Source organism: Talpa europaea (genome assembly GCF_964194135.1).
Source record: "Talpa europaea genome assembly, chromosome: 8".
NCBI lineage: Eukaryota > Metazoa > Chordata > Mammalia > Eulipotyphla > Talpidae > Talpa > Talpa europaea.
This window is the reverse complement of record NC_140075.1, coordinates 116729158-116873336: the sequence shown is the minus strand read 5'-3', so window position 1 is coordinate 116873336 and position 144179 is coordinate 116729158.

Below are 144179 nucleotides of genomic sequence, written 5' to 3'. Positions count from 1 at the left end.
GGGGGTTTGGGGGTGGGAAGAGAGGAGGTTTTTCCAGGTCTTCGATATGCTGGAGCTCTCAGTGGAGATTCTTGATTTTCTCACCAATGGGGCTGAACTGTCAAGATTAGAAGGCACCGCTCACCACACGGCATGTTGCTCAGTTCTCGGCTTGCGATGCATCCTGCACATTTACTTATTATACATTTTTTAATTACCTTCTCGGCTGCACAGTTTTATTCCACCGAACTATTTGTGTTATGTGATTTACCTGTTTGGCATTCTCATTAAAAAAGATACCGAGACCCTCAACAAAATTCAAGCTCTTACAGTTTGATAAATCGATTTGTAAATCAAAGTGGGGTTTTTATGCCAGTTGAGTTAGCCCACTCACACCCTTTCCAGACACAAAGCTTGGGGACAGCAAGAAGCCTGCCTGTCCAGATCTGCAGGACCCAGAAACCTGCAGGAAGTGACCTGGCATCAGTGCAGGGGCACAGCTGAGGAAGCCCTGCCAGGAGGCCCTGAGGGAGGAGGGTAGGTGCCCCCTGGTGCAGGAGCCAGTGCCTGCAGATATCTGTTGCTGTGGGTTCTGAGCAAATTCTCTGCCGCTGGAGTCCTGAAGTCCAGGGGTCGAAGGAAGCCTGAGCAAAAGCAGATGGACCGGAGGCTGCTGGGCTTCTGGGCAGTGGAAGGAAAGGCCCATAGGACTCTAGCTTGGGGTTTTCATCTCATTTCAGGGTCGTGAGGAACTTAACAATAATAGCAACTATTAAGAAAGGGTGGGGTCAAGGGAAGTGAGACCCTGCCGGGCAGCTGTGACAGCACCTCCTCCCCCAGGTCACGGTGCAAGGGGTCACCCTCCTTGACGGGGGAAAAAACGCAGCATCCAGCCTGCCCCACCCCGAGTTGTCTGGGCTTCCAGACCCCTTTTTTTTTTTGTGGAACCCTCGCTGGTGGCCGGGGAACGAACCCGCGCTGCAGAGGCTACGGGCAGCCTCGCAGCCCAGCGCTCAACCGCTGTGCCACCGGGGAAGGCCCCGGACCCTTTTCTGAGGCTTTATCCTGTGGACTAAGGGAAAATGACCCCCCAAAAGGCCTGATGCCCTGGACAGGAGAGAGTCCCCCATCCCCATTGAGGTTTATAAATTTGACCTTGAGCCTTTGCAAACCTTCCCTGTGCGGGGTGGGGAGTCAGGAGGGCAGCGGGAGGGGCTGCCCAGAGCGGCTGGTTTCCCAGGCAAGCCTGGACGCCTGAGGCTCCTTCCCAGCCCAGACTGCAAGCTCTCCAAGGAGGTTTTTTTTTTTTTCTCTTTCTAAAGAGCAGCCTAATTTGACAGGATTCTGTTCTCTTGTCTCCCAAAGAGGCTTTTCTTCAGTGCGTGGGGGGTGGGGGCGGATGCCCTGGGTCCCAGGGTCCCCTCCCGCTAGCTCCAGCACCCCTCTAAGAGCTGAAGGTCTAAGGTCGCTGCCCTCCCACAGAGCCCGGCCTGGAGGGGGTTAAGGGGGCCCTATGCCTGCCTGGGGAGCCGTTCTCTGAGCTGGTGTTTTCATCCTCCCGTGTTTGGTTGAATTTAACATAATTTTTACTCTTCTTGCGTTTCCTCTCCAATCTGCCTTCCTCCGCCTTGCAAGTCCCTAATCTCCCCAATCTCCCTCTGCTGGGCTCAGGAGAGCGCTGGTGGGGAGATGGAGTCTGGGGGCGGCAGGGGCGCCCTGGCCGAGCAGAGGAGGAGGAAGCCAGGGCTCCAGATCAAGATCTGCCAGCGCCTGGCTGCAGCTTATCTCCGTGGTGCGGCTGGTGGGTCGGCTGCTTCCTCCCTTTACACCCGCTCTCCCTGCTGGGTGGGGCGGGTGTCATTTCTGGGTGAAGTGAGTTTGTATAAATCCAAGAAAGCATGGGTGGTGGGTGCCAGTCCCCCCTACTCCCTCCCTCTCCTGCCCTGGACAGGTCTTTGTGTTGCTGCCCTTAATATATTGTAAGGAACCTTACAGCCTGCCGCCAGAGTCTGCAGGGAGGCCCTGGGCAGCCTCCTGTCCCAGGAGTTAGCGCTGCCTCTCTCCCTGGCCCCTCACTGGCCCACAAGCCCAGGCATCATAGCTAAACAGTCAGCTCTGGGGACCCTCATAGAAAGTGGGTTCATAGAGGTTCTCTAATCGAGCTCAGCCTCCACTACCCCCACACATAACCCCTTCATGGGGTCTTGCCAACCCTCCTCTTGTCCCCATGACTAGCTAGAAACTCTCTTTCTGCAGGAACCCCCGTTGAGATTCTCCTGCTGCCACATGACTTCAGAGGCGCATTCCTTCACTTGTCTGTTTCCCTTGCTATGAAATTGAAAGTAAAAAATTAACCCTTGCCAACACTGCGCGGCCTCAGTGAGGGTGTGAGGTGGTCCCGCATTTGTAAGCACGTTGAAAACATCTAAACCACCCTGTTTGCAGTGCCACGGACAAGGGTGGCCCTCCCATGGCCGGCGCACCCTTGCCCGTGATGGATGAAGGGACCTCGCTGGTCAGCCCACACCGAAGTGAAAAGGAAAAGCAGAAACTGGCTGACGCCTTGCAGAGGGATGCTCACTATTGTTATCTCTTCTTGGAAGAGTTTGACTCAGTTCTGGTTTTTGTAGAAGCTACCTCGGCAGGGAAGTCTGAGGCCTCAGAGGCTTTACTCAGCCCTGTTAATGGAGTGGGGAGAATTTCCCCAAACCTCAGCTCCCCAAGAGCTTCCAAAGTCTGAAGGACGGAGGGGGTGCAGTGGGGGCCTGCGCTGGTCACCAGCTGAGCCACCTGGAACCTCCCTCCCGCGTCATCTCCACGGGGCTGATGGTGCCTGTGTCCTGTGTGGTCAGCACGAGAGACAATAGTCCCGGGGCCGTTACGGAGCTGGGTTTGCTGCATCTGTGAGCACAGGGCCAGAGGCTGCTGCAGCATGACCTCATTGCAGGTGGGTGCTGACGTTAGGGCAGAAGACACAGGAGAAACTGAGGCAGAACTCTCCTCTGAGTAAGCAATGGGGTGGGATTCCGGCCTGACCCATCTGAGCTTGGGGCACCCCTGGAGCCCCTCTGTGCGGTGTCTGGCACCCAGCCAATGCCCAATCAAGGGAGGCACCTCTCGCCACTTTCAGGAGACTGGCCATGCCCCAGCCTCCTGCCTGCTGTGTCCCTTTGTTAGTTCAGTTTGATTTTGAGGTTGGTGGGGGAAGCCTGTGGCATTCGTCACCGGAAGCACTTTTATTAGAACTGAAATCTTCCAGGCTTGCATTTGCTACTTGAAAACTCTTTGGACAGTAATGAATATGGATGGGTGCTGGTAGCTCCCCATGAATATGGAGGAGCGGGTGGGGTGCACGGTGGATGGATCACTATTTAACATTAACCGCTGGTAACCTCTCCTCCTGTCTGCCTTCCCCGCAATATTACCCTGGGAAGGTCAGCCCCCGATGCTTTTTTGCAAAATATGATTAGTCACTTCTTGCCTCACGTGCTTGGCCCTGGACCTTATTTGCCATCCTATATAATTATTAGAAGAATCTTTTAATTTTATTTGAAATTCTAAGTTGACACTTATGTCAAAATGCCACGACATTCGCCTGTGTTTAATTTCTCTTTTGTGAAGCTCATTTGGGCTCCTAAAGAATGAGTCTCAAAGGAAGTGTCCACCCTGCTTGGTTTCCCGTCGTGGGGTGCCTGTGGGAGCCGGAGAGGCCCTGCCCTGGGGGTGTGTTCCCCAAGGTCCCTCCCGGTTCTGGATCACAGGCGCAAGCGAGGGTCTGAGTGGGTGGTTTTGCCTTGGCTTGCGATGACAGGTCGTGGGTTTTCCAAGCTCTTCTGCACTTTCTCTTCCCTCTGCCTGGAAGGTTCTCCCCTCCTCTTCATCTGCTTGCAGAGCTTGGTGTCGGTTCTGGGAGACTCCACTGGGCTCTTCCTCCTCGTAGCCGGTCCCTGCCGGGGTTGCCTGCCTCCCTCGACCACCCTCTGCTCCTCTCCGTCCTAGCATTTATCGCTCTCTCTGCAGCCATGGCTTTTGTTGTCAGAGACTGGTGGTCTGCACATGTGTTCTAGTGATGGCTTCTGTTGTCTGACTTTCTGGGGTCACCAGTGGCCCATTCACCCCTGTGACCTCACCTGTGCACTGACGGTGATTCTGCTGCCTGACTCTGATTGGTGGGGTCGCAGGAGATCTTGTGCAGCTCTCTTGAGCTCGCCGCGGACAACCGGTCAGTTCTCAGTATCATTACCACGTTGCCTTTCCCCTGAGCTGCGATGTGTCAGGTGCGGCTCAGAGACCAGCTGTGCGCCCATTTCCTTGACACTGAGCGGGCGCTGTACTCCCAGCTCCGGGCTCACGAGACGTGCCCAGGTGATGTTCGCAGGAAGACAGAGAGGCAGAGTTCGTCCACGGAGCCCACCGTCAGAGATCATGATAGGCCAGCGACAGTGTGAAGCCGTCTTCATGCAAGGTGCCAGGGGAGGTCCTGCCGAGAGAACGAGGAAGGAGCAGAAGCACTTGAGTAGAGCTCACCCTGGCGTCGGGAGACTCGCCGGTGAGGCACTTAATGGGGTGGGACAAGAGAAGCAGCCCTCAGTGCTGGGACAGGACGGCGGGCGGGCCCTTCCTGCTCCACCCTCCTCATTCTCACGACTTTTCTTACCTCCAGGCAGAACGAATGATGCCCAGAGACTCATGAAGCAAAAGAACTTTAAGCCAGGAGGCCACGCACTTTGTCCGAGCCCCCCACCACCCCACGTGTTCACAGGGTTCTGTGTTCTTAAATTCACTTTCTTAAAGAGCCCACTGAACTCTCTTAAGCTTCCGCCCCGGGAGGCCTGCACCTGCCCCAGCCCTTGGCTGTCACTAGTGACGCCCAGTGTCTTGTTCAGTGAGCACCCACTAGGTGCCATCCGGTGCATGGATGTGTTTCAAGCAAAGCAGCTACTCTGAGCCATCTGGTGCATGAGCGTGAGCCGAACAACACACCTACTGTGTGCTAGCCACGTGTGCTTATGTGCCAAGAAAATCCCTACCGTGAGCCACCCAGGGCATGGGTGCACACCCTGAAAATCACCTACAATGAGCCCCACAGTGTATGAGTCGTGTGAAAAGCAGCGCCTGGATTGTAGTGCGGGACCCCTCTGTGATCTGCCCAGAGCTCACCTTTGGCCCCGGTTCTCACTGGAGCCCTGGGCCGCTTGCTCTCCACGCGGGGTGCCTCCCCCACCAACTCTGCCTGCCAACTAGCTTCAGCGTCCTCAAGCCTCCTGAAAGCAGCACTTCGCCCCTATCCTTATGCTGTGTCCCCTGGCCTCTGCGTCTTGCTGGTGCCTCTGCGGGCCCGGGGCCTGACTCTGGAGCATGCGACTGCGAGCAGGCCCGGCCTTCAGGCTGGTGAGCCAGCCCTGCCTCTGCTTACACAGTCAGTCCACAGCTCCTTGTTGGGGAAAGTAGGGAGGGAGTGGGGTGAGCGAAAAGGAGGGAGGGAGAAAGGTAGAGAGAAAAAGGGGAGCTGTTCATCTCTCGTCAGACGAGGGTTAGAGAGAATAGATTATATGATCTGAGAAGAAGAGGAGACAGTGGGCTGGACAGAGACTTCTCGGCTTGACTTCGAAGGCTGGAGTGTAACTGTGCCCGCGGAATCAGGAACGTCACTGTTTTGTATTTATGAAAATCTCCGTGTTTTTCAGTTCTGTGCCCACTCACATTTAAGTAGCAACTGTTTAAAAAAAAGGGAAATGATTGTAGTTCTCAAGCAATCTCCAAGTATTTACTTTCTCAGCAAATGCTTCTAGAAACAATGGCTTTTTGTTTTCGAAAATCATATAGTGCTAATATCAAATAGCATTTTGAAAGGTGTGTTTAGTATCACGTGAAAAATTAAAGAAATACTACCGATCAGAAACTGGAAAACAATTCTTTTATATTCTTCACAGTCCGCCTTGTGCCATAACCATTTGAGAAGATGGCATGTAAGTTAAATTTTCTTTGATCCTGGCATGTGACATTGCAAAAATCAAATGCATTGTTTTTTGACAAGGTCTGAGGACTAGAATTTAGAAAAGGTTCTTGGTATGGGAGATGGTTGAATTAATACCATTGAAATCGTGGTTATAAAGATTGATAAGGAAGGTTCATTCACTAAAAACTATAATGGCAGATGCAATAATGACGGCATTCATCATCCGTCAAAGGCATTTATTAAGCACCCACAGGTACTTGGCAACCTATGGCGCACACGAAGTCAGACAGACGCCGTCCCTATTCATCCGGGAGCTTGCCTTTGTACGCCCCCTTTGTTGGGAGCCGGTTTCCCCGCTTGTCATTGGTGCCTGAAAGACACTGCTCGTCATTGTTTATGCTGTCTGGGTTTTGATGTTCGGGGGCAAGTCGTTTTGTAACTTCTTTTAATTACACCACACGGAGTGGTATTTCATCCTCCAGAGACCTTGTCTCTGTCGGCGGGTGGACTTGCAGGTGGGGTGACCTTTATATTGTTCATGGCACCTGCAGGAAGGGGGGGCTTCTGGGAGGTCACAGAACTGCTCTTGAGGTACTCCCAGGGCTTTCCTGCCCCTCACGCTGTGGTGACCCTTATTCTAGTAGGTGCCACCCATACCAGTATAGCGGTGAGCATGTTGAAGTTAGAGAGGTTGCCTGGTCAGCACTCAGTGCCATCTCGCCAGGGATCAGCAGTTTATTCATGATGGAAGAAGCCATGAAGAGGCACAGAGCAAGAGAAGGTCAGTGGCTGGTCTATTAAATGTTTGTTAGTCTCTGTTCCTAGTGTATTTTATCCTGGACACATGTGCAGTGCCGCTGTCTCCAGTAACAGCAGGGGACTCCAGGCATACTGAATGAAGCGTGGGGAAAGCTCTCCTCAAACCTGAGAGTGGAAACCCCAGGTCACAGCAGTGACAGGAAAAAGAATCCAGTGCACAACTTTAAAAAATATCATGATCAGGAAAAAAATGCCTATGCACAACTTTCATTTCGTGTTACTCTTGAGTTTTATAGAAGAGTTTGATATAAGAGAGAAACCAGCTTACAGAACATTTTCGTAGTTTTGAAATGGTTTTGAGCACACTGCCCACCATTTTGCTCAAATATGCCTCCTATAATGGGCTGAGCCCTTTAAGCTGGAGATGTTTTCAAGAAAACATTTGCTCTTCCAAATTCACCTATAGGCTTATTGGTAGAGCAGTGAGAATTAGTGATGGTGCAGGTTTCCTTTCTCACCTTGGCTGCTAGGAGGCTCAAAAAAAACATGCCGTCACTGAAGAAGAAGCTTCCTGGCACATTACTTTTTCCTAAGAGCAAAATCTTTATAATCTCTTTTTAAATTTATTTTGTTCTTTTTCATGTGTCTGTTTTCCTTGCAAAAAGCTTTGGATCCTTCTGAAAGCAAAAATACATACATATGTATGTTAATGTGTTGCTATGTGCATGCACACATGTCTACATAGACAAACATGCACATGCACTTGCACAGGTGTGCATATCTACCTGCAGAATGCATGTAAGCACATGGATGAGTCAACATGTCTTGGAATCTGCTAGATGCATCGAGGAATCTGCTCATAATCAAGGTATTTTGTATTTTCCTTTTAAAGGGGCCAGACCGTGGTGGCCCTGGCACACTGTGCTTTTGGAACAGAAAGGGAGGAGGGGTCTTTCAGATGCTGCTCCTTGCACTCTGCCCCTTGCTCATCTTTCACTTCTCACCTGTCATCTTCTCCTTGGCTCCACCCCATTCCCACCCACACCCCATGAACTCACACCCGCATTGTTCCAGCCACTTCCTACCCGGTGTGTTTTTGTCAATTCTTATATATACTTGTCCAATGATTTTTCCTAAAATGTAGTTTATGTCTCTTTAGCTCCCTTGTGCCCCCGACTGACCCCTGAAATGCTGACCATGGTGGTCACAGGGAGAACCCCCCACATTGAGCCCCTCACCCTGCAGCTGCTCTGTGGCCCCAACCTGTAGCCCGTGGGCTGAGATCTCCCAGCATCTGACTTCCCAGTGCCCCATTCGCCCCCCAACTCCCCCACCACCCCTCCCCGTTGGAGCTTGACTTTCTGTCCCTGGGGCTGCATTTCCTCATGGGAACGGGTCTCCACGTGTGCTTGGTTTGATGAATCCTCGAAGTCTTTCTGGGCAGACCGGTGTGCTGAAGGTCCATACTTTCCTTCCAGGCTGGTGACAGCTGGTGCCAGTGAGATCTGAAGCCCCCCATGGCGTCTCAAGGTCAGAGGAACCCTGGGGCTTGTTCAGGGTGAACTGGGGTGATATAGAAGAGGGGAGGCGGGCATTGGCCCTGGCGCTCCCCAGGCTGCTCACCTGCAGGATTGCTTTGTGAAGGCGGCCCCACACGTAACCCCACAGCTTACCAGAGAACCAGCACCGACAGCCACTGGGACTGGTCAGAGGCCTCTGGTTGTCTGGCTGCAAGTGATGGAAACCAGCTCCGGCCGGTCTGTGCACACTGGGTGCTTCATCGCATGGACTGTTAATCTCCCAAGCACGTTATATCCTCTCCCGGCCCCGAGTAGCACGTTGGACACAGAAGACGCTCTGTCTACTCGCTGGCTGTGATCTGGAAGCTTGGGACCTGCTAGTGAAGAAATCGGGCCCTGCTTTCCTAGAACTTAACCTTCCTCAATGGGGAAGAGGAGCTAAATACCAAGAGCGCACACGGAGTTGTGGAAATGATCAGGTGCCAGAATGATCAGAATGAGGTCAGGAGTCGGGGGTTGCATTGCCGTGCTTGGGAGGGGAGTCAGCCAGGCCTTCTGAGAGAGCAAAGCTATGGGGCAGAGCCAGCTGTGTATGGGGGGCGGACAGGCCAAGGCTACACGGGCGTTCAGAGTATACCTTGCATGTGTGAGGGAGAGCAGGGGGGCCATGTGGCTGGGGCTTTGGAGAGGACCGTCCTCAGTCCACAGCTTCCTGCCCACTCCAGCTCTTCTGGTTTTTGTTGCTTTTGAAGCGGCAGGCCCGTGCAGGTTCTGGTCAGGGGGTCATTCCAGGGATTTTTTTTTTTTTTCCCTAAAAAGCTGAGCTCAGGGAGCTGCTCCTGTGTGTAGATAAATTTCAAAAACATCGTCCTCCAGATGCTGTGTCTCTGCAGCACATTTTGGATGCCTGACATTTTAAATCCTGGAAACGAAGCCTCCTGTGTCTTGTATCTCTTTGGAAATGATGAATTTCAAATGAACTCAAGCTAATGTAAGTGCTTGTGAAGGGCGCCAGACAAGCGTGTTCAAAACTGTAGACTCTCGACAAAACAGGTCCAGCAGGGCGGCTCCCGGCAGATGGCCATGCCCCCCGCCCGCGCCCCCGGACCCGCCTGGGCGCCAAGGTGAGTGCTGCTCACTTCCCTCCACTCTCTCGCCTGTGGGCGAGCGCGCTATTTCCGGCCAAGCTTCTCACCTCTTGCGAGTTAGTAATTGGATTAACTAATCAGATTTCTATTTTAATTGAATGTTTAGTGTCAGGCAGATGCCACCAAGGACACTTTGAGGCTCTGATCTGGGCTGGTGACTCATGAGCAAATGTTTCTTTGCTGGGCCGCTGGAGGTGGCCCCGACACCTGCTGGCTGGAGGCGGGGCATCAGCAGTGATTTTGCTCAAGATGATCTCAACTCTTGACATTGGGGATGGGTCATTCTTTGCTTGGGGAGCTGTCTTGTGACTTGGGGGGATGTTAAGCCACATCCCTGGCTTTTAACCACTAGATGCCAGTAGCACTTCCTCTACTTGTGACAACTGAAATGTCTCCAGGCCTTGCCGGGTATTCCCTGGGGGACAGCGTTGCTGTTGATCATCAGACACTGACATCTGTGGGACAGTGATCAGCTTCTGCATTTACAAAATTGTTCCACAAGCCTGGGGCTTTGATACACGACCCCCTGAGATGGACAGGGATTGTGCCCCAAAACAATAAAGCCGGGAACATGAACCTCTGTGCTTATTATGAAGTAATACGTGTTCATTTTAGAAAACTTGGGAGCAAAACAAAACTATAAAATTAAACTAATATTCATCTGTGTTCTCACCAGCCATCAACAAACTGCTATTATTATACCTGGTCCTTTTCAGACACACATTCCTGAGAGTATCAATAGACAGACTTTTGTTACAGAAATAAGATCACGCTTTGTATCCTGAGTCCTGATCCAGCTCCTTCTCCGTGCACATAGAAATCACCCTCTGGGTTGTTAGTGGTTCTGACCCCTGATTATCTGGATCATGGCGATGGGCTAATCTGCTTCCAGTCCCCTATTGTGGGCATTTAGGGTGTTTTGTCGCTGTTAACGCTGCTCTGATTATTCCTTTTTCACATTCAGAAACATTGAAATAGCTAGAGCATAGACTGCAGGGCTTAGGATGGGGGTCAGGGGCAAGTGGGAAAGATGAGTGGAGAATGATGGCGGTGGGCAGGCATGAGTGACAGCGGAAGACGAGGAAGACTCCTTTGGCAGAGGCCGGGGTATAAGAGGATGGGGTTTGCGGTGAGCCTGCTGTCTCAGACAGTGAGCTGGGAGGCCACCGAGTGTCCAGCACGAAGTCGAAACCAGGGTCAGAGCTGGGGGGCTGTCTGGTGGCCCTCCAAGAGGTGAGACAGAAGGCTTCAGTGCAATGAGGCCCAGCATGAGTCCAGTGCAAGCCATAGGGGCGACACACACGTTTCTGGGAGTCCATACAGCAAAAAGAATCAGGTGAGATCATCTTCATATGCTTTCTTTAATCTGATATATCTGGACTCCTGCTCCAGGACACGGCACTAGCATGTTTTGGGATCCCATGTTGAGCCGGGCTACTGAGGCGCTGCATCTTGCTGGTGGGCACAGCTGCCAACCCTGGTGGATGCCACTGCAAGAGGTACTTCTGGTGGGAAAGGCCAGAGTAGTGGCCGAACATCCCACAGTGCACAGGGAAGTCCTCCAAACAAGAAGTGGTCAGGCTGGTCTGGCCTATCATGCTGAGGTGCAGGAATGTGGTTTATAGAAGAACCCGGAACATCAACTTGAAAATCCATGTGCTCCAGTGATGGCTGCAGTGTTATTTACAACAGGCAGGGCGTGGGCGCAGCCTTGTCCCACGGGTAGAGGACTGGACCAAGATGTGGTCTGTCCACACCATGGAACACTCCTCAGCCATGAGGAAAGGCGCGCTGTTGCATTTACAGTAACTGGAAGGAGCTGGAGGGTATGAACTGCAGAAAGCCAGGCAGATACCAATGTCTACATAGTGGGTGATGATTCGACAAAATAAATTGCTTACAAAACTATTAAACGTTAATAAAAGAAGTGAGGTTTCTGAAGGTAGCAGGGAGGGAAGGAGAAGGGGTCTTTCAGAGGGGCTAAGAGGGATGGCGGGCGGGGTTATCAGTGAAATCTCTCCACAATGGCTGACATGTTTGGAATCCACGCTTTAAAATGGCGGCATTTAAAAAGAGCAAGAAAAATTGGCGCACAGCCCGCCTCTGGCCCAGGCCGAGGTGTTCCCTCTGTCAGGCACATGGGGAACCGCCGAGGACCATCTGGTGGAATCTCAGCGCCTCCCTACAAGATAAGCGCCACTGCGAGCCCTTGTTATGCGTGAATTCCCTGAGGTCTAGAGAAGTGAGGTGCTTTGGTCCATGATGGTGGAGCTGGGGTTCACCCCCAAACATCTGAATGAAGCACAGAGAGAGCCAGTGGCTGCTTAGAAGTCAGCTTTGGCGTGACTTTCTCCGAAACATCTGCTCAAGCTCACGAACGCATCTTCCTTGGGAATCAGCATGGCGCTCCCTCGTCCTTTGCTTTTTCCATTGTTTGTTTACTGTGTCACTCCGTGTGGTTCTCTCATCTCAGATGCTACTATTGATCTGTAATTTGGGGCCAGGCTTTAAGACACCTGAATTTCAGGAGTTCTCATCCCCTGGCACGTGGGATGGATGTGGGGACGAAGCGGAAGGTGTCTTTGTGTTTGGAAACCCTTAACACCTGCTCCAGCTGCTTCGTAAGCCTGAGCTGCATTCATGTCTCCTCAACCTTGATTTAACTCCCTGTCATCAATAAAAGAAAGACTCTGGTGTCTGAGCCTGAGGAGCCAGAAGCTTCCCCTGAAGCTCACAATCACAGTGTGTGGGGCTGGCCTCCAAGAACCCTGTTTCTTGACTTTCAGAGGAGAGCACTTGCAAGGACTCTGCCGCGTGCCTGGTGTCTTGAAGCATTTTAGGAGCTGAATGACTTCTGAGGCAGGATAGAGCTGAGGAGCGAGGTGGCATCCAAAACAGCATATTAAAAAAAAGTCTGAGCAAGGGCATTTGCAGGGTGGAAGTGGAATCTTAATTGAAATCTGACTCTGCCAACAGGAGGCTTGGAAACAACCCCATCAGGATTAGGCTGATTGAGACATCTTGAAAATTGAATAGGCTGGACGATCTTACAGAAGAGCTGAACCAATGAGCTGGGTGCTGAGGCAGGTGACTCTGGAGCTCTGAAAAAAAAACAAAACACATAAACAGGAAAGGAGTGACAACGAGATCAAGGGTGGAGCAGAGAGCTTTGTGGGCTTGAAAGAGTCAGGCCCCCGGGCTGGAGAGCAGACATCCCGGCTCCTCTGACTCGCAGGTTGGGTTTAGTCATTGGCCACTGGGACATCAACTCGTTTTATCGACTTTCTTGGAGGTTTGTTTGGAAAATCCCTGTCCCCGTCCTTGCTTGCACCATCTCCCGAAGACCTGAAATAGCGAAATATCTCACCAGCCTGCCCTTGCCTGGATGGCATCGTGTCATTTTAAACAATGTTTTCATGCTTCTTATCTGGAGGCTGCGGCTTTGTTTCCCAAGGAGCCAATCACAAAGTCTTTATTTTAATGTGTTGCTAAATAAAGTGGTAGTTCTACAAAAAGCACAGATAAGACGCCTCATTTTTAAGGTGATGCTAAGTACTGAACCAACCTGGCAACCTATATTTAGTATAATGGTTTATTTGCCCTTTGGAAAAGTGAACAATTTACCGTAAAATTTGGGGAACAAAGAGGGAGGTGATAGGAACTATGCAATATAATCAATAGGGTTGCTCAGTCCCTCCGAAGACCCCAGTCCTACCGAAAAATATTTTGACAAGACTTAAAACTGTTGAAACGGAACTGTATTTGCTCATTATTGGAGACAGTAGTCTGTGTGCTGACGGCGGAGGTGCGATAAATATTTCTGTGCTTAGGAAACTTGTTATAGTCCACCGGCAAGTTTGCTCAAGCCTTAAATTATTTTTCATAATCTGTAAATAATGTTGACATGACTTTGGCATTACAATAAATATTAAGGCTATTTGGAAGAGAATATGCTATTTTAGCTGCCTGCTAACAAAACAAACTTATTTATGTTATTGGCACATAGGATAAGGAAACATCCTAGTCTTTCTGCATTTGGCAAACCAGGCTGACATATTTCATATTATTATTGCATTTGTTTTGGAGTTCAGAAGTCCCATAATTAATGTGCTAATAAACTCTTTTGTAGACTGTTTTTCAGAAGCATGTTACCAAATGTTTTTTAAATAATGTTGGGACTGAAGGCTTGTTCCAATAAGTAGCAATTGATAATAAAACAGTTAACAGAATGGCTTAACCATTTTTATTAACAATGAGTAATGCAACTTTAGAACGTGGAAAGGAATAAACAAGGGAGAAAATTGAAGTTTTCAGAGTAATTTTTGCAAGCAAATGGACTGTGATTTGTGGGAAAGATATGGAAAATGAAATCTACTCACTGTGGTTGTAGACAAGGAATCCTGCCCCCCTCCCCAGCTGCCTTGCTGTTCTGGGGCTAAATGAGAGAGGAGGGAGGAAGCAGGTGATGAGAAAGGACCAGAGGATTCCCTTAGAAATGGAGACTTTACATTAGAAGAACAACTCCTCTGTTGTACCGGTTTTCCTTAGACTGATCATGTGACACACATACATCCCTTTTGGGGACATCATGTGACTTAGGGCAGGTGGGTGCCCACCTGCTGGAGCCGGCAGGTGCAGTTCAGGCTCTGCAGCCCAGCCTGGCCTTTGGCCTCCAGCCTTCAGGTCCTTCCTGCGAAACCTGGGTAGGTCCTTAGACTCCAAGGGTCTCAAACTCAGGGCAGGTTGTCTCACTTGCTTCATCTCGGCAATAAACTGGGGCTAGGCCTCTGTGTGCACTCCAAGTCAAACTAGCTTACGAGAATTAGCCATGCCAGGATTTTTTTTTTTTTTTGAACAGTAGAAGCAAACACTTATTTTTGAATTAAATCATGCTCAGAGTTGAGAAGTCCTTTGGTTGGGTGCCACCTGGCAAGAAATTTCTAGAAAAGCTTGGTGGGGGTGGAGTCCGCCCCTCAGGCTGCTGTATAAGTGAGTGAATAAGGGGAGGTGCAGGTGTTCAGGAGGCTGTGGAGACAGGCAGGTATGAGGGCCCTGTCACCGTGATGCTGGGCACAGCAGGGTCACCTCGACCTTCACTGCCAGGCCCTCGCTGGGTGCCCATACCCCAAGTCAGTAGGACCCAGGGTGTAAATTGCTTTCTCATTCCTGGTCTGACTGTGTCTGCTCCAAATACCTGGATTCCTCCCTTTCTCTAATGTATCTGATAAAATTCATCAGGAAATCATTTCTGTCCTACCTTTCACATAGAAACAAGTAGAAAAAAAACCCTAGCAGTCAGAGTGCAAAACTGTGGCTCTCAGAGGGAGGGCACAGGAGGAAGCACATGGAGGAGGGGTCCCCTGGCCTCAGTGGAGAACTGTGGATGCGGTGGGGTGGGGTGCGGAGTGTGCACCCAAAGAGGTGTGAACTTGCCCCTCCAAGTCATACACAGCTTTGTAAACTGACATTGCTACCTTGGTAAACATCATTAAAAAAAAAAAGAAATAGAAAAGTAGGTAAAAAATGTTCTCTTATTCAGGAGTTCATGCTTCCCTCTTGAGCTCTTGTTGAGATGGGTGCAATGTGATACAGATCATATAAACTTCATATTTTTGATATGGGTCAATCCAAAGTTTTCAGGCCTTTTGGGACACTTTCCATTTCTGGATCTGCACAGTTGGATGCCACTGGGGCCAGACGGCACCAGGTGGTCTCCGCTGCTGGCACTGACCGGTGTGAGGGTTGCCTGTGGAGGGGGCATGCCCCCCTGCTGTGCTATGGCCAGCAGGTCCCTGCACTCTGCTGCCCCAGGAGGGTGAGTGGAGGAAACAGAGGGGGCAGGAATGATGGGATGTTTAGAGAAAGCAAGGACTGACCTTGGGGAAAATGAGGTGTGGGCAAGAGAGGAGTCAGGAGAGAGAGAAGGAAGAGATGCAGGCAAAGGGGCACTGCATCAGGTGCGCCCAAACAGCAGGTGTCACGGACCTTCGGGGATCTGTCAAAAGGCTGCCGGGGAGTTTCAGGAGCCTGGTTAAGACCTTCACCTTGGACCATCAGATGGCTCTTCAATGCTTATTTTTTTTTTTTTTTAATAGAGGCATGTTTTTATTTATTTATTTGTTTGTTTGCTTGTTCGTTTATACATGCACTGGGTACAGTCAGAAGCGCGGGAGGGTGAGAGAATTCACCAGAGCCAGAGCCGGGAGCAGAGCAGGCAGAAGGACCGAAGTACACTGCTGAGGGGTGCAGCGGGCGGCAGGAGGGGTCTGCGCGCCATGTGGGACCCTCCTCCGGTGGCCGGGGAGCAGCCGGGGATCGAACCAGCGCCGCAGAGGCCGCGGGCAGCTTCGCAACCCAACGCTCAACCGCTGCGCCACCGGGGAGGCCCAATTCAATGCTTATATTTAAAAATAATATCTATATATTGTATTTTATATAGTATATTTTAAATTAATATCTATCTTTGTGCTTGGAAACTAGAAAAACTTATATTAATAGATTAAAAATAGAGAAAAGTACAAGAAAAAAATTTAAATCATCTGTAAACTCATCACCCAGAGATCATTATTAATATTCTAATGTATAGAATAAATCTTTCTCTAAATCTTTCTCGGGCTATGTTCATATGCTATGTAATTTTTACAAATGTATATTTGGCCTTTGGTCTTGGTGTTATGTTGGGAGCATTTTTCCTAATCAGTGTATATTCATTAAAATTTTATTTCAAGGACAGTCTGCAATCTCTTGGTAGGGGATGTCATAATATTATAAAATCCTTCAATATTTAGATGACTTCCCACTTTTCATGATTATGCGAACGTTAAAGAAATGCTCTTATTTTAAACCTCAATTGAACATCACATCTCTGATTCTTTTTTTGCGTGCAGAGCCCTGGGTAGAAAGGTGTGTCTGTAAATTTAAAACCCTTCATGCGACAGTTTCTGACTTTGGGACTCAGTTTCCCCCCAGGACAAGGCTGTTTAGAGGACTGAATCCTCACCCTGGGTTCCCAGGAACTTGTTCACCCTGCCAGCTGACTTTCAGCCCATCTGCTTTGTTATTTCGTTATCTTCACGTGCCTCCAGTTGGGCTGGGGCTAAAGAAAATCTGGGAAAGTTTTCTCCCCGGTTCTTGAGAAGAACCACACTGCTGGAATCTGTGGCACAAAACACCATTTAAAAAGGATTTTCAACCACGTTGGCAAATAAAATCTAAACACGTATTTTAGAAAACTGCTGCAAATTTCGCTAAGCTACAATGTTTTCCTTAAAGTCTAGGACATATGGTTAGTCTTCCAGTGTTACTAGTAACAAAGTCCTGAAAATATTAACTATTTCATTCTTCCGAGGATAGTGTAAAATTATCCTTTATTTTCTTTTTTGCCTCCCACACTTTGGTTTTAACAAAACCCGAGACATTCCTATTATAAGTAATTACAGCCCTTCTGTTACAGTCTTCCAGCGCCATAAAATTAGCTATTGTACTAAATAATTAGCACATGCCATTCAGAATATCCTAAAAATTATACGCAACATCAAGCAGGAACTATACACTGACACTTCGCCACGTTCTCTAGAAAACTGCTCAGTGAAAATTAGGTATTGGCAACAGGTGCCTTGAAAGCAGTTTATTATTCCCACCCCCCCCCCCCAAAAAAAAAGAACCATGAAATGTTTGAATGACGGTAGGAAAAAGCATTTTCAAGTTTGGAATTGTCTGAACTCTGACTTCCTAAACACAGCCTTGTCTGCGTGCACGCTAATTGTATCCTTGAAGATAATCCCGCCGGTGACTTTCCCTGCAGCTGATGGAAAGCTCCAGGACAACAGCAGAGTCTCCTCCAGCCCCAGGAGGCAGACACAGGACGCTCTCAATCCCAGGAGGGTGGCAGACCCCAATGCAGAGGCTGCCCCCAGAAAAGAGTCAGTGTTTTGCTTTGTTGCTTCCATCCCTGCCGATGGCATCTGCATGACTTCTGAGGCTCATTGCATGTGGCTGTCCGGAAGGGGTTCATGCCTGGGCAGTTGGATGTGGTCCCTTATGATTTTACAAATAAGGAATGGAGCATCGAACTGGCATTATTTTATAAATAATGATGATTTCCCGGTCTGCTAATGGGCAGCACATGGCTTATTGAGATCACGTGTTTTGTAAGGCTCATGTTAAACATCACTACTTGCAATAATATTTAGCTTGAATATGAGAAGATCGGACCTCCAGAATATAAAGGCAGATTTTTTTTTTTTATTTTAGTGTACAGATTGAAGCTGATGCTAAACTGCCATTTGGGTTTGGCACTGGTCTGAGGATGGTTGAACAATGATATGCTTAAACAGACATAAGAACACAGAAGACCAAACGCAAATAATTAATAGTAACTTCTCCTCTCAAATGAGCTGCTACATTACATGAATATCAGACAAGACATACTTGCTGGAGTTAAAAGATGATGACTTTATACCAAAGGAAAAAAAGAAAAAAATTGATGATATAATGATTTTAGATATAAAATAATGGATGTTCTTAATAACAAAGACTTCAAATATAAAGAAAACTATAGCACAAGAAGAAAATCAACAGGTTTGCAGACTCCCCTTAATTATTGCTTGAAGAGGAAAGCCTTTGACTGTCACTGTGGATGGTGCCACAGTTCCCTGAGAAATGCACAGGTTTGGGGGATGCTCAGACTGGTTTCACAATCTACCACTTATGTACCCTGGCCCCCAAATCTGGCTGCACTCTGTGATCCCCTGGGGTGCTGTGAAGCAAGTGATGTGGGGCATTCTGCTGTAACGGGGATGCAGTCTCTCCCCGGCACCAGGACTTTGTAAACCTACAGGGCTTCCCAGTGTGCTGTCCAGGCTGAGACCCCTGTTCTAGCTAAGCAACCTTCACTGATTTCAAAGGACCTGCCTGCATGGCGACCACCTTTGGCCACTTGCAGTCATTGAAGAAACCAACAACAAACGCATAACTAACAGAAGTCATATGTTTGAAATGTTAAAATTATCCTTCTAAACAGTTTATGGGACAAAGATTTAAAGAGATAATAATCTACTTAGAACTATTTGATGATAAATGCATTTATATCATGGTATGTGAAATAAATCAAAGGCTGTGAAAAGATGGAAGGCTACTTAGAATAGAAAAAAATGGAAAATGAGTGAATATTTTCTCACTGAAAATAAGTGAGAAATTTTAGAATCAGAAATAAAGAATAGCAGGTTAAACCCAAGGAAACTGGCTGGGTTATGAAGGAAACAAGTAAGAGCAGGTATTAATTTATTAAACCAATAAAAAGAGAGTTCAGACAAAGCCAGTGGTTGATTCTCTAAGAAGATTAATAAAATCGACAAAATTCTTTCAAAGTTAACTAAGAAAAATAGGGAAAGAGGCACAAATAAATGATTTTAGAAGTAAAAAGATGATGCAGAGATTAAATTGATGAGGATATTATGAATAAAACATGCATGCCAATAGATTTGAAGTCCTCAATTAAATACTAGGAAACATATAACTTATCATAACTGATTTGAGAGGAAATAGCTTTATAACCATTAAGGAAATTGAATCAGTGGTTAAACATCTTTTTTACAGAGAACGCAACAGAAACATGAAGAGGCGCTCTGTCGATTATTTAAGGGACCGATAATTTTATCCTATTTAAACTCTTGCAGAGAATGAAAAAGAACAATCTCAACTCATTTTACGAAACTGGCCTCACCTTGATGCCAAAATCTAAATAGAAAATCAAAAAAGAGAAAAATTAAGGTTCAGCCTCACTCACGAACATAGATACAAAAATCCTGAACAAGATTTATTCACAAAATAAACCCAACAACATAACATAATAACCTTCAGAAAGGATTTGGGTTTATTCCAGGCATGCAATGCTGATCTTTCAGTGGAAGACTCAATTGATGGAATTTACCACATTAACCAAATAAAAGAGCAAACTCATCTGATAAACTCAGTAGAAGCAGAGAACATGATGGATAAAATTCTGATTTCTTCATAAGAAATAAAAATAATTTTGAACCACAGAGAACTTTCTTAATCTGTAAAAGCTGTCCAAGAAATCCTAAAGCAAATATCAGGCTTAATGGCTAAATGTTGAAAGCAATCTCTTTAAGTGTAGAACAAAGAGGCAGGGATGTCCACTGCTACCCAGTCGAGCCAGTACTACAGGTGTTACCAATAAGAAGGAAGTGAAAATCCATAAATAAATCATGAGTGTTAATTGGAAGTTACTGAGACTAATAGAATCAAACCTAGTACACAAAGTCAGCTGCATTTCCTGAAATCAACAAAAACACCTAGGAAATATAAACAAAATCTACTTATTGCAAAAAAATTCACAAAATTTCAAGGATTGTATTGGCTAAAACATGAATAAAGTCTTTATATAGGAAAGGATAAAAATCTTACTGAAGGAAATTGAAGTTCCCCAAATAAAGAGATATTTTGGAAAGGAAAACTCGATATTGTAAAGAGAGAATTCTCCTTGTTGATGTATGAAGTCAGTGAATTTCTAGTCTTAAAGTCAAGACAAACTGACCCCACAAGGAGGAGGAAACGTCCAAGCAGACTTAACACACGTTGGAAGAAATGGGGAAACTTGCTCTTACAGACAGAAAAGGTATAAAAATAAAAGCTAAGCAGGGGCAGGTAGACTAAGTAGCAGTGGCCCAGAGCAGAGAGCCCAGAATTCACTCACACATCCATGGAAATTTGATTTATGCCTGGGCAGGCACTGAGGGATGGGCAGGCACTGAGGGATGGGCAGGGGTGGCAACATTGGGTACACTTTGGTACCCCTGGGGTTCCTATAGGGATAAACACGGGTTTCTGCCTCACACTGCACACAGGATGGCTTTCTTAAATTCTTTTTTTTTTTAAAGAGTGTAGCAGAGTCTTTTTTTTTTTTTTTCCTTTAAGATTTATTTATTTATTTATATAAGCACTGGGTACAGTGTAGGGTAAAGAAAATGTCAGGCTTTTCTGCCCTTCCGCCATCAGGATAGATGGATCCTTGTCCTGAATGCATGCCTGATGGTGGGCACCTGGAATAGGGTGTGGGCATAGGTAGATGGGATTCAGCTGAGTTAAGACTGTGCTTTTAAGGGCGGCGTCACGGGGGGACGCCAGCAGCCCCAGCCAGCAGCAGTAGAAGCCGAAGCCGAGAAGCAGCAGAACGAACGCCAGAGAGTCCAGATAGAGTGAAGACTTGCTGGGGGCTGGGAGGCTGGCAGGCCTCCCAGCCCCCCAGCCTGCACCCCTGCCTGCCATATGCCTGGTGAACCCCAAATAAAAGACCTGCAAAACCACTGAGGACTCTGACTCCTCCTTTACCCGGTCTGCATGGGATCAGAGAACCTGCACTGTGCCCGGTCCGGCCTTTACATACAGTCAGAAGCACAGGAGGGTGAGAGAATTCACCAGAGCCAGAGCGGGGAGCAGAGCAGGCAGAAGGACCGAAGGACACTGCTGAGGGGAGCAGCGGGCGGCAGGAGAGGTCTGCGCGCCATGTGGGACCCTCCTCCGGTGGCCGGGGAGCAGCCGGGGATCGAGCCGGCGCTGCCGAGGCCGCGGGCAGCTTCGCAACCCAGCGCTCAACTGCTGCGCCACGGGGGAGGCCCAACACAGGATGACTTTCTAAGGGACTTAGGACATACAGTGCAAGACCATGGACACATCCAGGAGGTCCTCATGACCATTGGGGAGGTTTTTGTAAACATAAGGCCAAAGACAAAAAAAAAAAAAAAAACACAAGACAAAAAGTTGGAGGCTAGCATTGCCCTACCAGGATAGTATTAAATGAAAATGACAAGTCCTTGTTGTGGAGCTTCAGGGACTTCTGCTGGCTCAGGTGTCAACTGGTCCCCAAAGCCTGGGGTTCCCATAAAAGTTGAGCATTTTTCAAACTTCCCCCTTCACGCCCAGAACCTGAGCAGTCCCGGGGGCTGCTGTGATGGCCAATGTTGGCTGCTGCTCCCACAGCATAGCCTCCTCCACAGGTGGCTGCTGGGAAGTAAAGCATGGCCCCTACCACCAAGGAAGTAGACTTTACATCTTATTTAATTTTAATTCATTTCCTTGTTGCCTCCCTAGTGGATGGTGTAGCTGTAAAGTGGTGTCTCCTGACATATTGCACCCATAGAAAATGGTAATATTGGGGAAGCGACTGTCTCTCACCTGGCAAGGAGAGGGGAATGAGAATAACCGTCTAAATTAGAGTAGCCAGTTGGTGTGGTAGGATGCTGCGGGGCTGTAGGGAGTGACCACGTGAGCATCTAGGGTTAGAGTAAATTCTCCTGTGACAATTAGGGGGTCACTTGGATTTCTGAGAGTGAATCCCTGAGTGCTCAGCTGCAGAGAGCAGACCCTTGGGATGTTGGTGAGAGGTGGACATGAGTCTTGGGTTGGAAGAAAGATCCAGAAGGAAGGTCCAGAGAAATCCACACACAAATCAGAGACCCTGTGTGGAGACAGACTCGGCTGCCTCACCATCACCCGTTTATCATCCACTGGCTTTTGCTTTCAGAGATCCGTGAACACAGCGATGCCTGCAGTGGGTGGGGAACGGGGATCTGGGAGATCACCTGTCCTAGTGAGAAAGTTCTTGACCTTGAAGCCCCAGTGACACCAGCTCTGGATCCTTTAAGCAGAATTTTCACCTGTGCTAAAGGACAGTGGGCTGTCAGGGGGTCATGGCCAGCATTTGTCTCTTCCTGGAATTTTCTGGAGAGTGTTTAGGCAGGAAGCCTGCTCTGGCCACTTCAAGACTTGGCTAGTTCTGTCTCACTGCAAGCAGAAACATTTCCATGGGTGCTTTGTGCTGAGCAGGGGCACCTAACTGGAGTGTGGGGGCCGGGCGTGGGGGGCAGGAAGCCTCAAGGACACTCCTTGACTTGAAGGAACCAGGTTCCCCATGAGGGATTCCTGCAGGACTTGTGGCTCTGACAGAAAATCAGGAGTGTGGGATTTACCTTCAGAGAAAATGGGTTTTTATCAAAAGCTTGTTGTAAACTTGTCTCACTGGAAAAATGCTGGAGGTGGTGTCGGTGGGCTGGTGAGACGTGAGAGACACAATTTCCTTTGATCGCGCTTCCCAAGGAGTTTCTGGGCAAAGAAATCCAAATGATGGTGAAAAGTTCACAATTAGGAATTCATTCTTTTTTTTTTCATCTTTCTAATTCTTGCCAACTGAGCACCAAGTGCAGCCTCAAAGGCAGTTAAACCCTGTGAGGTTTCAGAAGATACTTCTAGATCTTTCCAGATATTCTTGACATGAAATCCCCAATTCGAGGGTCTGCTTGCCTTTCACATTCCCATGGCAGATACTGTTCAGACCCTTGTTCTGCGGCTTAGGGGCAACAGGTGAGCCAACCCAGGAGAAGTTCTGGAAGCAGCGTTTGCAAAGCCCCGTGCCCGCCTTCCCTAAGCGCAGAGACAGATCTCAGGCAGCACCTTCCGTGGTCACGCAGAACAGCTGCAGGTCGATCGTTCAGAACACAGGAGTTGTCAGAAGTAAAAACATCTTTCACTTCGACTGAAGTTAATAAGTCAAGTTAAATCATCCACATATGTGGAAACAGAAGATTTTCAAAGCAGTGCCTTCATTATAAAAAACGTGTTAAAATTAGTAACTATTTTATATCTTGCCTATTTTCCCCATCCAACCTAGTTTTTTTTTTTTTTTTTAACATCCAAATATAGATTTTGCAGTCTTAAGGTAGAGATGCACAGAGTCACAAAACCGGGAGATGAAATCAGGGCTTAACTTCTCCCCCTCGGGGGGCGAGTGGAGAGCTGCAGCCCCCAAGGCACACGCGACCGCAGCGCCCCGCTTCCTGCTGCAGATCTGCCCCCACCTGCTGCAGGGGGCCTGGTTTCTGCCCCATGTGCACCCCTGGGACCGTGCCAGCTGGGAAGATTCTCTATCTCCCTCTGCATCAGGACGTGGATGGGCCAGGACAGGAGCAGAGGGGGCAAGAGAGCCGCTGGCTTCCTGGCCCTCAGGCTCACTGCCTCCGCCCTTCTCCTGAGTCTCTTCCTTTGGCCGGGTCCCGAAGGGGACAAAGCCAGAGTGTCCTTTGTGCCTGTAACCAAAGGGTGCTGGTGTGCCGGGGAGCAGCCGCTGAGTAGGGGTGAATGATAAGGTTTTCTGTGATTCATATTGAGGTGAAGGTCATAGGGCATATTTTTGTGCTAAACCTTTTGTTTGCCCCTTTTCTATCTGCCTCCCACTCCCTCCCCCACACTGGGGCGTGACACACAGCGATGCCTGCAGTGGGTGGAGAACGTGTGCCCTGTGGCCCCAGGAACAGAGCTTCTGGGTAGAAGGAGATGAGACAGCAGGAGTGGCTTAGTCCCCACCTGGGTCCTCTGTTCAGAGCCTCAGGTAAGGGCGCGATGCCTTTATCATCCTCCAGCCCAGGGGAGACCTGGAGGAGGGCTGCAGTTCTCTTAAAGGAGTCCATTCCTTCATCCGAACTCTCCTAGGATAATATGCAGGTAAAACAATCTGCCAAGGACAGGGGAATCCATGACATGCTTTTGCCACTTCTTACAGTTAATATCTTAGAATTTGTCGTGTTCTTAACAGTATCTAAGTCCCAAATGCTGTGGTGGAAACATTTCCTTTCGCTATGCTAGGGCACAGGTAAGCTGTGGACATCTGGTCAACCCTCTCCTTGCACACCTCTCCCATCTCCTGCCTTTCTCTTGGAGAGCTTCCCTGATCCCCAAAGCTTTAATCCATGTTGTTGCACCCACTGGGCCTGGCTGTAGCCTCAGCATCCACATTCAAACCCTAGCTTGGGGCCATGTCAGCAGGGAGCCTTCTGTTCCACCTCTTGCTCCTCACCTTCCAGGCTGCCTGAGCTCCCAGCCGTGAGTCTGTCTTCTCTGCTCTGCATTCACCCGAGATTCCGTTACCCGCCTCTCTCTCTGACTCCAATGCTCCCCACTTGGAGAAATCAGTCTGTGGTCATGATTCTCTTCTAACATGCTTTTCTTGTTCATTTTCTGACCTCTCATGGTCCTATATATTCCTCATGTCTTTATCAGTTATACGTGGTTTGGTCGGGTCAGCTCGGGGCTCAGTTTTCTTCAAAAGGGAGTAGTAACACCTAATTTATTATACACTGGTTTAGCCCTGCTACCATTGATACTCACTAAAAAATTCCCTATATTTTTAAAAAGATTTACTTATTTATGCATGCAAGAACTGGGGGGTAGGCCAGAGGCAGGGGTGAGAGGATTCACCAGAGACAGAGTGGGGAGCAGAACAGGCAGACTGACTGAAATACACTGCTGAGGAGAGCAGTGGGTGAGACAAGAGAGGTCTGCTGCACCATGTGGGTCAGTTCCTTGTCCAGGAGTGGCTGCAACTTGTCATAGCGCTGCAACTTAACCCCTTGTGCGACCAGGGAGGCCTAACAATTCCCTATTTTTATTAGAACAACAAACCAGAGTAAAATGCAGCAGTTGTTCCCAGCAGCTGGCCCATGGGGGCTTTGCTGGAAGCCCTTGCAGGCCCTGTCCTGGCTTTACCCTCTTCTGCTCATGGATCTTTCTGAACACATTAGTCCCTGCCAGGCTCACTTGGGCCTGTCCAGAACATAGAATATGGGCTTGCAAGGTGGGAAGCCAGTTTCCTCGCTTTATGATTCCTATTATCCAGGGAAGTTGAGGTGTGTTTTTGCTTTACAAGATGACCTGTCTTTGCCAGACATGACATGACTGTTGCAATGGGCGAGAGACTTGAATGGGATGACAGTGTTCCCCATACTCTCTGGCAGGAGGGCTGTGTCCACATGCTCAGGCCAATACAGGAACTCAAATCAGACAGCAGAAATGAGTTTCGGATGGACATTCACCTCTCAAAGTTTCCGTGGCTCCTTTCTAGCTCTTTCTCCTTTAAAAACATGTCGAGTCACAGTGAAAGAGTTTCCTCAGGAGCAGTTCCTTCAAGAGAACCTCCATTTCAGCAGTGTAGTGCAATAGGCCAGGTGTCTCTACATGCACACCTGACAGGTAAGTAGGACTGAAATTTGTATTCCTCATTCATTTACTCCACAAAATGTGATGGACAGCTTATTCTGTTCTCAGACTTGCTGAAGTCTCCAAGAATTCAGGTCACCTATTGGAGTATCCTTCCTTTTGCTCGTGAGTTTGCAGTTTAGGCAGAGCTTACTGAAAAGGTGACTCTCTGCGCCACAGCATACAGATCTTACCAGGGAAGAGTCAAACCACTGGCAGGTAGAATCATCTGGAGGCTTCTTTGCATGCATATCTGGTGCCTCGGCTGGGCAGACTGGGAGGCTGGGATTCTCCACCCTAGTGGTCTTCACACAGTCTCAGTGTGGCTTGAGCTTCCTCACAGCATGGCCTGACATCTTACAGGGCAGCCCAGAGCTGGAAGAGAGAGTGTTCGGGAGAGGCGGCAGAAGCTGAATTCCTTCTTACAACCCAGCAGCTGAAGTCACAGTGTGTCTCTTCCACTGTTACTCTGCTGGTTGCAGCAGCCATAAGCCATCCAGACTCAAGAGGCAAACATGTAGACCCACACACACTGAGTAGTGTCGGAGAAGTTGTACCATGTTTCAAAATGACTGCACCACGTGTCAGGAGAAACCGAATCAATTGAGTCCAAATCCAGATGTGTTATAATCACCTTACTAGAGTGATGGTTGGAATGCTAGCAGAGGTAGTGTGATAAGTTGAATGAGCTTCAAACTCTGGATCTTTTATGTCTTAGGTGTGTGATGTTTGATGAACTATTTTATCTCTTGAAGTCTTGGCTTCATCATCTACAAAATGAAGAAACACCAGTTCCAACTTCATGATGATTACATGAAATGAGTTTTGTGAAAATCTAACATTGAATTTAACACAGAGTAGGTGCTTAGTCAAAAGGAACTATTACTAATTTAAAAGTATCACAAGATTGAAAGTACCCATTGAATAATCATAAATAGGGCTACTTATTATCATCATAAATAGGGCTACTTATTATCAGCATCGGTGTTGCTGTGGATCACCCAGCACATAACAACACTGAGAATTGTGCAGTGTCTCTTTTCTTCTTCCATGGTTCTAGCCCATAGAGTGGTCTTCACTAATTATTCCAGCTTCTCCCTGTTCCTGTCCTGGGGAGGAGAACCTCTTCTTGTTTGGTTGTCTTCTTCATCGCTCAGTTCTGGTTATGTTGCATCCTCTGTTTATTTCTTGACCTCTATTATCTGCACAGTCAATTCACTGTCACATATTCTGTCTGCTCGGAATATCTAGAACAGTCCCTGTCTCCCTAAGTGGATGCATGGTCAGCAAGGGGGAAGAAAAGTGGGCAGCGGGTGTGGGTGAGAAGAAAGTCTCTCCCTGCCTTCTCCCTCCCTCGCCTTCTTCTTTTGATTCTTCCGTCCTATCTTTTCTCTTGTTTTTGCATTTTCTCTTACAAAGATGGAATAATCATGGATGTGACCTTCCACAACTTAGGATTTTCACAATAGCTCTTCAGGTCAGTGCACTAACCCTGATCATACAGTTCTGACTCATTTTATAAATAGCTGCACGATATTTCACACGATGGACTTGTCCATCCCACCATCTGAGCCCATCATCCCTTTTGCTGCTGCTGGTTAATTCTGTCACGGATAGTTTTTGGGTTTTGCTGCCACAAAAATAGACACTTATGCACAAATATCCTCATATATTCCTTTTTCCACCATTTCTGTAGATCAGGTTTCCAAAGGTGGAATTTCTAGAACAAAAAGCATGCATATTTTATAATTTGATATCACTAGATGGAATTCCTCAAAGACTGTAGAATTTACCCTCTCTTTAACAAATTATTTCCACTCATTATTCATTGCCAAAAGACTCTGCGCTTATATTTGGATAATTACTGCCAGGTGGGGTACTCCAAATGGTTATTCAGTGATGCACAGATTTGGAGAGTGGAGAATAAGACAATCAAAGTGATGTCCACACTTGCTGATTGAAATGAGTTTTATTATTTGTGGACTTGTTCTTTTCTACCCCCCGCATCTATAAAAAGTCAGCCTTAAAAGAAGCGGCCTTCTTGTTACAAGAAATTCCATCCTCTAATCTGTGAGTCCATGTAGGTGTTCTTGATATATTCTATAATAAGGCACTTGAGAGGCTAATTGCATTGTATTTATAGCCTATAGAGGTGGCTCCCACTTCAGACGAGGAGTTTCCTTGGTAATGTAACCACAGGTTCCAAGAGGCTAAACTGAGACTAATGCAGAAAAATTCAAAGCTAGGCTTGCAGGGGACCCCATAAAGGCACTGAATGGAACAGACAGACCACATGAGACAGACAAGGGTGCCCGGGGTGAGCAGGCCTGTTTCATTTGATTACTTGTGCCTTCTTGGATTTTTCAACCCTTGGGTTTAAAATTTGCACTACAGTTCAGCTTTAGATTGATCATTTCGCATTCCTATGGTTCAAAATTCCAAGTGTCTCTGTGGAGTCTGCAAACCTGCCACTAATTTCTGCTCTATCCTCATCCTACTCTTCTGGGTCTTTCATTGCTTCCAAGGATGCCAGTTCCTGTAGGATTTCACATCTTTCAGGAAGGATGAAGTAGCTGGGTTGTTTACTTTACTCTCCGTAATTTTTATTCAATACCCCCAGATATATTAAATGCTGTGTTTCCCTCCTAAGATGTAAACCCACAAAAATAAAAAGTAATTATCAATTATTTTTATAGCTTCTAAGAATTTAAAAAATTCTAGTTTATATTAATTATTCTTATAACTACTAATTATTTTAATATTATTTTTAAAGCAAAGTAAATAAATCCTAATTTTCAACTGAGTTTTTAGGTGTATTTTTAAAAATAAAGTATATATTACCTTCTTTCCCTTATGGAGAAACTTAGAGTCAGAATTTGTCTGATGGGGCAGCATTACTAAGATATGGGACTCATGGCCACAGTTAAGGGTGGAAATTTGTTTCCAATCCGATGGTTTCATACTGCAGTCTGGGCCAAGATTGGATCTGGAACTGTTTTCAGTACTTATAACCAAATAAAGGTTCTAAAGGAGTAACTTAAGTTCTATTTGTCAAAATGGTGCCCCATTGATGGGTGAAGCTGTAGGACAATGTCTAGGACTTGTTCTAAAGCTCTACAGGTAAAACAGAATGGGAGGGAGGATGGGAAGCAAGAACAACAAAATGTTGGTAATTGTTAAAGCTGGATGGTGGTCATCTGGGGATTTGTTTTACTTTTCTTGTGGAAGTTTGACACCTTCTAGGAAGAGTGTTTAATGTGTCCATAGTGACATCTGCAGAATGACAAATAACACATTTGTAGATACAACTAGGTGTGGTTTGCTTCTTGTTCCACCTCCATAGATTCATAAGCACTTTCTCAAGCAAAATTCCATGCATGTGTCTAGGTCATTGTTTATTTAGCAGGTGTTTATCATACCAGTATTTTCAGGGAATTTTAATTTGAAAATTAAAAGTGACTATAACTTGAGAAAAAGATTTGAGCAGATACTTCACAAAGGAAGCTCGATGAGTGCAGGGAACAGTACCCAACAGCCTGTGTCATGAAGGGAGTAGGTTTAAACCCTCATAGCCTGGCTACAACCTTCAGTCAAGAGGGTGGGGAATTACCAAGTGTTATCAAGAATGAGGAATAACTAAAACTCTCTTATATTTTTGGTGGGAATATAAAATGCTAAGGTTACTTTGTGGGGAAGAAAGCTAATAGTTTCCTATTTACAACGCAACCTTTCTGGTCTTAGAGGTTTACTCATGAGAAATAAAAGCCTATGTGCACAAAAACCTGAAAAGACCTGCAAGATGAGACTTATTCACAGTGGCTTTATTTATAATAACTCTCAATTAAAAACATCCAGTTGCCCATTGACAAAAAAATAAAAAAATAAGAAACAATAGGAAGAAATGAGCTTCCAAAATAAAAACAAGGCTGAATCCCAAAAACAGAATGATGTGTAAGACAAGTGAGAGTATATATTGCATATTGTATAGTTCGTTTATATGATGTTCTAGAGTAGGCAAAAGTAAATGATGGAAAAAACAGAACAGCGACTTCCCTGAGGGACTGAGAAAGGATTCAACTGGGACGGATATGAGTCAACTTTCTGAGGGAAATGTCGATTATTGTTCTATAGCTTGATAGCAATTTGGGTTTCACAAACAAATGTCAAAAGATATTTGCTAAAATTTTACAAAAGGTGTGCTTAAATCTTGATGTTCCAAACTATTCTCTTCAGCCAAGATGCATTGCTGAGGATCTGATTTATTGTCCCACCTGACGCAAGAAATACATGCATAGAATATATAAAAGCAGCAAGTTACCAGATACCAGGCATCAGGGATGCAAGACGGTGAGTGAGGAGAAGCGAGGGGAAGCCCCACAATTGCCCTGCTTTACTGCTTTGGGAGTTTTCTGGCCACAATACAATTTCCTTGAGTTGGGGAGACAAAGTGAGACAGGATTCAGTGTCTACACTGGTGGAAAACAATTAGTAACTTGAAGAAATAGCCATAGAAACTATCCACAATGAAATGCCAAGAAAAGAGAAATTTTAAGAAATATTAAAAGAACATCAGTGAACTAGGGGACATCCACCATGTGGGTCGCTGTCGTCCCCAGAGGGGAGGAAAGAGGTGAGAACAGAAAGTTATTTGAAGAAATAATGACCAAAGAGTTTCCAACTATGACAAAACTATACACCTATATGTAGGAAATGGCCAGTGAACCCTCACAAAAGAAACACACACAAAAAAGCATTCCAAGACACACTATAACCAGTGCTCAAAAGCAATGATTAAGATAAAATATTAAATATTACAAGCTCATTGTAAACTAAGGACAAAGATAGGGATGAAAGGAAGAAGTTTCTCCAAAATAATATGAGTCAGAGAAATGTGAACAACATCTTTGAAAAAACTGAATTAAAAAAAAAAAAGTCTAGAGTTCTATACCCAGTGAAAGTGTCTTTTAGAAACAAAGGGAAAGTAGACTGAAAAATAAAGATGGGTGCTGTCAACTTGAAAGCATCCATTAGAATAAGTTGTCAAAGAACTGTAGCTAAAAAGCCAACAAGGAGACTAAATGAAATTATTGGAAAATTCAGTTAATTCAAAATAAGGCAGAAAAGGGGGGAAAAGGAACAAAAAAAGGGCAGATGAAGAATAAACAGCAGTATTACTGATTGAAACTGGATCACACCAGTATTTACACTGATGGTCTAAATTAAAATGGTCCAATGCCTCGTTAGAAGACATTATTAAGCTTAATTTATCCCCAAGTGGATCCATAGAGTCAACAAATCAAACCTCCAACAAGATTATTCATATAAATTGATAAGCTAACTTTAAAATCATATGGAAATGAAAATTATCTAGAATAATAAAAAAAAAGTTAGAAAAGAATAATAATGTTGCTTGGCCAGCACTACCTGATTTCAAGACTTTACATAAAGCTACAGTCATCAAAATAGACGAGATCAATGGTGAGTGTGCAGAGACCAGCAACTTTAGTCTTTTCCTTAAATAGTGTTGGAAAAATTAGATCTCTATATGCAAAAAAAAAAAAAAAAAGAAAAGAAAAGAAAAGAAAACATCTGCAATGTACCTTGCACCTTAACAAGAATTCACTCCAACTGGACCACATAACAGAACATGACATCTAGTAAAACCTGTGTATTAATACAACCTCAAAAAGAAAACCCTCAGATTAGGTAAAGATTTCTTAGATACTGGGCCTCCCTGGTGGTGCAGCGGGTTGAGCACAGCATTGTGAAGCTGTCTGCAGCTTCTGTAGCATGGGTTTGATTCCCGGCCAGCCAGGGAGCTACCCACATGGTTCAGCAGACCTCTCCTGACTCGCTTGCTGCTCTCCTCAGCAGTGTATTTTGTCATTCTGCCTGTTCTGTTCCTTGCTCTGGCTCTGGTGAATCCTCTCACCCTCCTGCACCTCTGGCCTGTACCCCAGTTCTTGTATAAATAAATAAATCTTTAAAAAAAAAAAGATTTCTTAGATACTACAATAAAAGCAGGCATCACAAAAGAACACACTGGTAAATTCATCAAAATCTAACCCTTCTGCTTCTTAATAAGGAAAGGAAAAGGCAGAGTCTTAGGAAAATGGCTTTCAAATCATCTGATAAAGGATTTATACTCAGAATATATAAAGAACTCTTTAAAATCCACAATATGACAACAAACAACTCAGTGAAAAATAAACAACAGATTTGAACAGATACTTGACCAAAGAAGATCTGCAGATGGCAAATAAACATACAAAAAATGCTGGACATCACTAGTCATTAGGGAAATACAAATAAAATCCACACAAAGACGCCACAGCGCACTGGCTAAGGGAGCTGAAACTTAAAGGTCGAAGAAGACCCAGATGTTACCAAGGGTGTGGGGCCCTGACCTGAACTCTTCCCTGCTCCCAGTGGTACAACCCCTAGGGAAAGAGGTCTCTTAAAAGGTTCAGCATGTGCTGTTCACCAGGAATTCCTCTCCTAGAGAAAGGGAAGCTCATGTCCCCGTGAAAGGGCTTGGCTGTCATTGTTCACTGCCGCCCTGTGTGTAAGTGCCCCAAGCTGGAAAGGACCCAGATGTCCATCAACAGGTACAAAAGGGGGTGCTGTCTATACAGCTGAATCCCAACAATAAAATTAAAGGAGTGCACAGAGGCGAATTTCAGCATAATTATACTGAGTGAACTAAAGTCCAGCAAAACAAGAGTGACCCCATCTGATTCCATTTATCTAAACTGAAAATGAATCGATAGTGATGAGAAGCAGATGTGTGGTTGCCTGGGCTGGGCTGGGCTGGGCAGGGAGGAAGCCTGTCCAAAGGGGCACAGGAGTTTTTGGGGTGATTGGTATGTTCATTGTCTTGGTGATGGAAAATAGTCTCACGTGTGTATGTAATGTCAGCACTTATCAAGATATATATATTTACATATGTTCACTTATATTGTACAGCAATAAAAATTTCATAATGCTGTTTAATTTTTTAAGGTTTGTTCACTTCATTGTATATAAACTTCACCTTAAAAAAAGAACAAAAGCAAAGCCTGCCCGTAGTTAATGGAGAGCGTGCAGCAGAGTCTGGGGTGGGGGTGGGGGGTGATGTCTGTGATTTGCTTTGCTTTGCAAAGTGGCAGCAGGAATACTGGTGCCTGGGCTGGTGCCTGGGCAGAGGGATGGGCGCAGGGCTGGATGTGCGTGTGCAAGCACAGCATTTTTTCTTTCTTTAATGTAGATTTTCGTAGCAATCTGTTTCCACATCCAGGTCACAGAGAGCCTGTGGCAGGTGCGACCACCTGTTTCTGCAGCCCCACGAGCTGCATCTGGAACAGCGCAGGCTGGGTTTCCATCTCACCTTGCTTCTCCCTCAGGGGTTGGCGCCATCCCAGGCCTTCGAGGGGCTTCCTTCTTGTTGTATTTTCTTTACAACAGCGCTGGCGACGTTGCTCTCTAATGCATTGACAGGGAAACATTTATATCTCCTGCTCCGGCCACAAGTCCCAGCTGCTAGTCCTGGGTGAAGTCCGGTGAGCGAGGTGTGCGCTGCCCTGAGGGTGTGGGAAGGGCCCCCTGCTCTGAGCTCTCCCCAGGTTCTGCGCGTGGCCTGGCCTGCGGTCACTGAGTATCAGAAATGCGTTTTCTAACCTTTCTGAAGGGCCAAGGTCACGGTGCTGCACTCTTCCTGCCTCCTCGCATCCCACTTTCCCCCTGGAGTGTCTCTGAGCCCCAACCTTCTTTTCTCATGAGGACACCAGTCAGGCTGAGTGGGGGCAACCCTCATGGCCTCACACTCCCCTCTTTAAAGCGGAGTGTCCGGATACGGCCCTATGTGACGTCCTGGGGGAGCGAGGGCTTCACCGTGGGCTCGGGGGACACAGTGAGTCCACGATACATGTCTTGACGGTGCTGCTTGCCTGCGTCTTCTCCAGAAGCCCTGCCCTGGCTCCGCTGTACTCACTGTCCCGGATTCACACCGCTTGGTCTTGTCCAGGGAACGGGCCCTTCTGCACCCCAGTCCCACTGCCGCTGCGTCCGGCCCTCGTCAGGGTGGCCGTGGCTCCAGGAGGATGGCCCATCTGTGTTTTTGACTCTCTGATGACTTGTCCACACGGCACCTCAGTGAGCTTTAAAACACGTCAGTGTGGCCACGCCCCAGGGTCAAGGCCCACTCCAGCCCCCCGACCCCCCTGCGGCAGCCGGGATCAAGTCCAGGCTCTGGGTGGGCGTCCTGCTGGCGTCTCCACCCTCGTGGCCAGCACAGCCCCCCACTCTCCTTTCCTGGCCCTGGACCGCCACGCTGTCTCTCTGGCCTGGAATCCCTCCACGGGGTCCCTCTGCCGGTTCAGTTCAGCATAAGGGTGAGGGTCACTTCCCATGGGATGAAGTTCACGGGCCACCCCAGCCCCACCCCAGTGGACCAGGCTAGCACCCCCCCAGGTACGTGCTTCGATTGCATCTTGCGTTTTTCCTTATGCTGCTGCTCAGGGCTGCTTTTAATTCCGTAGTATCCTCTCCTCTGCTGCAGACTCTCTACTAAAAGCAGGAAAATGTTGAACGTGTTTACTGTCACAGCCCCAGCACGGCCCAATGTCTCACACATACTAAGACCTCAATAAATATTTGTTGAATGAATGAACGAAGCCACAGAAACCTTTACATCAACTGACCCTTAGCTCGGCGGCTGGCATATCACTCATTCTGCTCACCTTTGGATCAGTCTATTCCCGGCTGGACGTTTCATCAGAGGGATGACAGACAACAAGGAGGGACCAGTGAGTCTTTTCTGTGCAGCTGGAGTTAAGGTCGAAGGATGGGCGGGCTGGAGGCAGTGGGCAGAGAACAAGGCTCGCCATTGAGACACTGTGCATTGATTACTTGTGATGGATCGTCCTCGGAGTTACACTGCCCCATTCATTAGCACGGGTAGGTGAAGGTTGGATGTGATTTTAAACAACAGTTTGAGGCATTTCTATTCTGGTCCTGAAACAGCTTAAATATTTTATGAGTTTTTAAGATTGGGAGAAATTAAAGCAAGTATGTAATCTTGCTCTGTGTGTGTATAAATATATACACATATGAAATTTAAATATACTCACACAAGAATCTTATTGTAGAGAATCTCATAAATCTAAAAAAGATAGGGAGTCTAAAAAAAACCTACCCATATGTAAACATAATATGAAAATATATTCAGTGTTAATTTCAGAATTTATTGCAATCTGCAGTACATCTTTAACAATTGCACATACACTCTCCCAAGAGCGAGAGTGAATTTTTTAAAAATGAAATATTTTGCATAAAATATTTTGATATTTAAAAAAACCAATATAACTTTTAAAAACCATAAAAGAAATGTCTAGCAGGAGTTGTATGGGAGCAGTTTGGGGGGGAAGTCCTTTTGCTATAGTTTCTAACCTCTGAAAGTGGGGCCAATATACTAGGTAATTATGTACTTTGGGTTCATTAAGGGGCTTTTAGCAAATAATTTTATCTAGTGTTCAAATGGGAATGTAAATAGATGAGTAATTTTTCCTTGTTAATTATAATTCTTGTGAATTACGATGTCTAGGCACCTCTCCAGGACCACAAATCCACCGTGAGTCAGAAAATGCCACCAATGTTGATGTTGCATGTGACAAAGTTTTTTGGCCCTGAGTAATCATCTTAATCTTTCGACCACTCCAGAAATAAAAATTGACATTAAAGGTAACCTGTGTTTCATTCCATTTCTTGTGTGCGTTTGATGGGCTATCATGTTTCTATAGCAGGGGTGTTATTTTTCCTTAAGTTTGTACTGGGCACAAATTAGTACCACTTGCTACAAACAAACATCTTTTAAAAGGTGAGCTGGCAAGTCACTCCCTGTTTCTGCCAAAATGAAAAACAAAGACAATATACCCTTCAATGTGACATAGGCTCCAAAATTTGATCATCTAGACATGTTAGAACAATGGTGTCTTAGGGCTTATTTGTGATTTCAAAGCTTTGTGCCACCGATTTGGTTTGATTACCATATTATCCAGTTATGTGCATTAGAAAATGTCTCTGTGATGTGGCTTCTGTAAATGATCCCGCAACTTATGGACCCCTCTTCCTTTAAAAACCAAATGCAATTCACAAAAGAGGCTTCTGGATTTGCAATGGAAATCGTGCAGTGTTGCCTGAAACCCGAGAGGGTGCCCTGTGGTCTGACCTTCCACTTGTGTGAGCGGTGGGTCCTGATACTCTCTGTTCACGGTGTGCATTTTTTTCACATTCAAAGGAAAACAATTTGCAAGTGCAAACAGGGAAAGTGGTGGGTCTCAGGTTTTTGAGGATCTGAGGGATTTGTAAATGCTAATTTTGAAAAAGGTCCTCTGAGAATTGTTAGAGCTGGAGGGGAGGGTGAGGCAAACTCAGACACCTCTCAGTGGTAACTGAGAGATCACAAACCCTGGGGATTAAAGTAGTAGCATTAGCTCCTGCCTTGGGAGCACCTACTATGTTCTCAGCACTTTGTATCCTCTCACTCAATTCTTCGCAAGGTACGTGGCCTCTCCACTTGGGCCAAGGGGAGGCTTGCTCAAGTTCGCTCAGCTGGTAAGTGAGCTGGTGGAGACCCAGACATCCAGCCAGCTCACCTCCAAGCAGATCGCCCCTACTCCCTGTGGAATTAAAGACATCCACAGCCAGTTCCATTTCACTGCACCCCAATAAATCACACTCCATCTGTGACTTTGCTGGAGCTTCTCAGTTCTCAGGTAAACACCCAAGGCTGCAGAGGGGCCAGGCTGCTCTTCGCCACACCTGCCTGCAGGTACCTTACCAGGTGATCTGCTTCCCTACCGAGAGGCACTAGGCTCTTCCCAGTCCCCTGCCTCAGGTGCTCCTTTATTATAACTCATGCAATTAAATGCTACATATTTCATGTAAACGAATGAAGCCGTGTGAAAAGAGAATTGTGTTTCTACAAAATTTAAGATAAAAGCTTTCAAAAGCTGTTACAAAAGGAAGTCACTGCAGAAACAGCTGTCGAATTAGGGGAAACAGCATTTCAGAAGGACTCGCAGCCGGGGTCCTCGGCTAGTGTCTGTGTTCTAGCCCCCCTTGAAGGAAACCCACACCGGAAACCACAGACTTGTGATGGTCGCGTTGGCAGAAACTAGGTCATGGGGGCTGCCCCAGCCCCCCCCCCCCACCCCCGAGTTAAGGCAAGGTCCTGGGGAAGGCTTGGAAGGCTGATGTGCATTATGTTTTAAGTGGAAGAGAAGATTTGAAGGTGAGGTGCTTTTCTATTTTAATGGACTTTTCTAATGAGCCGGCAGCCTGTGGTGCCCACAGAATCAGATCATGGGGTTTGACTTTCGTTTCAGTGACGACACAGTCATCTGCTTCTGTTGGGGTGACCTTGTGCGGGACGCCGTGCAGGGGCGGCTCCAAAATGCAGAGGAACAGTGGAGTGGCAGGGCAGGTGCACTGTTGACCTGTTACCTTTTCAGGCTTGTGGCTCTGCTGTTGGAATCACCCTTCTGAATCAGCCACAATATGCACGTGACCGCCAGAGACGAGGTCAGTCCCGATGACAAAGACATGCGTGCCCCTGCTGAGGGACCCCAGACGGGTCAGCCTCCCTGCTGGAGCCTGGCCACTTCCTCAAGCAAAGCAAGAATGGAAACCTTCCCCGAAGGGTTGTTACTAGGATCCCATGAGCTCGCCCAGGTCACCGCTTACTAGAAGCTCGTTCTTGCGCTCTCCTTTCGGTAGGGGGGTGACTCACGTGTGCAGCAAGGTCTACCATCTGCAAGATGCAGAGAGATAAGGCGTTCTGGTGGAAGAGGAGGGAGGGATTCCTTTGGACTTGCTGAGCGAGGGAAGGCTTCCAAATAGAAGTCATACAAGTTGGGCTTGGCACCTACGCTGACTTGTGGAGTCAAGAGCAGCGAGAGCCAAGGAGTGGAGATGGGAAAGCACAGGCTGCAGGGCTGTGGGAAAGCATGGGGAAGAGAACCAAGTGGGGGATGGAAGGCTTTGGACAAATAACAGAGACCTTGCAGGCGGCACCGAAATGGTAGCTCTCTACCCAGAAGGCATTCTGATAATTGAAAGTGAGAGATCAAATTATAAGATGTGGGGGAGGGGGCTGGGCTTTGTGTCATGACCGAATTGCACTTATTCACTCCGCCACCCACCCCATCACTGCTTCCCTTGACCCACACATCCATTCACCCATCCATCCATCCACCCATCTACCCACCCACCTATTTACACAACTATCTGTCTCCAGTCCATCCATCCATCCATCCATCCATCCTTCCATCCATCCATCCACCCATCCATCATCCATCCATCCATCATCCATCCATCCATCCATCCATCCATCCATCCACCCACACACCCACCCATCCACCCACCTACCCACCCACTCAGCAATGCATCCATCCTTCCATCCAGTCATCACTCCATTCTGTCTTCACAAAAAACTCTAGGAAACTACAAGAATTTTGAAGACAGATCCTTTTCTCCATCGTCACCACTGCTGCTGCCAATACAGCACTTCGTCACAAGGCCTTACATTATTAGTGTCTGCTGCTGTTAACAACTCATTTCAAGCACCATTTTATCTCAGCCTCACAACAGCCCCTTCTGGCAGTAGGGACAGGTGCATCCACCTCCGTTTATATACAAGGACATGCAGTCTACCTGCTTGCCAGGACTGGGGTGTAACAAGAGCCTTGAAAGGAGATCTTCAGATTCAAGGTCACTCACTCCCTCCTCCCCACCCCGGGGTATCAGGCTCGGGAAGAAAGGCTGCCTCTCAGTTTTGAAGCTTGGTGGCCACAGAAGGACCAGCCCCATCCTGAGCCTCTACTCATGAATGGGAAGATGGCTGCTTCCATGCAAATGTGCCGGCGTCTGATGCTATGTGCACAGAAATGTCCCCATTCATGGAGTGGGAGACAGCTGGAAGTAATCTCAAATGCATTATGCATTGTGATTGCATTGGCAGAGGGGTAAGAAATGTTAAAGTTTTGTTACAATAATAATAACCATTGTGACAATACGATTTGTTTTACTGACGCCCATTTTTTGGCAACTCTGTCGTTATAAACACAGCATGTGACTGTACTGTAATGAGACTGTATAAATGTACTCGTGTTTACGAGAATATATTTATCAAGCTGCTCCTGTCCCCAGTTCCGGGGGTACTTCCCCTTCCCTGCTGAGGCCCTTTGACCTCAAGCCTCGAGGTCCTGGTAGCAGGGAGGAGCAATTTGAAGGCAGAGCTCTGGCCCTGGGGGTGCTTGGAATCACTGCTTGCGCTGTAAGAAATCCCCACCCGCACTCCTATGGACAGCGTCACATCCCATTCTCCAGGCAGGGGACAGTTTTGAAACCCCCCTTTAATTTTATTTAATTTTATTGTTTTTTTAAAAGATTTATTTCTTTTACTTATGCAAGAGCCGGGGTACAGGCCAGATGCACGGGAGGGTGAGAGGATTCACCAGAGACAGAGCAGGGAGCAGAACAGGCAGACTGACGAAATACACTGCTGAGGGGAGCAGTGGGTGAGACAGGGGAGGTCTGCTCGCCATGTGGGTTGCTCCGAGGCTGGTGGGGATCGAACCTGCACTCAGAGGCTGCGGACAGCTTCACAGCGCTGCGCTCAACTGCCTGCACCACCAGGGAGGCCCCTCCCCCTTTAATTTTAAAGTGCAGCCAAGTCTGTGAGCACTCATGGTGCTTCTCATCCAGAGTGTGTTATGCATCTTTGAGGACCTTTTTGAAATATAAACTACGAAATACAGACTCAGTCTGGGTGGGGTGGGTTGAGGAGAGCCGGTGGGTTGACCAGGGAAAGTCTGCCTTTCTAATGCAGCCCCAAGGATGCTAAGCTGACTGGGTTTGGCCCACTCCTTGGTGACAAAGCTCGGGCCAGCCATTAGGGGCCTCCTGGAAACCCAGCTCTGACTTAAATTATTCTGGTCTAGGTCTTTTATGTCTCAGGACCTAACTAATGGGCGTGGCAGCTGGACTGGTGCTGGCAACAGTGGAGGTGGCGTGGAGAACACCTGAAGGAAGCATCCCTGTCTGCCTTGCGGAAAGAGCAGGTCAGACAAGTGAATCTGATGAGGCTGGGGAAATGCAGGGATTCCCTGAGCAAATAAATGGTTGGTGACACAGGGCAAGGAAAGCTGTAGTCAGCGTGATCCATGTCAGGGATGCCCATAACGTCACATCAAGACCTCCGGCCACGTGGTCCTTGTGAGCAGGGGGAGCCGTCGATGGCGGAGCTCAGTTCCCTGGGAGGAGGTTGCATTTATTGTGTTTAACTGCAGAGTCCTACAAGGACTCAGACCTGAATTAGTGATCCCGTTTGACTGCTGACACGCATCTTCTCAATGAGTTGTCTTAGTGCCTGCGGCTGGTAGAGGGATGGTGGATTCAAGGACCAAGGACGGGACGAGCGGCTTTATTGTTGGCCATGCGAGGGACCACGGTGGTCGAGAGACTTCCGAGGAGAGGAAGTTTTGTCACTGGTGGCATCTTCCAAGCTGAACTCATAGAGTTGCTCCCCGGAGCTGGCTGAAGATGGCCGCTCCCGAGTCACCCCAGCCAGGGCAGAGACCATTCCCTTGGCCACTAGGATGCAGGAAGTGCTTGGTGAGAACTGCCCATGGTGATCCAGAGGCAGTTTGGCTCTGGAGGGGGGTGGAGAGCTTTGCGCAGGGAAGGTGGCCACAGAGGCATGCGTTTCTGGGCAGAGAGTGTGTTAGGAATGCCTGGGGGGACCTGGTGGCCTGGAGGGCCTGCCTTGGTGTCCTGTAGCTTGTCTTGCAGATGGGGCCAAAGGCTGTGGAGGTGGTGGCATTGGGAAGCTCTCAGGACAGGGGGCTGCACCCAAGCAGCCTGTGGATGGTGCGACGGCCCTGGGGGGCCCTGTAAGACTGTTGACACTGCCTGTGCCATGTGCTGCCTTGAAGTGAAGACCCGGTTGCCTTGGGGCCCGAGTGGTTAGACTGGCCCCAGGAGCCCCTGCCTGAGTATGTGAGCATCGGGGAGCCCTCAGAGCAGAAGTGTGGGTGCCGCCCACAGCTTCACGGGGCCTCCTCAGACGCTGCATCTGGAGTCTGGATTTTGCACTACAAGGACCTTTAATAAAATCTTTTTAAAAGACAAAAAAAAAAAAAAAAAAGGGAACACCAAGGCTTAGAGACATAAATACAGATGTTCCCCCAAGTTGCACAGCCAGGCGAGGTGTGATCAAACACCATCTGTCTGGATGCAGAGGCCACTGTGTCCTCAGTTGGCTGCATCGGCGAATGGCAATGGACCTCTGACCTGGACAGAGAGGGGTCTGTGGGAAGAGAGACTGTGTCTTTGAACATGGCTCAGAGGGCACAGAACGCCCCTTCCATGGAGCCTGTGAAAATGATGGCTGTGGGGGGGACAAAGGGCCTTTATTTTTGGGAGAATGACTGCAGGGGCCAGGGAGGGGTGTGTGTCCTGGCAGACGTCGGCTTATTCCTATGTAACAGCCGCTTGCTGTTATCAGCCAACGGTGCTGCATGAGTGGGTGAGTCCTCCCCACTCAGAAACCCTCCTCCCTGGCCTCTTGCTGTCCAGTGGGCTCCACTGACCACTTAGCCCCTTTGCTGAGCCCACTAGGCACACCCTCTTCTCACCGCCTGTCTCCAACACTGGCCACATCCAAGGATCAAGCCTTTCATTCTCTGTAGAGTCACTTCTGCCTGTGCCTGCTGAGCCCATTCCGCTAATCATCAAGTTTCTGGAGATTTTATTCTTGTCGCAACCCCCACAGCTGGAGGCAGAGGTGTCCCGTATGCTCAGCTCATCTCTGCGAATCAATCCTGAAAAACTTCAGAGTGACCGAGGCCACCATCACAGTCAATTTCCACGCCAGGGATCTCCTTCAGGGGTGAGGCAGAAGGAACATTTCAAGACCTCGGGTGATCTTTCCAAGGCACACGGGTCAATGCCAAGTTCTCACATCAGTGTCTGATGAAAGTGTTCAAATAGAAAGGTGGAACCAGCAAGAATGAAGGTTTTATTGCATGTTAGATCCAGGATCTGGTTATTTTTACAACCATTTCTATTGCTCTTCTCAATCCCCTGCAAGGCATCGCCCAACGCTGTTTAGCCTGATGCTGTCTGTTCTTACTTCCGGAAGGGTGGGGAATGGCGGGAGCCTTGACGATCCAGATTTCCCGATTTACAGCTTCAAGACACAACAACAAAACAAAACACAACTGGCAACACCTCGAGCTGCTGCTGCCTTCTGCAGGGTGGGGCTGGCTCCTCTGTGCCTGCTGTCTGGGCATTGCATCTCGAGCTATTTCTACCTCACGTTACATCAAATGCTCTCCACTTTAGTAACTGAAAATTGATCAGGATTGAAAATTGCCACACAGGCCCAGGTAATGAACATCCAGACAGGCCGGCCCAGGGCCCCGTCTCCAAGAATCCTTTGTAAGCCTGGGCCTTCAGTGCCTTTGTTTTCCACTATGACTGCAAATCCACTTCCTTTGGTTGGCTGTCATGTGCAATGCCTTTAAAAAGCATTTTATGACAAGTGTGGCCATCGTCGGTGTCAAGGAGGGCCCCTCGCGCTGTGGATAAAAAAGTATTTTCTAATTTAAAACACTCTGCCCGGGCTGCTTTGCACACACATTATGAAATACTGATCAATCAAACTGAAACTGACAAAATATGTCATGTTGTGCTAAGTCAGATGTAATCGTCTAAGCAATTCCAGTATTGCCAAGCGTAGGTGGACACCAGAAGTTTGAGTTAAAATCCTGGGAATGGACGGACATTCGTGGGGCAAGACTGAACATCAAGGGTGCCTCCTCCCTTAATTGTTTGGTAAAGTGAGAAAAGAGCATCACTATTTGACCTTTGTAGGTGATTAGGAATGTAGGTAAGGGCTTGACAGGCTCACCTGTGCTGCTGCTTATCAGGTTGCTGGGCACTAAGACGCATTCTCGACCTTGTAACCCACTCTCAGAAGGCTGGCATGACTAGCTGTGGTTCCCTGGGGTCCGGAAAGTTCCCTGAACAAGTGGTCCATGGCAGTCGGGAAGCTTAAACTCCCCAAGCATCAGTGCCTTAACAAAGGCTTATTTCTTATTCTCACTGCTGATCTCCAGACATACTCAATAAAAATAAAGAACTCCCAGTTAAAGTTGGGTTTCAGAAAAATAACAAATAATTTCGTAGCATTAGTATGTATGCTCTGTGCAATATTTGAAATTCAACTTTAACTGAGCTCTCCGTGTTTCATATCCACCATGGTCTGCAGTGGATTCTGCTCACCTGGGAACCAGTTAAGAGGAAGAAGAGATGTTAGAAGGTCTCACACTGGCAGCTCAATGCCCCAGCCAGGATGTGATACCTATTATTTTGCTTACAACTCACGGATCAGAATGAGTCACATGACTGCCCAGGAACACAGGGTCAGGAAGTACAGTCCTCTGGGGAGCTGAGAAGGAGGGAGAGGCAGGGCAGAGCATGCTCCAGGCAGAGCCAGGACTGTCCACACCAGCTGGAAGGAAGAGAAGCCTGCTAGGAGCACAATGGTGTCTTGGGCTGCTCAGGCTGCTGTGCTAAAGCACCGGAATGGTGGCTGGTAAATAACAGACATTTAATTCCCCCCATTCTAGAGGCCAGAAGTCCCAGCTCAAGGTACCACCAGGCTGTGTCCCAGAAGGGCCTTCTTCCAGGTTGCAGGCTGCCGGCCTCAGTGCTGGAGAGCAGAGAAGCGACACAAGCTTTTCGCTGTTCCTTCTCAGGGCACCAATACCACTAGTGAGGGCTCCACACTCATGACCTCATCTTATCTCAGGCACGTCCCCAAGGCCCACCTCCTAACACAGCACATGGCAAGCTTTCAACAGGTGAACAGGGCTGGGGTGGGGTGGGGCACACAGACAGTCCATAACAAATGGCACCTCCTTTTTAATTTTGTCCATTGTGGTCTGAAGAAAAACATCACCCCCGCACCACCACCAGCCAAGATGCCTCCTTCCTATTTTCCAACACCTGTGAATGTCTCCTCCCATGGCAAAAGAGAATCTGTGGATATGTGTAAGCTAGGGCTTGCATGCAGACAGCCTCCAGGACTAGCGAATGCAGGGTCTGGACCCTGCTGTGTGGGCTGGATTTCTGCTTCTATGGAATCTACATTATCTGTTGTTACCCTTTAGTGGTGGACAAACTATGTGGAAACATCTAATTTTTTTAAGATTTATTTTTATTTATTTCATGCATACAAAAACTGGGTTGTAGGCCAGAGATGCGGGGGGTGAAAGGATTCACCAGAGACAGAGTGGGGAACAGAATAGGCAGACTAACTGAAATCCACTGCTGAGGGGAGCAGCGGGCAAGGCAGGAGAGGTCTGCTGTGCCATGTGGGTCAGCTCCCTGGCTGGGGATTGAACTCATGCTGCAGTGGCTGGCAACAGCTTGATAGTGCAGAGACTTAACCCCTGAGCCACCAAGGAGGCCCTGAAACATCTAAGTTTTTCCAGTTGTCCTAATAGAAACTTCCAGAAGCTTTGAAAATATTTTGTGTAAATTGTTACAGAACAGACTGGGTGCTCTGGGCATACTGGGGTGGTAGGTATGGTTTAGCGTAAGGAATTCTGTGAAGGCAAAAAAAGAAGCTCAGAAAGAATACTTGGGGCCTCTTGACCCACCACCATGCCTAGGATTGAGATTTGTGCTAATAAGGAAAATAACATCTCATTTTCCTATACCAGTATTTCAAGAGAAATGCCCATCCTGCTGAGTAGAAGTAACATTTGACATTCAGAATCATCACTGGTGATTGCTGTGCAAACCACCTTGGCTAGAGCCTCTGCCCTTACCCTGGGTGAGCAAAGATGAATGCTAGCACTGGAGGAAGTTATGCTGAGTCCAACTATTTGGCGTGGTATAAATATCTTGTGAGTTAGTGAATGCATGAAAAGCTCTTAAATGATTTTCATAAACTTTTATATCACAGTGAGCTTTTATGCCTCTAAATTTGTCTGTAAATGGGAGATAGAGGGACGCTGGTATATTTCATTCTCCAGCAATATTTAGGGGGATCCATCCCAGCCCCGAGGTCATAGATTCGATGGCTGGTTGATGGCATCTGGCTGATGGTTCAGGCTTCTGACCAGGCCCGTGCAAATTAATGCCATGCTTGACCTCTGAGTCCTGCAGTTTCAAATTCTTGCTTGGGGATTGGTCCTGCTTCTTTTTTAGTTGCTTTTCTCCAAAGCCTAGATTGTCATTAAATCATAGTCTCTCACTCAGAGCTAAATCTCCAGCTAGGACAGTGAGGAGTGAAAGGGAATGAGCTGGGGGTCAACTTGGTTGCTTGTCTTAGAGGATCCTTCCAAAGGGTGCTCCTGGGAATTTTCTCAGGGAGCAAGAGATGACACTGGGGGGGACTGGCCAGAAGGACTGGAGGCCAAGGGCCTGTTGGCCAATGAAGATGAGTCGTCAGGGCTGCTGAGCTGGAAAGTGTTTCCCAACTCTGGCTCATGGCGGTATCTACACCAACATGGTGGATTTCCCTCCTGAGGAACAGAGCTAAGCCAGGGCTGAGCATTCCATCTCAGCGTGGGGTCACCCTCCACTCCTGCTGATCCAGACTGGCCACTAAGCTCTTCCAGGAAACACCGTCTCCTCTCCCCTCCGCCTGCCATGGACCACCCACCCCAGGTTTGACCATCTCCTCTCTCCTTGAGCCTTCCTCATGTCCCCGTAACTCACTTCTATTTCTGATGTCTGCACCGGCCACTCCCTCACCCAGAGGCAGGCACGGAAGCCACTCACCTCATCTGCCCATGATGTCACATGATTTGTCGCATCTCTGTCTCTGAGCTTTGTTTACTCCCCCCATGCGTGCCTCACTCCCCACTCCAGGACACGCCTAATGCAGTCGCTGGAAACAAAGGGAATGAGCATCACGGAGCACATGGACAGCACCTCCCTCCCTGCCACCCTCCTCCCTGCCCAGTTCCAAGCACGCTGCAGGGGTTGACTCACCCAACGCTCTTCCAACTTCTTTCCAAATCAAGATGTCAACCGGTGTGGAGCCAGCAAGGGGCCTCGTGGTCAAGAGAGCATGAAGAATGCTATCCACAGCCTCTCTCCGTGGGCTTCTTCCCTGCTAGGGAGTGCTCTGGGGAGTCAGAAGGAGCATCAACAGACCCCATGGGGCCGAGCCGCTCTCAGGGAGCAGCTCAAAGTACTGGGGTTCCCCGGGACAGTATCTGGGAACTGCTTTTCTATTGCCCACCCCTTGCGGAAAAGAACACAGGCCTTTCTTGGAAGGACTCCTGGGTCCTGCAAGATGTGACCCTGAACCTGGCATGTGGGGTCTGACTGAAAGAAGGGGAGAGGTGGAGGAATATTTAGCAAATGCAGAATCTAGTTTTCTGAGCATTTTTATGCTAAAGTGAGATAATTGAAATCACACTAAAGTTCAAAAGCCTCATTTGTGTACATGAGTCTAGTACCAATTTATCTATTACTACACTTGAATAATACAGAATTTTATTCAGTACTAATAGTGTGGGTATAATTATATGGTTTTCACACATGTGGAATTAATGGCACTAAATATAAAATAAGTAATCTGGAAAATTAGTCTTTAGGAGTTTCATCTCATATTCAACACAAAAACACTAACACAGTTGAATATTTTTCTCCCATAAGGTGGGAGGGGGGAAGTATTATTTGACAAACACTTAAATGAAGACAAATGTCCCCACCAGAACTTTTTTTTTTTGCTCTAAATTGGTTGAAGGTGTTATTTCATAATTACATCAAATAAACACTTGGGCAAGTTAGTCCAGGGAGCACAGCTAAGTTATTAAAAAGCAATTTTTTTCATTTCATTCAATGCATTCAACAAACATTAAGTGAGCAGTTACTATGTACAAAGCCTGTTCTAAATGGCTATGAAGATGCAAAGGTCAACAGAATACAAAACCTGCCTTCTAGAAGTTTCTAATCTCACTGTTGGAGGGGGAGGGGTTGGATCTCTCAGTAGGACAATTTCTGTTGCAAATGACAGCTACTATTTTGGTGTAACAGGAACTCAAGGGCAGGTGGCTTCAGGTAGGGCTGGATCCAGACAGTGTATGCCGGGTTGATTTTTTGCTCAGTCTCTGGACTCTGATGCTTTTCCTTTCACCCTAGTGGTGACAAAATGACCCTAATGGGTCTGGTCTTCCCTGTTTCAGCTTCAAAGAAAGACATCTTCTGGCAGCTTCTGCAGCAGTCCTGAGATTCTCTGACCATCACCTTGGTCACGTGTCCAAAGTTGAGTCAATCGCTGGGGCCAGGGAAGCGCTGAGCACTGATTGGTTAGGCCTTGGGGACTCCCACCCAGAGCACCTGAACTGAAGGTAGGGGGAGTAGGGACGCCCAAATGGAAGTTGAGGGCTTTCATCGGGTGAAGGGCTTTCCTTCTGGGCTGGGGAGCTCAGAACACTGAATGGTGGCATTTGATGGTCCTTAGGATATTGGAGGATTAAAAATAATGTTGATCATGTGAAGGTGTCAGGTGGAGTGGAGAATGTTACTGACCAAAGAGGCAGTGTCAGCAAAGTCACAGAGACATGACTTTGAAAAGCCTGTCGAAAGATCTGAGAATTTCACTGTGACCAAAGCTCAGAAAGCCTACAGAGGTGGAGGAGGGATAAGGTGGCAAAGATAGTTTAGGGTCAGATCATGGAAGGCCTTAAATGCCATCAGAGAAGGCTCTTTTACAGGCATCTCTAAGGTTGTTGAGAAGTAAATCAACATAAAAGTGCTAAGTGTAACTTCCCAAACTGCCTTTGAACCCATGGCACTCATTAACATCAGGTTTTCGTGATTAGGCATGTTACTTTGAATCCAACTTAAAAAAAATCCCCTAAACTTCTTCCTATTAAAGAATAATGTTAATTGGTGTGTGTATAAAAGAGGGTTCTATGGCCCATTGAGTTTATATAGATTGAAATGCTAAGTAGGCCTGAGCAGAAGCCTCCGTGGGAAAAGCAGGGTAGCACTCATCAGCTTTATGTCCTTTTTCCTATTTACAGCCTACCCCTTACAGTGCTGGGGAACAAGATAAACAGAGTTCTTCTTATAGCTTCCTGAAGAACGAAAAAAGAAATAACCCCAAACTCCACAACCCATTTAATTGCCAAGGAATCTGTTTTGTTTGACAAACTGTATTTCTTTCCTGAAATGTGGTACCAGGGAGAAAAGACAGCAGCCCTTTCTCTCAGGGCTCCTATTTGAAGCTCACTGATGATAGAAGCTTCGTATCCTCGCTTTCTCTACACCATTCATTCATTCCGTCAGTCATTCAGTCAGTCATCAAACATCTCGGCATGTCTATAGTGCCCCTGGCACAGTCTCAGACCCTTAGAAGATGTGAATGCGCCAAATAGGTAGAGTCCTTGTTGTCAGGAAGCTGACATCCTCCAGGAAGGCACCGGGCAGTCAGGGGCATTCAAATGCATGTGTTATGTGATGTTGGATAGCTTCACGGCAGCAGGGACATAGCAGGGCGACGGGTGGACTGTGGGGGAGCTGCTCTTTCAGATCCACTTACTAGGGAAGATGGTACAGAGACCTGATGAAGTGAGAGGGTACATTACTCTACAAAGAAGCAGAACAATAGGACATACATTTATAGATCTCCATATCTGCACAATACTGTATATAAATGTGTACACTCATGTACTTACATGCTTTTATATATTTATGCTTACGTATAATTTATTTATAAATGATGTTTTGCAGAGAACTGACGTGTGTGAAGATAGAGGCTGGCAAGTGCCGAGACCTGCAGCTGGCAGCTGGAGACTCAGGAGAGCCGCGGGCATGTTCCTGGCAGGGTGTGGAGGCCTGAGAGTTAAATGAATGTTCCTGCGCAGAAGTGGCAGACCTGAGTCCCAGAGCTGATGTTTCAGCATAAGTCCAAGGATAGGAATAAGGAATAAGGAGGAGCCCCCGTCACGCTGCAGTTTTGTTCTGAGTGGATGAGACCCATCCACACTGAGGGTGTCAACTGCTTTACTAAGTTCACCGGTTCAGAAGTTAATATCATCAAGAAACGCCCTCACAGACACACCCAGAGTTATGTTTGACTCAACCTCTGGGGACCCAGGCCCTAGTCAACGTGACACCTGAAATGAACCATCACAGGCTATGAGGTAGGCAGGGAGGAGAGAAAGCTTGGCAGGTGGGAGATTGGCAGGTGCAAAGGCTCTGAAGCAGCTCCCGTTGGGGAGGCTTGAGGACCAGCAAGGAGGCCAGTGGGTGAGCAACAGGTACAGATGCCAGGAGATGGTCCTAGAAGTCACAGCGGGGAGGGGCATGCAGCTCTGGGGTCACTGTGGGCCATGGGGAGGATTTTGGATTTTAGGGGTCTTGACCCCATCTTCTTTCTGTCCTGCGTGTCCCATCCAGACCTTCTCGCAGGCACTTCCGATGCATGAGGCTGTCTGGGTTGTGTCCCCAGCCCCTTGCAGAACACATGTCTGGTGTGTAGAACAATGCCCAAGATGCATGGTGGAGTCAATACAGTAAGCTGTCTTTTGACAAGAATATAAAATATGAATGAAGAAAGTATGCATTTCCTTTTTCCAGCTTTTTGCAATTGAATCCAATCTCCAGTCAACTAAATTCAACAAACATTTGTTGCTTACCTTCATTATGCAAGGCATTGTGTTGGGTACTGGGGATTCAGAAATGAAAAGTAAAAATAGATACACAATAAACAAACTACGATATGCCAGTCGCCATGCCAAGTGCTTTGCATGCATTAACTCCCTTTGGAGCCTCGCAGGCTGCACAGAACTACGATGCCCACCAGAGAACGAGAAGTTTAGCCTCTCGAGTTTAGGCTCGAAAGGATGATGAAGGAATGGAACCAAAAGTCACCCAGGAAGGAGAAGGCTGGATTCAGACTGGGGTTGCTCAGACTCTGAAACCTCGCAGGTACCCTCCAGGTCAGGGGAGTTGCCTTGCAAGTGCTGGGAGGTCGTGTTTGCAGCTTTAATTACAATGCGAGTGAGAGCATCAGAATGAAACACGAGGGTCTCTGCATGGCGGGGCCCTTTGGAGTGATTAGTTGAGCACATCTAGAAACTCCTTCTTCAGGGACAGAAGGTCTGGGCTGGCCTTTGGATAGAAAAGTGATGAGAATGTGTGGGTGCAGGAAGCCACCTGTGGAGCCTGGCACCCCGGTACTGAGGATCTAGTGAGCCCCACCCCCACCTCCCAGTTCCCACCTTCCTCTTAGCTGAAGCAAAAACGCTCCTTTGCTTTTACCCTGTTTCCTTTCCTTTCTAATTCTTTCACATCTTCATTTCTTCCCGATTTCATGGGAAGGAGATAAAAAGTTTTATAATTTCTGTAAAAATGATAAATACACATTGAAAAAATATAAAATGTAGAAAAAAGGAGAGGAAAGAAGTGGACACTGACCCCAAACCTTCAGAGTTTAAACAAATCACTTTGGCCGCTGAGAGTCCCTGCGCGCACAACCTCGCGGATGCGGCTGTGCCTGTGTGCCCTTCCTTCTAGTCTCAGGGGCTGCTGTCCCCACCTCCTGTGGCGAGGATTTCTGGACGCCCCCTTCTTTTCTACATCTCCTCCGCCAACCCAGCTCCTGGAGCCTGGACCTGGGCGCTGGCAGAGGTCCTCCTTGGGCACCCCTCAGCTATGCCCCCATGGCAGGGGGCACTCTTAGAAATCAGAAATCTGGTCATGTCTGCCCAACTTTTATCCTTGAAGACCTCCCGGTGCTTCCCCTGGCCTGCAGCCCTGCTCACCCTCTCAGCTGTTTTTCCTATTACCTACCTCCAGCTCAGACCGAGAAGAAGTCCCTGGTCCCGCCTCCACGGCTTGTGCCTCCTGTGCTTTCTCGGGCCGTCTGCTCCTGCCCGCTGGAGTCTGCACCTGCTGACCCTGTGCAGGTCAGCCCTCCACAGGCCCTGAATGCCTCCGGTAGGCAGCAGCGCGGATGTGACCACTTCCTGGAAGCCTCCCTGGATCTCAGGTGATGTAGGCCCCGGCTTTAAACACGTCTTCCTTTCCTTTCTCACTCTGTAAGGCTTGTCTAATTCCATGGTGTCATAGGACCACCCTAAATTGAAGCAGAGGGCCTCCCCTGGGTGCAGCGGGTTAAGCGCAGTGCTATGAAGGTGCCTGCAGCCTCTGCAGCATGGGTTTGATCCTGGCCTGCCAGGGAGATACCCACATGGTGCGGCAGACCTCTCCTGTCTCACCCGCTGCTCCCCACAGCAGTGCATTTCGGTCCTTCTGCCTGTTCTGTTCCCCACTCTGTCTCTGGTGAATCCTCTTACCCTCTGGTGCCTCTGGCCTATACCCTAGTTCTTGTATAAATAAAATCTTTAAATAAATAATTGAAGCAGAAATGGCGCTGGGAAATATTTCTTGAATAAATAGGTAAATAAGTAAATGGGGCTGCCCTTTTCACTCAACAAAATGTCACAGGCATCTTTCCAAATCTGTGGGGTGAGTATGTGCGTGCACGCAGTATATGTGTATTTTTTGTGTGTGTGGTGTCTGTGTGTCTGTGTGTATGGTGTGTGGTTTATACAGTGTGTGTGGTGTGTATGTGGATTTGTTCTTTTAATGATCATTTAATACTCCCGTGTAACTACTACATTAATAGAGTTAATAATTTATCTACTATCAATTGCACTATTTCTATCTTTTTTGCTACCATCCACCAGGAAGGTTTTAGCAATATATATTCCACCCAACAATTATAGAAATGAGTCATACTTCTGTTTCTCTATCTGATCTTTTTAAATGTGGTCAGAGTGAGAGCTGGGAAGGAAAATTGTTATTGCTTTTATTTGTATAGTATTAATGTAGTCATCAAAAATGTATTATAGTATTAATGTAGTCATGTATTAATGTATTATACTATTAATGTAGTCATCAAAAAACACTCTTCTATTTGATTTTCTTGATGTAGCGAATAGTTTTGATTTTTATTTTGTTCCCTGTTGGGAAGTCTGTATTTTTTCTTTGCTTATTGATTTGTCAGAGCTGTTTGTATATGAGGATTATTATCCTTTCTGTGATATGTAATTTCTTATTTTCTTTTTTAGCAACCAAATTTATTAGTCTTTTTAGTTGATCATCCCTTTTTTAATGGCGTGATTGTAAAAACTTTTCCAGTCCTAAGAATGGAAGAAAAATTTGTGAAAAGATTCATATGCTCATATTCTCTTTTTTTAAACTGCATTTTATTCTCCCCCCTCCCCCATCTGGAATTTTTTTTGTATAAAGACTACCGTGGGGACCCAGCCAGCCCCTCTGTGCAGTTGGCTGGGCACTGACTGCCTGCACTGTATGAGAAGACCCTATTTTTTCCTCCTAGGCTGGGGGGGGGCTGCTTGCCTCACAGATGGAATCAGATGGAATGTCAGTAAATCCTTTGTTCTAGTTCTGAATCCTCGTTTCTGCTCTACCCTTGTGTCTCCTTCTCCTGGGTCAAGACCTCATTTTCATTATGAAATTTATTTATATTCTAACATTCTTAATTACCCTCTCCCCTTCCCCAGAATTATCTTTGTGATTCTTAAGTATTTATTCATACAGATAAACGTTAGGTTTTTCAGCCAATTTAAAAGCAACACAGGGAGCTCCCACCTCACTTAACGCTCATAGTTTTAAGGCAGAGGATCACTGCACAAAACCCTTCCTGTGGTCAGCATCTGTGGGGCCGAGTCGACTCCTGCACAAGCTCATATGCCGAAGCCCTAACCCCACCGTTTCCTTACTGGACATAGGGCTGCTGCAGGCCAGTGAGTGAGGCGAGGTCACAGGATGGGCCCTCGTCCACCATGACTGTTGTCCTGTAAAAGGGAAATTGGAGAAAGAGCCACCAGCGCAGGGAGAGACACCCGGGCAGGGAGGTGAGGAGGTGATGCCCCTGCAAGCCGAGCAGGCCGGCGCCCTCTGAGGCAGCATCTCCGTCTCCCTCCCGGCTCGGAGCCACCGGCCCTGCGGACACTTTGATCCCAGACTTGCAGCTCCCAGAACTGTGAGGAGCTGCATCTGCTTTGTTAGGTCACCCTGCCTGTGGTTTCGGCAGCTCCAGGGGACGGAGGCAGCTTGGTTCAAGCTTCTCTTTCATGGATAATCTTGAGGTCGCTGGCAGTGAGGGAGTGAGCCTTTCCTCCCCAGCAGAGAGCCTGTGCTGGGCCCATGGGGGTGAGTGAGCGGCTGGGTGAACGCAAGCGGGTCCCGTCGTCCCAAGGACGGGTGATTCCGAACTTGTCCCTTCTCCGATGCAGCTGCAGGGAAGGAGGCACCTCCAGGCCAGACCCCCGCCCGCCTGCGGCACCGTGGGGCCACCACAGCCGTGTCCCCTTCATTCCTGGCCCTGACCTGGGCTTCGGGGAGTCTCATGACACCTTCGGCGGCCAGCTGCCTCGCTGGTCCTGGTGAGCACCCAGAGGAGGCCGAGCAGGGACAGGCCCCAGCTGGCTCTCACCATGGGGGAACCGCCAGGGCAGCTTGTGCAAGAGGCTTGTTTTTTTCCTTTTCATTTTTTTCAAGTAGGATAATTTTTTTTTTTTATTTTTCCATCATTTTTCATTTTCAAACAATATTGGCTTCTCCCCACTCCCCATACAGTTTCCTTCCCCAGTGCCCCCGTGCACCGTTACTTCAGTCCCCTGTGCTTCTCCCTCCCTCCCTCTGATCCCTCTCCCGCCTCCTCCCCTGCAGTGTGTCTCTGATTTGTAATTGTCTGTTTTGGCTTTGTTATGTTTTGTACTGTTATTATTTTTTTTACATTGATGTCTTGTTTGGTTCCCCTATATTCCTGCTATAAGTGAAACCATCCGATATTTTTCTTTTCCCTTCTGGCTTATTTCACTGAGCATGATCCCTTCCGGCTCCATCCATGTTGCTGCACATGGCATGAGTTTATCTTTTTTGAATGCTGAGTAATATTCCATGGTATATATATGCCACATCTTCTTGATCTAGTCATCTATTTTTGGGCATTTGGGTTGTTTCCAGGTTTTACCTACTGTTAATAGTGCTGCAATAAACATAGGGGTACAGGTGTTCTTTTGAATCAGTGTTTTTTTTTTTTTAAGTTATTTATTGAATTACAAGAGCTGGGGTGCAGGCCAGAGATTCTGGGAGGTGAGAGGATTCACCAGAGACAGGATGGGGAGCAGAACAGGCAGATCGACTAAAACACACTGCTGAGGGGAGCAGTGTGGAGACAGGAGAGGTCTGCTGCGCCTTGTGGGTCAGCTCCCTGGCCGGGGATCGAACTCATGCTGCAGTGGCTGCGGAGAGCTCCATAGTGCTGAGACTTAACCCTTTGCGCCACCAGGGGGGCCCCCAAGCAGCTTGTTCTGCACCGGTCACAGATCACATAGTAGGACGATCTGAGTTAAACACAGCTTCTCACGTGACAGGAGCTCTGCTTGGCAAGACGGAGCTTCTGGCCCTACTGTTCCTCCATGGATAAGATGTGATTCTGAGAGCGTCATGGTTTTCGTGTTTTATTCCTTTCATGGGGAAAAAAAGTGATAAGAATAAAATATCAGTAGTGTCCTTAAAATAGTTTCTTCTGACACGTAATTTACAGGCAAGACGAGTATCAGTTACAAGAGGGTGAAACGTTTTGCTTTTTTGTTGTTCATTTTATGTCGAGTATGAGATCTGAGTCTTCTCTTATGAGATTAGACAAAACCAGTTTAATGCCAGTGTACCCCCAAGCAGACATGGGTGCAAGAGAGTCCCAATCCTTGAGGTGCTTTTATTTAATTCATGATATTTTATCTAAAACATTGTATTAGAACCTTACATTTAAGATTCATAACTTGGTGAGATTTGTCAGTCTATTTTGTTTTTGAATGACAGTGATTTGTAAAAAATGACATTTTAGTAAGTTGGTCATTCTATAAAGGCTGCCAGGCTTAAACAGTCACTGCCCCAGAGATATCATGTGAATTGGAAAAAGTGAGTTTGAGGCTTGGAAATACATAACATGTTGGAGGTCACTGCGTGGAAGAATTTGCTGGACCCACACTTCCCCAATTTGATTTAACCACAGTATCTAAAACCACATTAGTCTTCATTTGCTCAATCAAGTAGTGCAAAATGAGAGTGGTAATGTGTATATCAGGAGCCGACAGGAACTTTTTATTTCTGAAATTCATTGTGTTTAAATGTTAATTCTAGTCATGCTTTGTCCCTGGTGCCAGAATCAATTTCTGCAGCACTAGGAACCTAACACACGTTTTACAAACCAGTGAAGGAATGAATGAACATTGAGAAGAATTAGTGAAAGAAATGGATGGAGGAAGACATGGAGAGATAAATAAGAGGCTGATTGATTTATGGGTGGGCAAGCTAGTGCCTCAACATTCCAATCCGGGGAGAGAGAGTCATTTTGGTGAGGATATCTTCCGTTCAGGGAGTAAGTCATGTAGGAATGGCTGACTTTGACCATGACAGTGGGGTACAGAAACAAGTGTGGTTTTGGAGGCTTTTCCTAAGTCACTCACCCCTTCACTCAAATTTCTTTCCCAGGACGCCTCCCCTGGGCTCTGCAGCTGTCCTGGAAGCCTGACCTCTGTCCTTGAGTCTGTCTGGGTGAGCCGTAAATTCTGTTGACCCACACTTATCCTTCCCCAAGCTCTGAGCTCCTGGAGGGCCTCGTGTTCCCGGGGAAGTCACTGAGAAGCCTCCCCCAGGGCCAGAGGCCCCACCCTGGCCTCCTGCCTGCTGGGCCTTCTATCTCTGGACAAAAGCTTTGGCCTCGCTGAGCCTCGAGAGCATCACCAATTGACAAAACATTGCTCCTAGTGCCTGGGAGGCTCAATCGGTTCAGCTGACTAAATAAATACACTATGTTTAAAGGCCGTGGTCTGCTCCCTGAAGTCTTGTCTGAACTTTGCATTTTGAGAAGGAAGTTGTTAATTCCTTCCACTCTTTTCCCGTTTAGCAGACCCAGCATAACCACATCTCTGGCCTCCCTTGGAGTCCGAAGGAAACCAGGGCCGCAAGCCAGAGGCCTATGTTTTCTGACCTCACTTCTGCCCCCAGGGTGTGAGGTTCCACCTGCACGGAGCAACTTCCTTTCTTATTCAAGACCAGGGAGTGGCTGGTGATGTTCTCTGGAGGGCAGTGACTGCCTTAGTTTACACCCCGATGTTGTTACTTACTGACTCTAGATCCCTAAACCTTGGTTTTCCATTTGAACAGGGGTTCATAAAAATCTCCACTTTACAGGTTTTTTCCCAGAATTAAATAAGTTAGCACGTGCCTGCCTCATGCTGAGTGTCCAGTAATGATCAACAATAATGATGATATTATTATTAAATGTTAGCTGTAATAGAAATTGAGAACTGATATTTAACTGATAAAATTATTTTTTTTAGCTATTCTTATCAAATACTTGGAGACTCATGTGAGAATGGGCTGGGAGGAAATAAATAATGCATTGGGACAGGTCACAACAGAATTAAGGACCTCAATCTGATTAGCTCCCAGGTTTGCCTGTTGTTCCAAAAGCATTTGTAAACAGCAAGTTATCATGCAGTTAAATCTTTTGAAGAGTGCCTAGTTCATTACAGGTGCTCAAAAAATGCTGGGTACTCATCGTAAATCACAGTAACAACAAGGTTAACCTGTAGGGTTAATGGTGTACAGTCCAGGATCCTTGACATCAGGATATAAGAATTCTCTCCAAGGGAACTGAACCACCTGCTAGCAGAATAAGAAGCAGGTTTGCCTTACAATGAAGAAATCCAGAAAAGGATTCTCTTAGTTGGAGGCAATGGTGACTTACAGGTCAAAGTATCAGAGAAACTCCTGGGCAGGCCTTGAGGGTGTTGAGATCATAAGGGATAAATAGGCTGGGAGGAAAAGGGCACTGTGGCCAGAGAAGGCAAAAAGCAGCACAATCAAATGTAAGGCAGTCAAGAAGTGGAGATACAGGCCTGTCCTTGACTTTCATTGTTTTGACTAAGACTGGAGCAATTAGAGCGATTCCAGGGCCCCCATGCAGGAAGAAATGTGCATGGCATCCTTGTAAATCACATGCTAATGGGAAAATGTCTTCGCAACAAATGTGACAAAATATCAACATCCTTCTTATCCAACACTCATGCAAGATGGTTGAAAGTGTGTGAACACAGTCTACCGTCAGGGCTTCCTGGGTGTGCCACCTGGCAGGCACCCAGGCCTGCACTTAGAAGGGCCCTGGGCCCGGCTTCATGCCTCACTGCCACTGTCCTGAAATTCTTAATGATTCTTGAACCAGGAGCATCTGCATTTTCTGTCTGCACTGGACCCCACCTATTACGTAGCTGGTTTTGTCTGCAGTGAGGAAATGCGTAGAGACTACATGTGCCTATCAAGCAAACTCAACATCACTGTTAATCAAGGGGGTCAAGATAGCATTATAAAGACACCCCAATTAGTATTTATCAAATTGGTCAAATGATAACAGTGCAGAGGAGGGTCAACAAGCAGCACGTCAGAAACTCCTGGTAGGTTTCCAAATGGGCTCAGCATCTTGAGCACACTGTGTCCCCCTGCTTCCAGGGTCCTCCTGCCGAGACCTCGTCCTCACACATGCTGGCCCCTGGGAAGCCCTGGCATGTCCCACCCCCATCTCCATGCCAGTGGGCAAATTTTCCTTCCTGGAGACCTGCCCCTACAGCCAGGAGGCGGCCGATTCGCTCTCCCTCACCAGCCTCATCACTTGGGACCCAACCCTGGGAGACAACTCTGACAGGTGGAAGAAGGGGTGCTGAGTCAGGAGACCCTACCCCAAAACCTTTCCTGAGCTTATTCTCTGTTACTTGCAACTTAATAGAGTCCCAGTGTCTTACATTTGCACAAAGACTCAAATCTCAAAGGGAGCAGAGAGAGTCTCTTCTTGTTAATGGCAGGAAAGTTTAAGGAGAAAACTTACTGACTGTGAGACTCTTCCAAGATGATCGGCAGACATTGCACACACATGTACACACATGCACATACATAAACACACATACAGATGTGTGCCCAGGCACATCCAGGCCAACAGAATACGCATGTATACACGTACCCAAACACATGTGCACGTGTGTGCAGGTCGACATATATGTCACATGTGTGCGTATACACGTGCACATGTGTACATAAACATGTGCACACACTTGCATAGTCCTTGCAGGATTATTTATGGGAACATAAAATGAGAAGCAGATGAAACGCTTAACAGCAAAGGATATTTCAAATTCATTGCCATGTACCTATACCGTCAAATATTACATTCATTGAACATCACGATTTCAGAGGATAATAATTGCTAATATTAGTGGAGAGAGCTAACATTCTAATATCTATTCAGCACCTGTTATGTCCCAAGCACTCTTCTAAAATAACTCCTTTAATTTAGGATTTTTAAGGATATTTAAAGATGTGACAAAATACTCACAATATATTGCTCAGTGGAAAAAATAGAATACAGAATTGTTTCCACACAGTGATCTCACATATACATTTATTATAGATATTATATATCATAGATAGAGGCAAAAATAAACCAGCATATTTATTATATGTGAGGGATGATATCTAAGTGCTGAGGTTGTCAGATACAGTTTAATTTTTCTTTATTCTTTTTTCCTGTAATTTGTCCATCATGAATATATAGTATAATATTTTCATGACTACTAGAAAAAGAAATGTTGTTCAGGCGAGAGTAGAAAGGGAAGAATTAGTTGGGTCTTGTTAGAGAGATACCTTTATCAAAAAGAATGTAAAACTGAATACAAGATTTGGGTTATAACCTGGAAGGCCTTAAAAGCCAGGCTGAGAAGGTCAGATTTTATTAGAAAAGCAATAGGGAGTCATTGAATATTTGAGAGGGAGGTAGTGACAAACTCAGCGTTAAAAGATTCTTTGGTGACAGCACTGAGAATGCATTCAAACGGGAGACAGGAGGTCAGGAGACCTGGCTCGGAGGAGAAAGAAATAGGAATAACAAGAGCAGCAAGAGAGAAATGCTGCAGCTGCCGGAATGACTGAGGAGGTAGAACACACCGGGCCCGGACATCGGTTGCGAGAGGTCATTGGGGTGGACAGCGATAGAGTCCTCAGTGCTGGAGCATATAATTATGGCCACACTTTTGTCCTCTGCTGTCACCCCTACTATCTTGAAGAACCCACAACACAATTTGAAGAAGAGGGACAGTGCCGTGGTCTCTGATAGGATCAGATGAGATGAGGCCTATCGAGTGAAGTAAGAATCGTGCTTGCCTTTGAGGTGTGGCCGGACTTTGATAGTGATGGGTATGGGCAGTGCCCAGCAGGAGCCAAGCCTCCATGGACTTGCCTTGGTGCACATGCCTCCGTGTGCCTCCACATAATTGCAATAAAACGTGAAACCCGGGCTCCCTGGTGGTGCAGGAATTAAAGTCAGTGATATCAAGCTGTCTCCAGCCACTGCAGCACGAGTTCGATCCCTAGTCAGGGAGCTGACCCACATAGCAGGCTTCTCCTGCCTCCCGGCTGCTCCCCTCAGCAGTGTACGTCAGTCAATCTGCTTGTTCTGCTCCCCATTCTGTCTCTGGTGAATCCTCTCACCTTGCACCTCCAGATGATACCCCAGGTCTTGTATGTACAAATAAAAATAAATCTTTTTAAAAAAATAAAATGTGAAAACCAATTAAGACAAAAACAAAAAAGGATTTTGGGCTTGCACATTGGAACAGGGGAAAAAAAACTCTTCCTTTTCAGATAAACAGTTTTGCAAACAGCACATCGAATTTCACTCAATCACATCAATGATGAAAACATTACTTCTTGACGACAGAGGATCAGGCGACCAGCCTTTGCGAAGGTGCCTTCATCTGCTTAGTGGGATTCAGTTTCGTGGCCTCTGAAATGGGGTAATAGTGGCACCTCACCTCTTAACTGTCGTGAGCATCAAACCTGAGAAAGACTCCCAATTCTACCAGCCCAAAGCAGGTCCCTAGGCTGCACCAGTTCCTGCTGCGGTATCACACATGATCATTATTTATTGTCATGATTTCCAGCCTCGATCACTACCCCCTCCCTCCACAAAGCCTTCTCTGAACCCTCCGATTCACAAAGGCCTGTCTTCAGAGGGAACTGATAGCACATTTGAAAATCGCCTTTTATAGGGTAACTGTCATCCTAATTCCTGCTCTTGGGGTTCTTGTCCACACGGCAGAAGGAGCACAGTCTCTGCAGTCCTCTGCCAACCCATGTGGCTTCTGGCGCTCACCCTGGTTCTCGATGTGAGGGCTTGACTTACCAGCCACCCCACCCCCCAACCCCGCACACGCCCGCCGCCCCCAGCAGCAGCCCTGAGCCGAATAAATGGAGTCAGGCTTCCCAGCAGCTGGCACGATGCCCCGACACAAAGAAAGTACTCGCTAAATGTTTATTGAATTTTAAAATAATTGTGATTGATGGCCACTCGTGTTATCATTTTGAATATTGCCTCAGAAAGCCCCAAACTTAAACGCTGCTTGGCACTCTGGCCTCGGATAATTCATCCTTTCTATTAAAACGTCCGGCTGGGGACAGGCAGGGTGAGGCGCTCCGGCCTCTCTGGTCAGGGGCTGCAGACCCCGGGTCCTTGCATTCTGCTGTGAATCCATCTGCTGAAGGCTGCTCCCCTGCCGGCGGGTGCTGGAGTTGGGGACCTGCATGCCGCCCACCCCACCCCTGCCCAGCACCTTCCCATCCCTGTGGCCTTGAGCAAATCGCTGTCCCTCTCTGGGGTGGGATAGTCACTTTTGTTAACAATCAAAAAGATTTCATTGCTGATTTCAAAGATTTCATTGCTGATTTCAAAGCGCTGCTATAGAAATTACAAGGAGATACGTAAAGGGCTTTGGAAACTCGACAGCAGTGTGCCAAGAAGCTTGTTTTTATTCGTACGTAGAGACTGAAATATTTTACTTTGTCGTGGTCGAGGTGTGAGGAGGGCCATGCACGTATTGACACCTTTGCCATAGGATTGTTTTTGTAAATGCACACTTTTGTCGAAACATATCAGAGAAAGGATTTATTAGCAAATTTTGATCTGATTTAATGGAATGGGTCATATATTCAATCAACATTTAGAGGGTGTCTATTCGAGACATCTCGCTCAGCACGATGGAACAGATAAAAATAAGACAAGTTCCCTCACTCTTCAGAATTACACCGTTTGAAAAGCTTAAAAAAAAATTAAAAGTCTCTCGGTTGGTTCCAATTTCTACTGTTCAATCGAACCGCTTTCTGTTTTTATTAAGAGAAGGTGACCACCTCGTCTACTTCCTTACCTTGGCTGTGAATAACACAGTCTGTCAGATCCCTCTTGCTCAGAAACACCCTATAATGACATGGCTTTGCTCCACACTTTTACGTGATGTCGTATTTTCTAGCAGAACCTCCCCCAGTACTTATTCATGTAATTCTATTAATATGATCTCAATCACCATATGGCGGTGTAATACCAATTACATTGTTGTAAGCAGCAGACTTGGGAGTAGAGAGACCATCTCCCCAGCCCAAGACAGCACCCTCGTTAGAAAGAGCCCCCAAATCACCGTCTCTCGGCTCCTTTCTCGGTGAGATGCATTTTTCCCAATTATTGAATCCCGATATTCTTGGTGATATTTAAAAGACTAAGTGTCAAAAAGAGGTTGGAATATTTATTTTTCTCTTTTCTACGTGAAATGTACCAGGTAGGCTGTGGTGGACCCTGTCTAGGACGTGTGAGGTTCGCAGGCATTTTTTGTTGTGGTTAATTAGGGTGCAGCGAGCACAGCTCCATCCCCGCTGAAACAAAACGTAAAACTTCATTTAACCCAAGGCAAAGCCCGGATATTTATTTCTGGGCTCCAAACGCCAGGAGTTCGTCTCCCGTTATAAAACTCCTGACAGTCGTGTAAAAAACGTGTAACCCCGTGTACCAATGTGTAAGACGGTGCCCCACATCCCTCCCAGGACCCTGTGTAAAAAAGAGCTTCGTTTTTTTCCCCCTGAAGAATTACATTCAGTACCACATGTCAAAACACAATTGTAATTGTGTAGCACAATATTTCATAAATCTGAAAATGTTTTAAAAACCCATTGTATTTTCAAAGCTTCCAAAGTCATTTCCTGGTAGCATTATTTTATTTCTGCAGCAAGCCTGCTTCCCCCCCACCCCTCCTTTCTGATTTCCATATTCCCCAATAATTATTAAGCATTCTTATCTCCCAGGCAGGCATCTCTGATGTCGGCGCTGGTGATAGCCGCGGCTGTAATTCTTGTGAATTACTACATTTTAAAATCTTGTGTTAAAACATGTTACCAAGCTTCCTGAAGTTAGCAGATGGCCTCGAGAAAGCCTCGTTTTAATTTTTCAAGTACATAAGTATAATAATCCACACTAATGCATGCACATAACAATAAAGTGTGCTTGTTGAGCGAGGCGATCCCGGTTTCCCGCGAGCACCTGTAAGGAGCTGATTCTCCAGGATGCTCAGAAACGCAGGGACAGCGGCTCACAGGACCAGGACGCGGGGCCCAAACCGGCGAAGTCAAAACAACAAAAATTAAAAGCAGCAGCAGCAGTAGCAGCAGCAGCAACAACAACAGCAAAACAGCGGAGGGGTAGAAAAACATTCCAGCACCAGAATGGAAAAGTTCGCGAAAGCCATTTGATAGAAGTGAATATCAAAACATTTTAACTTTTTCAAAGTTTTCAACATTAAACAATTAGGATGAAACGCAATTAGGTAGAGCATTGTAGGGGATGGTCACTTTTTGCATGTCATGTGGCTTTAAAAACAAGTCAGATAAATGATGATGCCATTAAAACTGAACTAATTAAAGAAAGCTTCTTTTAAGAACTCATTAACTGCAACCTCATTTGCATAATGATGCATATTAATTAAGTTTTAATGAATCTGAATTTGCACCAAGCCTATTCATGTTGGCTTTGAAACAAATTGAACAAATTAGTTAAAAGCTTTTTGGAATCTACTTTTCACACCAAACAGGATATGAATGCAATCATCTCTACAAAAAAGAAATATTTTTCCTTTAATTTAATTCAAAGGTATGCAGGCCCATCTATTAATTATTTTTAAATGCAATCATTTTCACCTTTTCTCTGGAAAATCAACAATATTAGTTATTTTTGAATGAGAAATATAACAAATGTAGGTGGCGAGGAAAAAATCATTACGGCCAACTTATTGGCAATACGTTGGAGATATTTGACTTTAGGGTACATTTAGTTTATTTAATAGCAGGATTAAAAATTGAGGAGGTAATTTCTGGGCATTCTGAACATGCACGGTGCAGAACTAAAAGGAGATGTCTGGGGTGGCGTGTCTCATTTCTCGGGCTATAGGCAGCGACGTTATATTATTGGTGTCACATTCCTCTCTAAATCTGATTCTACTCCATCATAAATCTCCTAAGTAGCACAGGAAAAAAAATTAAACATTTACAGAACATGTGTTCTTTTGCTCCGGATTTGTGCAAATCCTAATTTTTTTATACACAAGGAACAGAATTCAATTTTAACAAGTTCGCGTTGGGCTCATAATAAAAACAAGAATTACGGCAGCCGCACTGCACTATTGATTTGCTCATACTCCATTGTGTCTTCATCAAGAATGAAGAGATTTATGTAATTACTGCTCCATCTTTTGTTGTTTGAAAGCACTTTTTTTGTAAGTCAGCATATACAAAGGATGGAAACGCTTTTATTGTGGAGATTACAAGATCATTTCTACCCCCTTGTTAAAACGTTTTCTCCGATAGGGTGCTTTGAAGAGGTCGACAATTAAGATGATGTTGTATACTGGAAATGCACATTTAAAAAATGTATTTACAGGTATTCTTCGGCAGTGTTTTTTTAACCCGTTTATCCCTTCATCTTTCTCCCTCTCTCCTGCCTCCCCAGCCCTGTCGGCGCCCAGAGATGCATCCACCGCCCTGACAGAAGGATGCGGGAGCAGATTCCCGCAGCCAAGTGCCTCAGACGCTTTTCGATGGAGCTGGGCAGGCCAGGGGCACCCGGATTCCTGTCTCCTAATTAGTGGCTCTTGTTGGAATTTATTGTGTTTGGGTCAGTGATCGCTTTGGACCCTTTCAGAGGAAAATAAAATGAAAACCGACTCTCTGCATCCTCTTTCACCTGCCCACCGAGCAGCCTGGACGGACAGACAGGCTAGCCTTGAGCAGAGGCTTTTCCATTTTGGAAGCAAAGTCAGCTACTGACAAAATCGGGGACCCCTGACCGCTTCTCCCAGCAAGGTTTTTGCAGGAGCCACAGCTCCCAAACCCCCTCTTTCCCGGAGGAAGCAGGCTCTGGACTGAGGCAGGAAGCAGAAGCAAGAATCTCGTGTGCAAAGCAATTAAAAAATACCTCCATTCACAGATCACGCTGGGGATCCCACAACGCGGTGCTCCCCCACGTGCCAGGGCCCCCCTGCACCTGGCCCTGTCCTCGACCACGCGGTGCCTGAACCAGCCTTCCAGGGGCTCCTCGCCTCGGAGGGGCGTCCCCAGCGCCCGGGGAGAGCCGGCCTGGGCTGGGATCCATGGCGCTTTGAACGAATTATTTTCTGTATTTGCTCCCTGCCTTTCCACAAGACCATTTTTGAGCATGTGGTGACGGGAAAGCGAGACACAGGGCAGGTTTTCAACGCTGTCTGATCTGCACAGGGAAGGATGCTGCTTCCAGATTCCCCCCTGGAGAGGGGGCATCTCCCGGTTTTAGGATTGGGGTGTTCCAGGGAACATGAGCACCCCCGCGGGAACCTTAATTAAAAGGACGGTGCATGCAGGTGCCTGGAGTCTGGGTGCGGGCTGGCGGGAGTCGGGATCGAGCCTGGAGGAGCCCAGAGCGGGGTCTCCACCGCCCTCTGGAGGCCGCTGGGCCCGGCCGGGCGCTCGATCCCCGCCAGCCCCTGACACCGCTGCCCTTGGGAATTTTCAAGACCCCAGACAGATCAAGAGGAGGCAGGGAAAAAGGTTGCCAGGGCTTCAGACTCCCCCTCCCCTGCTCCCCCCAGTGATGCCTAATCCAGCCACTTTCCTCTCCAAAGTCTTTAAGAAGGTAGCATGCAAAGAAAAAAAGTGCAAATTTTGCGTGGAGAATTGGCTTCTTTGGGGGAACATTTTGACAGAAAGCGCCTTCCTTGGGGGAGGTCAGGAGTCACTGGTATTGAACTAGACAAGCTGGTAGTGGAGTGTTAATGACCACAGCGAGCAGATGTTGCGTAATTAGGGGGATGTGAGTGACAAGACGTGCGGGCGCCGTGCACGGGCGGGCTGCCACGAGCAGCTGCTGAGACCGCTTCCCCTGTCACGGGCGAGCACAAGTCACCAGCCCCGGGAGGCTGCCGGCGCCGTGACAATTAGAAAAAATTGTATTTGATTAAAATAAGTAATACATCACACAATGCAACGGCCCCGGCCGCAGTGCCAGGGAGAGGGGCGCGGGTTTGGCCAGGGGAGTGACGGGTCCAGCAAGCCACAGACATGGGAGGGGGTCCTGGAGCTGGGGGTTTCCTCGTCTCATCCCTTTTGTGGGTTTTTTTCTTCTTCTTTTTTTTTGGTTGAGAGTGAGAGCCAGGCCTTTTAAGGAAGAGGAACAGACTCTAATCTAAACAGACGGCAAGACCTCTCGCTCTTCAAGCTTCTGAATAGCTCTCAGATTCTTTCCTTTTCTGCCAGCTTTATTCCCATTGTCTTGATCCTCATCCTTGCTTCTAGAATATTCCACAGTCTCCCTCCTGGTTTCCTGTGTGAGGTCTAGGAGCCTTTCTTCACTGCCTCCTGCCTCCGGGAGGGCTGTCTCCAGAGCCCTGTCCACTGTCCACTCCCCCGCACCCCTGCCCCAAGCCCAGCCAATACCTGGCAGGGCTCTCCCACCTCTCTCCCTGGGTCCTCACACCGAGCACGGTGCCAGACGCACAGTAGGTCTTCAGGAAAGGTGCTCCTGTGACCAAATGACAGGGTCAATGCGACGTTCCTCACCAACCGGTGCTCACACTTTCCCCAGCGCCCGTGCCGGGCAGGCAGGACCTGTCTGCGCCCCGTGGCGCTACAGCCGAACTGCAAAATTCAAACATTCCTCCACTAACGTCCAGCACCTTTGGGTGGTGGTTAAAGAATGAGCAAAATCAGTTTTCTAAAGGACTGGTTGATACTTCTATGTTTATCCATTTTCGTGGGGGCATCACAAAGATTCACTGGAGGAAGTGCCTGGACCTGGCTCTTCCACCCCCAAGGCTCCCCATCTTCAAGGCCCCCCACCCCCAGGGCCTCCCGCCCTCCCATGGCTCCCCCACCCATGAGGTAGCCAGGTCTGGTAAAAGTAGACCTCAGAGGCTTGGGGTGTCTCCTGACTACCATTCCCTGGGGACCCTCAGTCTCTTTTTCTGTGAAATGGGGTACAAGTTTGCCAAGAGGAAGAGGGGCACGCAGGAGTGCTTTGTTCTAGTAAAGTGACATCAGGGTTGACATCATTTCATCAAGTGAGATCATGGACCTCGGGAGCCAGGAAGGACCAGTCAGGTATTAATCACTTTCCCTGTGTCCTGGAAATCCAACAGGACTGCTCACCCCATATTCATAATGTGAGGGGGGCCCAGGGGGAGGGCGAGCAGACAGCCTTGGCGCTGCCCTGGGTCCTTCCAGCACCGGCTCATTTCTGCGGCTGATGGTGCGGGTCTCCCATCCCCATTCCACAGACTTGGCTCAGGGAGGCTGAGTCTGTCTCCCGGCGGCTCCCAGTCGGCCAGCAGGGTTGGGCCATGAACCCCAGCTCTCTGACCCCAGATCCCCTCAGTCTGTGACAACACCCTGTCCTGCAGGTGAGGCTGAGGGTGTCACTGCCTGCCCCTCTGATGAAATGAAGCATCTCTGGGAAACATCTGGAACCCATAAAGCAGGAGCAGGAAGCTGTCTGGGGTCCTCTGAGCCTTTGTCTCTCTGCCTCTCGGGCTGGTTTCCCTGGGCCTCCCCTCCAGCCCCTCGCCTGCACTCCTGGCGCTTCCTCACATCCCTCGCTCCCTCTTTATCGGTCTCTCCATCTCTCTCCCTTGATTTCTAATTTCCAAGCCTGCGAGCTATTACAGAAGGCATAATGACGGTTACACTTGTCTATGGCAATATTACTGTCTAGCTTATTGCTTTGTAAAGTACTTCGGGAGCCTTGAAAATGAAAGGTGTTATGTAAAATGAAAATCGATTCTAATTCTAAATAAACATCATTGCTTCAAGTTTCCCTTGGATAGCATTGTTTCATGCTCAAGAAAGACAATAGATCAGACGTCCCTCCGAACGTTGCAAAGATCTATTTGTGCATGCCAGTGTCTTGGGGCTCGCCACGACCGGGCAGGATCTGAACCAGGTCTCGATAGAGCCGTACAATTACATTTAATTGCACCTGGTAAAATGGGTCTTTGTTCATTATTTATGAAGGGAAATTCTTTTCGTCCAGAGAAAAGATTGATACCGCTTTTAACTTATGTTCGGTGATTAGTGATTAAGTGCAATTTCTTTCCCTGATATCTGTCTCCATCCAGAAAGGGGGAAAGAAACTTTTCTGGGCAGAAAAACCGTCTCCACTTTAGGAAACTGTCTCCTCCTCCTTAGCTGGCAGAGTAATTTACAAGGACATGCACACCACAAAAATGGAAGTTTGAATCATTTCTGTGGAGAAGGCTCATCATCCCAAATCAGAAATGTCATAAAAGTTAAAATGCCATAAGAGTGTGTTCCCCAAGAAAGAAATAATTTTCTTTTCATTGAGAACACTGGAGGACATAATATACTTCTTGAAATTCAAATTTTCATAGCAAATGCAATTTATCCTTCCCTTGGATCGTTCATCTTCCTTTAAGAAAAGGTAACTGGAGGTTATATCTATTTTATATTTTTCCGCAAAATTATCTTCCAAGTACATGTTTCTTTAAAAACACTCGTGCTGTGCATGTGGGGGTGGAGGGGTGGGGTGAGGGGCATGAGCAAGTTCATCCTGGGGAAGGTGCATTGGACACTTCCAGCCTTGGGAAGCCCTGAGGAGCTGGCAGGGGTGTGCCGTGATAACTCAATCGAAAGTCCATCTGCATCCACGGAAAGACCTCCGATGCCTGTGGGATTCGTGGCCTCAATTCATTTTTTTCCTCTCTTTCCATTTTATGTCTGGTTAAGTGATCTGGAGTGTCTGCTGGTAGTTTGTGCTCGGCACATTCTCTGAATATGAATAAAGGTGTCCGTGGATCTGAATGTACTACTAATGCCTGTGACCTTCCATCAAACAGGGCTCCCTCATGTGCAAATCCAGAATATTATTCTCACCCCCTCTTTACAAGGCTCTCGCGGTCCTATCAGGGATGTTGGAGCCTGTGAGCCATGTGATGAGAATCCTGGGGTGAGTGGGCCACTAGGGGGGTGTCAGAGGAGCCCATGGCCTGATGTAGCACTGCCCTCACTTTGGAGAAGAGGCAGGGGAGCAACGCTTGGGAGTCAGGGCTCAGCTCACGAGACAAGCGGGTCGACCCGGAGACCCCTGCCTGAGCCTCAATTGTTCTGTCATCATCTTCAAAACGGGAGAGGGGTCCCCCTCCCTGGAAGAGCTGTTTGGAGCTGAGGAAATATGTAGGAAAAGTCTGTGGAATGCAGCACTCCCATGGGGAGTCTGAGCAGTAGGTATTCCTTATTACATGCAGGCAGTCCTGAGGGCACATGCATGACATCCAACTGTCCCCCACACACTTGCTCCCTCCTATGTTAGGCTTGTGCTCACACTGTGCCCTGATCTGGCATTTCTTCCAAGTGGTAGAGGCCTCTGGTTGCCTGTCCTGCTTTCTTGGTAACAGAATTCTGATTTTTTGCTGGTACCCTCAGAGAGCAAAGCAAACTTTCTTACAACATATCCGTCCAATGAGGTGTGGGGAGACACAGAGAAAAGTGTTTTAAAGGATGCTGACTCAACTCGGAGGGAATGGGCACCTCTGTTTTTCTTCTCTGCTGCCTGAGCTATGCTGTGATGGCAGGAGTTCCAGCAGCCATTATGGGCCAGAGGTGATAATATGTGGAAGATGGCAGTATAGATAGGCAGAAACATGCATCCTTTGTAAATGGTTTGCTTATGGTCAGACTTCTCTTACAGGGCACTATCCACCTTTTACATGTTTTAGTCACTGTAGTCAGGAATTTGTTTTTAGTTCTTGAATATGATTCTAGTTAGCGTTGACTACAATGCAAATTCTGTACATTCTTCAAAGCTCTCTTCAAGTCCTGCCTTCTCCATGAAGCCCTCCCAGGTGACTCTCCGTCCTCCGAGTCTGCATCACTGAATTCTTCTGATTCCAGAATGCAACCTACATACCACTTTCCTTAGTTTTCGCTGCTAAGCTTTCTTGCTCCTGGGCTTTCAAGGCCTTCAAAGCTTCAAGGACAGAGTCCCTTTCTTAAAATTCATTTTATCATCCATAGCACCAGGAATGTTACCGTCAAATAATTTATGTATGATGAGAGAACATGTATTAAGCACCAGCTGTATGCTTATATATGATTTCCTGTTGCTCCCTCCCCCGCCCGATATCCAGCTGAGGACACTGAAGCTTGGAGGGGTTTATGATTTGGCTAAAGTCACACATCTTGATCTGGCAAATCACCTCCTATTCCAGGTTTGTCTAGTCTAAGCACAGACCATGCCCCCGAAGCTCATGCAGTGAATGGTTATGTATAGACCTCCCTTCTTGAAAAGTCATACTTGTCACACCAAGGTTTTTTTTTTTTTCCCGGAGCATAATTGTCACCTGCTAATTGTAGAAATGTTTCAAAAATACACAATGGAATAAAGAAAAGAATTAAAATTGATTAAATTAAAATATATATTAATAATATAACAAATTTAATTAAAATTAAAATATGATTTCCGCCATCTACAGATAATCACTGTTCACAGTTGACTTTTTCCCTTTAAGTAGCTTCCATCAGTGTGATGGGGCAGGGGGTGGGTGCAGCTGGAGCCGTGGGGTCCTGTAACTTCTCTGACTCTGATGCTGTTGGTGGTGTTTTTTAAAAGTGCCCTTTGTCACAGTCCACACTGCACAGCTTCTTAACAGGGTCCTGGCATCACTGGGTGCCTCACTCCTTTTCCTGTTTTCTTTATTGGGAACCAGGGCAGAGGAGGGTTCCTCCCTCCCCAGCCTTCGGTGGGTGAGGTGCCACCCCTCAGCTTCTCCCCCCGCAGCTTCCCTTCCACTTTTCTTGCCAATGCCCAGGCTAGTTGCCTTTCCCTGGAACTTCTGCACAGACACCTCCTCTGCCCAACCTCCCGGGCTTCTTCTTTGTAACTGTGATATAAACTTCCTCTACGTTATAGTAGAACAATGCCTCTCCATGTGTAACATAAACACCGAAGGGTCAGGAACTTCTGGAAGATAGAACTAGAGGAATAAAACACAGCTGTTTCCCTCAAGGAGCCCCAATACATGGGCAAGACACAGACAAAGACACTCACAGAACCACGTCACGGGCTGTATTGGGGTTGTGTGCATGATGCTAAGACAGCAGAGAAAAGAGGCCTTGGATTCAGGTGGAGGGGAGTCAGGAAGCTCTCTTTTGTTCAATTATTTGTTGATTTATTTGTCAAACTATTTGCTCATCCACCCCTAATAATATATTGCACACTTCCCAGCTGCTGGGCATTCTCCTAGAACTGCACACTCAAAGCTGGGGCTCAAACTGATGTTTTCTAGCCCGGGTTCCGTGCTATTTTTTTGTGTGCGATGCTGTTACAAAGCCTTTAAAACAAACAAGAAAACGGAATGGTTTGGGTATTTCATCCATCCAGGTGGAGTAAAGTCAGTTACTCAGCATGATGGAAGCACACGCTGGGCTCATTAATCAAATACTCTGGTTAATAGAGAGTTCTCATATATGCCATGCATGAATTACCAGTTTTCAAAGAATTATAATACAACAAAATATACTGGAACTATACAGCTCATAATTTAATCTGCTTTCAATGTGACAGAAGTCACCTGAAGGGCTGTATTTAAGAGCCATCAACTTTGGAATGTCACACCTGCAGAAGGCAAGTCAATGCAAAATTAACAGCTCTTGGCTCTCACTGAGCTGCTGTTTTTGAAAATAGAAAACCCAAACCCTTTCAAAAACAAAAATAAGTGTGCCTTAACCAAATTCACTACATAAAGAGCTAAAACTTGTGCCTCAGAATTGCAAACATGGATATGTTCAGATCTTACCATTATTTTCAAATAACGGTGTGTGTTTAGGGTCTAATTTGAAGAGTATGTTTTGGGCACTGGGAAGGTGACTGGTCATTTAAGCTCATTTTGCATTGTAATTCTGAAGTTGATTTTCATTTTTAGAAAGAGAAAACATCTTTCCAGTTGATTGTAAGCGGTCAGTCTTTGGATATAATGTTTCCTGCATTGCTGCTTTTTTCTTTTCTTACAGGGAATTGCTCTTGAACTTAATGTAGGAACTCTGGGCTCAAGACTGGACATCCTCTGGTGTATCCAAGATGCAAGGTGCTCATGTGGAGATGTGGGTCAGCGATTCCCTGCGTGAATCCTGGCACCCTAGTCCTGTGTGCTGCCCTGAGAGCAAAGCTTCCAGGTCAGGTGTGTCTGGAAGCTTCTCCACAGAGCGCCCTTTGGGGGGCTCCCGTGCACGGTTCTCTGGCAAGCGTCTCATCAGTCCTGCAGCAAAGAATCCCTTTCACTTCCCTCAATTCAGTGTCTCCAAAGGAACCTCCTTTATCACTTTGCAGAGCAAGGATTCTGACAAATGCATCTTGGACTGTTGATCCGGACCCTCCCATCGTGAGGATACCAGTCTTGCTGTCCTCCAACGGGTGTTCACAAACTGCCAGGCATTATCTTTTCTTTTGCTTATTCAACAGCAATTCCCTCACGCCTGGTCTATATCACAGAGTTCAGATCACACGTGGATAACGTGGGCAGCCTGGAAGCCCAGGGGCTGGGGGAGCTCTGGCGTGGGTTTAGATGTGGCAGATAGAACTGCTTTAATAGGTTATAAGTAACGTTTAATCACTCTGCCTTTGAAACAACAGCACATGAATGTGGCTGCTAGTGGGGACTGTATCTTTTATTCTGTGAAATAAACCTCGTGTTTTCTTTCATGTTGGATGACTCATCTGTTCATACAGAATAGCTTGAAATTATTTTGCACCTAGAATATAACCACGGGACATTCTCTGAAGCTTAAAGGAGGTGACTGGAGCTCGGTGTTCATTTTTTGTTTTGTGAAATGAATGAGGTTTCAATGTTTCTTAATTGTAAGTTGCTGAGTGGCTTCCATGCCGTTTGGAGGACCTGCTCCTTTCTCTGAGCCCAGGAGAGAAGAAAGCTTGTTTTTCCCATCAAGTGAGTCATCTGAGATGGGAACATTGAGGCATTCAGGGGAACAGCCATCAGGTGCTTGCAAGAGGACCAAGGCCACAGCGAGACCGCCCACCTGAGGGGCGGTGCCGTCCGCCTTCCTGGGGTGGCTTCTCAGCACCTAGGACAGCGCCTGGCACCCTGGGCGCTCTGGAAGCGCGTTGACTTGGTGAATGACTGAACAAAGGGATGAACAAATGCATAGGAAAATGATTCTTCAAAATACTCTGGTTATGGGGGAGAATGTAATAACAGAGGCAGGGATAATAATTTCTGGATTAGCTGTTGCCACAATAATTCTGCTTTACAAACCACCCCACAACTCAGCGGCTGACAAGCACAAGCCTTTAGCTTTTGGAATTTCAGCAGGTGGGGGACGGAGATGGCTCCTGCAGGGCGTGGGGTAGCTGGGCGTGGCTCTAGGCTCAGATGGATTCAGTTCTGTGCCACGTGTCTGTCATCCTCCAGTTGTGGCCCAGGGTGTGTTCTGGCAATAGCCTGAGCTCAAATGCCAACCACACACGCACGTTAGGGGCTTCTGCTTGAGATGTGTCTGTGAACATGGACCAAAGCAAATTCCGTGGTTTAGTGTAAGTCAATGGGGCGGGCAGTTGCACCTGCCGTGAGGGCCGGGGTGATGCTGGCAGGACAGCACCATCGCCATGCAGTGTTCTAAGCACACATTTCTATGGCGTTGATAAGGGAGGATCTAAAAACAGTCCCTAAGCTTCTAGAGGTCAGAGGAAAGGAGAACTATATCCAGATGTTGGATTCCTAGGGAACTCTCAGAAATGACAGACCGGAGACTACTTGCTTATTCCCAGTCTAGAGAAGGAAGTTGTCAGCCACCATTTAGTGCTGTTGCTGGCAGCCTTCCTGGACTGCGCTGGGTGCTGAGTGCTGCTGCGTTCACCCCTCCACCCTGCTGCCTCTCCACCCTCTGCTGAAGTGATCTAAGCAGGGAAGCTGCGAGACCCTCTATCTCTAGCTGATGGATCTGTGAGAAGCACCATAGAGCTTATAACCCCTGACTCATGGAGAGGCCTGTTCAGAACCAAGATGAAAATCTTTCTTCTCCCTCTTCGGTCAAAGACATGCGGCCAGCTCCCAGCAGCCCTCTGCAGAGTGGCCTGAGCACAGACGGGTGCCGGCTCCCACAGGGCAGCATCCCACGGGATTACTTGAGATGCAGGAAGAGGAGGGTGCCCCCCAAAGATCCAGGGCTGCAGGCTGCCTCTTGCACACACAGCAGCAGAGACCTCAACTTAGAGAAACTGGAGTCAGAACAATGGACAAACACCTGGGATCTTTGTTCAACTCCCTGTGCAAAACGGCATCGGGACTAGGAGCCTGCATGAGGATGTGTGTGTAGATCTGAGTTCCTTGTCTGGCACCAGGGTTAAGCCCTAATGTATCTTTTCTAAAAATCCAAGCTAGCCAGAGGAGATGCCCAGAGGCCCATCAGAGAAAGGATCTCATTTATTTTCCCTGAGAACCTTGGCAAGTGTGATTGTTGAAGATGGCACCCTTGAGGGTGTTTCCCTTCCTCACTGGCCTATTTCTCCACTGAGCACCCACTGGATGTCAAAGGGGAATTAGTGAACCTAACACATGTGGGTCAAGACTTGGGGGAGCCTGGATTGGGGGAATGAAACACTCAGGCTTGACCGGAAAGGGCTGTCTTTAACTGGAGACGGCCCTGGATGGCTCCCCACGCCCTTCGATGCCTGTTATTTTCCACCTTATAGTGTGAATTAGGTTTTAATGTCTGTCTCCACCAAAGCAAGGTCTACACTTCATTCATTGTAAGCTCTAAATCTACAGTGCTAAGTCTGGGCAATGAATTTTTATGGACTGATATTATGTGAGACCCCTGAGGGGAGAAATCATATTCTGTTTCTCTCCAAAAGCTTCTCCTTTAATATATCACCCACGATCTGACCAGACTGACCGGAAAGTGAGGTCAAGTTGAAGGAGTCTGGGCTTTGATTGCGTGACCTGGGACAGGTCATATAACTTCTCCAGAGTTCGTTGTCTTCACCAGGAACATATGGATGCCACGATGAGATGGCTGTGATTGGCACAGTGCCTGGCGCGTGGTGGGCGCAAATGTCAGCTCTCATCATGCTTTGAAAACTATTAACTTGGTGGTGGTGAGCAGTGCCTTATATGAAACCCTTTCTCTCTCTCTGCTAGGCAAAGGCCCCTTCTGCCACAGCATCTATTCTTAGAAACCTTCCTTGATACTATCTCCTGTGCATTTCATTTTTAAACCCTCTGCCTCTGTGCTCCCACTGACTGGTGGTGGACACTGCAGGCTGTGCACTCAGTACCCAGGTTTTTTAAAAAACTCACTCCTCCAGGCCCTCTTGCAGTTTAAGAGAGACCATTTGCTACAGTTCTTGCCTGTGTAGGCAGGGTTGCTGGTAGAATGTCCTATCTATGTCCTTCGCCACTCTCCTTTTCTCTTTCCTGGAATGCAGATGTGATATCTGGAGGTGAGGCAGCCCTTTTGCAACCATAAGACAGTATGCGTCTTTGTTTGTTTGTTTGCTTGTTTGTTTTTTGTGAACAGAAGTTGATTCAATTCCTCTCTGATATGAATGTTTGTCCATATCTTTATGGCCACCATTCATCCCAGATTTCCAAAATCGATCTGCATCTCAGTCATCCCAACTCTGGGGTGAAGCAGGAGGCTCATCCTCTTTCATCTCTGTCTTCAGTATAGAACAGATTAGCGGTAAATGGCGCTTGTTAAGAGAACTAGATTCCTGGACATCAAGGCTGTCAACAACGATGTGAAAGTTCTGTGCTTCTATGTGGTGGTTCTTTTGCTTTTTTTTCCTTTCATACCCCTCCCTCCTCTGCTCTCCTCCCCGCTCCCCTGTCCTCTCTTCTCTTCGCCTCTACCTTGCTGTACATAGAAATGAATTCTTTTTTTTTTTTAATTTAGATGAAATATTTTGGAAGGGATTCTGGCAGGAATTATAAATATATATTAAAGAATCTTGGTATGATGGAGCACGGCAACGAGGGGCATTTTGTGTGTTGGGAGTGCACAGCAAGCTCTATAGACGATTTTGGATTTCCTCCTGCCACCTCTTCTGCCACCCTGATTTGGCCTTTATTGGAGTTAACTGTTCTGTCTATGCCTGTGGTCTCACTGCAGATCTTTCTATCCAGTGGGAACCAGAAATAAAAACCAATGCATTTAAAATGTGAGATGTGGAAAGGAAATAGAAAGAACAGTTTCAGAGCTGGCTTCCATTGCCTTATAAATATAGCATAGTTACTTGAGTTCCATAAGAATTAAACTCTGATCTTTTAAAATGCATGCAAATTCTTGCAGAATATATATGAAAAAGTCACTATAACTGTTGAGGCACTTCTACTCCCTTGATAAATGGGACTTCCAGACCACACTTTATTGAGTCTCTGATTTTTAATAATTTGAATCCTGCAAGATTTAATTCTGCATAATTCTGGCTGAAATCAGCTTTTGATTGAGTTGTAATGGCTCTGTTATTGTAAATATCTCTGCATGCTAATGTCGTGCTGGAATTCAATAATATTTAGATGAAATTTTTCGCCCCGAGCGTTATGGAAGCAAGATTTAGAAAGTCGGGAAGTTTATGTCAAAGTGACATCTATTTTGGGTAACCTGCAACATTTTAAAATGCAATAAATGGTCATCTCAAGACATGATTTAAATAATTATGAATCCTAAATGTATATGTATAGATCAATTATAATATGTATGCTGTTATAATATGAATAAAATATATGGAAATTCTTAAAATATATGTCTTTATTTAACCTTGTAATATTTCCTGATAGAGTCATCGATGACTCAGCTGAGGATGCAGGGTGAGACCTGGGACCTGACGCCTGACAGTCAACGTGGGGCTGTGGTTTGGGCTGAATCTTGGCACAGTGGTGAAAAAACTTTAAGGTGCTGAGAAATTCACTTAAATTCTCTGAGACTCAGCTTTGCTTACTGTAAGATCAAGCAATCAAATAGATAATATTTATTTCTAAATCATCTAGCGCCCCATTAGACCAAGAATATCTTGAAGAATGAACCATTTCTCAGTGTTTGACACCTATGGGTGCTCAAAACTTATTGATAGGACTGACTTGAATGCTCAGATGTGAAAATGCTATCCATATCAGTCCTCAAATACAATTTTTGAAGCAGGAGTTATTATGATACCCATTTCACAGAAGAGGAAATTGAAGAACAAATAAATGGCCAAAGATTACTACAATTAAGAAGTGGGGATATTGGGATTTGAACCCAGGCTTGCAGGCTCCAGAATCTGACTCTTAGCCTTATGATGTGTTAAGGATGGACGCGCCTTCTTTGACACCCTTCCTCCAAGCAGAGGACTCCAGTTCTGCTCTTCCAGCAGAGACTGGAAGGACCTTGAGGTGCTGGTGGGTGAGGGCTTTCTTATTACAGTGTTTACTAAGGCTGGAGGAAAGAATACCCAGGTAGGCCCTGGGGACTACCTTGATTCCAGAGAGGTGAGTGAAACTGCAATTGCTGGAAAATTCAAAGGACATTTCTGGATTTTGCACATCTATCCAAGGACATCTCAGGCAGAATGCTGACATTGTCACTGACTTCTTCTAGTGGACTTGGATAAATACAAGAAGTGAGAAACAAAACTTTAAAGAATGCAGTTTTTGAGAAAATTTGAAGGAAAATATGGTGTTTAGAACATTTTTTCTAGTCAGCAGAAAGTGCTCTAAGTAAGAAGTGGCCTCAGGCAACGATCAAATCCAGAGTTCACCCAGTAAAACATGGTGTCAGGGTAGACCTTAGGGTATGGCTCTGAGACCTTTTTTTTTAATTTTTGAGAAGTAAGATTTAAGCGTGTTCCAGGTAAATTTTCTAAGGCTGTGCCTCAGAGAACTTTTCAACTGGACAAAGAAGCTTCTAAGGATCTGAAGGGTATTGTTTTAAATACACTGATTCTCAGCTAAAGATAGAGTCTTGGAAAGACTGTGAGTATGGTTTTAATATGATTGTGCAAATCCCAATAATATTCATAGAAAACCCACAAGGATTTTAGGAGAATTGCATTGGTGGAAGCACTACCAGCTTTGACAAATGGACATAGACAGAGACACTATAAAGTGAGCAGGACATGCAAACTTTGCTCATCTACCCCAGGAAGAATCTGATTGAGAAAGTCACTTTTCTTGGAAGATGAAGAATGGGCCAGAGGCTAGAGCCAAGAACCCAAAAAAAAAACCCGTTTCTAAGGAGAATCACTGGGCCCTAGTCCTGGAACTTGCTACATGTTGCAAGCTGGACTAGGAACTGCTGTTGACCCAGAACTTCCAGGCCTCCTTAAGCAGGCCTATCTATTATGTTTATCCCACCTTTGTCTTAGCACAGTAGATTGAAATTGTGGAGGGCAGGTAACTCTCCCTTAAGTTCATAGATATTAGATTAAAAAGAGCTGTATTTGGGACACATAATCCAAGAAGCTTGTTTGAGATAATAAAATGATGGACTTCAGGGCAATGCCAAGTTGGGAAAAGGCTTCAGGGATCTGAGGAAGGGAGATGCATTTTTCTTGTATGTAGAATGTAAATAATTAGTGACCAGAGGGTAGTCTGGGGTGGATTAAGACAGATGCACATTTTTTGACAGTTTTCCCATGACGAGCAGGGGTCTTGTTTACCACCCTTGAGTTTGGAATGGAGTGCTTTGACCACTGCACTATGGCAGATGGGATGCTGGGTCAATTCTTCCCTATGTGGAACTGGAGATTCCCATCTGAAAGTCTGGCAGGCTGAACTTCTACATGGGCATTCCATTCTGCTCAAGAAAACTTGTGGGGAATTTCTAAGGCCATGCACAGAAAAGAAAACAGCAAAACCCAATAATATTGTGATGGGTCCTTCAAAGCACCGTGTTTATGAGTCTAGTTGTACTGAACACCCCAGAATAGAACAGACTCTCCCTAAAAACTACTATGCAGTCAACATTCCAAGAAGTAAAAGAGTCATCCATCAAGCTTATCTGATTCCTCACCCATTAGTGAGATACAGTGAAATGGTTATTGCTTTAATCAAGTGTTGCGCAGTAATGGATAACCAGAATTTCTATGAGTTCTCCTACATACAGCTAGATGGTGATGATGATGATGGTGACGATGATGATGATGATGATGGTGATGAAACTGATACTACTAGTGTGTCCTAGTAGCACCCCCTCTCCACCCCCATGAATAAACATGGTGTCTTTGTCAAAGACTTTCTAGCACTGAAATTGGAGAGAGTGGTAAACACAGCCTTGCTAATGGCTCGGTATGGAAATATTACTCCTACTTTGCCAGAAATCATTGTTCCCAAAACTCAAGTCTTGTTTCCAATCAAGGAGAAGTTCCTTGGAGCCTGCGATTTGGCACATGTCACCGAAGCTGTCCACTTCGCGGCCTCCTACATTTGGCCGGGGGACCCCTTGAGAGAAGCTCAATTTTGCCTCAGTTCCCCGCCCATCCTGCCCAATGCTAACCTTGAACAGAACACATAGCAGGTGCTTGCTGCATGACAGTCAGTACAGCATTTGGGTTTTTTTTCTGTTCTGCATATTAGGCTCCCTTCAACTTCAGTGGTATGACTGAGCACAACAGCACACGTTAACAGAAAGTTATTTTCACCGGCCTCAGGTTGATCCCTCTCTTGGAGAACAAATCTGGCATCTTATAGTGATGACAACAGAGAGGCATGATGGATAACAGGAGTTTAAAATCTGAAAGCTAATTGCTTTGAATATCAACTAGCATGAGGGGGTGTGTGATGGGGAGACAGGATTCTGGGAGAGGACCCAAGTTCACCTGGGCTGAAATTCTAGGTGCCCCTCAGCTGTTTGGGCTTAGTTTCCTCTGAGCCACACTTGTCTCATTTATACACTGTGGATAATGTCTCAGGGGGCTGAGGATCAAAGTAGATAATGGAAGTACTTGCTTCCATTCAACAGAAGGGAGAAAGCCAAGCTTCCTGAAAACTTGACCTTGCCATTAGCTTCATCCCAAGAACATCTAAGATCATGGAAGTTGCCTAAATTGGATTATATTTTGCTTTCTCTTCCCCTGGGTCTACTCACCAGTGCAGTTACTGATGTGGATTTTCCAGCGGAGACTCCAAGCTAGAGAGAGGACATAACATATAAAGGGGGGTGCTTTAGAGTGCGTTAACCCAGAAGGTCAAATCTGAGGGGGCGTGGAAAACTGGGGAAGACTCCAGACATAATGCAGATGAAAGTGCACGCTGGGCTGCAGAAGGGCCTGGCCTGAGGTCACACACTCAGTTTGAAGCTGAGTCCCGCCGGGACCCCAGCCTCGCCACACACAGGTGAGCAAATTTGTTCTGGAAAGGGCCAGGTAGGAAATATTTTAGGCCTTGAGGGCCTTATATCTCTTGTGGCTCTTCCTGTTGCTGCTGCAGCAGGACACAAGCACAGACTCGGTGAATGACTGGGTGTAGCTGGGAAAACTCAAATTTTCTCAATGGACACGGTCAAATCACATCCCTCCCAGCTCCTGCTCCTTGACCTACCTTGTCCCTATCCCAGGCACTCAGGCCCCTCCTGGGCCCCAGGGCATGATAAGGAGTCCACTGACCATGTCTCTTTGGTGAGTCCTTCTGCTTCTGGGCCTCAGTTTGCCCACAGTGAGCCCAGGGGTGGGAGCCCTGGCAGCCAGCTCAAGCCCCTCTGGGAGGCTGGTGGCAGGCAGCATAGCCCTGCATCCCGGGTCCACTCCCACTTGCTGTGTGACCTGGGTCTGGGACTTAACTTGACCCCCAACTCTCTGTCAATGGGGATAACAATAACCCAGACTCATCAGCTGCTTGCACAGATGAAATGAGATGGTGTGTGCGTGTCAGCAGCCAAGCAGGCTGGGAAAGCAAAGCCTGACAAAGCACACTGGTATTTTCATTTGAGCTACCCCTTCGAGAGCTCCTGGTTTTCCCCAAAATAATGTGTTAATATTGACAATTGAGAAAGCCTCGCGCGTCTGCTGAGCGGGAGCGTGGTCCTGTGTGACAAGGGACTGTGAACGATCGGAGAACAGGCTCCGATCCCCCAACAGCGGAAGAGCACAATTTGTTCCCTGGGCATTTTGCTTTGTTCTTTTCTTTTTAATTTATGTTTTGTTATTAAACAATTACATTTGGAGATTGTTTAGCAGAGTGTGTTTGCATTTCTAATTGAACAGCCTAATAATGATGTTTTTATTTTACTTGGTTTTTAAAGGTTATTATAATTTCTATAAAGTTTCATAAAATGTGGCAGCCAGAAAAGCTTTCATGGAAAAAAAAATAATGTATTTACGCAGACACTTATGCTTTCTTGCCACGCTATTGGAAACCGCATTTTGCAAAATGAGAGCATGATTTACTTCTTGGGAGCTGAAGGGAACGTAGGTTTCCTCTCAACTGGCAAATCTTGTTAAAAGTAGAAGTGACCCAAGGGTATCATGGGGGGCTCTGAGGCTGTGTTTGGGCCCAGTGGGGGTGGGCTCCATGATGGATTCACAATGTCTGAGATGGAATGTCCTGGCATGTGTAGGTGTGTACATGTGTACACATGTGTACATTCATGTGAGTGTATATGCACTTGAGCATGCATTTATATGTGGGGGAGAGTGCACGTGTGCATATGAATGTGTGCTTGTGAACACTGGATGTGTTGTGCATGTGCTGTCAGCACATGTGTAAGTGCGTGCATGTGTAAGTGTGTGCATGTGAGTAAGTTTGCCCGTGGGGAGAACTACTGTGTATTTTTTTATCCTGATCAGGTACAATCTCTGTCCACTTTCCCACTGTCCACTAGCCATTGGGCAGCGCATGGTTGAGCAAAGGGCAAGTTACTTGCCCAGGATCGCTCTGCTGGTGAGGGACAGTCAGGACTGGAAGCAGGCACATCCGTGGCAAGGTCAAATGCTCATTAAACTCACCAGCATGCCCTTTGTGCGACCCACAGAGACCTCTTTTTCATGCAGCCCTTTCAACTGGTCTCCTCTGCTCATTTTTACACAAAGAGCTGTGCAGCTCAGGTGAGAACACTTCCTGTGGAAGGCTCTGCCATGCACCTGCTAGCCAGTAACTTTCAGCAAGAATGTCAGTAACTGAGGTGATGACAGCGGGTAGCCTGCATGTCCAAATGCCTGGGGAAAGCATGCCCAGCAGTGTTCTAGAACATCTCTGTGCTATTTTCCAAATTCCCTCTTGGTGTGGCTTTTATGATCAAACAATTAGTTTAATTTTTTTAATGTACCCCAAAGCCCAATAGAAATTGTGTGGTCTAGTTAATTAATACAGTATTCTGTTTTCCAATTGGTTGGTCCCTTGGGAAGGCTGGGTATAAAAGGCCTGTTTTGGACAAGCCACTTTGGAGCTGCACGTTCTTGCTCAGCCCAAATCCTGTGACCCACACCCAGTGAGGCCAGACCCATACATGCTGGGAGCACAGTGACGGGGGACGGGTTTCACCCGCCAAGAACATCACTGAGTCAGAGAAGCAGTAATGTCTGAATGCTGGGAAAGTTGAAAAATTAAGAACTAGCGAGATGTTCACAGACCTACTTTTAATAAAATCCAACTAACCCCCCAAAGACATGCCCCGGAGTGGGAGAAGGCAGCTCAGGGCTCACGCGTGGCAGCTATAATTTGAATCTTTAACTTGAGCATGCACGGGGGTCTGGGGCTGTTCTCTCTAATAGGTTATCACAGGATAGAGTTTAAAATACCACTTGAGTCATAACCTCATCCACTTAGAGATCCAGAAAGGGTTCCCAGGGCTGATCAGAGACCTGATTTGCAAATTACTATAAATTAACGTAGTTATAGCTGGGACATGAATATATGCTTGGAAATACTCATATAGTGCATAATCTATGCCATGTCTTAAGATGATAATAGTGGTAATTTCCAAGATGACTTTTCCTCTGGCTGGCACCTTTCACCCTGTGATCTTGAAGTCCTTTACAAACACTAATTAATTACATTAATTTTATCATAAAGCTTGCTCATTACTGTACTTTTATTATAAGCTCTTGCCAGCTCAGATTTAATGTAACACCCTTATTGAAATTCTGCTCTTTGATATTGCTGAGGATCTGCTCGGATATTATATGTGCCTTTATAGGTTTTTTTAGTCACACAAATAATAGGATCAAGATGGGTTCCCCCTCCACACAGGCATGCACAAAGGCACATTTAAGCAGAGCCCAGACAAAAAGTACTCCAGCCACGTCTGGAGCCACCACCAGTGTGCCCAGGACCACAATGGAGCTGAACACCAAGCCGATACACTGGAGGGGACTGGCTGATGCTTTGGGTAAAGATAGGACCTGAGCTACCTCTAGGACTGGCAAGAACACCTGATCTGACCCGCTCGTCACGGGCACAGGCGTGAGAACCGGGAGACACAGACCCTGCGGGCCTCCTGTTGTCCTTGGTGCTGAGGTCAGCATTCAACTAAGAGCCAGGAGATCTGGGTTGACTTTGTTTTTCCTTCTTACAAGCATGTGGGGTCATTCAACAAACTTGTGGAATCTCTTTTTTCCTTTTTAAATGGGGGTATTTGCATGGGTCTTTCTGTATCTGCAGGACTTGGGGGCGGCAAGCCGATGGAGTACTGTAGATGCAGGCCCTTTCATCAGTGGAAGAGCTTGTGTGGAAGCTGATGACCTGGTGAGAAGCAGACTGGCTTTGGAGTCAGAATGCTTGGTTCGCATTCTGGCCAGTTGTCTCACTCACTGACATGCCACTTGCACAAATCATTCATTGGCCAGAACGGTCCTCTTCTCCTGCATGAACAAAGGAGACAGTGATATCCGTGCATCTGACTCAAAAACCTGTTCAGACATTTCAGTGAAATAAAAGTGCAATAAATGATTGCCATACTTTTCACATTGTAAGTACTTGAAAATGATCTAAAAACAAAAAAAAATAAGAAAAAAATGTACAGAAATATGCAAAGAAAAGGAAAAGCTTGCAGATGATAAAAATGGGCTTTTGCTCAGAGAGGGGACCACAGCAGCTACTGTTGTTATCTTTGCTTCTACTTTTTTTTATTTTTAACATTTTCCTTAACAAAAATGTCCTTTTCGCAGTGGAAGAAAAACCAAAAGTATCGAATGTGTGGCCACACCCCTATGCACAAACACACACATACATGTGATAAAGCCGCATAGAATTACACATGTGCACACACACAGACAATATAAAAACTGTGAGCTAGAACCTGAAGAAGGTGTGTGGATTTTGCTGCTATTGATTTCTGGGTTTGGGTATGTGTGGTGTTTGTGTGAGATGTTACCCTTGGGGGAAGTAGGAGGAAGAACACACAGATTCCCCTCTACTGTCTTTACAACTTTCCTTACATGTACACTTACTGCAATATAAAAGTCAAAAAAAAGTCAAAAAAATCAAACTAGTCTGAAATGAATTAAATAGCAGCTGTTCAAATGTTAGTTCAAGAAGTGGACGGATGAATAGATGGAAGGATGGATGGATGGACGGATGGATGGATGCTTCTCCTATTCCTCTTTCTTTATTCATAAGTCTGTGATGCTGTACACGTACAGTTGTATTCTCTAATCATTAGTTTTTGGCTTGAGAACAAGACTCTGTCTGGGAGAATCATGGACACATTCTTGGAAACGCCAACGATGTCACCTTTGAGAACAGACTCAGTGATTCCTGACTCCAGCCACGATGCATGTCACAGAAGCTTTCTTGTAGGCTTTAAAAAATTATCCCTTTCTCCGATTCTGAGTGTGGGGCCAGGAGGCAGTGGGATGCCATCTGCTAGTACGTTGGATCTGGGTGCAGAATGGGAATAGGAAACCGACCCAGCCATTACTTTAGAGATAACAGACCCTGAATGTAATAAAAATTGTGTTCATATGTTTCATTAGATAAATAAAGCTGACTGGGATAGGTTGCCTCAAACCCAAAGTGAACTGAAACCAAGCTGGCTGCACTTGCTATAAAAAAGTAAGTGCAGTGGGGGCTGCCGATTTTGAGTGCTCAGGAACGCTGCATGTGTTATGGGTTCTAATGTGACCACAACCTCATAGAGCACATGGTACAGTCCGGCCATGACTCTCCGGGACATACAGTCTAATTATACTACAGCCCTACGGCAAGCGCATTCTTCTCTCACTTGACAGAAGAACAAGTGTTAGTCAGAGGTTAAGTAGCAGAATAAGCATGTTCATAGCAAGTAAAGCTTGCTGCTGTAACAACTAAGCTTTAACATAGCAGGGGCTTAACACACACCCAAAATTTTATTTCTTGCAAATGTAACATTCCAATGTGAATATCAGGGAGTTGCTCCACAGTTTCCATTTGGGATCCCCAGTCAGGCAAGGAAGAGGAGAGTCAACATGGAGAAAGCTCAGATGCTTCTCAGTCAACTTGGCCTGAACATGGCATCTGCTGCTCTGTTCTCTGGACAAGACCTGGCCACCTGGCTTTTCCAGTAGACAGCCAGAGCTAGGAAGCAACTCTCATGGCCATCTAATAGCAAGAAAGGAGAACCTTTCTGCTGACTGCCCCTATCACCATCATTCCGAAGGCCAGAATGGAGCTCGCTGTGGTCTTTCTGCAACCACATTACAGGCAAGAGTGAGGACTCTGCCCTCAGAGTCCCCACTTGCATTTTAACCCTGGTTGTAGCACTGCAGATTTTTGATCTTACGAGAAAGTTGTTTAATCACCTTAAGGCTCTTCAAGAATATATGAAAATAATAATAATAATAATAAAATAACCACCACATAAAACTGCTATAAAGGACTGAAAGAGAGAAGGCATGCAAAGCATTTAGGATACAGCTTGGCATAGGGTGAACACACAAATACTATCACTGGCATCATCACAGTGACAGGATTTTTATTTTTACTCCACGCTGTTTCCCATCTTCTCATTCGCTCTCACTTTGCTTATTAATTTTCTTGTTTTTTTTTTTAACCTCTTGATGTCTTAAGTCTTCCAGTCTTTATCGATTACATTATCACAAACCCTTTGCATAGTCCCTATAGTCAAGGACAATGGTAAGTCCTTGTTCTTGTGCTAAGGTGTTTCGTAAGGTGAACACTGGCCTAGGAGCACCAGAATTGCACAGGACACTTCCAGTTTCCTAAGCCAACACATCTGACCCTGCTGATTTGGCGTATAAATGTCCGCAGCTTTATTAAGTATACATTAAAGTGTTCCCCTCGTAAACGGTATGCACCGGGTCTACTCGAAGTACAGTGCTCACAACTAAACGATTTTTCTAACCACACAGATGGAACCATCAGGCCAACCTCAAGGTTACTGAGAGTGCAGTGAGTCAGTCCCCGCCATTCCGTCTTTCCCTGGAGCTATTTTGTGGGGCCTCCCAACTTGCCAGTCTGACAGGTTTATGCCACACTCCCTCTTGTCTCAATAGCTTGCATTTCTGGGTCTGCTGAGCTGGAGTTCACAGCCTGCCCTTTTAGAGGGCCATTCACTGGCACGGGGTCTTGGGAGGTGGATGGATTGGATTCATTAGGGTACATTTCAGCTGTACCTGCTGGGATTACCAGGCTTCCTTACCTTTCTTACCAGTTCAGTCATTACCAATAATGAACTTATACAATAAACCATGATCTGTTGTCTTATCTATTCATCTACCTAATACATCCAGCCAGCCATCCACTCACCCACCCACCCATCCATCCACCACTTCTTTCTGAGCTAGATTTTGTGCAAGGCTGGAACTGCAAAAATGGAGCCTGGATTTGCAGAGTTTATGTTCCAATGAGATAGAGAAGACAAAAAAATGAGTATGCAAGCAATGAAGTATTCAGAAACTGGTAGGTGCAGGGGTGATGAAGGCTGACAGTGGATGTGTGCGTATGTGTATGGGGAGCAGTTGCTTCATACCAGACAGACAAAGTAAGTCTCATTGAGGAGAATATGTTGAAGCTCAGGTCAGAAAGGAGAGAAAGCAGCATTCCACAGGAGCAAAGAAAAGAGAATGAAGTTTTCAAACGCCCCAACTCAGCAAAGAGCCAGCAAGTACACGTATTCTAGACTCTCATGGGAATATTCTATATTCCCATGTACACATACTCTATACTCCAATGTACATGCATTCTATACTCCCATGTACACGTGTTCTATAGTCTCATGTACAATTGTGAGGACACAGCCATGATTAGACCATATCTGCTTTTGCTTTGGCATTTCCTCCACACAATTGAAAATATTTTGTATTCTTCATGTTTCTCTTTCTCTTATCTTAGTCATCTTGCCTGTTTTCAAAGTTATGAATTAAAGATCAGAAATATAAGTCAGTAAGACTGATACCCCGGGTGAGGCTAGGTGAGACTAGGTGGGTGCCATAGTCAACCTGCTGATCAGCATCTGGTTTATAGTGAGGGAACAGGAAAGAGCTGTTGCATGGCTCCAGAGGAACAGCACAGAATTCAGGGTGCTCTTCCTGAAACTGAGCATCTGTCATCTTGGAGACGCCTGATGGGTGATCTACGGAGATGGTAAAGAGATATTCATTTATCCGCATCAGTGATGCAATCGAGAAAAAGGAAGGAACCTGACCCTCAGGTCACCTGCCTCAACCCGTTAGAGTTCAGCTTTATCATCAACACTGAGGAAGGGGCATTGGGTCAAATGGAGGCCCCCAAAGGATATATCCATGTTCTAATCTCCAGAACCTGGGACTGTGACCTCCTTTGGTAAAAGGTTCTTTGCAGATGTAATGAAGTTAATGATCTTGCAATGGTGAGATCATCTTAGATTAGCAACATGGGTCTGAAATCCCATGACAAATTTCCCTTATAAGAGATAGAAAAGAGGTCCACACAGCAGAATAGGAAATGCCGAGGTGAAAATGAAGGCAGTGATGGGAGGGATGTGGCCACAGCCCAGGGCAGCTGGCAGCTTCCAGAAGCTGAAAGAGGGAAGGAACAGATCATCTCTCACAACCTCTGCAGGGAGAAAGCTCTGACACATTTTGAATTTCTAGTCTCCAGAATGGTGAGACAATTGTGTTCCATTGTTACAACAAGCCTAGTAAAACAAAGGCAGGGGGTGTTTTTTTGAGCCACTGCAACTTCCTCAAGCATGCACTGTGCAACAGAGATGATATGAGATACCCAGGTAATTTTAAGTCTCCTCTTAGCTGTCTTGTTGAGGAGTGTGAAGAAAGAGGTAGAGCTAATTTTAGTAATAATTGTTGTTTTATCCAATATATCTGAATGTTGTTTCAACATGCAATCAATAGTAAAAAATCATTGGGACTTTACCTTCTTTTAAAAATAATAATTCTTTGATATCTGGTATGGATTTTATGCTTACAGCACATACCAATTTGGACGAGCTGCATTTCAAGTGCTTAATAACATCTGTGGTGAGTGGTGAGTAGAGACTTTATTAGACAATACAGCGATTGTATTTCCCCTGGGTCTCTTACCTTAGGTCTAGAACAAAACTGCTAAAGAAAGAGAAACTTCCAAAACAGAAAGGCTTCCCAGTCTGTTCTGCTTTAGTGCCTGGGGCTTTAGGGGGTGATCTGAATTTGGCTCAATAGGCTTAAAAGAACCAGATGGAAGGAAAATCTCAGGGTCCTAGCAGCTAGCCATGCCTCTAGGGGCAAAGGGTCAGCACAAGGACCAAAAATTGGGCTAGCCTGGGGAAAGGTCAGAGAAAACTGAGCAGGAGAAATTAATATGAGCAGAGCTGAGTTATGGAACAACTATTCTCTAAACCCTTCCAATTTCATATACTTCTCACCAGAAACCTGTGTGGAAGGCCTGGTTGTTCTCCCCTGTTACTGAGGAGGCCCTCAGGGTTAACAATAACAGAGTCATCAGCTCATAAGTCAGTAGCAGAGTCAGGGTCTGAAGCTAGTTCCCTGGTGTCAAAGCCACAAGCTTGTTGTGTAGCCTGGACATCTGCTTGGATGCGCATCTGCATTCTTCCTGCAGGGTGAAGATGGGCTCCAGGCTGGTCAAGGGCCAGGTGTCCATAGTGGGCAGCAGTATTCAGGGACTCAGACTGCGTGTGCTGGGGAGTTGGGAGCTGCCTGGGGTGTGGGCATAGTCTTAAAACATCCAAGACCACCCAGCCTGACTGCTGAGCGCCCAGAGAAGAGCTTTCACATTTGCGTCCAAGATTCTCAGTCTCTCTGCCACCTCCTCGGGTTGACCAGTTGGCTCCGGGCTACGTCGCCACTTACTATGTCTTCCATTGGCAAAACTGGTCCACAAAAGTTAAAATTGCTCAGTTGGCTAAACAAGCAAGTTTGTCTTTTAGAAGAAAGGCATCAGGACATTCACTTTATGACAAAAATATGCAATTTGTGTTTATTTCCCACTGATTGATTCCTATACATCTTTAGGGGCCTGTAATGCAACCAACCTATACTGGGTAGGTCCATTATCGGTTCTAGCAGCCGTGATGGTGTCTTCATGCTCTCCGCTGTTCATATTGTAATGCCAGGATGGGCACAGAGCAGATCTAAGATCCGCGCAGTCCGGGGTAAAGGAGAGTCCTGGAGCCCTCGGTGGGTTTCTCAGGCTTTTATTGAGCTTCAACATGTAGTGCAGCAACCAGGTACATGGCAGGCAGGGGTGCCCCCCGGGGGGGGGGAGCAGGAGGCTGGTAGGCCCCCAAGCCCCCATTAAGTCTTCACTCTGGGCTTTTCTCTCTCTTCTGGCTTTCTTTCTTCCCTTCTCTCCTGCCTCTTCTCCTCCTTCTGCTTCTCTTCTGCTTCTCTTGGGGGTCTCAGTACTCCTGGCATGGCCCACAGAAGTAAACAAGTCAGCTTACAACAATGTAACCACTGCAGGTTCCCCAGCAGGCAGGGCAATCCTAATGGTGGGAGGGCAGAAAAGTCTGAAAACTATTTACATTTACCCACAGGAGCCATACTCCTTCGCACTCTGCCACTCTCCGCGGCACTCCTCAGTCCAGGCCACTGCACCGCGCGGCACCATGCCACGCCACGCCACGCCATGCCATGCCACGCCACGCCACACCACACCACGCCACGCCATACCACACCGTTTGGCCAAGTGTGTGTATGTGGTGGGAGGGCCGAAAAGCCTGAAACTCGCCCCCCTAATTACCCCACAGAGCCCCTCCAAATACTCTTTCCAACAAAGTAGGCCAAATTAATTTTTCTCCAGGAAGAGATATTCTGAAGGACTCTAAAATCTGTCTCTATCATTTGGCAAATGATCTCCTGTGCATGGTAATAGTGCCTTTACTGTTCCTGCTTAGGGCAGAGCCAAGAAGAAAAATCTCAAGTTGAGATTTGAGAAAAGTTTCATAGTCCTCCGTAGCAATAGGATGAGGGTGTGAAATTGCTTTGCCTTTTAATAAATGAGCACTTTACATGGGGGGTTGCAGAAACTGGGGACCCTAGCAAACATGGAAGCTGATTTCATAGTGTTTATTGCATTGGATGAGTGCTGGGCTGTGTGCTGGTGCTTATTCTGGTTCTACTAATGACCTTGCCAGCGACCTTGCGAGGGTCACCTGTCTCAGCACCACCCTCCTCTTCCAGAGAGACGGGGGATTGGCCTAGGTCCCTTCAGACTAAGACACTGCCTTCTCCTTGTGAGCTGTAAGCATAACAGGCATGTTTTCCCGTGAGCGATCACAAACCCGCTTCATGATGCTTTCAAATATCTACTTGCTATCTCATTTGGTAAGAAAACGAGATTGACGATGCAAGGAGCGTTCAGCAGCTCCGTGATGTGCTCAAGGGCCCAAGCTCCTTCTCCCGTCTTCTCTGCTTCTTCATGCAAACTCTTGTTTGGTTGAGCAGTGGCTGCTGACATCTGAGAGTCAAATCCATATTTAGGAACAGGGGAGTGATGAGCAGATTGTTGCCACTATCCCTATGAACGGGAAGCAATATAGCTTCCTCAGAATCCCCTCCCAATAGATTTCCCCTGAATTTCTCTGGCCTGACCTGTGTCACATGACAATCTCTACTGCAAGGAAGGCTGGTAAAGTGAGTACCTGGTAAGGAGGGATCTGGTTTCCAGGCCCTTAGACTAGTCCCCATGCCTCACCTGAGTTTGGGCCCCCCAAATAAAAACAAGATTCTGCTTAAAAGGAAGGAATAGGAAGTGGGTGTCGTGTTTTCTAGGAGGAGCGCCACAAAGGGTAGAGATGCGATGATGCCCATGAACCTGTCATATTACATTGTTTTTTACAAATGAATGCTTAAGTCATCGCAGTGATTTTAAACGCAAATGCCACGTGACCCCTCTGAGATGAAGTTGCGAGCCATCTACAGCCAATTCCAGTCTTCTGTCCCTGGGGTGGGGTGGCAGAGGCAAGGGGATGTGTTTCAGTCTTGCCTGTCAAGTGCCCAGCAGGCAAAATACACAAATGAAATGAAGCAGAGCGTCTTCTGTCGTTCCTAGAAACTCAGCCTGTTGCGTTGGACAAGCAGGGCTGCTGCAGGTGGGGAACTGGGGTGAGTATGACCCAGATGGGGGCACTTTGCAGAGCTCCACACACATCACGTTTCTCTTCTTACCCAAGTGGCCTTCTTCCATTTCCAAGTGTCTGCAGATGCACCCCTACATCCCCACAGCACTCAGTGTGGAAGACACTGGCCTCTATAGCCCTTCTCCTCTAACTCTATGACGTACGGTCCTTTCTAGCACTTTCATAGCAGTGGCTTCTTCTTTGCAATAACAGTCTGCAGGAAGTAACTCACCCTTCCTAGTCCCTCTTTATCCTCAAGGACTCACTGAGCTTTGAACTCGTCCAGCTGTGCACTGGAGCAAACACCAGCCACAGGCAACTATTTAAATGTCATTAGAGCCTCATGAGAACCTTCTAGACTCTCTGTGAGGGGGGTACTACTTTCATTGCAAAGGGAAGTGACTGGGCCTTCTTGACACTCCTTCCCACATCTTTCATGGGGAACTTCTGGAGCTTTGTCTGATCCTCTCTTGGAAGGTGGGTTGGGGGATGCCCTCAGGCAGAACCAGCATTTGTGTCTAAGTGTTGTGTTCTGTGACTTGTGGAGTCCAGGTTTCACTGACTTCCATTTCCTTCCTCATCAGTGAGCCCTTGTTATCAGGATCCTTTTTCTCAGAGCGCTACTGGAAAGGGCACTGCTTTCTGCAGAGAAACACCGTCAAGCACAGTGAGTCCTCACACAGGACTCACCCCTGGACAGGTGGATCCTCGTGCTGACCTGCAAACCCCATTCCCTGTGGAGCTGCTTAGGCTGTTCCGGCTTCTCTGCTGACTCAACATTTCCCTGTGTTCCTATAGAAGTCCTCCAGGTTTATCATGTGGGCTACACCTCAGATACTCCAGCTCCCTTCAGACAAGCTCAAATGGCTATGGCCCCTGAACATCATTAGGGAAAATTCACCCCTTGAAACTAGGCATGTATGTGTTGGGGGTAGTGGCAGTGGAACACCTGTGTGTGCCTGTGCATGTGTGCATGCGAGTTTGTGCATATTTTATGTACATGCTCTGGAGGACACGTTCCCTAGCAGAGACATTTGGAGGGCAGTGGCGTTGGATGCTGGAGAGAATGTCCTGCTCCTTACTGGCGGCACCGCCTTGAGTAATCACTTCCCTTCCCTTGATGCCATTTTATAAAATGGCAACTTGTGCTATCAAACTGATAAAGCTGTTGAAAGATGCTCTATGGTGGAGCTGATGACCCAGTTTTACTGGGTTAGGGGGAGCGTGAGGGGGATTAGGAGATATCAATTTCTACCCCCTGATTTTCTGCCAGCCCACCTGTCCAGGAGGGACCAATGGAAGACAAAGTTCTTTCCTTTTCATCTTGGATGAACCTCCTGAGATGGCTGCTGGGCAGGTAAGGGGCAGTCGGTCTTCACTGAGTGGGGTTGAAGAGGCCTGGGCAAGCATGGGAAAGCTCTTCGTCTTTGACTTCTGCAGAATTTGAACCACAGTCGCACTTTCTTGCATCTTAGAAAATAATCACGTGCAGACGATCTCCAAGGAAGTCACACCCTAGTGTAAGAAGGGGTCACCCAGCTTTGCTCAGGTTTAAGGAGCTCGTCCTGACCTGGAACTACAGGGTCCCCCCAAGAGGGAAAGATGGATTTGTCCTTCAGACCTTTGAACTTGTACTTCAAGGGGGAGGGATTTGCAGAGCGAGGAGAGGGACGAGATGATGTGGACATTCCAGAGTAGGGGATGCAGGAACAAGACTGAGGACCTTGGGGAGGGCTTCCTCCAGTGCTTCCCTACGCCAAGGGCCATTTCATGGGATTTGTGCCTTTATCCCCAAACGACCTTACGGTGTAGTTAGAATTAATTTCATTTTATAGTCGAGGCATGGATTTGAGTGATTTATTCAAGAATGCAGAGTCACTAAGTGGCAGAGGCAGAGTGAGAACCCAGCTCTGCTCTCACCCAGGATTAGACCCCCTCTGTCCTCTTGCCAGCTCAGAACCCACTCTGTTCTCAAGACATATGGGGGTACCTAACCACTCTACCACACTGCCACCCAGAAAGTGAGCAAAAGAAGGCTCAGAAAATATTAGAGGATAAATTGCAAAGTTTCCCAAAGACACATTAAGATCTTTTGACTTCTTTTTGGGGCCAGTGAGGAAGATTCTGGTGTTTTATGACCCAGAAATTATCTTAATAGAATTGTTTGGGGGTAAGTTTAACTCTGGTTTCAATGTGGAAGGTAGATTGGTGGTTGTTCAAATATAACCTTATAATAAACTCTTGGTTTTGTTTAATAACTACAATTGTGCCTGAAGTCACCTCCCCTCAAGATGGCAGATGTAAAAATGCTTTGTAAAGTGGAGAAGGCTATACAAATGCAAGGTTATTATTAATATGGTATTAGGTTATTGCTTTATTTGGGGACAATTTCCTTTGTTCTTGGAAGACTTTGAATAGAGAAAGGGTTTCTCCATTGTTCTGCATGTGCTATTAGGGATGGAATTGAACTGGTTTAAATTCAAGTTTTTGTTCCAATTTTAATGTCTTATGTAATACTGGGAATTTTTGTTTACAATGTATTCCTACTTCTGCAGGTGCTCCACGGTGCAGACTGCACCTGGGAGTGCTAGCATTAATTTTGACAAAAGGGTTTAAAAATATAAATGTCAGCATCTCCAGCATCGTGAAGGTGGCAGTGGATGACAGAAGGGCATTCTAGGATGGCGCTCCAAAATAGAATTCCAGATGCCGCCTGCATGTTCCAGAGAGTCCCGGCAGCAGCGCTGACCTGATTGGCTCAGGCAAAGTATCCTGTTATTTAGAAACTTTCTGAGAGGCTGATGGTACAGTGTGGCGTCGGACAGGCTGATGTTTATTCTTGCTGCCTTCTAGTTGGGTGGATTTGGGCAAACCTTCTAAATGCCCAGAGCCCCTGTTTCTTTGCCTGTAAAATGGGAAGCAGGGAATGAGTTAAATGAGCTGATACTGTGTGAGAAGACAAGCTGCATGAGAGAAGGGGTTGTATAAACTTATCAGCTTTGCTCTTCTTTCAACCCCCAAGCCCTTCTCAGGGAAGAGTTGCAGCACCAGTGATCCCCGGCATGCTACACCCCTGCTGGCCTCCAGGGTCAACTCTATCTCAGACCCTAAGCTCTTGGTTGGCTGCAGTGATGACCTGGACTTAAGTGTAGCCAAGTTTTCTGACCATGATCTCCTCGCTCTGTTCCTTTCCCAGACACATGTGGGTAAACCTACCATCCAAACCATTCTGTGTTCACCAGACAATGCCCCAAGTCAAAGCACCCCTCTCTGGTGACCCCAACTATACAAACCATCTGTGCTTTCTTCTCCTTGACCCAGTGCCCTGTAACCTCCACCTCCCACCCCCATTGCTGGTGCTCTCTGGAGATTTTCCTCTATGTGACCATCTTCTGTGACCATTCTCATTACCTCTTTCTGGAGCACCTCCTTCCCCTTCTTGTATTGGCTAAGCCAGTCCCAATCCAAGACTTCTCCCTACCCCTCTTTATTATTTCTCCTGCAATGACACTGAGCTCTGAAAGGTCTTGTGTTGCTTCCAGATCAACCTCTTCTTTAGCCAAGAATAGCTGGCCTGCTCCTTGACCCTCCATATTCATCGCGCTGCTATCTCAGAGGAAATAGCCTCCATTCATCAAAGTCTTGAGTTTCTGCTTCTCTATCAGACTCTCTGTTCATGTTCTGGGAGTCAAGTCTTGTCTCCACCTTTACCTCAAAGTTATCCTCTCTAAACACTGCCCAGTGCACTGAATCACGCAGGTGACATTTGTGCACCTATGCAAGCCAGGTGCATGGGGACCACCTGGGGCACACCCCTCCCTGCTGTACCTGTTTAGGTGAACAGCTGGCCCTATTGACTGTAGATTGGCTTCAACATACTTTTAAATTTTGCCCTTGGTGGGTTTAAAATGGTCTCTTGCTGAAACGTCAACGCAGCGTTCCCTATTACTAAGTAAGTGGAGGATTTGGACACAAGTCGCTGCTCACAGTCCCCTTCTGTGACTTGCCTATTTATAGCGTCATCTGTTTTTAACAAGTTGACTTATTTTCTATGCTATATTGTAGATTTCTTTTTTTTCACTCTTGATCTTCGGGATACAGATTATTTTTCAGTCATGTGTTAATAAGGACTTTCTGAATTGTGGTTTGCCTTTTGGCATTCTTAAAAATTTGAATATTCTTAAGTTGAATACAATCAATTTTATTGTTTTATGATTTCTATTTTGTAATGTTTTGTTTGTAAATTATCTCTTCTTATTCTGAGGCTCCATAGTCTTTGCTTTGAGGTCTTCATTCCATTCAGAGTTAGTTTTTATGTATGGTATGAGGAAAAGAACCAGACTTCATTTTCCTTTATGACCAATTGTTCCAATACTATTCATTAGCTTTCTCTCTCTCTCTCTCTCTCTCTCTCTCTCTCTCTCTCTCTCTCTCTCTCTTTCTCTGTCTCTCTCTCTCTCTCATTTTTAAAGATTTATTTATTTATGTATACAAGAACCAGGGTACAGACCAAATGCACGGGAGGGTGAGAGGATTCACCAGAGACAGAACAGGGAACAGAACAGGCAGACTGACGAAATACACCACTGAGGGGAGCAGCGGGCGCGACAGGAGAGGTCTGCCATGCCATGTGGGACCCTCGCCGGCCGGCCAGGATTGAACCAGCGCTGCAGAGGCTGTGGACAGCTTCACAGCGCTGAGCTCAACCGCCTGCGCCACCAGGGGAGGCCCTTCATTAGCTTTTTCCCGCCTCCCCAGCTCGCCTATGACAACATCTGTCCAGCACAGTTCTCCAGATCTGTCAGCCTGCATTTCTGATCACTCTGTTCTCCATTGTGGTCTATTCTTATCCCCCTAGCCCCCTCACCCCATCCCATGATGGTTTTCCCTCACAATGTACCCCACACATCATCTCCCCAAACACTCTGTGACTCATGTTAATTTTCCATCCAACATTTGGGTTCACACTACCTTGCCCAGAACTGGTCAGGTGAACACAGTGTGAGTACAAAGGAAGCTGGGAAATGTAGTCTTCTGGTACTCAAGACAAGATCAGGTTGGTGGGTATCTCGCTGGACTTTGTCACAAAACGAAAACCCTAGTGCTTCAAGGCAAACCCTTCATCTCTCTGCAGCTCCCTCAGCCTTCTGAGGCATTAGGCCTCGTGCAGAAATCAAGGATCAGAGAGAATGAAGTCTATGTTTCATCCACCCTCTGAGGATTTGCTAGCCCGGTTAACCCTGCCAGTCTTGATAACTATGACCCAGGTAGATGCCAAGTAAGACTCAGGTTAGTCTGGCTCATTCCAAACCGTCACCTTCCCCAGGCTCAGCAAGGCCAGCAGTACAAGGTTCTGTGCAAATGTGCGCCTCCCGAGTGCATCCCGTTGGGACGGGCCATTCACACCGGCTTGCTGGAGGAGCTGGGCTGACAATGCACGTGAATTATCCTCGCTTCTTTGCTGCTACCATAAAATCCTGGAAGCCAGACCTCTCCCAAATTCCAGCCTCATGACAGGCCCCATTCATTTTCTGTTTGTTGACATTGTGTTGCTTGTTTTCTACCAATGCAGTCATTGTGCCGGGCTCCCCCAGGCTCGGGTGTTTTATTTGCCTTTGGCAAAGCCTCCTCCATTCTTTTCCCCACTGTAAGGACCTGGCAACCAAACAGGCTCCAGTGAAATGGCCATCAGATCACTGTGTGGTTTGGCCCTGCCTGGCTATTTGTCTCTGGGGCACCAGTCAATTCAATTAAACAAGGTCAAAGCCATGTCGTTTGCATTTGTCGTCACTACTTTCCTGAATTTTCACCTTATTCAAGTGATGCACCACAGAAGGGCGTGAATTATAATTTGATTTCAATTATGTATAAAAACAGAGACATATGCGTACATAGAAATATACACCCATCCCTCTCTCCCCACCACCTCCCCCAGCCCCCCCCACACACATGCACGCACCCGCGCGCGCGCGCGCGCGCACGCACACACACACACACACACACACACACTGCCACCACCAGAGACTAGGAGAAAATGTGCCTAAGTATTTATAGTGGCTATCCCTGAGTAGTGGGATTTGGCTTATTTTATTATCTATTCTTTTCTGTATTTTACAAATTTTCCCAAATGGGCTGTTACCACTTAGAATCTCAGCAGGAAATAGAAGTCCTATTTCAAGAGAACCCAGGAGAGCAATGAAGGTTAACCCTTAACCCTTATAGGTTGGAAGAAGCTCTGCAACAACTTGGCCATCCTCGCCTTCCTCTTGCTCATCACACACACACACACACACACACACACACACACACAGGTCCCTGTGTTTGACTCCACCTTCTGTTTTTTGCCTTGTCCCTGGGGCCTGGGCTAGGGGAACAGGCTCTCTCTCTCTCTCTCTCTGAAGTGTTGCCAGTCACTGTGATAAAAGAAAAAGAAAGTTCTGGTGACTCTTCCTTGCCAATCAGTATGTCAGGAGTAGCTTTCTGGTCTTACCTGAGGAGGAAGCATGCTCCTGACTAGTGCTGAGAACTGGGATATTCTGCAAACAGCTTTAATAACCACCAAAGAATCAGCAAGAGACAGTGCCCAATTCTGCATGTGATGAGCAGTGGCGGGAAGCTGCCTGCATCCTCAGGTCTGTACTTTGAGTGTGAAACCAAGGAAGGCAGTGAGGAGAACCCCTGGTTCCTTCTACCAGCTGTTCTTCCCATGGGGGATCCCTTAACAGAACCCAATCAGAATTCAAGTACCACAGGAGCCCGGGTCACAGAATCAAGATGGCAGCCTCCTTGGACACCAGACATGACAGAAAACCAAGAGTGTCTTGAGGCAGAGCCAGTGTTATTTGTGTGGCCAGAAAGCCAGCTGTTATTTATGGGAGGCTCCAGCTCAGTGGATAGAAACCCAGAAGCATCATCACACACATTTCTGGAGCTGAGACTTGGTCAGCGCTGGGGAGGAGTCCGGGGGACAGAGACGGATGGCCGACAACTGGAACTCAGGGTGAGCACAGTGGGACAGTGTTCCGCATTGAAGAAGAAAACCCCATCATTTGTGACGACGGGGAAGAATCTGGAGGGCGGGACACTATGTGAAATAATCCAGATGGAAAAGACAAATACAGCATGGTATCACTTACATGTGGAATCCTGAAAAAAAATAAGGGAAACACACATCAAAACAGCAGAAAAGGGGGACTAGAGGTGGGGACAATGGGACGAGGCTGGCAAAACACACACACTTGCAATTTAAGACGAATCGTCATCGGAGGCACGACAGGGCGACACTGGGGATAACACTCTTGTATAATTGAAATTTACTGAGAGTAGAACTTAAACATTCTCACCAAACTAAAAAAGGTAAATATATGAGATAATGGATGTGTTAATTAACTCAGTGGGTGACTCTTTTCACACCCTATACATCGATCACATCATCACGATGTAGAATTTAAATACCTGAGAGTCTTATTTGCCAGTTGTTCCTCAATAAAGTTAAAAAGAAAGAAAAAGCCCCAGATGGGTGGTTTGTTTGCAAATGGGGGGCATTGAGAGCCTCCGAGGACACGCTGGCAAGTCCAGCCTGGCCTGGGCAAGCGCCGTCCTCTGGAGGCTGGGTCCCCAGGTGCGGCTGGGCTCCCCAGTGACCCCTGCACCAGGACCATGCTTGGCCCTTGCACTTTTGCTGAGATTAGCATGTGAGCTGGCGCGGCACATGGTCCTCATTTACCTGGGTCCGCACTGACTTTGAGACGCTGTACAGGTCAGAGGCTTGTGCTGTTTGTACTGTCCTCACCTGCTGGGCGCATGAGTGGGGACTGGCCGTGAGGCCCTGAGCTCCCGGCTCCAGCTCCCTGAGCCTCGCTTGCACCAGGCAGACGAGGCTGGTGGCCCCAGCTGCACCGCACTCGCTGGAGATGCACTGCGCAGAGTTATGAATGACCGAACCTGCCTTAAATCGTCAAGAAATCCAATTTAGGTTTCTACACACAGGTCAAAGCATGCTTTTAATCTCTGCTTTGCTCAGATCTGCCGTGTGGCTTCATAGAGTCCAAGGAGGAAGGAGAAGCCAAATGCTGGGGTTTTGCATCAAGCAGGTATTGACTAATATGTTTTGTTGCTTTTGTGGAGAAAGGCCTCTTTTAGTTTTTTATGTGGCTCCGTGTGTGTGTGTGTTTAATACACAGAAGGAATAAATAGCATAAATAGGAATAAATAACATGGGCCCAGGAGAAGCAGTTGTCCTCTCCACGCCTTTCCACGGACAGCTAGATTTCAGGACTCTAAGAATGTTGACTGCCTTTCCGATGGCTTGTGTTTCACCAAAGCGGAGAACCATGCTTGTATTTATTTTATTTTTAAATTTTTCTCTTCAGTGAGGTAACATGCATGGGCTTGCACCACTGTACGTGATTGAGGGTGACAGGTTCACGCCTCCTCAGATGATGTCACCCACTCCCACCCCAACCCCCCGTCCTTTGTCCTTTACCCCAGACCACTGGGCATCTCTCCCCTTTTTTCCCACCCCATTATCCTTCTCCCTCTGCTGCTCTAATTTCACAGTCTTTCCATGTTGCTGCAAATTGCATGAGTTTATCATTTTTGATTGCTGAGTAATATTCCATGGTGTATATGTACCACATCTTCTTGATCCAGTCATCTATTTTTGGGCATTTGGGCTGTTTCCAAAGCTTAGCTATTGTAAACAGTGCTGCTATAAACATAGGGGTGCAGGTGCTCTTTGGAGTTGATGTTTCTGTGTCCTTTGGGTAAATACCTAGGAGTGGAATTGCTGGATCCTATGGAAGCTCTATGTTTAGTAGGTCCAGAAATCTCCACATAGCTCTCCATAGTGGCTGGACCAGTTTGCACTCCCACTAGCAGTGCAGGAGAGTTCCTTTCTCTCCACATCCTCATCAACATTTGTTGTAGCTAGTTTTTTTAATATGTGCCATTCTCACTGGTGTAAGATGGTATCTCATTGTAGTTATAGCAGCACTATTTGCAATAGCTAAGCTATGGAAACCACCCAAATGCCCAAAAATAGATGACTGGATCAAGAAGATGTGGTCCATATATACACCATGGAATATTACTCAGCATTCAAAAAAGATAAACTCATGCAATTTGCAGCAACATGGATGGAGCTGAAAGGGATCATGCTCAGTGAAATAAGCCAGAAAGAAAAAGGAAAATACCAGATGGTCTCACTCATAGCAGGAATTTAGAAAACCTAAATAAGGGACCAGGAGAAAGACTAATTATAATAAAGTGAAAATCAAAATCAACAAGCAACTATAAACCAGAGACACACTATGGGGGGGGGGTAGAAGGGATTATGGTCAAAATAAGGGAGGGTGGGAATTATGGGGACTATAACCAAGATGAAAATGCGTACATTGTGCAAAAATGAAAGATGATGTAAAAATATATAAAATAAATAAAATAAAATAAAAAAATTCACAGTTCTATTTCCAGGCTCTGTGATGGTTAGTTTTGCAACGCCTTTGTATTTTTTTCCTCTGTCTTCCACATATCTTTCCTCCATCTTCTCTCTCTGGCTTCTTTCACTTAGCATCATCCACTCCAGTTCCATCCACGTTAATGCAAATGGCAAAATTTCACCTTTTTTAGAGCTGAGTAGTATTCCACTGTGTATTCCACTGAGTATAATCCACTGAGTAGTATTCCACATCTTAATCCATGGCTCTGTTAACGGGCATTTGGGTCATTTCCATGACTTGGTTATAATAAATAGTGCTGCAATGAACATAGGGGTGCATATATTCTTAGAATTAGTCCTTTTGGATTCTTTGGAGAAATACCTAGGAATGTAATTGTTGGGTCATATGGTAGATTTACTCTTAATATTTTTGTGAAACCTCAATAATTTTAAAAGTCTCTACTCCCACCAACAGTGCTTGTGGCTTAACTCTATCTGTGGCTTAACTCTGTTTGGGGGGAAATGGTGTGGGAAACCCTTGTAGTACTTGGAATTCTGTCAGAAAAACCAGTTATTCTGGAATCCCAGGTATGAAGGCTTTCTTCAATAATGAAACTTCGTTTTGAGTTCACTGCTGATTCACATTTAATACATGTAATATAGAGACACCCAGGCATGCTTTACCCAATTTCCAGCAGTGGAACCTTCTTACTAAACTCTATCAGCATATCCAGATATAGGCCAGAGGTTTATTCAGATTTTCCATTGCATTTGTACTCACCTGTGTGTGTGTTTAGTTCTATGCAATTCTGTTGTGTGTGAGTATCCACCACCAGAGTCAAGAAGTAGAATCATTACAGAAGGATCCTTGTTTTGCCTTTTGACATAATCACTGCCCTCCTGCCCCCTCCCCATCATCATACCCCCAATATCTGGTAGCTAGTAATCTGTTCTTCCAGAATTATTTCATTTCATGAATCTTATAGATGTGGATCCTTACGGTATCTAATCTTTAGGGATTATTTAAGAAGATTTATTCATTTATGCATACAAGAGCTGGGGTGTAGGCCAAGGGTGCAAGGGGGTGAGAGGATTCACCAGAGACAGAGTGGGGAGCAGAACAGGTGGATCAACTGAAATCCACTGCTGAGGGGAGCAGCAGAGAGACAGGAGAGGTCTGCTGCGCCATGTGTGGTTAGCTCCCTGGCTGGGAATCAAACTCATGCTGCCGTGGTTGCGGATAGCTTCACAGTGCTGAGACTTACTCCCTTGTGCTGCCAAGGAGACCCCCCTAGGGATTTTTTTTAACTCAACACATTTCCTTAGAGACCCACCCATGCTTGCCTGTATCAATGATGTGTTCCCTTATATCTGCATATAATTCCCCGTGGTATCATATATATCATATATATCATATATACCATGAGGTATTATATAATACCCCTGCATGACAGTTCATTCAGTGGTTCGTCTGTTGAAGGACACTGGTTGTTTGGACTTTTAGGACTAAAACTGCTAGAAACACCTCTGTGCATGTTCTTGTGTGAACATGTTTTCATTTCTGGAATGTCCAGAGCACTGTCGGTGGCTCATGTGGGCATCACACACTCAGCTTTACAAGAACCTGCCCCTCTGCTCCCCAGAATGCCTGCAGCATTTCACATCCCACCAGGAACATAGGGGAACCCAGGTTTGGGGTTGTCACTGCTTTTAGTTTCCCATCTTGGAGGAGTGCGTGAGCTCTTGCTGACTTTGGCTTGGTGTTTCCTGGATGACTAAGGTTGCAGAGAGGCCTGTCGGGCTGCCTGCCACCTGCTTCTCTGGGTGAAATGTCCGTTTTCTCACCGAATCATGGTTGGCCGTTGCATTGTGAGAGTTCTGTATGCCTCTGATGCAAACACTTCATCCCTGTCTGTCGTTTGTCTTTTCAACCTTTTAATGAGGACTTTCCTAAGCAAAAGTCTGTCATGTTGACGAGCTATAAGTTATCAGTTTTTCCTTTCATGATTTTTTCCTTTTTTTTTTTTAAGATTTATTTATTTATACAAGAACCGGGGTACAGGCCAGATGCGCGGGAGGGTGAGAGGATTCACCGGAGACAGAGTGGGGAACTAAACAGGCAGACTGATGAAATACACTGCTGAGGGGAGCAGCGGGTGAGGCAGGAGAGGTCTGCCGCGCCATGTGGGACCCTCGCTGGCTGGCCGGGATCAAACCGGCACTGCTGAAGCTGCGACAGCTTCACAGTGCTGTGCTCAACTCGCTGTGCCACCAGAGGAGGCCTAATTTTTCCTTTTGTGTGTGTGTCTACCTTAAGGAATCTTCGCTTAGCCCTTGGTCCTCAAGATTTTCTCCTTTTTTCCCCTGAAAACTGTTCAGGTTCACATTTTACATTTAAAATGTGAAGGACCCACTCTGAGCTCACTCTGTATTAGGGGCAAGGTTTAGATTGAGGGCTGTTTTCTCCTTTTTTGGTTAGCATACTTTAGGTATTTGTCTTTACTTTTAATATTTTTTTATAGAGACTTACAGGACTGCACATGTTCACATGTCATCAGACCTGCGGCGCCACACCCCACCCCATCCACCAGCTCGGCTCCATCACCTTCCACCCATCACCTCGGCCCTTTGGGGCCTCTCCCTGCTTTGCTCCCCCCTAGGACCTTCAATTCCACAGTCATGTTCTAGGGCTTGTTTTTGGTTTGGTTTAGTCTGCTCCTTTGTTTTGTTTCTTTGTATGCCACACATGAGTGGAACCATCTGGTATTTGTCTTTCTCTTTCTGACTTTTTTCACTTAGCATAATCCCCTCAAGTTCCATCCAGGTTGTCACAAATGGTTTTTCAAAATATTAAAAATAGAGGCACCATAGGATCTTGTCATTCCACTCCTAGGTATCAACAGGAAGAAAGCAAAAGCTCTAACTCAAAGGGCGTGCACGCCTGTGTTCACCACAGCACAGTTTACAACAGGCAAGTTATGGCAACAGCCTAAATGCCCACTGACAGAGCAGAGGGTTAAGAAAAGTGGTCTCTGTGTACACCATGGAATACTATGCACCCATGAAAAGAAGAGAGGAGCTTTATTGCCTATATGTGTCCTAGTGCTGCAGGGCCTCCCTCCATCACGCCGTGTCTGCACCTTTGCCGTCGAGCCGCTGGGCATATTTGTGCGGGTCTGTCTCTGTCCCTCAGACAAAACCATGTAGCCTCAGATTTTCTGGGAATCTAGTAAGGTTTACTATGAGTAGTGTGATTCCTCCCACTTTATTCTTCTGTTTCAAGATGACTTTAGCTATTCTAGGGCCTCTGTCTTCCTATATAAATTTAGAATTAACTTGCCTAGGTCTCAAAAAAAAAAAAAAACCACAACAACAAACGCACGCACTGTTTTAATGTAAGGAGCTAGAAGGCTGCATGGTCTTTCGGAGGGTTGCTGACATGAGGGCAGCCAGGTCACCTCTCAGCAGCAGTTTTGAAACCGGGGCTTCTGAGGGCTCATCCAGAAGCCTTTAGAAGCCTCGGGAAAGCTCCTGCTAGCTCTCTGTTGGCTCAGGCAAAATAAGTGAGACTGTGAGTTGGCTGGGACGAGCCTTGGTCCCCAGGCTGCCTCTGTGCCTGCTTGGACACTACGGGGGCTGTGGCCGGTCCCCTCTCTCACCTTCTCAGAGGCTGATGGCAGCCTAGCCTGGGACAGAAGGGCAGCGTTCCCGTTCCCAGGAGGCAGGGCAGGCAGGGCTGGGCTGAGAACCTGTCTGCTAATTTGCAGTCAGGCGTCCATGCAGCCTTGAAGACAGTGGCCCTCCTTAACTGCTCTCTCCAACTTCAGGCAGAAGGGGCACCAAAGGGAGGGAACTCTCCGGGAATCCATTCCTAAGCCTGGGAGTCCACTCTCCACGTGTTTATTTATGCATGGGCTCTGTGGGGGACATGGTGGAGTTGCTGAGGGGAGTCTCTGGGACAGGCAGGGGAGTCTCGGCCGCTTCAGTGCTGAAAATGATGTCTCCGAGCACCAAGGGGATGCTGCAGGAAAAGTGATGTCCAAGTTGGTGTCCAAGGTGTACTGCAGGGGCCTCCCTGGTGGCACAAGGGGTTAAGCCTCAGCACTATGAAACAATCCACAGCCTCTGCAGCATGAGTTGGATCTCTGGCCAGGGAGCTGACCCGCAGGGTGCAGCAGACTTCTCCTGACTTGCCCGCTGCTCCCCTCAGCAGTGTATTTCGTCAGTCTGCCTGTTCTGCTCCCCACTCCGTCCCTGGCGAATCCTCTCACCCCCCTGCACCTCTGGCCTACACCCCAGCTCTTGTATGTGCAAATAAATAAATAAATAAATCTTCAAAGTTGCACTGGAGTCTGCCAGGGCAGAGGGCCTGTGAGAGTCTCCTGGAACCAAGGAGGGAGTCAGGGAATGAGGCACTGATAGCTGGAGGAAACCCCGGTCTCAGTTTCTGGTCTCAGCTCTTACCTGATCCGGGGGGCTGCATGACAACCCCCATCTTACAAGAGAATCTAGGAGTAGTTTGCGCCTGACAAGCACTTTGTGTCTCAAAAACAATCGATAATGATGTAAAGAGCACTGCTCCCTCCCCACCCCTGGATCCCCCAACAGCCCTTGGCTTAGAGTGTGTCAGTGCCTGGCCCCGGGGAGTAGATATAACCCTCCCGAGGGAGGGGAATTCTCTCCTCCATCCACAATGAGGCCAATGCAGTGCTGGAGCTCAACCCCTGGCCCCACAGGCAGGAAGGAACGGGGAGTCGACCTATGTGGAGTGTCTGCCATGACATGACCTAGTAAAAGCTGACTCATGCCTGCACGCTGAACTTAGAAGGTCCACGTTGGACATTCAGGTTCAGTCCTCAGGGGTCATCTCAGCTTCAGAAATGGCCTACCTTTCCCTTCCTTCTATCCCCTACCCTTGGTCTTTAGTTTTGATTGATTCTCCCGACTTCCCTCCCACTGGTTCCCAATGTTCTGATGGTGACAAGTGGAGGAGACACAAACAATGTGAGAAATGCAGGTAAGCTCGGAGAATTCAGGGTGGCCCCTGGGCTGGGGCTCTTGACCCCTAAGGTGGTCACTCGAGGCCCCTGAGATGGGCTTTACCTGTTCCCACCATGCACCTGGCCCTTCTCAACCTCCCTGCCTCGTGCCCTTATTTCTTTGAGCATCCTCACTGGCCTGCTGTCTCCTGCAACCCCATTACCACTCCTGAAGCCACTACTACCGCTTACCCCGGGCTTCCGCAGGCTCCTGAGGGCCTCTCTGTTCTGACTCACACCCAGGCACACTCTGGAGCGCCTCTGGGGTGGCTGTGTGCTTGAGGCTGGGCCTCGGAGCACCTGCTCTCTTGTGGAAGATACAGATTCCAAACCCAGAAGACTGAATAGGTTAGTTTTGAATCACAAAGAAAACACATGAGGTGCTGAGAGGGAAGGGGTGGGGAGAGGCATGACTAGGGCTCAGGACCTCTGCAAAGAGGCTGTCCCTGTAGAGGGAAGGAAGGGAGCGGGAGCCTGTCCTGCTGCAAGGTGGGAGCTGGGAGCTCAAGGGGTGGCTGGCTGTTGAGAAACGCTCCTTGGGGTGAGCTGAAAGTTGGGTCCCTCACAAAGGACTCTTGCTCTGTGATGTGCAGGGGCTTCCTCCCTGGGCCCCCCTCTAGGAGCAGCATCTTTGCCCTAGGAACTGTGAGCAGATAGATGGGTGCTGTTTAAGTCCCCAAATGTATGGTCACTTGTTATGCAGCATAGGAAAATGAATATGCTCAGCTAAGCTATGAAACCCCAATTTTACCAAAGTCCCCATTTTACCAAAGGATAAACTGGGCCCAGCCCAGTTGCCTTCTTGCCCAAGACCAGCCTGACCACACAGGGAAGGGACAGAGCTGATTTCTGCCAGGCTTCCAGTCTGCGGCCCTGCTGGGCCACATAGCCATGTGTATTTCAGTGAAGTGTGTATTAAATGTATTTAAGTGGCACATATTTCTTATTGCAGTTACTCTACTGTTTGATCCACTTCATTATTTGAAGGTACAAAAGTGGCTGAAAATGGCAGTGGGAGGAACATGAGCTATGTCTGCCTTCCTGGCCTTCTTGGGCAACCCGAGATGCAGCTTGCATGTGAGTTAGTTGTGTGACTGCATGCCTGGGGCCTTGGCCCCAAGGTCCAGGCCCAGTTCCCCGTGCTGCTGTGGAGGTGACAGGCTGTAGCTTATTGGTTCCAAGCAATGGCTTTGGCCTAACCTGCGTTACAGCAACAGAATCCAGTAAATTGTAAGGGAATGGCAAAAGCTAAATGATGATCACATGTAAGCGATTAATGTAATTGTGTTCTTCAAGCCGCCTTCTTTAAATTACCTGAGTGGTGATTTCAGATTGAATTGGAGTCACAGTCCAGGAATAATTCATCCCCAGGCCTCCACCTACGTTTGAGTCAACCATGCACCGCACATGTTGAGCTTGCTGCTTTATTGTTGAAATTCCATAATCTACGACGCGCTCTTGGTCATGGAGTGGCTCGTTATTAAAATATAATATTACGTTCATGTGTGATTATTATTTTAATTCAGTGCTCTGCTGACTTACACAAGGAGGCCCAAACTCTTTCAGGCTCCACTCGCCATTCTCCTCCAGTAAAGTTAATTTATACCAAGATGATAAAAAATTTGATTTATTTTACAACAGATCAGTAATTGTGCTCTACAAATAAGTTCGTAATGATAATCAACAGCATTTCCAACATAATTTAATTTGTCTTCTCCCGAGAGGTAGTTAAATGCAGTAATAACAACACCAGTGTTATGGACTCCGCAGCAGTTAATCATGGTCTGAATATGCAGACAGCCCCAATATTGTATTGACAGAAATTAAATTAACCATCAGCTTGGGCAATCAGTGGCTATACAGCTATTAAAAGCAATAAAGGCAACAAACCCCAACCGTTGCCAATTACATTTTGACATATACAAGGGAAAGGACAGATGCTTTGGATTCAAGATTTTTATTTCTCAGTGAAAACGAGACAAGAGAGTAGCACCTTGAACTTCTGAAGGGGCCAGGGGCTGCAGAGCTCAAAATGGGGTCTCTACCAATTGTTTGCATTTTGTTAAAAGATAATGTGAAACTCAGTGACCAGGATTCATAATTTGTTCCATTTGAAGGCATCTCTAATCCATATTGTCATTCAGTAATCCTAGTGTTACAGGGCAGGGAGAGGGGCACCCCAGAATCTCCAAACCTGCCTGCTCTAAATAGGTTCTGCCATCTGCTGCATTAAGACAAAACATATAAGACCTTTAACGGAAAGGAACGTTAACACAGTTAGGGTGCAATACAGAAAAGACAGAAAATATAGTTTTTAAATCAAGCACCCGAAGTTACCTGTCCCCTCGTGGGTAAATGTCCAGCCAAATAGGGTTGGCCCAGAGCAAGGCCTGAAAGCCTGTCGCAAGTCTAAAGCACCTTCCGGCAAGAAACCATAGAAAAGGGTCAGAAACAGTCAGACAAGACTGGGAGGAAAACAGCAAAATCAAAACCAAGATCAAAGCTGCCACTTTTAACCCCCTACACAGATTTCTCACCCACGTGTTCCAACCAGTCCAGGACCAAGAAGCAAGTGCAGCATCTTCACGTGTCTCTGCTCCACGTGCCTCCCCCAATTCTCCTTCTTGCTCTTCCTCCTGCTTCCTTCCTTCTTCAGCCTCCTCTCCACCTTCTTTTCTTCTCTTTTTTCCTCATCTCCACCCTCTTTTGGGTGGGTGGGAAACCTGGAACCTCCCCTTTTCCTGGCGACCACCCTGTTACACTAGGACAGGTCCCCTCTTCTGTCCTCAGCCAGTGACATCTGAGAGCCACATTATGAAGGCTCGATTTTAAGGTAGGTAGGGTGGTAGGAGAAAAAGGAAAGGGAAGCTAATATCTTAGCTCTCATAAAGCCTCTTATTTAATAGGCATGATGACATCGTAACAAGGCAGCACTTAACCTTTACCTGGGGAGATTCTGAGCTGGAAGAATTCAGTGTCGGACACTATATAAGCATGGGCTGGGGCTTCTCTCTCTTTTCTCCCTCCCACGCTTCCTCCCGCCCTCCCATGTCTAGCATTCCACCCTCCTTCGTGGGGGAAGCTTTCAATTATCTTCAGCTTTTGAGCTTGGAGTTTATCCGTGCGGAGTTGTCTGTGGGGGAACCTGGCTGAGCCCTGGCTGCAGGTGGTTTCACTCCACCAAATGGCCAGTAGGCACCACACAAGCTGTGGTTGATGGGAAGAGGTTCTTACTGGATGTCAGTGGTGGGGGAGGTGGGGAAACCCCGTCATGGACCTGGGGCCGAGCACTTTCAGTGGACGCTAACCGCCTGTGACGCTGGACATAGCTCTCACTCTCTGTACTGGGAACCAAGATCTGAAGTTGAGACTGGATGGGGCCTGGTTGCCAACTTGATCTGTGTATACTGTTTCCCTGAGGCCCCCACCCCAGAGGCCCATGGGCCTCTCCTTCCCTCTGTCCTGCTGACTCTCCTTATCCCCTAATGGGGCATTTTTCAAGGTTGGCAAAGTTGTCTGCACCCCAACACCAGAACCTGTGGGTGTGCTGTCTCACATGGCAAAGGGACTTTGCAGTTGGAGGTCAGGAGATGGGACAGTGTGGCCTACTGAAATCACAGGGTCTTTACAACAGGGATGGAGGAGAATCAGAAAGAGGAGGGGATGCAATGAGAGAGGCAGAGAGAGAGCGAGGTAGATGTGATGATGGTCAGCCACAGAGAGATGGGGAGATGCTCTGATTTCAGTGATGGAGGGTGGGACCATGAGCCAAGGAATGCAGGAGGCCTCTAGGCATAGGGAAAAGCCAGGAAGCAGACGCTCCTTTCAGATATATGGAGGGAGCCCTGAGAAATAGTTCATTTCAGCTCAGTGCAGCCATGTCAGACTCTTAACATCCAGGATGCTAAGGTAACAGGTGTGCATTGTGTTCAGATATGGAGCTTGTGGGAATTTGTTATGGGAGCAATAGGGAAAAAATACAGCTCTTCATCTTAAAAAACAAAAAAAAAAAAACTATTGTTTATGAAACCCAGATTGAGTCCTTCATTCCTTAGAATCTTTGACCCAAAATCCAAGGGCCAGCATATCTGGTGCTGACGGCAGACCGCTGTTGACTTTGGAAGCAGACCGGTGTCGTCTCTGTTTTGCCGCCACACCATGCCGTTCTGAAGTCGATGGACACCAGTGATGGGACAGCAGGCACCACAAGAGAGTGGGAACAACCTTTGGCCAGCACTTCCAAACGTCCTTCTGGCTCTGGGTGGAAGGTTTTGTTGGCCTGTGTATCTGCCCTGAGGCGCTAACTCCTGGTGCCTCTGGTTGCCACCTCAAGGCGGCCTTTCCAGAATCGCAGAGAAGTGGATTGGCTTGGCCACAGGCAGAGACCCGAGTCATCCCAGTTTGCCTATGGCTTTCCTTGTTCACACTGAAAGCCCCATGACCCCCACTTTCTCAGTCTCTGGCAAACTGAAACTGTTGGCCACCCTCACCAGGGATGCTATGTCAGAGCTGAGATGTCACCAGGGTTATGGGCCTTGGGGTCTCCTGGCACGTGGCTCACACTGTGTCCCAAAGAGCCATAGAAGGTCCACGGTACCTCCTTGGGGTGCTCAGGGAGGTGGGGAGGGGGCTCAGCTTCAAGCGCCACACGCCCGCTACGGCTGCTGCATGGACACACTGAGTGCAGTGCCTTCTGGCCAACAGCAGAGCAAGACAAAGCCCAGCTAAGGGTTGAGGCCACATGTGACCAGTGGACAGACAGTAGACTGGACAGACCAGTAGACAGCCCTTCAATGGGAGAACTTTCTCCCTCAAACTACCATCCCCTGCTCTGGGGATGTGCCAGGCCCTGCTGAGGAAACCCACGCCCGTATTTCCTAGTCTAATTCAAGGTCATTCGAAATATTCTGTGTCCCCAGTGAGAAGGCATCTCACACATGGCCCAGGTGTTACTACAAAGGGTAAATTGAAATAAACCCAACTCTGAGTCTCTTTAAATGAATCCCAGCTTATTTTATTTATTACGTACATTGATGTGACTACAGATACCAAGTGCATGTTGTGATTTGGTCCAATTTTCTTCAGAGTTCTTGACATTTAAAAAGTGGCAATGACTTCAATTCTAGGCATTGCTCATCTGCAGAGGTTAAAGCCTTGTTTGAAAAATAACCTTAACATGGAAATTTTATTTAGAAAAGGAAATTCAAGTGATTGATGATGTCTGCATTTGTGGGCATTAAAAAAAAAATAATCCACACAGCCAGTAGCAACTGTACAATTTCGAGTTGATATCAGACTGGAAATTTAACTTGTGAACCAGCTTGGAGTTCTGAGTGGAAGAATATAACCTTCTATCTTCCTTTTGCAAAGCCATGTGGACTTGACATTAAATCATTTTGGCATCTTATGATTTATAAAAGAACAATCAACTAAATCTTAAAGAAAATAAAAATACTAGTGACATTTATATAATTATCGGTCAAACTCAGTTTCATCTTTAATTCAAGGGATCACTGGAATTCATGCTTGACAGAAATATGACCAGAGTAAGAGCATTTGTCTGTAATAAAATGCATTTTAAGAGCATATATTGTACCCTTAGAATACCACCGGGTGTAAAGTGAGGGGCCAGCCGCGGACAGACTGTTTCATCTGGTGTCTTGGCTTCCACAGTGAAGGGGTCAGTTCAAGGAGGAAATGCTATGAATTGACCCAGGAAGATATTTTCTAGATTATGGAGCCTAGGAAGCAGCTGCATAACTTTCTTTGAGCAGAACCAAGTGAAAATCAAAATGGGCCCATGACACATCTCTGGCCACACAAGTGCTTCAGGAAAATGGTGTTAAGGTTGGTTTTGCAGGTGATTCCTTGTTTTAGCACATGTAGGAAGATCTTCTCGATCATAATCAAGTTATCTTGTTATTTTTCAGCCAATACTGAGCACCTGCCATGGGCCTACATGTCCTAGGCCTGGAGGCCGGGAGGTAAGTCAGCACAGAGACTCAGACCTCGAGGCCCGGGAGGCTGGTCTGGTTTCCCAGGCTGCGCTTGTCGCTGAGACACAGAGAAACTGCCGTGTGGCTTTGAGATGAGCCTGAAGGACAGTGAGGGTTTTGAGAGGGGAAACCAGCTGCTGTTCCTGGTGGAGGACCAGAGGCATGAAAGCAAAACTGGGGAGGTGGCTGTTTGGGAAAGTGGTTGAAATTCGTGCCAGAAATGATGATAGAGATTGACTTGCGAAAGTACCTGTCACAGGGGCCTCCCTGGTGGCGCAAGGAGTTAAGCACAGCACTAGGAAGCAATCCACAGCCTCTGCAGCACGAGTTCGATCCCCGGCTGGCCAGGGAGCTACCCATATGGCACAGCAGACCTCTCCTGACTCGCCCACTGCTCCCCTCAGCAGTGTATTTCAGTCAGTCTGCCTGTTCTGTTCCCTGCTCTGTCTCTGGTGAATCCTCTCAGCCCACCCACTCCACACACACACACACACACCCCCCTCTGGCCTGTACCCCAGTTCTTGTATGCATAAATAAATAAATCTTTAAAAAAAAGTAGCTGTCACAGCATCATTTTAAAAATTATATTCTAGGTGATAGTCCCCATACGATTCCCACCCACCCTTGTTTTGATCCTACTCCCTCCTTCCCTGCCCCCGTAGCGTGTCTCTGGTTTATAGTTGTTTGTTGATTTTGATTTTTGTGCAGACATTATGCAAAAATGAAAAATGATGTAAAAAATATATAAAATTTAAAAAATCATAATAAATATAAAAAAGTATATTCTAGATCTGATAGGATCCTCTTATTTTTAGAACTGAATTTTCCTCATTGGGGAACAGTTTTAAGTGGAAACCTGTAAAATGACATGTTGGAGGCTCATGGCAAAATTATTGCTACCTCTTCCCTTCCCTCCTCCTCCACCCCCATAATTAATTCACTTGTTCTCCAAGTTCCTTTGACCTGCTGCTCCCGACCTCTTGCCCCAACTGAGACCCTCTGGAGATACGCCTGGAGCCCAGCACAGCCTCCAGCTCCCCCTGCGGGCTCTGTGCTAAACTCGGGGCAGGGCTTGGGACTAGAGCTCACCGCTCTGCCCCTCGGGCTGGCCCTGCCTCCCCATCCAGGTGCAAGCAAACACATCCCGAGGAACTTGGAGCATATTTAGGAATTCAAGTTTGACAGATGAGGTTTGAACTGACTGGCACCCAGCAGGGGCCCATCCTCGGGTTCATGGGGTGCTTATCTCACTGGATAGAGGTCAGTGCAGGAAGCCAGGAGGCATCCCCACGAGGCCCAAGGGTGGTGGACGGGGCTTCTTAGGGGCCTCGAGCAGATGCTGTCTACAGCCCTCCGGAACAAACAGAAATTGAGCCACAGGTCTGCTTTTTCCTCCCTCCTTTCTCTCAGCTACATTTTAATACTTCTTCCTGCAAGGTCACTGTCTCATCTTTTCTTTGTAAGATATTTCCCAATGAAGACGGGCTGATGCATGACATGGAAAATTACTTTTCTGGTGCCTGGGCCGGCAGTAGATTTGCTTCCTGCCACAGTGGTGCCTACCGTCTACCTGCAGGCTGATTTGTTAGACGTGGGTTACGTCCTCTTCTGGGTGAAGGGAAAATCGAAAGAAAGTGTTGTCATAAAATGACTGGTCACTGTGGCCTCTCTGGTTACCTCACTCGGTCATGAAAAACCAGATTGTTACCTTGAAATGGCACACCCCCCTCTGGCATTCACCCCCACCCCCAAACCATTAATCATATATGCACATATGCACACAGACATCAACAAAATGCACTTGTTGCTCACCTAAGTCAGAGACATTGCCAATATATAATCAACCAAGAGAGGTTTTTCAGGTGATATTTCCTTCTTCACAAACATCCACCCATATTTTACTGCATTGACAGCAGAATTCAAATGACAAGCACTTTTATTTTCCATACGTTATCTGAAGAAGTTGCTGCCTTGCTGGATGGCGTTTTTTCATGCACGGACATAGACCATGGCTGATCCTCTGTTGTGACATCCTCTTCCCTGATGAAGGAAAGACAGGATATTTCTCTGGTTTCTCTGTCACTGGTGAGTTTTCCTCCCCTGTTCTTGCATGACGTAGATGCCATAACACAGGTCAGCAGCCAGGTAATTTCTCTTTTTCTATGCAAAAGATATACACGTCGCCCATTGCTGACAAGAAGTTGGTAGCAAGAGGACAGGAGACCCCACTTGCCTCCTGCCTGTTGTAAACTGGAAAGCTGGGGAAACTCCTGGTGGGCCAGAGCAAGAAGCGGGGAGCGGCAAAATTATTGCTACCTCTTCCCTTCCCTCCTCCTCCACCCCCATAATTAATTCACTTGTTCTCCAAGTTCCTTTGACCTGCTGCTCCCGACCTCTTGCCCCAACTGAGACCCTCTGGAGATACGCCTGGAGCCCAGCACAGCCTCCAGCTCCCCCTCCTGGAAGGGAGGTGTCCCAGCCTGTCCCACGCTCCTCCAGTTCTCTGTCATACTCTGATCTACCCACACCCTCCAGGGGACGGCCCCTGGACCCTCTATATTCTCTCTCAACAGCCCCCAACCCTTCTCTCCTTTGTCTCTGAGCAAGGGGTCAATGTCCTCCTGTCTATGCCATGTTCTGCCTTCGTGTTCCTCACCCAGTCCTTTCTTTCTTCTTCAGCCTCTTGTTTCATTCTCCCCAGCATCTGTAACGTTTCCTAATTGGTCATCAATGGCCTGCAGCTGTCGTTCCCTGGACTGTGCCTCCTGAAGGCTTCACCCCTCGCTCCCCACCACACACCACGTCTCCAGAATCGGTCCGGACTGACCCAACTTTTTTACTCAACATTTGCTTTACCTCCTAATTCCTGTGGGATGTGACTTCTACTGTCTTTATACCGTCTTTCCTTGGCTTCTGGAAGGTTGGTGTCTCCTGCTTTGGGGAGGGTATATTCTGTTATTTTGCTGGATTCTCTTTCACTGTCCCTTAAATCTGATTTTTTTATCAGCTGATTATGTATGCCCTGTAAGGAAGAGAATGCACAAAGAGCAGGACTTAGACAAAGAAGAGACAGGCGCATCTGAAGAAGGGTGGGGCTGGCAATGTGCGTTGCCACTTTAGACACTTAGTGGGATGACTTCCATCCTCACGCTGATCTCACGCTGGGAAGGTGGCTGCCACCCAAGCTTCCATGTCACCCCACCAGCCTCCAAAGCAGGAAGGAAGGACAGGTGCAAAAATCCATGTTGTTTTTTTATCTCTCCCTGCAGCCCCAGCAGGATTTTCCTTGGCTCTTGCTGGACAGACTGTTACAGGTGCACCTGCTTGTCTCCCCGGGTCAGAGAAGCTGAGAAGAGGGTGTGTAGCAATGACAATGGGTTGTAAAGACTATCAGCTTTCTCCTCATGGACCAATCAAAATTAATCTGTGGGGGCTGGAAATAGGGTAGATCTTCTCAGAGATAACGAGTCACCAATGCAAGTGGGTTGAATCAAGCCCGTCACAAAGCATATCCAAGGCTTAGCGCCTGTGTCTGTGAACCTGAGCGTCCTTAGAAATCGGGTCTTCGTGGGTGTACTTCAGGGTCTCACGATGAGATCACCCTGGATTTAGGTGGCCTTTAATCCAGTGACTGGGGTCCTTATAAGGAAAAAGAACCTGAAACATGAGATACAGATTGACACAAAGAAGAGACTTCTGGACGAAAGCCGTGTGAAGACAAAGACTGAGTGTAGTGTGCAAAGCAGAAAGCCAGGGAATGCCGGGGGGGCCCCAGAAGCTGGGAGAGGCAAGGGAGGACTCCCTTGAGAGTTTTTGGGGAGCTCTCAGCCCTGCTGATACCCGGACTTTGGATTCCTGGCCTCCAGAACTGAGAGGATAAATTCCTGCTGTTTTAAAGCACAAACTACGTGGTAATCTGGGATGGAAAACGTATGAAACTGACATAACATTCTACTAGCCCAAGCCGGGGTCCTGTGAGCAGGGAGGCTGGAACAGATGAGGCGTGGCGAATGGGCAAGCAATGACTAGTGGCTGTTCTATCTTTGGCTTCTTGGTTTCCCAGTGAACCTGCCCAGGTAGATTTCAACCACTTCTGTGACCTGGGCTCCCGCCTTCAAGTCCAAGGCCCTCACATCTCCGTTCCACCATCCACTTCTCACCTGAGCTCCAGACCCACCTTTCGCCAATGGCTGATTTCTAGAACTCCATTGCACGTCTCACAGGCACCCCAAACTCAGCATAGCTTGACCCTACCAGCCTTTGACCCTGAAGTCAATTCTATTCCTGCTTCATGCAGCTATCGCCTAAGCACCTCTTGCTGTTTTCGCTGCCACCCTCCCTGGTGGAAACGCCAAGAATTTCTGTGCAGTTGGCCTTCAGACCTTGTCTCCAAGTCACATTTGCCTAATAAGGGAATTTTTGAAAGAGATATGTGTGTGTGTCACAAAACTCCAAAACGCCTCTTGTTGGGTCGTAGCTGCTCCTGCTGCCTGCTGTGCAGCCTGCCACCCATCCTTCCCACGACTCCTTCTGGCCCCCTCCTGGGGTGCTCCCTCCACCTCATCCCCCTCTACACTGACTGCAGAGAGGCTCAGGCATGGGGGTTCATGGCCACCTTGCTGGAAGGGTCCACCATGCAGGCCCAGATGCCATCGTGACAACATCTTAAATACAGTGTTTTAGCAACTAGCAAATCCTTGGATGTTACATATTGTTAGCGATTCAAATTTGAAACAAACATTTCTCACTTCTCTTCTTTTCAGTTTGAGATTCTATTTAATTTGAAAGCACCCTAAATGTGCAAGGCAGTTTGCTAAAACAGCTAGCAACCCATTTGACATTTTCCGTTATTTATCCACGTGGATGGGGGTTTTCCTCCACGGTGTAGAGCGGGGGCAGGTTGGCTACAACGACGGATTCACAATCCCTACCTTCAAAGTCTTTGGTTTGTCAAAATAACCTCATGGTTTTTATTTGTTGGCTTCTATTGACTTATTGTACAAACGATGAATAATCACGGGTTCCAATTCCACTTTTTCAGTTAGCTAACTGGAGGAACGCCACTGGCTCTTGACAAAGGTTGACACTGTTGGCTTGTACAAGGAAGTTTATCCAACTTCTGCAGTCTGTTTCCCTCCCCTTTCTCATGTCTCCACTGTTGGGCTCACACAAATAGCATTGCTTTGTTCTTCTAAATTCATGTCTTCCGTGCTGCGTGCTTTTGCTCTTGCTGTTCTATGGGTTTGGAATATCCTTGCACCTCCTCGACTCCTCCTCACATTCCCAGGCTCAAAGTCTGTGTCCATCTTGAATGCAGTTTTATCACCCTATTATTACCTTCAGGTGTTGCTTCTACCTGTGATCACTCATCCCTTTGCGGTAAAGGCCAAGCAAATGTATCCACATCTAACATTTATTTATCCGCTCATCCTTCACAAATACAGATGGAGCCCTTACCAAGTAACGATAATAAGATATAGGCGCTCACAGTTTTGTGGAGAGACACATAGACTTAAGCAAATGTGCGCTGTGCTAAATATTATGATAGCTGAAAGCGTAGAGTATGGCAAGTAGGGCCCTTGAAGTGATGGTAAGGGGAGTAGAAGTGGAGAGAGACAGGAGAATGATCTTGCCTTGGGAGTGAGACACAGTTCCTGGAGGGAGTGATTTAGAGGGAAGTTAAAGGACAAGAAAGAGTTAGGCAGCAAACAGCGGGACATGACATTTATCACATGCCTGATATATACAAGGAAATCAATAAATGCTTATTAAATAGATGGATGGGTAGATGGGCAAATGAATAATAGAGGGGTGGGTGAATGCGTAAACGAATGGATGGATGGATGGACACATGGAGGTTGGGTGAATGGTGGGCAGAGGAGTGGATGAGGGTATGTGTAGATGGGAGAATGGCTGAGGGGGTATCAGTGAATGGATGGAAAATGGAGTTGTCTAAAATTAAAATTTTCCAGTGGAGGATATTGTTCTTTGGAAATGTTTTCCCAGCTATTATGGAATTCAAGTCCTCCTACTTCTGGGTTTGGACAATGTTTGGACAATGAGCCTCGAGTCCAGAACTGGTTGCTAAGGTCCTCGAGAGCTCTCCTCTGAGCTGGATTCTGCAAGTCCAGAGAGACAAACACACAGGTACAGGTAGTGGTGGAAGAGAAGCATGGATCCCTGGTCCCCCAGCCAGGGGGGATCCCTGCCCCTCTTTAGGGACTTCTCCCCTGCAGAGGTCTGACCACGCTTGTCAGTGTGCTGCTATTTTGATTGCATCTGTCTCCCCGTGGGGGCTGAGCTCCAAGGGGCAGCACCCATGTGGGTCTTGTGAAACCATTTTATTCCCATCAGTGCCTGACAGATGGTAGGTTTTTAACAAATAAACAATGATTGATTGATTGAATGAGTAAAATAAATGAGACGCTTTCCAGGCAAGATGAGCTGTGTTCCTGAAGATGAAGAGAGGGTTCAGATGACAAGGTCAGAAAGGACATTCCCGGCAGAAGCAGCAGCAGGTGCCAAGTTCAGAGGGGCATGAGGGTGAGCTCAGGCAGAGCTGGGGCCCAGAGGGCCCAGGGTGGTGAGGGCAGGCCAGTCCCGTGGCCCAGCACCAGCCTGGAGGCCTGTCCAGCCTGGAGGCTTTTAAACAGGAAAGGGACAGTGTCAGCTTCTTTCTAGGTCCTTCTCGGCACAGTGTGTGGGGAGGGGGGGGGAAAAGCAGGCATCGAGGCAATGATGGAGAACAAGCCCAGGGGTGGCAGGAGAGGGGTCCTGCGCTGTGAGACTCTGGGCAAAGCCTGGACCTTCCTGGGCCTCCTGTCCCATCTGGGAAGGGAGAGCTGGACTAGGCCCTGCGCGGCCATCCCCGGAGCTTGGCGCGTGCTGTGACCTAAATATGAAAGCCGCACTCTGGAGGAACCGCTAACATCCCCCTCAAGCACCGCCCTCGTGGATAATGGTTCTTTTAAAGCCACTCAGTGCTGTATTGACAGAAATTAAATCAGTCATCAGCGCGGGCAATCAGTGGCGCTGGGGCTGTTAAAGGTAATAAAGGCGCCGCTCTCAAGCCCTCGTCAGTTGCTCGGTGACACCGGAGGGTCGGGGACAGCTGCCTCTGACAGGAAAGGCCCCACGGAGGCTGCCACCGGCGCCTCAGGCTCGGTTTCAAACCTGGCCTCCGGGCGTGTCCTTCCTTGGCTTGGCAGCACGGGGGCGCTGGGTTGGGGCGCTGCCTTTGGGAGTACCCCAAGGGCCAAGTCATTTTCAGGGTGTTGGAGAGAAACTGGGCATCTGGGGGAAACAGGCCCCTGGAGATTGGCAGGTAACCCTGGGCCTGGAGTCGGGGAGCCTGCTTGAAGCTTTTCCGCTGCTCCCGGCTTGCTGGGCAGGAGCGTTGTCCCTCTGGCCCCAGGCTCGTCGGCTCCCAGGTCAGCAGCACGGAATCAGAGTCGCCAGGGGGTTTTGGTAATTTTGAGATGCTGGGGCCGGGCTCAGGGGGCCCAGTCTGTGTTATCTTCCTCCCCAGAGTGAAGCCGGGAGTGGGGTGAAGCTCCCACTCTCACACCCTGGCCCGGCGCTGGGTCTGTCCCGATCGCTGGGCACTTAGGTTGCTTCCAGGTCCAGCTCCTGCATCTCATGCTGCCACGAGCCTGGCGGGAGGCTCATTTTTGTTCCATGCTCGTTTTGGAAGCATCAGTTTGCCCCGACTTGGCCAGGTTGGTAAATCGCAACTGAACACCACTTGGCTTTCACGTTCACGTGTGAGTGATTTCATCCCTGAGAAGCGCTGGGTGGAGAAGATGCAGGACCCGGCTGGATGCAGCCACAAAGGAACATGCACCCCTCAACTCTGCCCCAGCCCCCTGAGTCTCACCCATCCACCCCTGATTTTCCTCCGATTCCAGATCACCTAAGCCAGGCCCTTGGGTGCCCACTTCCACCAGCAAACTTCAGGCCTCTCGATAGCTGAGGGGCCGTTATTAACAACAGCTCACATGCATTCCTCGAGGCTCTCACATGCGTAAAGTCAGTCTGCGATGGTGAGATGCTTCTCTTTCTAACACTCAGATAATCATTTTAAAATGTACAACTCTGGGGCCTCCCTTGGTGGCGCAGGCAGTTGAGCGCTGGGCTGTGAAGCTGTCCCCAGCGTCTGCAGCGCTGGTTCGAAACGGCCGGCCGAAGAGAATCCCACATGGCATGGCCAGCCTCTCCTGTCTCACCTGCTGCTCCCCTCAGCAGTGTTTTTCAGTCAGTCTGCCTGTTCTGTTCCCCGCTCTGTCTCTGGTGAATCTTCTCACCCTCCTGCACATCTGGCCTGTACCCTGGTTCTTGCATAAATAAATAAATGAATCTTTAAAAAAAAAACTTTAATAAGGATTACTACCGGTCAGGCGCTATTTGCAGTTTTTTGGCTAGATCAGCTTGTTGAATTCTAGGAGCAGAAAGATACCACTACCATGCATATCTTCGACGACAGGAAACGTGTGTGAGCCACACAGGTAGAAGTAACAACAGAGCCCAACTGAGCCAGTCCTGAAGACCTCTGCCCCCTGAAGACCTCACTGAAGACCTCTGCCCCCGACACGTGTGCACACACACCTGCACACAGGCACACACACACGTACGTGCTTACCTCCAGATGCCCCCTCCCGTATTCCAGACATGGTCCTGCTCCCTTTCCGTGGTGGTGCTTCTGCCTCCCTCGGAGCCGGGGCGGGAAGGCAGCCTGGCCTCCTGGCTGTCGGCGGGGCTGACTCAGCCCAGCTCTCACGCCTGCAGGGCCACGTTATTGATCATCAGAGCGCAGCTTCCCTGTGTCAAGTGAGGACACGAGCGGCTGCTGCGAGGGCTCTAGAGCCGCAGTGTGGGCACGTGGCGCAGAGTCAAGCTGGGCTGAGCTGCTGTCACTGTCCTGGCAACTTCAGGCTGCCCAGACCTCTGTCCGTTCTCTGCCCTGGGGACCTGGGAAAGACTTTAGCAAGCACTTAATTACTTAATTAAAGGTTTGTTGGATCAAATTTAATATCTTTTGGACCCAAAGAATCTGCAAGCCCCGGTCCAGGAGATGACCTAAGGACAAGCCCTTAGGCTTCTTTCCTAAGGACAAGCCCCGGTCACTTCCTCTACACGTGTCATCAGCAGTTGAGGATATGGGCGCAATATATTTTTCGTGCTGCCACTTCTTAGTCATCTTTTAATTAAAAAGTCCTTTTTATTGAATGTTAAACTGTCAAGATCGTCTGTGTGTGGAGAGGGGGAGGTTGCCATGGAGAGACTCATGTTGCTATGTGACTCCTGTGTCAGGACCCGAAGCGAAATGGTAATGGTCATGTCAATTCTGATAAGGAAGAAAGAGGGATCCCAACAGCTTCATTAAAAAGGGAAACTTTTATTTCTTCTTTTCTTGTCATTGCGCCAAGAACAACAGAAGGGGAAATATTGGATTTTGTGAAGAGGCAGACAATGGGCCGGCTGCCGGCACCACCGACGGCGAGAAAGTTCTAGCGATGTGCTGGGGGAGAGCGGCAGCCCCTCTCGCACTGCCCGCTCTGTTGGGCCGGCTTCTTTCTTTCTTTCTTGGTTGTTTCCTTCTCTTGGAATCTGTGGTCATTTTGGCTTTGACCACAGATGGTTTTGGGTTTGGGGCTATTGCCCTGCGGTTCTCCCCGTTGGATTCATTCTGCAAGCAGGACCCAAGGTCTTGTTCGGGTCCTACAGATTATAAAGAAGTGCAGACCCCGCTGGCTGCTCCCCCTGGCTGGCTGAGCTCTGGATGGCGAGAGGACACTGTCCCGCTTTCAAACCTTTACTTTGCTCTTGAGGTGCGCAAAGGCCCGGGAAGCTTGCTCTCGCTGAGACGAGGGCGCCCGTTCCCGCAGACTCCTCTCCAGGACGCTCCTCCTTCTCTTGCTACTAGTCTGTCTAGTCTTTCCATCGTCAAGCACAGGTTTAGTCTTTAATTATTCTTTGCAGCTTAGCAAAGGTGGTCCCCGGAGGAGATCCTTCCCTGGACCAATAGGCTCTGGTTGGTTCACTGCAGGTTTCTGGCCACTCCCTGCTTTTGTTATTGTGTTTGTCCAGAGGCCGGGGTTTGAGTGACAAGAGGCCAGAGACAAGGTGTGGAAAGATATTTTCCTTTGTGCAAACACTGGTTTCTAATGGGACTGCCTTGAGAAGTCCTCTTCTCATCTGAGTTAACTTGGGAGAATGTCAGCGAACCCTGCTCCATCTGGCTGGGCGCAATGTTCTCTGTTTCATAGCGGAGACTTGTAATCATGTTTCAGGGCTGGCTGGCTGAATGGTTCTCTAATTAAATCAATCTTTGCTAAGCTCCTAATACTTGTCCTACCTAGATCTTGACAGCCAAAGGTGCGGAAGGAGTACAAGATAGAGGCAACATATTTTGGAACCTGGGCCAGCAGGGTAGATGTTACTAGTTGACCCACATCCACCTAAAGTCTGTTGCGGTCCTAACCCCAGGACCTGTGAATGGGCCCTTCTTTGGAAATCGGGTCAGGCTGAAGCGGGTCCGGACCCAACAGGACTGTGTCCCTCATAAAGGCAATGCCTGACTTGCACTTTGTGATTCCAGCACTGAGATGACCTTCTGTTGTTGAGGCACTCAGTTTGTGGTCCTTGATTATGGTAAGACTTAGGACTCTGACTCAGGAGACAAGTCCAGCAAACCGGATGAGAGGCTGTAGGTGTTCAGTACCGTGTGCTGTCAAGTCAGGCATTCCAAGGGTGAGTGAAAGGACAGGTGGCACCCAGGAAGACTTCCTGGAGGAGGTGGCACTGGGCTGACCTTTAAGAGAGGAGTATGACTGGGGAGCTGGACAGATGGACAGATAAAGGGTGTTTATCAGATAAAGGGTGGACAATCTGGGCTGTTTCTGACAGCCCCCACAAGTCTGGTTTTCCTGCAGGACTTGACTTCTCCTGAATCCATTTATTGAATTCATTGCCCATATCTCATGATGAAACAGTGTCCCCTGCCCCTCGGAATTCCCCGATAGAAGCTGACCCTTCCGGTGGGAGGTTTGGAGAGGCATGCTATGGCACCGAAGGCAAGAGTGTGTGTGTGCATTTCAGGAATCCCTGGAAGCATCCACTTGGGAAATCCTGCCTTGTTTGGCATTGTCGGCTGCTGGCACCCACAAAAGACAAGGCTTCTCAGAGAGATGTTTCACAGCCACACCTCTGCCCGCAGCAGTGCCATCCTGGGACGGTGGTCTCTAAGTGCCTGGTGTTTGGAATGATGAAACCAGAGGCACAGCACCTCATTCAGCTCGACGGGTGGACCAAACTGGTGCGAGCTGTCATCGGACGCTCCAGGACAGGGAACTCTCCACCGGTCTTCCCTAAATCAAACTGTGTTCTACGATACAAAGCCCAAGAAAAAAGCCAAATGGGACACAGATTGTACCTATGTGTGTCCCATATGCCTGTGTGTGTGTCCCTTGTCCTCTGTGTGCCTCGCACCTGTATGTGTCCCTGTACCTGTGCATCCCCTGCACCTGTGCGTGTCCCCATGTCCCTGTACCCATGTCCTATGTGCCTGTGCATGTCCTCTGCACCTGTGTGTGTCCCCATGTCCCTGTACCTGTCTGCGTCCCCTGTGCCTGGCCATGTCCCCTGTACCTGGGCGTGTCTCCTGCACCTGAGGCCTCACACCACAGCGAAGGGATCACCAGGCACCAGAAGAGAATCTGCTCCCGTTGGAGGTACGTGCTGTGGTGTATGGCGAAGGTGTGTGTTTGGTTCTGTCGTGGGGTGTGAATACCTGCGTGGCCAGGTGTGCCCTGTCAGCTCGCCGCCTTGGAGCCTCACCTTCCCGTTGGACACGCTTCCAACCTTCCCCAAACTGGGAAGTGCAGCTTCGTCTTCTCCCTCTTGCTCACTCTCTGGCCGCTGTGTTTCCTTTTCTCCTTGCCTGTCCGTGACATCATCCAGACCCTCAATGAGGGAAAGAGGAGATTAAAAAAAAAAAAAGCCTTCCCTGGCAACCAAAATACCTTTAAGTGTAGCATAATTACACCGCTCTGCCCCTTCTCCCTCCCCGCTGGGACAATTCCACAAACCCTACAACATACACTTAAATCTTCAACTTCTCAGAGACACTACACGCAGATGGGAGAGATTTGATTAAAATTACAGTGCTTTAGGTTCAACTTCACCTATTAAGAAAAAAAAAAGATCGGGTGCTGGACTTTTTTTTCCTTCCCGGAGAAATAACTAGGCCACGGTAATTACCCAGAGCCCCGCTGAGCACCCTCAAAGGCTCCCCCGGCGGTATTTTCCTGCTACCTGTCTTTGCAGAGATGTTGACATCAACATGAGTGATGACTGTGCCAGCAAGGGGGGGCTCCTGCCCGCTCCCCGGCCTTCCTCTGTGCTGGCTCGTCTTCCCCCCAACCTTCCCCTCCAGACCCCCCTCCCTCCTCTCTCTTCCTCCCCCGACCCAACCCCCCTCCCCCTCCTTCCTTCCTCCTTTTCCCTCTTTTTCCTTCCTTTTATTTCTTCCTTTTTCTGTTCTATTTTTTCAGTAACCCCAAAGGAGAAGGGAAGAGGAGAGATAAACCAATTCTCCAGCTACCTGGGAATCAGGCTCTCTGTGGGGGGGAGGGAGGGGCTCTGTTCTGCATCTGGGGCTGCTCCCTGCAGGGAGATGTGTGTGGGGAGTCTCCCCAGCCTCAGGGCTGCCGTGGCCACCTCCTCCAGGAAGCCCCCCAGGCCCCACCTCCTCCAGGAAGCCCCCCAGGCCCCGCCGCAGGGAAGCATTCTGTGTTCTCCGACACTGCCATTATTCTGGGACAGCTCATCTCCCTCTTCTGGCTCCAGAAGGTGCAGATTTGCGTCACTTCCGCGAGGGCTGCAGGGCCGACTCCTCACAGAGGGGTGACTAGCAGTGCCTGGGGGTGACTTTAGGAACCAGAAAAATTTAATTTCAAATCAAAAGGAGGAAAATGAATAATCTAATAATATGATACCAATACAGATATAAAATGTCTTTTCAGTGGGTTTTTATGTAGCCAAAGGTCCCAAGGCCCCCAAACGCCAGTGCACGGGCCAAGCATGTTTGTGGATGGGCTGCCTGCAGCCGTAGGTCCCCGCCCCAGCGGCCCTTTAAGTCAGGAGCCCCCTCCAGCCTCAGAAACTTCCTCAATCCAACCTCGCCCACCAGAGTTTGGGCGGCTTGGGGGGTCGCTGTTCACTCTGCTCGATGCTGCACCCCAGTTATGGGGGACGAAGGTGTGGGGCCACCAGCCAGCAACCTGCGGTGGCCCTGGCCTCTGTGGGGTGCTTCCTCATCTGTCAAATGGGCTGCACGGGTGCTGCCCTCTCTTGTGGGGGTGGACCAGGTGGGATAAGTCTGGGGAGACCCAGGCCCAGCGATGGCCTCATGTTTGTCAAAATGCAAACAGAGGCGATAACACAGCGGAAATGCACAGAATGCATCAGGGGCCAGGGGCTCGGTCAGCCTTCCTGGTGGGGAGACAGTGAAGACCAAACAGCCTTGGGCTCCGGACCCCGAGAGCTGACTGGCCTGCCGGCCACTCCCCCGGGTGCAGACTTGCCTCCACGCCTCAAGGGGAGCACCCTGAGTGCACCTGGGTCCTCCGCGCATTGGCCTCTGGCCTGCTGTGTGGCCTTGGGCAAGTTACTTTCCTCTCTGGTTCTCCTCTCTTCATTTTTTCACTTCACAAGTGAATACTGGGCCCTGGGCGTGCTGGCCTGGCTCCTGGGAGGAGGCGACGGCACTAACATAGTTCTCCACCCAGCAGAGCAGAGGAGGCAGCTGCGCTTACTTGCAGCTCTGAACTAGAAGGTTCCACAGCATGTACCCAGCCCTGGAAGCTCCATTTTCCCCAGATGGGCCAAGGGGGCTTCTCTCCTTCTTCACTGCCTGGTGCTCCCCCCTGCTTTCTCAGCATGAAGTCCAGACATTGAGCTCCTGAGGCTCATTACATACACCTCTGCGATGGGGCCAGAAATGAGCCAAATTAGAACTGCGTGTTCAGCAGGGGAAGGGCTGGCCAATTGTCTGCACCCTGAGTTGGTGATGGGCACGTGGCCAAAGGTCCTGAGTGCCGCCCCCCAACCCCCATCCAGAGCTGGATGGCCAGAGGGGCAGGCACCAGACCTGGAGCATCCGGGCAGCCCGGCCCCAGCACCGACTCCAGATCAACACCTGAAATATCGGAGATCAGACCCATGTGGGTCCAGCCCAACGCCTGTGTTTGTGTCCGTCCTACCTAAGAACTGGGGCTGATTATCATAACGACATGGTCCGCTGCCCTTATGGTCACTAGTAATGCAGTTATTAATTGAAACTTTGGCATTTAAATTTCACCAGGGCAGGCAGGTGGTATTTGCCAGGTGGTTTACACAGTTTCTGTTACTCCTCTCAGAGACACTGTATTGTACCATTTCCTTAGAGGGGGAGACTGGGGTGCAGAAAGATGTGATCAGCTGCCTGAGGTTCCCAGCTAGTAAGTCATGAGTCAGTGTCCAAGTCGGTTCATATACACTCATGTGTGAAAATCAGCTCAGTTCAGCATTGGCTGCCTGCACTCGTCCTGGCACAGTGGTGGGCAGAAGGCACAGATACACGTGCACACACAGGCTGACACAGGCACACACTGGCACACTCGGCACATACAGGTGCACACATGGGCACACACAGGTGCATACAGGCACACTCGGCACATACTATTGCAATGTGGGCTCCCATGGGCATACACAGCTGCACACAAAACGCAGGCACACATAGACACCTATAGACACATGTAGACACATGTGCACACACACAGCCACACTCAGACACACAGGCGCCCACATGCAGAGGCACATAGAGACACACATGTGCATACACAGACACACAGACACACATGTTTGCACACTCACAGGCACACCAGCCTCCCTCCCAGCAGCATGGGGCAGGTGCCACCAGCCCGGACACGGTGCTTCCTGGCCCTCCTTCTTGGTCATGAGGAATGGTCTCCCCCTCCCCGCTTCCCAGGGCCCAGGCAGGTGTGTGCACACCTCCTTTAAAAAAACAAATACTGTATCGGTACCAACGGCCACTCCATTCCCAACATTCCAACCGGCCCCATCAAGGAAATGATTTTCATGTCTTCGCCTTTCTCCTATTCACTGATTACATTTTATTTGCAATCAGATTGTACATTTTCTCTTGTGTTGGCCTTGCCATTATTCCCATTTTCGCCATGAACTTTCCTAGATGCCTTTGTACGTGCCTCGTGTTGAACGCCGTTAGAGGCTGGGCACTGTTCCCCGTCTCCACCACAGAAGGTGAGCCGTGTCTTCGGCGTGTAGAGTCGAGCCGGCTCTAATTCCTTCCATGGCTGCAGTAAGAGGCATTTCCAGCCTTGTGACTTTGTATTTACTCTTGCTTGGAGCCTGCCATTCAAGAACAGCGATTTATTGAAATCGTGGTCTTTGTTATTTATAAATTTGAATGTAAGCATATAAAATACATCTTTAAATATCAAGCCTTGCAAAGCACTTCCTTCCAAAGAACTATTCTATCGTTCTGTTGTTCTTATTTCTGTTTTTATCCTTTCTGTTTCATTTTTAAATAGAGTAAAACACTAGTCTTTTCCTTTGTGATTTCTTCCATAGCATCAAAGGTCAGAGGGAATGCAACCCTCCAAGCTCAACAAAAGCTGAGTCAACTGATATTTTTCATATTCCAACCTTCCTATCAGAATCTATGCTAGCTAATAGAAAATCATTTTAATCTAAATTGATTTCCTTCTAAGTCACACAGTAATTATCCTAACCTCTCTTATTAAATAGACATTGCCCATTATATTTCTCTTTTTTGATTCATTTAAAAGATATTTATTAATTGCTGTGATATGCTGGCACCTGCTAGCTCCTAGCAATATACTGGGCTCGTGTCTGGGTGTCTTCCTGTTTGCTTCCATGACCCCTGACCCCAGACATTGGCACCACACCATTTTGGTGGGGCTGGTATTATAATCTATTTTAATACATGGAAAAGCCAGTCATGGTCCCGCCTCCAATTCAAATATCACTTAGGAAATGTGTATCTCTTTTTCTTTTTTTAAGATGCAGTTCTTTTTTTTTTAAAGATTTATTTATTTATGCATATAAGAACTGGGGTGTAAGCCAGAGGTGCAGGGTATAAGCCAGACAGAGTGGGGAGCAGAACAAGAAGATCTACTGCAATACACTGCTGAGGGGAGCAGCTGGTGAGACAGGAGAGGTCTGCTGCACCATGTGGGTAGTTCCCTGCCTGGCGGGGTATCAAATCCGTGCTGCAGTGGCTGGCAGTAGCTTGATAGTGCTGTCTTGAACCCCTGCGCCATCATCCCTTTGGTTTCTTGTAAAACTGGCAATGTGCCATTTCCCCAGCTGTCCCTCAGTCCAGGCTTGGTCATGAGCTGCTGTCTGAAGCCCAGTGCTTTTATCATGATGGTGAACCATGCAATCTCCCAGGCAGGGACTCTTAAGAAATCCCTGCCCTTGGTTGACCTTGGAGCCCTGGATTACAGCTGTATCTTCCCTGTGATAGTTCTGAAAAGATACAAAGTTTGCTTTGGGTTCTGGGGAAAATGGGAGAGGAATCAACAGGGCTAGATGAGCTTTGAACTGTGGGTCCCGCCACTGCTCTTTGGACTCAAGTTTGGAAGCTGGTGCTGGTACCTGGCTGCTTGGGAACGTGCAAACCCACACCAAAAGGAAATGTCCACAAGCTTCATATGTCTCCTTTGTGTCCTGGGGAGGCAGAGCTAGCCATATTAGTTAGAAATGTTTGACCCTCAGTCCCCTAAACTAGCCTGGACCCATAACGGCATCCCCAACCCACGCGGGGAAGCTAAGCAGCAGCACTCCGGGGAACTCCTACAACCAGCACCTTGTTCGTTGATTTTTCTCGTTTTTTATTCCCAGTGGGTAGATTTGATTTCTCCTTCCCATTTCACTTTTCTGGAAGTTTTTGCCTCTTCTTCTGAACAGAATGAATAACCAAGAAGAACAAAATTGGAATGGAGTTTTTTGGGTTTTTTTTTAAATTCTCAAAAAATAAAAAGAGAGAAAATGGAAAAAAAAAATTCTGCCTGGATTTGGTTCCAGTTCAGTAAAGTTTCAGGCCTGCGCTTATTTCAGCCAAGCCATTTGTCCCAGCCCTATTGGTACAACAGGGTGAGGAACCAGTTGTTCCTGCCTGGTGTCCTGCTGCCTGTCAGTACGAAATCTGTCTTGGAGGAGAAGCCAACTCACTCAGACGTCTTCCACTTGGATATGCCCTGCGCTTGCCTTGAGCCAGCCTCAACCCTGAGCTGCAGAGTCAGAGCCTGTCCGGTCAGGGCAGCCGCCAGCTGGCCAGCGTGGCCAGGGAGAAGCTGGGAGGCAGAAGTTCAGGGGTTCCCGTTCCATCTCTCCTCAACCCTGCAATCGTAGCCAAGTTGCCTTCCTCTGCATTCTCTTCTGATAAATGGAAACAACACTTATAATTCCCACTTCTTAGAGTTGTAAGTTCAGTAGAATTCTATCCTGTCATAACAACCACAACAACAACCAAACTAGCAGTGGCCACTTTCTGTGTGGCCAGCACCGTGCCAAGGGATTGGAGGCTGGAAGCTCACGCTCCTCATCAGAACCTAAGAAGAGGTGTGGCTTCTGTCCCAGTTTGCACATGAAAAGGAGAGCTGCTCCATATAGTTCTTTCTACCAAGTCTAGGAGACACTCCAGGTTTAGACGAGTCTAGACGACACTCCAGTTCTCAGAGTCCTGATGGGACAATGTCACCCCATCCGTGGAGAACACCCTTGTCTGACAGGCGAGGAAACTCAGATGCAGCGGGTCAGGTAGTGTCCCTGAGTTAGCTGCACCGACATCCACACGTGAGTCTCTTTCTTGAGTTGACCTGGGAATGATGTAGGGTAACCCTAGTGCCATAACACACTCCATTCTTGCAACAACTAGCACCATAGAAGTTCATATCTACTAGAAAAAGGAGACCTCAAAACCAGAACTCCTTATTGAGTGCTCACCCAATGACTTGTGTGGGTGTTAGTATTTGGTGGTGGACGTGCTCTGCTGGGTGATTCAAGGATTCAGGTTCCCTCCATCTGGGAGCTTTGCTCACCTCTGCCTCATTGGTGGATGGGCAGAGATGATGGAGAATGCCCACAGGGGCTTCTTATGGACCACTACCATCTCATTGGTAGAATGGGGTCACATGAATCCAACTAGACACAAAGGAGCCTGGGAAATGTAGTCCTGAGCTGGTCCGTGATGACCCTCAACTCTGGAAGAGGTGCTCAGATTGTGGTAGAGAGCTTATTGTCTCTGCCGCTGCTTCATCCACCAGCACCACACACTTGAGACAAGAGAGCCTTCATCTGACCCTCTGGCCATCTCCAGAGGGTGACTTAAGTTAAAGGAGACACTTAAGCTATAAGGAGACACTTAAGTTAAAGGAAGCTTAGAGCTTAAGGAAAGCCGAAACACTGCAGGTGACACATCAAGTTACTTGAAGGCTAGAATTGACCCCATAGGTCTTGAATGCAGGCATTGTGGATGATTCCAGACCATGCCCTAGAAGCAAACAGAATTCCTCATCGAAGATACCACAACATTCCTTTAGAAGCATCTGAACTCCTCCTAAAGACAAATGGCCTTTAGGCTGTGTCCTGGAAACTCTGGCTTCTGTCTCTCTTCTGTGTAATATTTTATGTAACCTGGTTTTTCTTTTTAGGATTTCACACCAGGATAAAAATGAATTGCATGTGTCCCACGTCTGTGCCACCTCTACCTTCCTTGGGTCCAAATATTTCAAGGCCAAATCTTTATTTTTGATAGGAGAGCCGTAACTTGAACAGAACATGACAAATACAAAACTCATTTTTGTTTGTAAAAGAAGCAGAAGGGAGAAAAAAATAAATATGAATCTTAGAAACAAAGATACACAGGTTGTACAGTTGAGGCAAGCTGAGTTGAAAATATCATTTGTGAAAAAAAAAAGTGTTTTCTTTCCATGATCAATAAGTAAAGTCATAGCTGCTCATTGGAAACAGACACAAACTAATTCAGAAAAATCTAAAATCTCTGTGTGTATGTGAGAGAGAGACAGAGAGAGAGAGAGACAGAGAGAATTTTAGATTTTAGTTTATTAATCAGTATCTTAGAGTTCCCAACTTTTAAAACTGATTACAAATTTATAGAGCATCTCAACTATTGCTCATTTTCTAGCTGAGGAGGCTGCACCACCTCTGCTTCTAGAATAATTACCCCCAGCTCTTTTCTTCTCAGCTGCCAGATCCAAGATCTGAGGGCCAGGAGATCTTACAATGGGAACTTCAATTCAAGTTTAGAAGAAGGCCTATGCCCCAGCTTAACAGAGTCAAACACAGAGAGCACCACCTCCTTGTTCTAATCAGACCCTCAACTGATTGGATGTGGCCCACCAACTTTAGGAGGGGACTCTACTTGACCTGGTCTACTCATTGAGAAGGTTAATACCATGCAGAAGCTCGCAGTGACACACCCAGAAATAATGTTTAGTTATCTGGGCACTCTTGGTCTGGGCAAAGTGACACTAAAGCCTCACATTGTCGCTCCCTTAACCATGCTTTTTTTTCCTTTTAATATAAAATTTGGTTGATTTATCACTGGGTTTACATTACTATATAGACTTTAGGAGTACAGCTTCACACCTTTATTTGTGTATCTACATCCCTGCATCCACCACCATGTTCTAACACCATTCACATTAGCGAATTGACCCTCTGCCTATTCCCTTCCCCCTCTGGTAGCCACCCATTTGTTTTCTCACAGTCATTTCTTGGTTTTTTTGGTGGGGTTGTTTGTTTGTTTGTCTGTTTGTTTGTATACAGACTGTATTCTCATCTAGCCAAATCAGTCTTTCTCTACTTATTTATTGTCTGCCTCCTTAACACTGGAATTTAGTCATCGTGGGAGTGGACCCACCATCTGTTGTTTTCATGTGAAACCTCTCACAGAAGTGGGTCTGGTGAATAGTAGGTGGTCAAGGATTATTTGTGAAATAAATACATGACTCCTGCAGCCAAGGGTTATGCTGATTCAGGACCCTCGTTTTTTTTCTTTCAAAAAAATGAAACAAGACCTCCCTGGTGGTGCAAGGGGTTAAGCACCACACTATGAGGCAGTCCAAAGCCTCTGCAGCACGCGTTCAATCCCTGGCCGGCTAGGGAGTGGCCCACATGGCGCAGCAGACCTCTCCTGGCTCCCCGCTGCTCCCCTCAGCAGTGTACTTCGGTCAGTCTACCTGTTCTGTTTCCCACTCTGTCTCTGGTGAATCGTCTCAACCTTCCTCATCTCTGGCCTGTACCCCAGCTCTTGTATACATAAACAAATCTTTTTTTAAAAATTAAAAATAAATAAATAAAAAATAAATGTAAAAAGTGAAACAATATACTACATCTTCTTCAAAACTCTGATTGCTGGGAAATACAAAAACAAACAACAAACAAAAATAAACATTTAAACCAAACCTCTTCAAGCCCCCTGTGATTCTTCAAAGTACAGCCAACATAGGTCTTTTGAAATCCTACTCCAGGGAAGAAACCAGGAAAAAAATGCAAGATTCCTCTGTTTTGTTTTTGTACACTAACTTGCTAGTTAACAGTAGGAGCAATCAATATACTTTAATAGAAGGCTATTACTTTAAGATTGTAGTAAACTGAAGGATAAAGAATAATAGCTTTCCAACCTTTTATCAGTCTGGGGAGCTAATTTAATATGCAAGGAAAATACATTACAATAATTTTTATAACTATGCAGTCCAGGCCTCTCAAAAGATTTTCCAGGAAATAAGTAAAGCGCAAATAATCTAAACCAAATATAATATAAGATACAAAAACTATGGCTGCATTGCACGAGGGCAGCCTGGCTAATTCTCTCAAGAATTGGATGTTTATATAACAGTGTCACGCTGGCCGTGGGTGCTGGCTGCTGATCTGTTTCCTTGTCTTCATTGAATGAAGAGGACTAATAGTCCCATTTGGAAGTGTTGAGAGTGTGGAGCAACACACTGACGTCTTAAGGATGTATTTTTTAGCCTCTTAGAAAGGCGAACAATGTGTTACACAATGACCCAGCGCAGAACTCAAGTCTGATGCGCCACAAGGGGCTCCATTAATCCTCATTGAACCTATGTCTGGTCGTGATTTGCAAGAAGGAAGAGGTCAAGCACTGAAGAAAGATCCCCAAGTTCATGAACTAAAAAAGGCTCCCAAGAGCACTAACACACTAATTGGAAAGCTAACCTGCAGTTCCCTGTTTATCACAGCACTATTCACAATAGCCAAGATATGGGAACAGCCGAAGTGCCCAAAAACAGACGATTGATCATGACCATATGCTGCAGGTACATCGTGGAATACTACTCAGTGATGAAAAAGATACATTCATACCATTTGAGGCAATTTGGATGGAGCTGGAAGGATGATGTTAAGCAGAAGGAGCCCAAAGAAGAAGATAAATACCAGAGGGTGTCACTTATATGCGAAATATGGAGAAAACCAAAGGATCCGATAAAGATAAACTTTGAAACTAACCCTCGAAAGAAAGCTGACCACAGATCTGAAGCATCCATGAGGAAAAGGGACTACGATGGAGGACTATGGGTGCTTGGTGGTGAGAGAGTGATGGTGACCACCCATGAGGGGGGAGATCATGTACTGTCAAATATTAACAAGGAGCAAAACAACGGTACTTCGTTAATAATAATAAAATGCTCTGTATCCATGTACCGGCCCATGTGACCCCCGAACCCCTTCATCTCTGAGCCTGCAGCTTCACTGCAGGAGCAACTGGTGTCTGCTTCTCCCCTGAGACGGCCGGACATCCACAGGGGATAGTTCAAGCTCACGGTCACAGAGAGCAGGGCTGGGACTAGGGTAAAACCAGGGAGGCATTCTCCCCTGGTGCAAAATTTGAGAGGGTGCCATCAAGGTAAATCCCATGTAACCCACTGTCATTTTTATTTATTTATTTATTTTTAAGATTTATTTTATTTATACAAGAGCTGGGGTATAGGCCAGAGTCACGGGAGGGTGAGGGGATTCACCAGAGACAGAGTGGGGAACAGAACAGGCAGATGGACTGAAATACACTGCTGGGGGGAGCAGCAGGCGAGAGAGGAGAGATCTGCTGCACCGTGTTGGTATCTCCCTGGCCAGCTGAGAATCGAACCAGCACTGCAGAGGCTGCGGACAGCTTCACAGCACTGCGCTCCACCCGCTGCGCCACTGGGGAGCCCTACCCACTGTCATTTTTAAACTCAGAATTAATGCGAATTAAATAATCCATCATGGGCAAACTTGAAAATGCTGGCATCAATTTAAGATGTTCAAACCAAGATGGACTCAGACATGCTGAGCTAGCTGGGAAACTGACTAAGTAAAACAGGTAAGATTGATCTTATCAAGAAGATCGAATACGATTGTAATGTTTTGTTCATCGGGGCTTTTTTGCATTGGTCTTGAATTTTGAGTAGACGTTTCATTGCCATGTTGTCCATGTTGGTGACAGTGTTCCCCTCTGCCACCTTAAAAATTCTGCAGCCGAGGCCTCACTTACTCCACCCTCATCTCCACCAGGCTAGACCTGGACCCTTGGCCTCTGAAGCGCCCTCGTTTGTCCTTGGCCATTTCTTCCTGTGACACCTTCCGAAGTGCAGGGGTGTGTTGTCCTTGCGCGCTGTCAGGACAAGGTTATCGTGTCTCCGGTTGGCATAGCCCCGGGGCCCCACCCATCGTGGGCAGCACCGGTGTCCTCAACAGGCAAACACACAGCTGCAGAAGGGCCTCCCAATCTCTCTGAGCCCAAGCTGGGTGAGCTCCCAGCCGCTCCTACCCCTTCCCTCTCCTCCCGCAAGTCACACCGGGCTGCTGCACGCTGTGGTTCCTGATGGTGCCCTGCAGCTCAGGACTTTTGTTGCACGGGTTTCCCCCTCTCTCTGAAAGCGGAGCGTTCCTATGAAACCTTTCATCAACCGCGTGGCACAAAGCAGAAAAGCAATTACCATTCATTTATAGGGAAAATTTTTATATGGACCCCCAAATAACCTACCGAACCCTACCAAATAGCACATTAAACCTAAAATAACTCTCACATGGAGTAAGAGCAGGAATGATGTCATAGACACAGCCCGTATAAAGCAGATTCCGGGGAGGCCACTTTCACTGCTGGGGCTGCCGTTGTCTCTAGAATGGTGGCTGCAAAACCAACACCGAACACTTTTTCTCCTTTTGTTCTAAAAGCAAAAATTGTCTTTGGTTAGTGAAACCGGGCGCCAACGTAGGTCTTCCATGAAAGCGAAGCGGAGTGACGAGAGCTTCAGAAAGCGAGGGGCACCTGTACTGTTCGGTGACCTTGGAATTCCCACCCACTCCCTTGTCACAGTGCAGGGACGAGGTGCGGGAGGGGCCCAGGGGGCGGCCTGAGCGTGCGTGCTGGCTGTTGCCACTGCACAGACGCATGCCCTTGGGCCAGGTGCTCCACCTCTCTGCCTCAGTGTCCTCAAAATGAGTCTGGACAGGGCTTTTTTTTTTTTTATAGAGGCATGTTTTATTTATTTATTTATTTGGTTTTTTTTTTTTGTTTGTTTATACAAGCACTAGGTACAGTCAGAAGCGTGGGAGGGTGAGAGAATTCACCAGAGCCAGAGCGGGGAGCAGAACAGGCAGAAGGACCCAAGTACACTGCTGAGGGGAGCAGCGGGCGGCAGGAGAGGTCTGCGCGCCCTGTGGGACCCTCCTCCGGTGGCCGGGGAGCAGCCGGGGATCGAACCGGCGCTGCGGAGGCTGCGGGCAGCTTCGCAACCCAGAGCTCAACCACTGCGCCACCAGGGAGGCCCTGGACAGTGCTTTTGAGGGTTAAATAAATTGCTACCTACAAATCCCTTAGTGCAAAACTGGTGTATCATGCATCGGCTGCTGGGGCTAGAAGTCATGGCTGCTTCCACGGAGAGGAGAACATGGTGCCCCTGGCAGCCGGGTGACTAGGGAGGCCCGTGGCTGGGAGTGACCCCTTGGCCTCCTGGGGGGCCAGTACCCTGCCCTCCCCTTCTGTCACTCTGGTGTCCTGCTACGCACCTGTTACTGGCCAAGACCCACAGGGCAAGAGGCCCCGGGAAGCAATCACCGAGGTCAGCCTGGGGCTGTGCAGGGAAACAGGGCTGGCCAGAGGTCTGGAGGCCACGCACATGGGAGCCAGCCGCCCTGGCAGGGAGCAGTCAGGCAACAGGGTGGCGAGCGGCTGCGTCCTCATTTCATCGCGCTCTTGAGAGACTCGGGAAGATGCCTGTGTTACTTTGTCTGCTTGGGGCTGGGGCCTTGCTGGGGGGCGGGGGGTCCCCACAGGCTTCTCAGGTTTCTGTTTTTCCCTTGAGATTAAAAAAAAAAAGAGAGAGAACCTTGCTCACGAAGGCAGGTTCCCAGCTCTCACGGTTTCGATGATAATAGGTTTGTGTACGCTACTGAATTAGTCTGCATCCGTCCAACCATCTTTAGCTCACATTAATCACACCCTTGTACTCAAAACAGTACAACTCTGATCTAAACCAATTAAGCCTGTGCTGTTTAGACAAAGAGATTAATACAACTCCGAAAAGCACGACCTTTGGTCATAGGTGTTTCTGAGATAATGTGCTGGGTTCAGCGGGCTGGCTTTGTGGAGAGGTGTGTTTTGGAAGAAGATCTCTATCTGCAGATTCTAAATCAGCAGGACAAGAGGGGCAGACAGTTCCGGGGGTTCGCATGCAGGTAGGATGCGCCTTCTGAGAGCATGGTAATTTGGAAATGCAGATACCCTGTCTCCTGGAAAATCCCGCTGACTCTGACAAAGGTGCACAATAGAAAATAAAATCAAGCAAAAGTAATCACAGCTATAGCACAAGACTAAAATATATAGCTTATAAAAAGCGTTACTCTATGCATAATCCTTTCTGCCTTGACAGAAATTGAGGGATGGCTTTACAGGGCATGTGTAGAAAGGAGCACAGCCGAGGGAGGAGTCTGACCCGCTGAGCTGTGTCTTTAGCCACCTCCTTGAGGACCCCTAAATGCTGCCCCTCCTGCCGGCTGCTCAGGACTATGGAGGATGGGATTTGGGGTCTGCCTCCAAGCAACTGGCCATCCGGTGGGGCCCAGGACCCCCAATCGATCATGTGAATCCCATGGCAAGGCCGTTGGGGAGGTGAGCACGGCGTCAGGAGATTGAGGTCATCTGGGTCTTCTGCGAAACCTCTGAGAGAAAGCACATCTTTGGATGAGACTTTACGGTTGCTCCAGGCAGGCAGGGACTCTGTAGGAAGGCGTTCTCCACAGGAGAGAGACAGTGTGAGAGGAGGTAAGAAACAGTAGGCCCAGAGGGGGAGCATGGCCATCCCTCTCAACCACTGGGCATCAAATTTGAGGTGACATTGGTGAGACCATAATATCCATGGTCCTTGAGTAAGGGGTTTGGGGATTATTTTCTAAACAATCAGGACACTCCACTGAAGGGACTTAACAAAAGACCCCCCCAGCCCGTCCATGTTACTCTAGAAGGTCACTGGGTTGCCATCACTTGGCAATGAAGCCTGTGTAAATTTAATGTCAGGCCAAATCATGACCTCAGGGGTCTCATCTGTGAAACAGCTTTGCTTGCTATGAGGGTCTCAAGGGTCTATCCAGCATTTGTGAACCATGTCTTTTTCATCTCTATTTTGGATGCTTTGCTATCTTGGCTAAACTGGTGACCATCCCAGGGCGAGCTCATTTCTCCAGGGAGATGACAGCTGGCCTGCGAGCTTGCCTTTTCTATGCAGACCAGTCAGTCCAGAGTCCACCCCCAGCCTTCCCCTTTATTGGGCTGTTACACTGTAGGCCACTGTCTCCGATCCTGGAACCCCTGGGTGCCAGACACGTCAGGACAGCCCTGTGCCCAGAGTCCCCTGAAACGATTCTCACTAGCCCTCCATAGGCTCTCTCCCATTGTTCTCTCCCCTCAGCCTCCTAGTTGGGGAATAGTGTCTTCTGAATGAACTCCACTCACTGATGTCTTAGAGACTCCACCCCACCTCTGTGCCAGAGAGCCCAGGACCCAAGGACTACAACTCCTACCATGCCATGAATCTGTCTGTGCTCTTGGCTTCTTGAAGGTGGGATTTCTGGGAACTAAAGGTGGAGTTAAGCAGCCATGCTTGGTGTAAAACTGAACACATGTGGGTCTGGAGGGGCTTGTTTTTGCTGCCTTCAGTGTGTACCCAGGATCCCAGCTCAGGCAGCATTACTGGTTGGGTGTATTGCTCTCTCCCACTCTCTCTGCTCCCCCTTTTCATTTCCCTTGTAAATAAATCTTTTATTAATCTTTCTTATGTGTGCCTGCCCTTGGGTCTGAGGTGTTTTTTTGTTTTGTTTTGTTTTGTTTTGTTTTGTTTTGTTTTGTTTTGTTTTGCATAGAAGAACAGGGGTGTGGGCCAGAGGTGTGGGGTGGGGGGCGGTGAGAGGATTTACCAGAGACAGAGTGGGGAGCAGAACAGGTAGATCTACTGAAATACACTGCTGAGGGGAGCAGAGGGGAGACAGGAGAGGTCTGCTGCAACATGTGTGGGTCAGCTCCCTGGCTGGAGATTGAGCTCAGGTCACAGTGGTGATAGCTTTGAGAATTATCCCGTAGGCCACTGGGGAGGCCCTAAGGTTTTTTTTCTTTTTCAACACACCTCTGAGGACTCACACCGAGGCCATCTCCTTTCCCTTTGGGGTTGCCCCATAACATCCTGACTAACCTCAGTGCTTCCTGGGTACCCCCCAGCCCCACCCCAGGGTGGCGTGCTGGCCAGTGAGTGGGGCTAAATCCTTTGACCAAACCATGTCCAGTAGAGGGGTGCCTGTCTCCAAGTTACATGGGGTTCCTGGAGGAAGCAGTAGTCTTCCAGGGCTAAAAGTTGACTCATTTTCTAACTGAGACCTTCTGAAAGCAGAGTTACTCTCCAGGGTACCTCAGCCAATGTCTGTCCCCAAATTCCCTGTCTGGCATCATTTCCTCATTACTGCCCTTCTTGGTGTAACAGACACAGAGTAGAAGTCATCTTTCGGTGCTTCATAAACTGTAAAGTGCTGTGCTGAGGGGGCCTGCGATTAGCATTATTGTGGAGTCTGAACAGGCCCGGCTGTAGGTGGGTAAGACTTTCAGGGCAGTGGTATATGATTTAGCAAATTATCTCTTCAGTGTGCTAAAGAGTCGGCCAGGAGTTTGCTCACTACAGGATGAGGGAACAATAAGGCCTCGCTATATTCAATAACATGGTTTAATTATCATGATTATCTCGCAATTGTATAAAGTCTTTGCTTTCAGGATCTCAAAGTACTTTATAAACATTAAGCCTCCTGGTCCCCCAGGGGAGATGTTAAATTGATGCAGGAGCTGCTAGGGCTCTCCTCTTGTGCTTCCTCCCATCCAGGTGAGGGTGAAAGGGAATCTTATCCTCTCTTCTATGATGTTGTGTGTCAGGGGGTTGGATCTGAACAGTAAGGACCAAGGTGAAGAGGACTGAGAGTGGGAATGTGCTCACGTACAGAGCACCAGCCCTGGACCTGCGTTAGCTCTTGTCACAGCAGAAACGACCCTCTCCTTCACTGCTCAGGAAACCATAACTCAGAGAGGTTGAGTGGCACACCGAGGTCACACAGTCAATGAGAGACAGACACAGGTAGGAGGGATGTGGGCCCAGACCTGTAGCTCCCAGTAAGGCCAAATGACCATTCACTGCACTGGACTTGGCTGGCCTTCAGACCCCCGCTGGCTCATGTCCATTTGTGGAGTGTGACTGTGTTTCTGTTCCTTGGCCTTGAGACTGAGCTGGGTAGAGTGGGGAAGATGTGATCTTTCCAAGAGGAGGCAGGAGGGGTCTGTGCTGACCTCAGGCCTCAGCAGTCCCCAGCCCAGCCTGGCCACTGCTCTCAGAATCCTTCCTGGCTTCTTCTAGTGTGGTGCTTCTGGAGTTCCGTGGCTTGGGGCTGTGGGCCTCTGGTTTCTGCTCTATCTCCCTCACAGCCTTCCCATGGGCCACTCCATTTTCTCTTTGACCGTCTCTTACGAGAGTACCAGTCGTAGGATGTAGGCCTAGTCTAATGAGGAAGGTCATCACCCCAAGAGCCTTACCTTGATTCTGTCTTCAAAGATTCTGATTCCAAACGAGTTTCCAGGTAGACATTGACCCCCTCAACAGCCCCTCATATCTCAATGGGCAGAGCCAAAGAATTCAAGGGCACATTTCATAGAGTCACAGGTTCAGCAAGTCAGGGACTTGGTGAAATCCTGTTTACCACATTCCCTTCTTATAGTGAGGGCCAGGCCACAGGGCTGAGGACTTGGGCCCCAGTTTCTTGCTGGCATCCCTCCTGTGCAACATGGGGACTTTAGGGTCTTTATGGAAGATTAAATGGAATAAAGTACAGCGAGCATCTGTGTACAGCAATCACCAATATGTACTAACTGCCGCCATTGGTCTCATGTGTGGGGTCACTGGTGTCCCCACAGGCACCGCCATGGCCTCCAGGCTCTCTGGCCACTGTTCTCTAACAGCCACCATGTTTGTTTTATGGAGGCTGCTGTGGCCTGAATTTTGTCCCCTCAGCATTTGTATGTTGAAGCCCCACCCTCAAATGCATGGTATTTGGGGGCAGGACTTTTGAGGGTAACTAGTGTCATGTGAGGTCCTGAGGGTGGGGTCCTCATGAAGGGGTTAGTGTCCTCGGAAGTACCAAAGCACGTAGAGCCCCTCCACGGTGTGGGGGTACAGCATGAAGGTGACCACCTGGACACCAGGAGGGTGGCCCTCCCTGACTTTGGCCAGGCGGGCACCCTGATCTCAGGCTTCCATCCTCCAGAACTGGGAGAGAATACACTTCTGTTAATTAAGCCTCTAGTCCATTGTCATGGCTGCCTGAGCTGACAAAGATGTGCAAAGCCCCTTCATAGCACCACTTCATTGGCTTCTCAAAGAGCTGAGGGGCAGGCAGTTTTACTGATGAAACTGAGGCGTGAGGCTTGATCAAGTCACACAACCAGCTGGTAGATCCAGACTGAGAATAAACGCCTCTTTTTGAGACACCACGTCTAGGTCAGGCCAATAGACAAAAGACAGGACCTGGGCGAGTCCATCTGGATGACACAGAAAGGATAGCATGATGGGGCACACTGTCCCTTGAAATTCCCTGCCCTGCAGTCTGGGGTCTTTGCATAAGCCGCTCACACCATGCAGGAGTCAATTTCTTCATTTGTTAAATACAGACAAAAACAGCACCCACAGGCCAGTGCAAAAGCCCAAGGAGATGGGGGTGGGGAGCTGGCATCCATTCACTCAAAGGAAATTGTTACATTATAGAGACATTTTGGGTATTCAGTGTCTTCCGTTATCTTTATTCTGCTAATTTATCTGTCTGTCTGTCTCATTAGATAAAGTCTAACAGTGCAGGGAATGAATCCAACGTATGACTGAATTTGCAGGATCCAGTTCTGGATCTAGCACATAGTGGGTGGTCAGTCAAGATTTGGTGAATGAATGAATGAATGAATGGCTGTATGCATGCATGCATGGATAGAAGCACGGAAGGATGAATGCATAGATGGATGCATGAATAGATGCACGGGTGCATGGATGCATGGACACCTGGATAATGGGTGGATGCATGGATAGATCATGCATGGATGGTTTGAGATGATCTTTGCTCTCTCATGGGCAACCAAATTGCTAATAATTTGGACTCCTCTCTACGCAAATGGCTCTTCTTTTCACTGAAGTCTTTTACTTTGGAGGAAATGAACCTTATTTGTGATTTGTATTTTGATAGCTTAAAGGAGATTGCTCTGAATTGCTAGAGGACTGAAGGGGTTGATGAACTCACAGATGTTCTTTGGCACTAAGACGCATCATTTTTTTTTTTTTTTTAATTTTCATTTGCGCCATTGCTCTACCTCTGAGACCAGTGGGTGGATTTTGGATTAACCCTCTTCATTGGGCTGCCTAAAGATGTGATCTTCATGCCTGTCTTCCAGCTGGAGGAGCTGTGATTTTGGAGCTCAGGCCTTTGAAAAACACGTCCATGTGGCCGATGTGCTGGGAGGTGGGACGTGTGCATTTGCAGCGGCTTCATCCCTCATGAGCCTTATTGTACGCCATCCTGGTTAAAGTTAAAGGAGCTTCCCATTGGCACAGTGATTAGCTGCAGGGGGCAAAAATCATTTCAGTGAATACTGTTTTTCCCTTTGCTACATCCCCAAATTGATGTTTCCATCTCATTGTTTTTGTATTTGTTTTTTAACTTTATCTAAAGATTTTTTTTAATGAGAATTATTTAACAAAAGGAAAACTCTAACCACTTTCTTATGTAAAGCTAATGTGACAATGCAGTGTCAACAAGGGGGCAAGATCCCTTCTCAGGGAAATCTTGAAACCTCTAAGTGGAATTTGCATAAAATAGTTCTGGTATTATTATTCACTATTCTTTCGGTGACAGATATGTCAAGGCCTTGAAACCTAAAAGAACAATTATGCTATTGTATCTCTCGGAGGATTCAAGGGGTGTGTCTTTGGTGGAAAAAGTGCTATTAGAGCTTTGAAAGCAGTTAAAAGGCAGCCCAAGGGACTCTTTAGCTAGTCATTTTATAAAGAATGCCTCAGCTTTAAGTGTCTTAAAGTACGTTTATTCAACTCGTACTTTCGACTTAAAAAAATCCACTAATAATTAATGGCTGTACTTTTTTTAACGTTTGCATTAGCTATAAATAAAAACTCTTGATGAAGTCATCATTGATTAAGTTTAACTGTGATTTTTATGTGATGGGACCCATCTCTTCTCAAGAGTCTTGCAACAAATTACCTGTAAGCTTTTTTTCTTTTACATTTAGCTAACACTGCAGAAGTTATTGCCATAGCCAATTATGGACCAAATCAGGAACTAATCAGTAAATCCTTCCCTTGCACAAACTGGCTTAACTTAACATGTCTGAACATTCAAAAAGGAAGCATTGATAAGGCGTGTCTCGTTTCAGCTGGATGGGGCACAGTAAGCAATGGTCCGGCTTTAATTTCCTCCGAAACCTGCTGATGATGTTATTCTCCGGTTCGGCTGGGCTTCGCTAGAAAAAGTCAATGCCAACTTTTGATGGGAATAGTTTTGAGATTCAAGAAAAACGCAGGAAGGTGCAAAATGCCTCTGTCACAGGGTGACAGATCGGTATGGAAAATGAATGAGCCAGAAAACTTTCAGTCAAAATGCTGCAAAGGTTGTGGGTCAGGGAAATTTTGACTCAGAGGTGCGAGAACTAAGATGCACATGCAAGGATGGGGTGGGGGCGGTCTGTGTTTTTAACAAGCTGTAAAGTGGTTATCATGTCCTACACTCACTAAATCAAAAGATATTCGCTTATTCATTAGTCCCTTCTTATACTTCCTATTTATTTGTTGCTGGGAGGGTTCCTCGAAAGCAGCTAGTTTGACCTGTTTCTTGATTTGGCAAACAAAGCTTCAAAATAGGGAAAAATCAGTCCAGTAATTCCTGGATGAAGGGTGGCATAGACGTCTCTACGCTCTGCTCTGCTGTCTTCCAGAGCTGCCAAATCCTGGCCGGCACAGGGCAGCTTTAACAACGACCACATTTCTTCCCACAAGCCTATGCAGTGGTGGGTGACATAGACGTCAGCAAAGCGGCTTGTGAAATTGCTAAAATGCCCCCTTCTTTGTTCCCTAATGGAGAGGGTGGCCATCTTGGATGGAGAGACATGGCAAGGAGCTGACTCTTGGACCATCACACACGCTCGGCTGCCTGCCTCTGCCTGGTGTTCCAGAAGAAATGAAGGTCATTTAGGCCATTGCAATTTTGGGTCATATCACTTGTACCCATACTTAATTTCAAGCTAATAGGGCAACTAGTAGAAAGGCTCACTAAGCCCCAGCCACTGCTAACGGGGTGATGGAGGCCCCAAGCCCCATGGCGTCATACTCTAGGGCTTGGAGTTGTCTTGACGCCTGCATGGCTCTGTCCCTGTGGTGGTGACTGTGTCATTCATCTCAGAGTGTCAAGCACCAGCATGGAGTCTGACAATCTGGGAGGACCTGATTAAGTTTTATGAGAAATCAGCAGAGGAAGGACACCATGGAGAGCTGAGTAGAAGCCAGGTGCCATCTCTACTCAGTGCGCCCTGGAGAAGAAGATCCAGACTTGGAATTTGTTCTTACTCCACGTGACCATGTATTGTGATGACAAGACAGCTCGTTAAAATTACGTGGGTTTCTCTCTCATCCTACTTCTCTTCCTCCTCCTGTCCTCGCCTTACCTCTCTCTCTTCTTGCTCGCTCCCTCTCTCTTTTTCATTCCTTTCTGGTTTTGTGGTAGCTCAATGTGATATAAACAGAACATAAATCTTGACTCTTGCCAACTGCTGTTTGGTTGAAATTGCCTGTATTGTCTTGACATATATTGGAGTCTTTAAATTAACAGAAGAAAGAAATGATTGTAAGAATGGCATTTGCATTAAGGGTTATAAATGGGCAATTTGAGAAGCGTGTAGATGTCCATGGGAAGTCACACACAAATATCGATATTCTCACGGCAGTGGCTTGGACTCCACGATCTGTCTTGCGGGCTATCCTGTACCTCCATTGGGGGCATGTGGCATAATTTGCTTATCCAAGGCTCCAGGTGTGCCACGCAGGACAGGTCCTGGGGCCCAGGAATCTCGGTGGGTTTTAGGTCTACTTTCCCTTGACAGCTTGAGTTTCCAAATACCTTTGTCATAGTTTTGGACATAATTTATTTTCATGTATGATTAATGCCTGACTCCTTTAAAGACCTCAGCTTAAGGAAATCAAATCACACTGCCCCCTCAGAGAGGAAAGCGCGCCAGTTTCCCCAATGTATTAGATCAAAGCCTGGGCTACCTCTCTTCAATTACTTGGTGCCCCCATCTCTCCACCCCCTTAGCTGGTAACCTCTTTTTCAGCCTCCAGCTTTGTATCTGCTTAAACCCACTGGTTATTTGATTTGTGTTCTGACTCAGGAGCTCCACTGATTCTTGGCAACCAATTTCCTCACTCAATTATCTACCTACTGCCCCCCCCTTCCTTCTGTCTTATATGGACTGTTCTCGGGGGGCAGAGTAAAGAATGGGGCAGCATCTTCCCTTACTAGACTCCCGGTTTAATAAGCAGAGCAGATGAGGAGAGAGGTGATTCTGTTTTGGTGGACAACAGCTGGGTCAGGA